The 144,179-nt window shown below is 39.1% G+C and overlaps 3 protein-coding genes across 3 annotated transcripts in view; 2 read left to right on the top strand and 1 right to left on the bottom strand.

Annotated features, from left to right (window-relative positions):
* The window catches only part of loxl1 (lysyl oxidase-like 1), a 26,366-nt gene extending 15,019 nt beyond the window's left edge, over positions 1–11,347 (top strand). Inside the window, exons 4-7 of the mRNA XM_084720206.1 lie at positions 4,289–4,445; positions 4,648–4,743; positions 5,270–5,385; positions 8,280–11,347. Of these exons, the coding sequence (XP_084576332.1) occupies positions 4,289–4,445; positions 4,648–4,743; positions 5,270–5,385; positions 8,280–8,286 (376 nt within the window). The 3' untranslated portion in view covers positions 8,287–11,347. The remainder of the gene's footprint in view (positions 1–4,288; positions 4,446–4,647; positions 4,744–5,269; positions 5,386–8,279) is intronic.
* A 14,928-nt stretch (positions 11,348–26,275) lies between these two features.
* On the bottom strand, positions 26,276–35,722 carry scamp5b (secretory carrier membrane protein 5b). The gene is made up of 6 exons (XM_084724752.1): positions 35,711–35,722; positions 34,087–34,206; positions 32,416–32,572; positions 30,046–30,147; positions 28,195–28,312; positions 26,276–26,798 (listed from the first exon to the last, which is right to left on the bottom strand). Exons 1-6 carry the CDS (start codon positions 35,715–35,717, stop codon positions 26,631–26,633), a joined length of 672 nt encoding a protein of 223 aa, XP_084580878.1. The 5' UTR covers positions 35,718–35,722; the 3' UTR covers positions 26,276–26,630.
* Positions 35,723–52,028: 16,306 nt separating this feature from the next.
* On the top strand, positions 52,029–123,898 carry igdcc4 (immunoglobulin superfamily, DCC subclass, member 4). Its single transcript, XM_084720193.1, has 20 exons — positions 52,029–52,328; positions 79,797–80,111; positions 88,562–88,703; positions 95,621–95,754; positions 103,867–104,001; positions 105,692–105,844; positions 107,499–107,909; positions 107,992–108,156; positions 109,022–109,159; positions 109,557–109,739; positions 110,548–110,760; positions 111,610–111,711; positions 111,851–112,037; positions 113,720–113,847; positions 115,555–115,725; positions 115,884–116,018; positions 119,155–119,257; positions 120,332–120,563; positions 120,691–120,819; positions 122,040–123,898. Exons 1-20 carry the CDS (start codon positions 52,262–52,264, stop codon positions 122,568–122,570), a joined length of 3,774 nt encoding a protein of 1,257 aa, XP_084576319.1. The 5' UTR covers positions 52,029–52,261; the 3' UTR covers positions 122,571–123,898.
* The last annotated feature ends 20,281 nt before the right edge of the window (positions 123,899–144,179 follow it).

The following is a 144,179-nucleotide window of genomic DNA, read 5'->3' as shown; positions in this document are numbered from 1 at the left end:
CTGTGACACCAGATCACACAGCTGCTAAAGTATGATGGCATGGATATGGGTTACTGGGACAGGGTGTTTGTTAACAAAGAAGTCTCTTTAGGGGAAGAAAATCTCTAGCCCAGATTCTTACAATAAACTTTCCTGCCCTACATTTCTGTTGAATAAGCTGTAGAGCTGACAGTTTTGCTTTTCATTACATTCACCCCTATCTTTCTCACTTGAGTATTAGAAGTAGGGAAGAAAACAGCATTCTCTTGAGTACCATGGACTATGAAAATGTTGGAATTCTGCACATTTTTTACACAAATGAGGACAGAGAATTCCATGTAGATCTGACTATTTAAACCAATCAGTGTGGCAAACAAGTGGAAGTCAATAAATACTCCTCCTATGTGGTAGAACATTTATCTTTTTATAGTGCAAAAGTCAATCCAGTCATGATGTCAAGGTAATTTCTGATCATGACACAACATAGAGTACAATGAAATGAGAGTTGTAGTTCCATTATGTTACACACACATACACCGTGTATAATTAAATTCAGAGGTGAATAAGATAACTATAAAGGAAAATAAATCAATACATATGGCGATAATTCTGTAGGGCCTTTTTTGAATTTACATCAGGTTAAATGTAAACAGCAGCAGCAAGATGGCGATGATAATATGGTCCACATTTACACATAAATAATTCAGCATCTGGAAAGTCAGAGTACGATAAGCCCATCAAGTGCAAAACCTCGATCCAGAACGTTGTGGTGAAGCAGGTCTCTCCTGAACACAGTCATTGCAGGAACATAACATAACATCAGGGTTGTGGCATGTGACGTATGAATCCACTAAGTGAGATTCCAGCGTGTTGTTGCCAGCACATTATTTTAAACATCACTGGTATGTGGACCCAACCTTTCCACCACATTTCGGAGATGTGACGTTTTCACAGTGTTGCAGCAGCGTTATTATACAGGAAATGTCATGAAGGGGATTTGAAACAGAGGTTGCAAAAATGCCATAGAATATCTGTTGCATTGTAATGTTGCAACATAACTGAATGTAACTGTAATATTGCAGTAACAGTGTTACAATGTCACAAATGATACAACAGTGGCAATGGAGGAACCTGCTGGTTTTGCAGGGCTATCAGTCTCTGGTTTACTGTTACATGGCCAGCCTGCATCCTATTTTGTCTGTTTCATTTTTCTGACCGGACATTAGCCGGGTTAGCAGGACTCTTGTCCCTGCTCACCCCCTCTTCTCCTGGGGTGGTCTGCAGTGGTGCATCCAGCTGATCTGACTGGGTGGTTGAAAGATGCCAGTTGCATTGCTGATTGTCTCAGGGTCCGCTGCTCTTTAATTTAAACCCCACTCTTCCTTTTCCAGTAAGTGTATTGGAATTGTATTTCTGTCATAGGTGATATGTTTCTTAGCAATAATGAAAAAATAACATATTAAAAGAGAAAAGAAGTGAAAATTGAAGAGGCTACCAGCGACAGCATCTACATGCACAGCTGTTGCCATAGCAATATGACATAGATAATAATAGTTCTTCAATTTATGCTTTATCTCAGTCCCTTAGTTCAATTTTATTTAACTATATGACCTGTGTGGTCAAAGATCATTGCTGCTACTTGTGCAGGTGCATATATGTCTTCATATGCTGGTTACACTTTGTGGGAGGCTTATGTCAGACCACTGCTACATAGTTCTCAAAGAACTTACTGTAGTACCACAACTCAAGCTGTGATCTGAGAAACCCTTGTTTGTTGCAACACAAGTGGAAAATGACTCATGACTATGAAGAAGGATTGGAATGTTTTGTACGTTATGATTACAAGTTATTCTTGTTAAATCCTTTATGTGTCCTTCCAACACTACATTCTCTACAGTTGACATAGTCAGTGAGGGGATCCAGGAATCCAAGGAGGCAGGGGACCCTTCCAGGCACCTTGTAGTCCAGCACCTCCCACTCCCGATCTTTTTTCTCTACTTCCCGCACTCTCTCTTTCTATTTCACACACACATACACACATATACTGTAGATAATCATCTCAAGACTGCCACTGTAATGAATGCCAGTTTCAGGAATACAAACAAAGACTGTGCTTCAGCCTTCCAGGCCCTGCAGTTCCCACCCTGGTTTATACACGTTTGAATACATGCCCTTACACATGCATTGCACTAAATGCATGCGTGCCTCACGTGAAATAATTCTGAACAGACACGGTCATGTACATTTGCATGTTAACAGAGACAGAAGATTAATTTATGCCCATAGTCACAATAAAGTTAATGTTCAGCCTCAGATAACAACAGACAGGTCTCTACCTGAGAGCAGCTCGTAATTGATTGCCTCTCCTATGGAAAGAATGAGTCCTTGAATGGTCACTCGCTCCATCAGTGGAAAGTACCCACTTTTCCTTCCAAGTCATCCTTCAATCTTTAATGACTGTTCCAGTAAAAGCTGTTGCTATGTTGAAACATGGGCCATGAAGTAAGGCGAAAGGGCAATATTTATATAGTCTGAGTTTTGTCTGACTGTAACAGATCCAGTGCTTACCTCACCTGCTACAACAACTCAAGTCAACACGACTTAAGTATGCTGTATGGAGCAATTTAAGAATCAGAGGATCATGGAAATAAATTATTTCTGTAACTGCTAGAAGGTGTATTTAAATCTTGTAATGTATAATTTAGGTTGGTTGTCCCCTTTAGGAACATTGCCACATTGCTGTAGGCTGTTTTCTTACCTGAAAGACTCTTCAAAACAAAGTACGGCTATTCGAATCAACTGTTTAGAAAGGTTAAGCTTTCTACTTTAATAATCAGTTTGATGGACTGAAAACATTTATGTTGAGAAAACTTCAAGGCAACTGTCTACTAATTTAGTTTTAGAGTTTTAAGTCAAAGTAACTTTAAATGAACTAGAAAAAGTTTAGTTAAGTTATTTACTTTTCTAATTTTAAAAAATCTTCAGGTTCATAGCTCACTGTTAACAATTTTTGAAAATACAGTTAAACAAAATATTACAGAAATATTCACGACATGCGCAGTACATTACAATGCAGTTCAATAGCACAACAACCGTGTTAGACAAACAGCTCTCTGAGCTTCGTGAACGTAGAGTTTATTGCTCAGCTTCTGAGTTAGCTTGAAAGAGATTTTGTTACATGTGGCTAATACATTTTCAACAATGTGTACATGGAAATTTGTATATACTGGCGAAAACTCACTATCTTAGTTATACAAACCAGAATGCAAGCTGCTAATATGCTGTATTTGTTGTGTCTGTGACAAATTATGTAATGCAAACCTGCCACACATACACACGTTTACAGTGAAACACAGGAATCTATTCTTTTTATGTATTCTTATATTACTGAGACAAAACTCAGGTTAAAATGTTCACTAACTATTTTACTGTAGGTATTGTATGTGCAATTGTTGTCAGTACTGTACAACGATACATCAAAATAATGACCAAAAATAGAGATTTTTCCATCAACATGGAATTGCGTTATCATCCTGCTCCATGCAAACATGCTCTTATTAGGATGTACCACAATTATGTGCTTGGCAGGCTTGTAAAAAGTGAAGAGCATCCTGGGTCACTTTGACATTTGGGAGAGGTCCAAGTCATACAGTTGTTAATATTGCAGATGATTTCAAATGGACCGACTCATTGACAGAGTCAGTTCAGATTCAGTTGAGATGATCAGTGGCCATGTGCATCCAGGCTTTCCTAAGCTGCTAAAGCTGTGCAAACAAACACACAAACACACTACAGCTAGCTCACATACTGTTATATACACATACGATTACACACACATAGATATGTGCGCATGCACATGATAACAAACACGAGTGCACACAAAACACACACATAAGTGCATACACACCAACACTCACGCACGCACACGCACACCTCTGATCTTGCAGACTGATACAAGCTAATTAACAGCATTCATACATCATTAGGGTGTTAATGTCGTTAATGTCAGCAATACTTTATTGTTGCCATTAATTAGTCTATTGTCCTTTGATACTTTATGATGTGTGCAGTCAAGGTGCAACATCACTTACAAAAATGTGAACAGATGAGGTCAACAGGTTCAGTATACAGTCTATAAATTCACTCTTCAAAGTTACACTTTAACTTGGATATGCTAAATGTAAACACAATGGTGATGTAATTATGATAGCACTTTAACAAAGTTAATAAAGTGGCAATAGTTTCTAACTCTTTCATTTCTCACCTTCACTACATGATTACATGCACAGTGTTTTGTGTGTCCCGATAGGCACTACCACAGCATGGACGAGTTCAGCCATTACGATTTACTGGAGGTCAGCACTGGCCGTAAAGTGGCAGAGGGACACAAGGCTAGCTTCTGTCTGGAGGACACCACCTGTGACTTTGGTCACCTGAAGCGTTACGCCTGCACTGCTCACACTCAGGTAACACAGCAAAGCATGAATATAGAATAAAGACATATATGTGACAGGTTTATTATTTAGCTGAGCTCTATTTTTTGTTTGTTACAGCTGTATTTTTTTTCCCTGCCTGCTTGTGTTTTTGACCATTTGCTGAAAATTGCACCTGTTTTTGACTCAGATCAGTATTCCTTAAGAGCGTCTCTCCTCCCCTCTGCTCCTTCAGGGTCTGAGCCCGGGCTGCTACGATACATACAATGCTGATATCGACTGCCAGTGGATCGATATCACAGACATTCAGCCTGGAAACTACATACTAAAGGTAGGAGTCAAGTGAGAATTGTGTGTGTGTGAACATGGAAGGTTTGTGAACAGCATAGGGCCACATATCATGGCAGGCAGGGGAGGGTCAAGGCCACCAAAACAAATTGATCTGGGTTATAAAAGAGTTATAAAGTTACTAAAGTTTTTAGGTTCATCTGGAGTTTTTCAGGTTGCAGCACTTCACAGCTCACTGGTTTGCCATCTATGTCATTGTTTGTTTTCATGCATATTTTATTTGGTGAGTATGGCTGCAAGATGTACACATGGAGTACGTATACATTATGTGGTCAGTGTTATTTATTGCAAATACATCGTTTTTGAAGCATTGTTGCACCCAGCAGTGGTTTGTTGAAATGTAGTATTTATGTTGAATTGTAAAGTAACACTATATTTGAAGAGGTGTGCATCATCATTATACTGTCATAACCATGTCATGACACCTGTCTTTATAAATATTAATGACTGATGTCATATATCCTTAAGTGTTACCAGTTATAATGTGCTTTCTTTCCTTCGTCTCTCAGCTCCAGGTTAATCCCAAGTTCTTGGTGCAGGAATCAGACTTTACCAACAATGTGGTCAGGTGTAATATACACTACACAGGACGGTTTGTTAGAACAACCAACTGCAAGATAGCACAGTAAGTAACGTGCAAACTTTCATGACACGGCAATAGTAATTTCAAATGAATGTAAAACTCCCCCAGTAAATTATCAGTGTTCTCAAAATCTGCTGCTTCTTTGTACAAGTAAGGCCTGGACAATTTTCAGATATTGTGCTTTTATAGGCTGGGAACTGAAAGGCAAACTGTAAATCAGGGTTTGTGTCATGTTCCCACTGCTGAGTTACACTGAGCCACCTGACAGGGTGGCAGCTAAATGCAGTTTTATGAAGAGCCTCACAGTGTTTTGAATTACTTAGTGGACTTAATGGGTTCCTAGCTGAAATATTTGATGATTTAATGAATGATGTTCTCATTCTCCAGTTAAGATTAATAGCCTCTGAAACTTTCATATCTTCCCTCAAAGGGAGACGTAGGAGTGTTGAACTTTTAAATAGCGCTATTAGGAAGTGTATCATTGCACTCAGAATTACTATAATATCCTCTTGAAAAGACTTTATGTAGAGTGTGGATATACATGAACAAAGCATCATTAGATTCAAGTGCTCTAGCTGCTCTCCCTTAGCTTCACTGGTACAGTGAAATATATATACTTAAAATATCTTTGCCAAAGCATTTCCAGAGTTAATGAAAGCTGGTTATAATAGTTAGGTACCGATGCCAATAAAATAATTACATTAGCAGATACCATGAGCCCTAACAGTTTCAGAATTGGAAAATAAATCCACTTACATCATGTTAATGTATGTATTTATGTCCACACTAATATGGTATTTATTATATATTTTCTGCCAGTGTGAAAAAATAGTCATCAAATTAGCATGATTATCATTGTTTATATAGTAAATACATGCATTGTGTATTAATGTACTGAAGCTAAATATAAAATATAGATGTGGTTGATAATATACATTTTCCATTTCTGTTGTAAAATGACTGCACAAGTGCAAATTTGATCAATTGTCTCAATGCAGCAGCCCAGTAATTGCCAGTTATTATTTAAAGCTGAATCCCTCCCTGAACAGCTATTGCCCAATCAGCACCAGTAACTAGGTATGTCAGGTCTGTTCAGCTCTGGATTTATACACATACTGTAGCACAATACACATTACTCATTACTTAATACTCATAGAATTTTTGATTTAAAGAATGTGGAGGGTGGTCTCTTTTTTATCTTCTCCAAAAACAAAAATCTATATAGAGTTTAAGGAATCAATTAAACAGTGTGTTTATCAGCTGAAGTCATTAGCATATCTGGCAAACTAGCTTCTTAGATACAATGGTAACTAAGCATTACTTCCGAGGCCAAGGAGTACTAACTGACTACTGCTGCAGCATTACAGGTTACATTAAAAAAAAACCCTTTCATGACTAGCAAATCTACTGTGTAGTATTTTCCTACTGTGTGGGTCCTAGAAACTTTCAAAGTTTTCAATGGCTTTGTCCTGCTTTTTATTACATTAAATTGGCCCGACCCTCACCAGACACAATTTGCCAAATCGGTTAGCCCTCACCCCAAAACCGCTTCCTCTTATAATGATAAAACTGAAATATTCTGTGATGTGTAAGACCCCTTTACAAGATCCTTATTTTAAAAAGAGTCAGTTAGAAACATCAAAGGGAAAATCTGGCACTTTTTTTGTGGATGTCCAGTCTATGTTGATGGTGAAATTGAAAAAATATGCAAATGCCTCAGTGTGTGCTATGTTGACAGAGAAAGCTGAGTTCTCCTGCTGCAAAAAACTGTAGTTCTTCCTGCATCCAATGACATCACAGGATGGAACTACAGGCTATTTCAGCTTTGATGTCTAGTCTCTGCCGCTGGGTAGCCAGGGGGCGTGCTAAATGAGTATTTTTGTATGGCCAAAAGTCTAATCGCTATTGGCTAAAATATCAACAGTTACAAGAGTGTAGGGATCAGATGCTCACACACAATGCATACTGGTACACGTAGGCACTGACAACACAGCCCTAGAGCTGGAGAACTCATCTTTCTTGGTCAATATAGCAAGGACTGAGTAATTTATTGCTTCAGTTGACTATGTTTACCATCAGCACTGACTAGACATCCACATGAAAAGTGCCAAATTTCCTCTTTACAGTGTCAGCCAGAGCTGTTTTCAACCAAATGAAGCCACCATTACATTAATTAGGTAGTTGGAATTCTGCCAGCAATGGTTGTCATTTCATTCTTGCCATGCGGCTAGAAAAAAGAGGCTGGTTACTTTTGACTGTAATCGAATAACATACTCTAAAAAATAACTTCAAGCGGCAAATTTGCCACTATTACCATCACCGTAAAACCTGACAGGCATTGCAGTGGGGTGTAGCTTAGTGAACAGTCAGTTACAGTCAAAATAACAGGTAACAGGAAGCATTTCTCATCTCAGATGAAACTGTGATTTCAAACTCACAATAACGCAGTGACAACAGAAACAGCTTAACATGCCAGTAAACCTGTGCTGTTAGATTGTCTGGCTATTTTGAATGAGGAAATGAGCAATTACATCTCATGTTTGTGATAATGGTCAATCCATTTGGTTCTGCCAAACTCCTTATCAGACTATTATGGTAATTTACAATTTAATTGTTGGGTGACCGGAATCAAAAGAATAAAAGGTGGGTCTTTGTATAGTCTTGGCATTACTGTGTGAACAGCAAGCTTCTATGAAACAGTTTAAAATAAATAGGAAGTGAAGACATATTTCATGTGAATGACAGTCTGGACCTGCATAAACAATTTTGTACTGCATGGGGTTGTTAATAACTTTATATCAGCAGTTACTTTGTTTGAGCCCAGTGAAACTGCTCATTATGTACCATATCTCATATTGCATTGAAATTCTTCACTAAGTCTGGAGTGCTACATTTTCTCTAACAAAAGTCTTATTTGCTGTCTGTTTATTTTACAGGTCTTGATCAGGCACTGGAAGGCTGCCATGCTAGAGTGACCCTGATTGCTATTCCATTGAAATGTGAATGGAATCCATTTGTTGTTGGTTCATTGTTGATTTTATTTGTCTCTAATATTTTGTGCTGTCCTGGTATGCTGGGCTCAAGGCAAACAAGGGTTCCACTGGCACTGAAAAGAGTGTGGGAAGTATCAAGTAGACATGCACGTACACACACACGCACACACACCCACAAAGACATTTTTGCATAATGCATATTGCACGTTGATATCCCAGTAATGAATCAACAGTTCACATCCCTGCAATCTACGTTACACTATTGTCCTGCCAACTATATTTCTCATACTGCAGCTCTACCAGTCTGGTTTAGTTAACGTTAGGACAGATCATTGACTTTCAAAAGAGGTGTTTACTGTATCTACACACAAAAAAAACCTATGCACACCCCTGGCAGAGTGGCTCTGTTTGAATTATAAACAAAGCGTGAAACGGTGCTGGTGCTGAAATGAGTGTTTCCAGACAAGTAAGGGTTCAGCTGCAATCCAACAAATAAAATTAGGGGCCAAAGTCTTCCCAGGTGCATTCATCCATGCAGTGTGGGGACGGACAGAGATGCCCAGTGACTCAGAAGAACTATAATGTGTTAGGTTTTTTTTGTGTGTGTTTTTTTTTTACTCTTCGCTGCCTCAGTGGGTCAGGCTGGGATACTGTGATTCTCTGGGCACATCCTGTTTAATGTTGTGTTAACTGCAAAAGGAAGACATCAGGTCATATTTTGCGTTTGTTAACTCCATCAAATTATAAGTGAACATAAAAGACTGTCAGCACTGGCCGCTGTACTCCACTAAATTGCTTGCATATTCGTGTTGTGTCCCCGTTCATCCCTTCTTATTTCAGTAAAACAGGAACAGGAAGCTCAACTGGCAGAAAAGGGTGCTTTCCAGAAAACAAGACTCACGTAAGCTGTATGTTTACACTGTCTTGAGGTCTCTTCTTCAACACTGGTCAGATGGCACATAGGTCATCTATGTCACCTTTTGAAGAATGTATATACAAATATTCCACTGTTGCATGATTTTAATGATTGAATGAGATTATTTTGTTGTAACTGATTGTACTTTGTTTATCCAGTTTGATCTGTTACTGTAATTTGTGAAATTCAGTGAACTTATATTATGTAGAATATATATTTTCTTGATAATCTGAATTATTCAAATAGTATGTGTTGTTGGAAAAAGCACTACTGCTATAGACTTATAATGTATTATAATGCAGAGCATCAGAAAGCCGTCTCTACCTACCTCTCCAATTGAGTGAGCAGTTTCCTGTTAAGTGTTTGGTTTCCATTGGAAATGCCTGCAATGATTCACTGTGGCCTCCTTCCACTCTGTTGCAGCACATATACAGCTAAAGCCCTCAAATCTATTGGATATATCAAAGAACATACAATGTGGGATTCAAGCAGTGACCTACGTTCCAAAAGACTTAAAGTTATAATCCAGAAGATTTCAGTCTTCGGTTAGTTTAATCCTCAAGCAGCTATTTTGTTAACAGCACTTAAACAGATGGGCAATTGGTTTGTCCATTTACGGTACAATGAAACAAATAAACTCTTTAATGATGAATTAATTAATTAATTCATGGTGCAAATGGGCCGAGTAGTTTTCCACACAACAAAAGGGCACAGCAACAAGAGATAGGAGAAGTTGGAGTTGTGTAGCCTGTCTCATGCAGCTTTTCATCAACAGCTCACTGTGACTGGGCTTTCATGTTTAATTAATTCCTGCAATATCTAAAACTGATCTGCTGTCGTAGATGCATTTTTGAAAATCGTAGTTAATGACAGTGGGTGATCTGAGGGCCAAAGAGCAGGGGGTGCCATCCCCATTGTTAGCAAAATCGCCAAAATGCATCCTGCTTGTCAACCTGCCATCCTAGCAGAGGGTGCAGGAGCAGAGGAATTGTGTAGTTGAATATGTTAGCCAGTCTGCCAGACTCATTGATCTGTCTGGCTGGCTGAGGTTTGTGCAGGTTAGAATCTATGGTCCTGACTGTGGCTCTGACATATCAGTAGCCTAACTGTATTGATAAATGTATCATGCTGTTTGTGGTACTGAAGTAGCGTATTTTTAATTGCAGCTTTTTCTCTTGGTCCCATCTTTCTCCCAAGCTACATGTAACTAAAAATACAGACGCTGAAGAGTCATTCATGAGTTGAGTTGTTGGTTGTGGGTGAATGAAAACACCTTAATCTATATCTGAGTTAAAAATTAACAAATCAACTTCTTGTTAACACTAACCTGACAAAATTTTGTTTCCCGTAACTGCTTTACAGTAAAAGTCCTCCATGTTTTGCAGATTGAACAGTAAGCCAGAAAACCCTGAGCATGATTTCCGTGAGATACAATTAAAAACAATAATGCTGGATTACACGCATGGATTGTTTCCTTGTGTGTGTGAAGGCAGTTTGAATCAATCGTGGTGGTGGACCCCGCCACTCACAATTTATACTAAAATATAAAAAGGTAATTGCTAAATATAAATACATTGAATGGACATTGCAGAAAAATGTTGACCATAAATAGTATCAAAAAGAGGGTTTGATTACATGAAAATCTTAAAGATTAAAACTTTAATCTATAAATGTCATTACTGAAGTTTAACTTTCTTTCACAGTAACAATCTGGTCTCTATGTTTTAATCAAACAATGTCAATGCACAAATATTAGTTACTGTTAAATTTAGTGTATTTTTCATTTTTAACAGTTTTCTTTTAAAAAGAATACTTTAATTTGGTAAGACCAAACCTTTGGTGTCAATCTAATTATATATGTCTTTCATATTTTACTGTAAATATTCAGTTCTTTGATTTGATATGCATTTTAATTTGGTAGCTCCTTATGAAAGTATTCACTCACTGAAAAGATGCAGAGATGTGTGATTCTGACATTCAGTGGAACAGCACAAGAGTAGACAGCATCTTTGACATGTGGTGAGGAAATTTGTATTTTTCTAACAGTGAACACCTGTCAGAAATGTCATATACAATAAATACATTTACACCTTTATTGTGTGCACGTGATGGAATATGAATGCTACACACCACTCATAGGTGAGTGGATCACTGTGTTTCATATGAGCCCACATCTGCAGGTTTACACAGAATACGTATCAGTAGATTCAAAGGAAATGCCATGTGACAGGTGTGACAAGTTACTGAAATCATCCCCTTCATAAAAGATTAGGTGTGATATGTTTAATGCATTAAGGCATTTTTCCTGGCTTCTGTATGTAATTTTGTCATGTATGATTCAGGCAGGGATGGAAATCTGACCTTTTCGAATACAGAAAAATACACACTGCATAAAATATGCCTGCAAACAACAAACAGTGAATGCAGCATCTGGGTGGTGGTACTGGTGCTGTGCATAAATGAATCAGTCACACTAGTTTTCATGTTGTAGTCGGGTTTCCAGAATCTGACAAGTTGAGATGTGTGTAGAAAAATAATCTCACTGGATCACGTTTCCATTATTGTCACACACACACACACACACACACACACACACACACACACACACACACACACACACACACACAGCAAAAGATTCATTCATTTGTACAAGTGCACTCTCTTCAAACTGTTTTTTGTTTCCAATGAATATTTGACAATTCATCTGACTTCTTTTGGCAGCAAACAGAAACTAATCACATTATGTATGAAGAATCATTACATGGAACACAACACCATGTTGCAACGGTGAGAGAGGAGCTTATAGAACTACATAAAAAGTAATATTCTTTTTTTTATCAGGAAAGGAAGGGATTTATATAACCAAATAGTTACAATGACTGGAGTTGGCAATGTTGCACATTGTCATTTTAAAATGGAAATATAAACTAATGGATGATACTATTGAAGTGATTACAAGCTTCATCACACTTATATTACTAAAAGACGAGATAATATGTAGTCACTTTTAACACAAAGTCATTCAAGTGTGAACAAAAATTACAAGCTAATCTACTTCAGTAAGAAATATGAGGATTCACCTTCCAAGAAATCGATTCAGTCTCCAAAGAACGAGATGGAGGGAATGAAAGGAGAGAAAACACAAAAGACAACACACGCAGGTGCAGACACACACAAGCAGAAAGTCAATTAGAGAAGGAGCAGGCTGAAAGTTGGGATTTTTCAAGGTTTTTTCAGTCCGATTTCTGTCCAGATCAGCTGCAATGCAGGTGTTTGCTTTAAAGGTAATCTCACTTCTAATATCAGTGGTTGATCCAACATCGTTCACTACTTCACATTTTTATTTTCATTATTTGCAATATAATAATAAAAAGAAAATAAAATAAAAATCAACTTTTAATCTCAATTTTTAAACTATCATGAATCTTTGTGTGGAGTCTCAAGATGGCTGCTGCAGTGATCGATCGACGCCTCACTTTAGCCAACGGGAGCTTCCATGTTCTGTCCACAGCCAACAACAACCAAGGAGAGTTTGCATGTGAAGTTTTTATATGTAATATAAAGCTTTGACTGTGAAATCATCTAAATTTAGCTAGTTACTAGTACTGCTTTCCACCATAGCACTTTTTGACAGTATAGTTTAAAAAGAAAGTATAGCACTGCAATGTACATATGCTTCAGTTACGCTGAAGCCAGGTTTTTTACGGGTCTCCAAATGGCCTTTCTTTTAATAGAAAATGCTTAATCATAGGCCTACCCTTAAACAAACAAGTCTAATCATGTATTTTCTGTGGTAAGGCTAAATGCTGCTGTCCCTTAGTGTTTTCCAGCTAACGAGTCACAGTTATAGGTCATCTGCAGGCATATTTTTTGAAATAAAAACCTTCTACTTCATTGTGTTCAAACTTCTATTACTCAATGCCAGTGGCACTCAATGATTCTGATTGTAGGGGAAAACCTTCATTGTTACCTTTCAAAAAGGATATACTCCAATGGTTAAAGAACAGCTTTCAATTTAATTTGGGCGTTGTAGGCTAAGTTTCCTTCAGAAGAGAGACATCTGAACATCCAATTCCTTGAACTCTTGGCATCTGCTGAGGAAGATCATGTGATATGATTGAAAGCTCCAGAGCAGTTACCTTGTGATCATTTTGCCCACAGCCTTATGTAGGTTATGCGGTTCTCTGAAAAAGTCCAGACTCAAAAACCTTCACAGAGATAACATTTATTGCAGGGCTGTTGTATCTGATTGCATTTGACTGTGCTGTGTACATAATAAACTAGTAAGAGTGTTGTTAGTTTTAGCTGTGAAATATGGTGGCTATTTGGAAAAGCACAGAGACTTTCCTTGCAGAAGTATTTCCTGTCCCCCAGAAGAATGAGAATCCATTATCTGGTTGTTTTGATACGCCAGTCTCACTCTCATATTTGGTCTGTCCTAACAAAACCCTGACCCCCGTGATGGGACTTCCTCTTGGTATGGGCTGTTTGTTCAGGCGGTTCACATGAAATCACCCCACTGCAGCTCTCTATGCCACATTATGTTGTTTTGTGAAAGTGCTGCAGTACGCTTTGACATGTGCTCAACTTATGTGTTTATGTTAACGCGTTTGTGTGTGTAATTTTGTGTGCATGAGTGTTTGTGAGAGAGAGAAAGAGACGTTAACTCCTAATGAGGGGGAGATAAGCCAAATGATGCAATGAATTGTTTCAGTTAGAGGTATTGTTTATCCAAAACGAATGGACAGATTTTTTTTGTATATCTATTTTTCATAAGCATGCCTCTGGTTTTGCTTCTATGTGTTCTCATGCAGCTGCTGGTTAAGTAGCTTAAATGAAGCATTATATTCCTCTGCGGGGTATAGGCTGTAATGCACAATGTCCACCAGGAGCGTCTTTTACAGTGCCGGCTTCATGTTTTTGTTATTGGTAATGAAAAAGGACATACTGCAGTACATTCCCAACAGCAGCGTCTGCAATGGCTGTCAAAGCATTTGAGCTTCGTAAATGATTTAGGACCATTACTTGCAACAAATGAATATGCAATTGTATTTATCAGAAATGTGCTAGAGGGTGTTTCCCAAGTGAATCCAAACAGTGTGAGATTCTGAGTGGAGCACATAAAAATACCCCAAGGGGTGTACAGAACAAAATCCAGCAGACACCCACTGTATCGCTGAGATATGGAATATACATGATGCATAATGCTAGAGATGCCAACACAAGCATGGTAGTTTGAAACTAGAACAGGAGGACACTGGAGGGACGAATTAGCACTACAGTAGCAGCATGTAGCAGCAGGAAGTGTTTGTGTATATGGCCAGAACACTTTGTCAGATTAGTAAGAGTCAGATGATATTAACCAGCTGACAGGATGTGCAGGATCACTCATCATCCTCATCTAAGATTAAAATGGAGTAAGATACAAAGGGAATTGACCCTTAGATAAGAACTGCCCTCGTTAGTTACTGCTGCTATGCTTGTCAAGCTTTTCATTCTTGCACAGTCAAAATGAGCTTTCAATTTCAATGACCGTAATTGAAGAAAAATACAATTCAAAGACAACACAGCATAGCCGTTAAATTACACTTGATATGAGATTATCTTTTTAAAGGAAAATATAAATAACAGTATTCAGGGCATGAAACAAATGATCTCTTTATTTATACAAATCAGAACTTAATAGTCTAATAATGGTGTAGCTATAAGTGCGAAAAAAAAAAAATTGAATTGTGACCCAAAGTCAAATCGAATCGTGGATTTAGAGAATCGTGATGTCCTTAATAATAACAGATTCACCATCAACAAGTGTAGCTGGCTAATGTAGCTAAAGCTAATGCTTAAACTGCTTTAGTCAGCTAAGAAATCTGTCTCCAGTGGATTTTAAAATGAGAGCCCTGCAAAAAGTTAATGAGGCTAAAGCTACATCTCAGCAAACATTGGCTAGCCAGAGAAATACGACACATATTATGCATATGATAGCCGACAGGAATACACTCATTAACAGTGATTAGATTAAGTGCAGCCAACAGTGAGATGGTCACCCAGCCCAACCAGCTGGACCGTGGTCATCCCAGGAAGAGAGCTGGGATAAGATCTGAGCTAACCCAACTTAGACCTAAGAGAGTGCACCCTCAAGACCCCCACGAATAATCCCAATGTAACGCCTAGGAATAAGCCATGTGTTTGGTAAATGCAGTGGTATCTAACACAGCTTTAGCTGGATGGAACATTACTGCAGGTAGTAAGCTAGTTAGCCAGACATACTAACATTTGCAACTTATGTTACAGCAGATAAAGACTACAAAACCCTTCAAACTCATAAGACACCAATCAGTTATCAGTTTTCTTAGGGCCCCATGCACACTGTTTCAATATGTAGAGACATACAAAGGTTGACAGGCCTGTGGTGCCTAGTTACAGTTGCAAATCTATGATTGCACCATTGCTATTCAGAGGAGGGGCTTAGCAATGAGTCAATTCAAGCATCATTAAATATCTTGAAACAAACTTCTGTCTCTGAGGCAACAGGCGTGTTGTTTCTCCTCTTTAATGTTGCAGAAAATGCTGGCACCTGATCAAATGAACTTGTGGCAAGATTGTGTAGTAGTATCTTGAGAAAAGGGAAAATACGCTACACAGATGATGATGCTGCAACATGATAAGAGCAAATCCATTACATATGTAAATACTTTGCTTTGGGCAGCAAAATGTTGTGTCTGCTTGCCGATAAACAGAAGATCTATAGGGGGAGGTCTATAAACCCCCCAAGACAAATATTTCCCCTTACAACAAGTTGCATTTACTTTACCAGCCAATCTATGTAAAGCAACAAGCGTTTTGCAGCTGCAAGCTTGCAACCTAATTGAGGAAACAGATCAAGTGAAGTGAAGCAGGACTGATTAGATCTTCCAGCATTCTCTGTGGCGAGACGTCATTGAATACACAAACCCCCCACGGGAACGGAAGCCATGGGTGTACTGCCGCTGATGCTGAAAGTGGAAAAACACGAGGAAACACCTTTTGTGGGGTTTGAAGTTGTCAGTCACGTCCAAAATGAGGGCAGAATATCGCGAATGGCCTTTGGCTTGAATTTCTGGCATTACCGGTGAAGCAGGAGGACAGTGGGCCATTACAGCTGCACTGCCGGCACAGTGATGAAGCAGAAAGAGGGGGGACTCTGGGGATCTGTGATGAATACAGGCAGATTGTGGAGGCTGTTAGGCCTGTGATGACAACTTTGACCTATCATCATCTACTGAGACTGTTCTGTCCCTCTCCAGCATCCATCACATCTTTGCTAAGCCACGATCACAGTGTAGTCTAAACTGCACCCTAGGCAAGATGTGACAATGATAATAAACACCAAATAATTAATTGAATAAAATAAATTAAGCAAATAAAGAAAACAAACATATTTTCCCAGTTCCCCTCTCATCTTTCTCTTCACTTTGATAAACAAAATTCCTGCTCCTATCTGCTATTTTCTCTTCCTCCCCTGTGCACTCGATACTTTAGTTGAGCTGACATTTATTTCACTCATGCAGCGCATAATCATAAGTTTGTGGTGACACCAATGACAAGGTGACAACATTCAGCTTCAGTAATTTGCTCTCCCCAAATGCACCCTCCCCTCCCCTGTCCCATTTTAGCCACAGTGTGTATATTAGTTCATGGCGAGGTCACATCCTGTGGGAGTGTTTGTGCTCAAACTATAATTATTATTTGTTTTTAATCAGACTTTTTTGTCTGGGGCGCTTTGCCTCAATAATCCGCATGTAGCATGTGCAAGAGCTTAATTAAGCTTTTACTGAACGCATACATCTTTATTTAATAGACTGCATCTCACAGGCAGTTTTGTATTGTTTATGGTAATTTGCAAGATTTTTATATGTAATCTTTTAAACATAAGTCCTTGTAGAGCAGAGTGCATCCTCTGTCCAGCATAGCTGGAAAGGATGGAAAGTAACTAAGTACAAATACTTTGTTACTACCACTAATGTCTACTTAATATAGATAGATAGATAGATAGATAGATAGATAGATAGATAGATAGATAGATAGATAGATAGATAGATAACAAGGTGAAAAAAACATAAGATGAAAACTACATATTACCTCTCATGTCTCATATCTCATATGTCAAGACAAAAATCACAAAAAAGATGTAACAATGAAAACAAAATGGTAAAACAGACAAGACAGGAAGATTCAACCACAACAAAAAGGTGAGGTTCAGTTAGATTTGCACAGAAATGGCTGGGAGAAATGTCCTTCAGAGGGCTACTTTTACTTTTATATTTGTGTCAGAGTCTGTACTTTTTCACTTTTGAGGAAAGAGCTTGGATCAGTGCTTCTGCTTTTACCAGTCTTTCTTTTAAACATGTATCATCTGTACTTCCTCTTGGGCACAGGATGGGTGTACTTTTGCCACCTCTGTCCAGCACAGTCACTAATTTTTCATATACAGTTTCTAGACTTTCTTCCATATCAATAAAAAAAGATTAACTATTGACAAACCACTCCACCAAACCACCCTAATTTGACCAGCTGGCTTACAAAAAGACAGAGTTAAAAGACATGACATGAGACATCCGTTCTTCACTCCAGCAGGTTTATGTGAGGATAATTGAATTAAGTGGAAAGAGAGAATAGGGACTAGTCTGTGAGCCGACATTGCCAAAAAACCCACCTCCAGACTTGAGGTCTAATTTCTGCAGAGCCTACTGTGTAGAGATTCTGTGGCACAATATCAAGGCCACAGGTAATTCATCTTCTGGCTCTAGCTCTGCTTTGCGACCTAATTAAATGAATAAAGATGTGAAGAAATCTTCATTTCCGTAGGGATAAACACATTGCTGCATGGGAAAGGTAAGAGGAAAGGCTGGCTTTGTAAAGGAAGAATAGAGGCAGATGAGAAACCACTGGCTGGGAGATAGTGAATGGCTGAAGACATTTGAATAGTGAGGGGAAAAACAGTGTTCTGATTTACATGCAGCTGCAGTTGCTGGCTCATTTGTTTTGATAATAGCTCATCCTGCGCACACTTTATGTAGAGCTGACTCCACCATATATATCTGAGTTAACAAACATTTCACTTCTTGTGTTAACACTCCACATCGAAAGCGATGGGCGTTATACGAGACAAAGAAGCAGCTTGTGTCATAGACACAAGACACACTCGAGTGCGCTGCCTGACAGTTTAAATACCGCCTGCCTCATCACTGAAACATCTGGCTTGTATTTGGTGTCGACTGCAAAAAAAAAGCACTCTTTCTTACAACTTAGTTCCCTCACTTTCCCCACTCATCAATTTTAAGGAGTATGCAAATGGACAATTCCTCCGGCATCCCTAGGAGTCCACGCAGTTACAACAACAGGGCAATAAATTCTCATTAAGGCTTTTCTTCCTTGAAAGGCAGAAATTGAAGTTGGGATATTCGTGTTTATAGTCCCAGGCAATTGGAACAAATGAGGAGATCTTGTGGAGGGAAGATAGGCTTCCAGCCTTAATCGGGTCCCCCACCCACCCTCCCACCCCTTCACTGGCTCCATGGGGAGTGTCAATGATGAAGTCAGCCACGGGGAGCGACGGCCCTGCGCCACTGTGCTCAGCCTCTCTCCCCTCTGACAGGCCCATATTTCACCAGACTCATTCTCCAACCTCCACTGTCACCGTTTCCTGTGCTGTCAGGGGGGACGACTCCCATCATCACATCGGTGATTTCACAGGCTGGTGGCAGCAGCAGTACTGCCTCGCTGTAGCTGACTAACATGGCCCCGCTCCAGACAGCTGGGTGACCCCTCCTTAGTAGCTGGCTGGGTGCTCTGATTCCTCTCATCATGTACATGTAAAGATGATCTAGGGTGGGAATGTTTGCTGCATGGTGCCAATAGCTTTTGGGAGCTGCTGTATTTGATTGCGTGTATGTCATCACAAATATCAAAGTCTTTGAAAACACAACAAGGATGCAGCTGGGACTGTACCCTTGTTGTGTTTCCAACGCTAGACAATGTCAGAAGTCACTGTGCTGTTAAAGGAACAGTTTGACATTTGGGAAAATATATGTATTCACTTCCTTGCTCAAGTTAGATGAGAACTATGCCACTTTTATATCTGTCCGGTAAATTTGAAGCTATAGTCTGCATCTGGTTAGCTTAGCTTATGTTAGCATAAGACTGAAGATACAGGAAGATATAGGAACTGGTCCAGTTTTGCTAACCAGCACCTACAAAGCTGAGTTCCAGAGCCAACCTGTCACTTTTCACTAAGTCAAGTCAAAGTCAAATGTGGATCCCTCCAGACCTGTTAATATTAAAGTGTCTGTCAACCTGTGCTCCGGTAGTGATGATGAGCCTAGCTTGCAGCTATCAAAAGTTGATACTTTTTGGCACTTTTTACAAGCAGCAAAGCCACGGACAACATTACTGACACAGTCTCTGATGCCATCAAGTTTCTCTTAAAACTTGGCCTTCGATCATGTATTGTCCATAATTTGGTATTGTCCATTGTCTGTTTTTGCTTTTATGTCATAGACCTTGATGTACTAGCTAGCAGCTAGCATCATCCCTGTCAGATCAGTGACATCCCATCATTTGGACAGATGTGGAGCCAAAGATTGTGTCGGTTGTCACAATAAGTGGATGAGAAGACTTGATAATATTAGCTGATTTATATTTTAAAGATTAATTTCTAATTTCTATAGGGGAAAAAACATGTTTTTTTTCTCTCACCTCCTGCCAACCTGCAGTTATTTCATTTTTACACTGCTCTGTGTCTGTGAATTGTCATTATTAATATATACAATATATTTTTTTTACCTGTTAGGCCTACAAACCCTCTTGTGGGTACTCAAACCAGAAGGGGAAACAGCTAGCCTAGCTCTGTCCAAAGGTAATAAACTCCTTGGCCGGGACCAATAACATCCTGAAGTCATGTCAGAATGAGGGTGCCAGGCAACCAGACTCCAGGAAGTCACTGAGTCAGCCAAGAAATAGTCTGACACATAGCCAACCACGTTTATACTTTGTTTGCACAATTAAATAAATATGATATAATGTGTTAATTAGTGAGCTTTAGCTGTGTTTATAGACAGATTTTGTAACCTATGGACAGAGCTGGGTTAGCTGTTTCTCCCTGCTAAGCTGAGCTAATTGGTTGTTGGCTGTAGCGACAATTAACAGATGAGAGTATCAATCTTCTCATCTGACAACAAAAAAGGAAGCATAATAAGCTTATTAAATTTTGACCTGATCCTTTGAGTTTAACATAAACACTAAGGTGTTGCAATTTAATCATGCATTTTAGTGCAAATCAATACATTTATCCAGCAGGGACTGGACTTACTGTGTGTTATGTAAAGATATATTCAAGATCATACAGCTGATGATATCCATTTACCACATTTGAGCTTTTCAGCTTTTCAGTCTGGTGTATATTTCAAGTTGCAGCAAACTTTTGATGATCTTTGTGAATTCTTTAAATATAATTGTTCTTTTGTTGCTAATGACATTTTGCAGTGTGATCAAATGAGGATTTTTTTTTTTGGTAACCAGCTTTAAGGGCCATAATTAACAGCAACCATTTACCAGAGATGCAAATGGACGATTTTGCAAACTATTATGAACATACTGTAATTCTTTTTTCCCTCCTTTTTAGTTTTAATTCTATTTTAAGACAGCTTGATCATTATCTACCCAATTTGCAAAACCCCAGGCTGCAGATGCACATTCACAGAGGCAGAGGTAAATGACTCACTCCCAGACATCGATTCCAGTCTGTTTCTTTAGGTCATTTGGTAAACTCAATCTAAACCTTTGCTTCAGATTCTTGTCATGAGCTCATTATTAGTCTTTGTCAACTTTGTCTCCCCCGGACAAAAAAAGGAAAGTCTGAACAGGTAACCCACAGTGAATACCAAAACATATAATGAGTCAGCTATACATCCAGTTCTGTGTAGTACCATGTTTAGGGGAGAGCACTTCCTACCTAGCCTTCTTCCTTGCCTCAGCTCTGTTACATTTTCCCCACAGGATGTCTGAGTGGCCTGTGACCTCAGAGAACAGTTTTATAGGAGACTTGTTGGGTGGTGGGACCCCTGCCCTGTGTACACATGTGTATCTGTGTGTGATACACAAGCATAAATGCATGCCTGTGTGTGAGTGCATGACTCTACGTCTGTGCACCTTTGTCCAGACGGTAACGTGTGTGTGTGTTTAACAGCATGAAAGGGCACTCTATCTCCATCTCTCCTGAGAAATAAAACAGAAAGGGCCTCTGTACTCTGTCAGCTTGAGGTCATACAGTACCCTTTATGTGGACCTCAACTCCAAATTCCCTCCTCCAAACTCTCTGTTCACCCACGTTAGTGTGAGGATAATGAAGAAGCAAAAATGTAACATCAAGATTCACAAAAGTCACAATCCAAAATTCAACTATAGTCTTTAATGGATGACTTTGAGCTTCTGTAATCAATATTTTTATGTAATAATAATAATAATGCATTTTATTTATAGGCACCTTTCTTGGCACTCAAGGTCACCTTACATCATCAAACATAAAAGCAGACACAATATTAAAAGAGACAGTAAAAAAATTAAAGCAAAAAAAATACAATTTAAAATTAGACAATGCAGTTGTGATCAGAGGGAGTACGCCAGTTTAAACAGATGGACTTTGAGTTTGGATTTGAAATGTGGTAGTGACAGTCAGTGAAATGACAATGTATAGCTTGTAGTGACGTACGCACAGAGAATTGTTACTGACTTTGCAGTGTCCTTCAGCTCATTGTTTTGGTTTTGATGCCTGCAACTTTATTGTTTTGGCTCACCCTCCAGTCACAGCAGGCTATTTTCAGTGAAAATGCTCTAAAAAGCCCTCTACATTGCTGAGCACCAAACAGCAGATAGACAAAGTTAGCCACTAGCTGTTGGACATAGTGGAGCATTTAGCAGTTGAAGAACCAGATATTTCCCCCATGAGTTAGTGTAGACCAAAAACGGATCAAGGGGGGGGGGGGGGGGGGATACTGGATCTGGATTTACATTCACCAGGTGGCAATAATCAGGACTCCAAATTAATACTAATGTTGCTCCGTATCTACTGGGTGTATTAATAAGCAATTATTTGAAAACAATTGTTGTGTTTACAGCTTGTTTTTGCCAAAATGAATAGCTATGTCCCTATGTGAAACACTCATAACAGCTGTTGGATGTTAATGGCGAGGTTTAGAAACAAGAGTTGGGTAAAATTTTTTGCTTTCTTTACTCCCAAATGGCTTACCCTTTTCATCAACCAAAACAGAGTGCCATAAACAAGCCACAGCAGCACTCCCAGAACAGGTGGGGGTTTGAAGGATAGTCTATTATCCTAGAAAGCCTTGGCTTATATAAGAATCACAAACCAGATTAGAACGTGGCTCTCTGGTCGTGATGCAGCTGCAACAACCAATTCCCGACTGTAAAACCATGTTAAAGGAGCTATATGTAAGAAATGGCCACCTGTCAAATTGATACTTTAAACACATGGAGGGTAACAGTAGAATGTTGGGGTGTCCACAAGGATTGAGCGAATGTAGAAATTTTCAAAACATTTTCGTATTACCCCGAATACTACTGCCGGTAATTCCAAATTTTACCACCGGGTGTTGCATGGTACTCAGCTGCTCCCAAGTGGAACATGCAGCACATGAATTAGAGAGTAGTTACAAGTGAGTAAGATTATCACAACTTGCTCCTGTAAATGTTTCACAATTAAAGATTTGTTAAGAATGAAGGGGATCTTTCCACTGAGATACCAGAGGGCTTTTAATTTGAAATGGATACAGGAAGTGTTGGGTTTGTGTTAACAGCTCAATGTAGTACTAATAATTAGTTATAATAAATTAATTACTCAATGATTATTATAATTGTTGGAATGATTGTTTTTTAACTAAAATTCTTAAATATAGCTCCTTCAAGACTCAGTTGCCATTTAGGTCAGATTTGCATTTCTTGTACTAGCCAGAACGAAACGATTAGAGGCATGCAGTTGGATGGTTTTCCATCCATGTTTTACAAGTGGAAAGAATTGAATTTTAAAGGGAAAAAGCATCTGTACAGTCTTGATTTGTTATGAATCAATGGCAATATTCTGTGGCTGACAAGCAGTCCTGTTTACCTGAAGTCTTTGCTGTCACTTCTTGTCATGAGAGATTTCCATGTGTATAGCAATTACAGTGTTTGTTGGTGGCTGCTGGTGGGTCCTCTGGGTATCTATATTGCTGTATAATTTGCTTCTCCACAGAGTAATTCTATCACTCTCACAACACAGGGAGAAGCAGACAGTAGGGAAGAGGACATCCACAGATAAATCCATTTTAAGTGTATTTTGAATCTAATCTATGATGGTCACCTGCTCACAGGATGTCAAGGAGGAAATTGTGTTTGCCCTCATGTAAGTTTAGAAAAATACTATTTCTAGGCAAGTAGTATCAGTCAATCTAACTATCCCGCATTTCTCATGCACTAGTACAGATTTTATAAATAGAATACTGGGAGGAAAAGTAGAGAGTCATATAGTGCCCCCAGTGGACGGTCAGTGTGACTGATCGACATAGAGCCACAGAGAACCAATACTACCACCTGAAGGCAAAGAATGGGCCTCCTATTTTTAACTCCTCATTTTAACAGTGTTTAAATGTGGCTGCAGTACCATTTGCTGTGTGTAATGTATTGGAAACAATTTAAAAACACATTTTAATGATTGAGTACATTGTCTTGATTAAATGGGGCAAATATAACAAAATACTCAAATAAGAAACCAAGAGGCTCTAAGCAACCTCCTTGAATAACAATGTAATATGATAATATGACGAACTTTTTGTAATCTGTGGAGATTAAATGTAGCAGCTCATCTCAATATTTTATTTCTAATACACAGTTTTATTATGAGGTGGAAGCTGTCCATTGGTTAAAATGTATGTACAGGTATCTTCATATATCGAGACAATTTGTTTTAGGAAATATTAAAACAACAAGAACTCACTTTTAGGGGCAAAAATAAGTTAAAGAAAATCAGGAGGCTGCTTCTCCAAACACCCTCTGATCCTCAGAAGAGATAAGAGCAAGAATTTTTGTATTAGTATTATTATTATTAGTAGAAGTAGTGGTAGTAGCAGTAGTGGTAGTAGTAGTAGTAGTAGTGGTAGTAGTAGTATTTATATCATCTTTTAAAAACTGTCCTCACTGAATATAGGATCAGAAGTAAAATGTGGATGGTGGTATGCCTAACTAACACATAGTGTTCCCCTAAGATTACCAGGACATTGGTTTCTATTTGGCATCCCTCCTATAATGTTCAAAGAGCGTTACGCAAATGTTTTTTGTGAAACATAACATCCTCCAATGTTCTAATAGCCACATAAAGCAATGTTTTGAGGCATTCTGGGGACGTAACAACAAAAATTACTCTTAGGTCAGAAAAACTCCTCCTTTAACATCCAAGGAACAATAAGAGAAAATGTTTAACTCACCTTCAAGGAAAATTCAATTAACCTTACCAGTGTGTCCAGAGTGTTCTAGAAACGTTAACAAAAAGTTTGTTTTAGGTAACACAAACTTAACTTAACAACACTATAACTTTGAAGGAACGTTGAGGGGAACCATTCGAGCAAGCTTCCTGGAACATGCAGGTAACCTTCCAAGAATGTTCTAATAACGTAACAATGACATTGGTTTTATGTCAGGAAAAACTTGTCATTTTAACATCCAGGGAACATGATACAGAAATGTTCAATAAACATTGCCAGAACATTTTGGGAACCAATTTTAGCTGGGGGTGGTAACCAGAGGTCAGTGAAAACTCCATAAAACCCCTGCTTGGTGGGAGGATTGAGTGAGCAATGATCTGCCATTCACTTCCAACTGTCCTTGAGGTGCCTTTGGGAAACGTTTAAAAGCCCCAGCCTGCTCCAGGAGAGCTTCCAGTCACCCAACAGGTCCCCATATAGACTGTGTGGCTGATCAAATAACCACACACTATGTGTAACTGAGGAAATATGATGCAGATTGATACTATCTACAGCTAAATATTTGATATTTGTTGCTGTGAGTGGGTGTGTGGTGATTACTCTGATTTCCATCCCTCCTAGTATGATTGGAGAGGAACACAAAGAAAAGAGAGAAAAGAGAAAAAGAGAGAAGCAGGAAATAGATGGGGCCGCCATAAATGCAGACTATGATCTGTGAAGGATGAATGAAGGTAATCTGTACATGTAGGAGCATTTTACTTTATACTAAAGCCATCAGCGCCTCCCTGTGGTCAAACAGCCATACAGCAGGAGAAAAGTTGTCTGCAAATGACATAACAGTTTATAAAAGGGCACAAGCTAAATTGACATTCATTCATACAAAACTGTCACATCTAATAAACTAGAGGTGACTACAGCACATGGGTCACATGTTTCTTTTCTTGTTTCTTTTTTTGCATAGAATTTACAATGAACCATTAACAATGATTGTATTCTTCTGTGATGTAAATCAGTGTCAACAGGAAACGTCAAGTACATCAAAGAGTCAACTTCAAGTAAGTTCAAATTTTCTGTTTCTATTCAAATCCAGCTAAAGACTTGCAATAACACTGTCAGACAGTATTCCTTTCAACAGTAAAACATTCTTTCATTTCACAGTGCGATCATTGACAGTGCATAAAAATATGTTGAGGTCACAGAAAGTAGTATGATTTAAATTGAGGTTGCAATATTAAATTTGATCTTTGGTTTTCCTCTCAATTTAAAATACAAGAAAAAAAACTTAACAACCTAACCAATTTATCACTCTCATACTGAAACTGGTAAATAAATTAAATAAGGTAATACTAAACAATTGAATCTTCATCACAACTAAAGTAACTGTACATCAATACTTTTGTTTGTTTTTTTTTGAATAAAAGAAAAATGATCCTTTTGTAAAAATGGATAGAACTGCAGGTCAACACAAAAAGTACATTAGCACACACAGCTCTCATGGAGCCACTACAGTAATACACATTCAAAACTAGTTTAATTTCAACCCCCCAAACAGAAAACACAACATTTGAAATGATATAAAACACAGCAAATAATCTGCATGCCCTTTAACACAGAAAGGCAAAAGCCAGCTTCTCACAGATGTTCAGAGCAATTTGTTTGCCAAGTGATGAAATCGCTTGAAATCACTGACATTTCTGCTTAATCAGTGTTGTGGCCAAAATGTAAAACCTGAACATGTAAAAATATGCAAGTGTCATTTCTGAAAACATTTTTTTTTCTTTAGCTTGATGGTCCAATCTTCCTAACCTTATTGCTCAAACTTTGGCATAACTGTCGCATCATTTCTTTGACACCTCTGTCTTGAAGGGGCTACATCTGGTTCTCGTTGTATTGTGGGGTGGAGTACTGCTCCTGCATGGCTCCAGCAGCTGCCCCCATGGCAGCCTGCTGGATGTGAGGGTTCTTCCAGGCTCCTGTGGCCCACTCCTCCTGAGCTTTGGACATGCTGCCCCCACTGCCACGGTAGAAATTATGGATCTGAAGATAAGGTGGTGTGACAAGTTACTACCAAAAAGCCTTGATGTGTGGAAGGTAAGTGGTTTTCATGACCTTAGTCGATATTATACACTTATGCAGCTGTATAGACCAATATCACAGCAGCCAATGTGACATGAAATACTATGATAAACACAGGTGTTACCAATGATATTAATTAAGGCTCTGTTCCATTCAGGTCAAACAGAGTCACCGTGCTGCTATTGTGCATGTTGGCTCTAATTAGTATCATTGGTAACACCTGTGAACACCCTACTGTTTCATTTTAATATGGCTGCCGTGAAACAGGTCTTTTCTCAAATCACTAAGTCTGTTTAGGGAATACAGTGTTGGGTAGGTACAGTGAGGGACTGACTGGAATTCTGGCATTTTTATTTTCAAACCTAACAACTCTGCTTTGTTGATAAAAGAGGAAATGAATTGATGTCAAATCCACTGACCAAGGCCTGTAAGGTTCTACCACGATAAAATAGTAGCTATTGTACAACTTCTGGCTAAAGGCAGTGACTTTTCATCGAGATTCATTCATTCATTCCAGCTCTGTAAGGCAGGTGCAAGAAGTGGTACTGTTACTTCCCCCAACCCGCCAACTCATGTCAGAGGTCAAGCCAGATATAATCAAATGCAATCAGTATAGAAAGAGCATATAAATGAAATGGGTGAAGGGTCGAAAAAGTGAAGGGTTAGAGCAGAAAAGGTCAGAGAAACATTCAGGTTTCATGAAGATACACCTGTGCACGTTATTACAGATAATAGCAGCTCTAGACGTACAGTAACATTATATAAACTTGGCAATACAAATAGTTTTTGGTGGACGATCACTTTTTGGCACAACACGTGTTCAGAATTACAAATAAAATGAGGACACAAACACACAAAACACCTTAGGGCATCTTTCACTCATGGCTGAACCGAGCTGACCAATAACTGGACTTTGATGATATCATGGATGATTTTGCACAAAGCACAAAGCAGAGCCAGGACACAATTTATTGCATAAAGTAAGACAATTTTCTAATTAATTTAGGCATATAAAGTGTCTCTGTGTTTGTTTCATGCGACACCATAGCTTGCTGTCAGTTTACGGGCTTTGTTTTTGTCAGAGATGGCTTAAGTGTGTCTCATATTTGTGGTTGAGAGTAGTGTATTCATAAACTGTTGGCTTTAATTGAGTGTACCTGCGCTGCAAATCCTGTATTGTTGTGATACAGGTGAATTTATTGATCTGTTTACTTTGAGTGTTCCTGTACTGTAAATCCTGTTGAGACAAAATAGATCCAACGCTCCTGGTGAAGAAGTTACAGACAATGGCAGAAAATTGATTCAAATAGTTTGCCTGTCTACAACATTCCCCGTTGTATAGAACAAAAATACTTACCCTGGTGAGGGCAATGAAGGACAGTGAGGCCACTGCAGTGAACATGATAGTTGGGATCAACATGATCAGAGCGATCAAAATATTATAGCTGAAGAAGGAGATGGTAGCCAACCAACCACTGAAAAAGACACAGATGACCATTAACACAATTTCATCAGAAAAAATGGATTAATTTTAGACGACGAGCACCACATGAACCATAATGATCTGTTATTGGATTGTCTGGTGTTGCTCATCATGACAGTACAGCTGAACATCTGGATGTTAAACGCCAGTAATTTTGTAGACTTTAAGTGCTGTGATATAAAGTTTAAAAGTTTTATGGCTCATACATGAGGATATCCGATTGCACATGGTGACATTTATAAACTTTATGGAGGCTGTCATAATATTAATATCTGATCATCAGCCTGAGTCAGGTGACATTTTGAGGATCTCTTTAACAACCTCTCAAATTCTAATAACAGGACTATCATTAAAGTTATATGAGGGCAATTTCTGACGCTCCATCACTGTCATGTTAATGAAAGCAGCGCACAAGGTCTTTAAAAAAATACCACCTGACTGGACTTATTGCTTGAGTTCAAAATGTTTCATTCAAAAGTAAATTTTGTTGTCTCATTAAAACATCGTCTTATTCTCAGTGTTAGCTTTTGATGCACAACAGTGCAACAAAAGCTAACATTAGTTACATAAACGCTGGTAAATATATATGTTAACTTTAGCAATGACTTTGGCACACCTCTCTGTCCACCTTAGTGTTATGGCACTTATTTGAAAATTTATTATCTTTTACTTTATTATCATGATTATTTTTTAAATAAGATTGCAAGATAAAAGAGTTGCCCTTGACAAAAATGACATTGAAGTTTTTATGTGAGGAAATGTCTCTAAATCCTCCAGAACAATGATTTGTTTTTCAAGGCCTCAGCATCAAAAGAAATCCTTTGGCTCGCACTTTGTTTTAGAGTATACTAATAAAACATAACAAGCTGTACTTTGTATGAAATTAGACAAAAACTAGAAATAATACGTTCTTTATTAGTCAGTATTAAACCCTTCATTAGATCCTTATTAGACTTTCTCAGAGGGTAATTAGGGACAGACTACAACAAAACTGTGGTGTAAACTTAACTGTATTATTTTACAGAGTTAGACAATATTAGACCCTTTTTTAGCTCCTTTACTAGAACCTTATTGACTTTATTACGGGTATTTTGGGAGATCTTACAACAAAACTTAACTGTACTGTAAAATTGAAATCACATATCTGATACTTCTAGAGTTCTTTGGTCAAATCACATTATCTGCCTACGGTAGTACAATAAGTCTGTGCAATCACACATAGACAAAGTATTTCTCTACCTCTAAAATTTTGGCCCTTAGTTGGTAGACCTGATTCAAACATTGTTTTTAAAGCGAGAGGTAGCAGATACGTCATTTTATTTTAGTTAACAGTACAGTTCTACTGTGATGTGTTCCATATGTCCCTCGAAGAAAGTCTAATTAGGGTCTAATATAAAGTTGACTACTATCTTATAAAAAAAACTTTATTTCTAGTTTTCATCTAATTTGCTACAAAGTTCCTTTTTGACTTATTATAGCACTATGAAATAAGGTGTGACCATCATTTGAATGAAATATTGACAAACATGCAACAAAAAACAAATTCTATATTATCTATATATCTACATTCTATCTACCTATATATATGTATGTATATATACATATACATATATATATATATATATATATATATATAGAGAGAGAGAGATATTCTCAATATTTTTAAATGTAAACCACAATTTCAAATATTGTATATCCCATGCATTTTCAATTTCTGACTCTTACCATACTCCCCATCCAGGGATGCCTATGCTTTGAATGATGCTGATGCCAACTTGCGCCATGAACACAAAAAAGAACATCATGAAGTTGAAGGAGCTGTCACTCCTGAGGAAAAACAAAAAGACCAAGAAATATTTACATGTGGACACAAAATATATCACCACTGTACATCTAATCTTGCACTTGTATGTTATATCTTGTCTGATGCTATTCATCCTATCTATAAATTTAATAGAGGTAATTTCCACTCTGCACCATGAGGAGTTGTTTTCCAGTTTTCATCATGAAATCAATGCACTAAAAATTCACAGGTGTCAATCATGATGCAACTATTTGAATTATGATATCACTTCTTCCACATCTGCCTTCTTGTTGTGATAACAACACACTTGTCAGAGGTCTGTGCTGGACTGTGGGCCTCCTGCCCTGCCATGGTTCTTTGGTCAGTCTGCACCAGTAATACTTTGTCAGCCCAGACGTCAAGGAGTAGTCAGACTGTGCCATTATCCTCTCCTGGTGCTGTGCACTGGTGACAGTGAGACACTCACTACGACTGCAGTCCCTGACTTGGCAAACTAGTCAAGGAACAGGAATATCTGTTTAATTGTGCTGCCCCTCAGTGAAGGGAGAGAGCGCCCTGAAGTCTCCAAAGGGACTGGCTGAATCATTTATCTCAGCTGCCACTGAACACTTAAAGATACAGGACATGATTCTGGAGAAAGACAGTTGATTGTTTTGTCTCCTTACCAGATCATCACATACTTATGTTTTGGGCATGAGACTATCAGCTATCTCACAAAGCGTGTTCTGCTTCCATCACTGGTTAGATTTTAATGCATAAAAATGGAGCCAAGAGGAGGAGCAGAAGTCTAGTTCTCTCTTAGATCACTTGTGAACCCTGTCCATACACATGAACTGGTTTGGACTGACTAGGTTTGACTTGGCGCGTCAGCCCAGCATGGAAGGGATTTGCATATCCATAAAACAGGCCTACTCACTTAAAGGTGTGCTTTTTAAGTGAAGACAATCTTAACTCGAGTCCAGTGGCTGTAAAATGATGAATAAATACTTCTTTCCCAATAAATTATTCACAATATAACCACACCTTTATTTTGTTATTTAAAAGCTGCTGCAAAACACTGCTGGAGTTTCACAGAAAAACAGCATTGCAGAATCTCCCAAACAATGCAAATAAAGCGTGACTAGTTTTCAAACAGAGAACCCCCCCCCACACACACACACACACATAAAATGCCTCCATATTGCTCTTCTGGTATAATCCAAGCCTTCTAAAGCCCCAACCTGCTGTTCACTTCTGAGTGCACACATGGTCACACACTCACAGACACACCCACACCCAGTTCAGTGTGTACACACACATAATGTGTCTCCAAGTTAAGGATCTACAGTAAAGATTTAGGCTAAAAACGTAAATGACATCTTTCAAGTCAGCTTGGTGTGTTGGGGCTTTAGGAGACACTAGACAAGCAGTTTTTTTTTTTTTTTTTTGGTTGTTTTTACATTTGAAAACTGGTCACCATTCACTGAAGTTGCAGACTCTGCAACACTGTTTTCCTGTGAAACTCCAGCAGTGTTTTGCGGCTGAAAAAACTAAATCCAACTGTCAGTCGGCATGAGGGTGAGTAGATAATGAACTACTAGTGAACTATCCTTTTAAAGATAGCAGAGTGACACAAGGTTTGAAATCTGCAAGCTAAAGTTAATCCCACACACTGGTCTTAAGAGAATGGAGGAAAAATTAGCTTCAAGCCACCATCCATACAAGGCCATACATTATATATACTATACAGTATATACAGTACTATACATGTAGTATGAGTTTGAGTTTCTCAAAATTGTTTCCTACATGGCATTAGAGGGAAATGTCCTGTGATCTATTAATTAATCCTTTGATTTCACTAGATTGAACTCAAAACCAAAAAGCCCCATTAAAGGGCTGCATCAAGTAATAATACAGTAAACAACCATAGTTACAGTTAATTTTCTAATCCAGAAATATCTGTCAATCAGTTTACTAGATAACATTGTATACATTATATTATATACACAGTTACTTTCTCTTTGGAGTGGATAAAATACATGAAAGTAGTATTTAACTTCATTGTAAATATCTTATAATACAAAATGCAAAGATTAGATCAATATTATTAGAACCTATGCACTATTTATAACATGCTATTAGTGTGTTGCTTTATGCTTTTTTTTCTTCCTTTTTTTTTTACACTCTATACTTTCACAACAACTGTGCTGAAAAGCAAAATGCAGTGACACAGAACGCAACTGTGTAATGAGTTACTGCTGGAGCACTGACAAAGTAATATTCTGAATGTCAGTGCTTCATATTTGACTTACTTGAACGCCTTGTAAATGGGCCTGAACCAACAGACATAAGAGCAGGGAGTGAACATGAGGAGCCAGATGATCGCCAGTCCAAAGTTGGTCACACCCCCTCCACCAAACATCCATGCAAAGCAGCCAATGAGATTCACCGCGAGAGTAGCACTATTCACTGTAAGACCAAAGCATGCACATTGTGTTTTAGGTAGCCAGTAGATGCAAAAATATATATATTTAGTACATGTACACAGACATGCGCATGCAGAAAAGAGATTGGAAAGTGGATATGAAGGCAGCCACACTGACATAATGTTAGATATGTAATTGCAGCGCTTGACTCAGAAGATTGCTTGTGTTCCCTGAATAGCCTTTTTGTGGGTGTCCTTTTCTATTAATTCTGAGTAATGTTATGAGGCTACAGTACTCCCTGCTTAAGTTCCACTTAGTTCTAATTGAAGCTCTGCGCTTCGGTTCCATTTTTCTTCTGTAAACTAACAGAGAGGGCCAATCAGTTTCAACTGTCGGTCTGCGGAGGAAATGCAGAGTGCTTTGCAAGAGAATTATGAGGCCAAACACAGCTGCAACATGACAGCTATTTAGGAACAGAGCTAAGTTTTATAAATACTCGACAAAAAAAAAATACTGTTGGCTTCAAAGGATTTTCACACATGGAAGGAGAAAAACATTAAATTATACAAACTGAATAGCACTCGAGTACAAAGAGCAATGTTCATGCTATACACGCACGCTGTGGCAAATGTCAAATCAAAATGCAAGAAGGAGTGATACAGAAAATTGCCACAGACATAAAGAGAATAGTTGCACAACCAAAAGCAGATTGGAACTTTGAATACCTGCTTCTGGTTATCATTTAGTAGAAAAGAGGATGCCTGTAGAAAGAAAAGTGTTTAGCACCAGTTATAGATAGTTTTGATACATTTCCTCCTGAGTATAAGTGATTATTTCAAATGAAAAACATATTTTGTTTTGTTGATTGCATATTACAAACACGATGAAAATCAGCCTGTGGTTTGCAGCAGGTATATTAGAGTGGAGAGGACTTCTTTTAATCAAAAAATCAGTTGCAACACTGTACTGACATCCCAGCTTCACCTTTGTTTTAGTCATTTTCGCATTACTCTACTGTTAAATGGCTGATTCCTAACTGTTAGATTGGTGTCATTGCACCTGTATAAATGTTGCAAGCCTTCATGGACAGGCAGGGAGCTTCCAGACCAGAGCAATACCACAAACATCATTGTGCTGCTTGTTTATGGTGTAATAAACTTTGATGAAAGTGCTTCTGGCAAAAATTGTTGAACACAATTTCAATGTTAACTGCTCTGCTCAAACCAAGGCCATCTGGTCAGTGCTATGACTCATTAGCAAATAAAACAGTCAGGATAACAGCCAATAAAAAAAATGGAGCAAAGAGACCCTTGTAAAGCATTCCCTTCTGTTACATACTTCTTATCATGAATTGACGAGAGGACTGTTTATGGGACCTCCAGGAAACTTTTTTTCTTTTTAAGGCTTCTGGTGTAATATTGGAGAGTCTCTAGGCAGGTCGTCTCTGCAGCAAAAAGTCAGCTGAATGATGAAACTTAAGCTTACATGGTATTTTGGTGCAAGGATAATGTGACATCCCACTCTTATACCAACACAACATCGCTTTAAGACACTCACGCATCCACAGGTGGTACATTTTCTTGCACATCCCGCGATGTTGTTCAGGGATCTCATCAAAGTCCTGGTAGAAGCACGGCTTGAGCGGGATGAATCCCGGCAGTGGGGGGAAGTTAGGCTCTGAGACAAATCATTTCAAAACATTTAGATTGCATATGTCCTCAAGTTTCAAATTCTTTATTGTCATATTTGCAATGTGTACAGTGAAGCAGTCATTGGCAATGAAATTCTTAGGGTGGGTTCACTCCAGTCTTGTTTAGTCCAGTTGAACTGAAGTTTGTTTGTTTTGTTTGCTGGACTTGAACCCTGGTGCAGACCAAACAACCACTCTCTGGTCTACCTCAAAGGGGTGGTCTGTCAAGTTGTCAAGTGAACTTATTCATTTCTGGTGTGAACAACATTGTAAGTGTTATTTCATTGGTTTCTATAACTTTTTTTGTGAATGACAAACTAGTAATACGTTTGCTACCAAAATGTTGACTGGAAGGGGATGAGCCTGGACTTACGACAAAGTGAGAAATGCTGGAATTTTGAATTATCTAATACCTGCTGTCTTATGAGACATTCATATGCATGGAGTCAGCTGATATGCCCTCCAAATTACGCCAACGTGAACAGAACCTGGCAGTGTTCCATGATGAACAATATCCAGGAGGAAACTGCACTGGCTGTTGTCTTTCTACCCACCAAACAAATGAATGACCAATAACTCAACAACATTTCCACCACGTGACTTATGTTTACAAGTTCTGGACTGTTTGAGTTTTGCCTTTGCCTTGCATTGGTTTGATTCTGAAACCTGATCTTAAGGTGTGAACCCGCTCTAAGATCTTAGATCTTAGGTTCTCTGCAACAGTGCTCTTACACATACAGTATGTTTAAAAAATTACGAAAGCAAAATCAAGCAAGCAGAACAAAATCTAATTAGAATCTAAGTTGTCAAGTCATGGTCACACTTTATTTTACAGTACATTAATACAATGTAACAAACCATATTTTGTATCAAATTAGACAAAAACTAGAGATAATATGTTCTTTATTAGACTTCACCCTGCCAATTGTAAGGGACAAACCAAAGAAAGTTGAAGTAGCAGCTATGTAATTTTACATTAGTTCACAGCACAGTGGTGTAATGTTTCTAATTACCGTCTAATAAAGGCTAATATGGGTCTTATAATGGGTCTAATATTGTCTAATAAAGAACATATTATTTCTTTCATTCATTGTATAATGTCTAATTACAGTTTAACTACACTCTAACAAGAGATATAATATTTCTAGCTTTTGTCTCATTATATAGAAATTTCAGCTTGTTACGTCTTATTAGTGCACTGAAAATTAAAGTGTGACTCACATTAAATGGTGCAGCAGCAAAAATATAGAAATATAATGAAACATAAAATAAAATAAAATAACATATATAAAATATAATATTAGACAAGTGAGTGATAGTAAAAATTAAATGTAAACTGGTTGTGCAGTAATGTAGTAAATGTAAATATGATAGCAGGTTGTAGACAGGTATGCATATAAATATAGACGCAGCTTATAAACGTAGTAAAATAAATATGTATGGTGAGATCTAAACATGTTATTAACAGTATGTTGCTTGATAATTACTGACCTGCCATGTGGATAAATTCAGATTTCCTCCCTCTTCACTCTCTTGAGCCTGTTACACGGAGAGAAACTGGAGGTTAGTCGTTAGTGCTGATTTATTTCTACAACCTGTTTATTACACGGTGTTACCGCCTAGGAGGTAATTTGCAATAATGTCACATGCATGCCATAGGTCTGGGAGCAGATCTTACTATTACGACCTACTTTACAGGAAGGAGGCGTTTAACAGCGGCTGCTATAAGCTAAGTGTCGGCACGTTTTAATGTGTGAGCCCTGCAGGCACCGACTCGACGCTGCTGAGAAGATTTTAACCACTGAATCTTTCTTGTTTCAGTCAAGCCACAAGAAAATGCTCCCTCTGTCACACACACACAGACACACACAGACACACACACAGCCACAGACACACCCACATACACAATTGTTGCAGTCGCATGCGGGCTGCACTTCAAAGGCTGAAACGAGCCGAGGTTATTTGCCGTATATGTAGCATGTAGTATATTTCCACGGAGAGCTGGCCATCATAGACGGGACTTACGGCTTCCACAGGAAACATAATCTGCTTACCTCCTCCAGACAGCAGCCGCCTCCCTGTGTGAAGTGCACCGGCTGCAGTGAAGCTTCAGCCGCGTGTTGAAAAGTGACAGAGCTGCCGGCCGGACGATACGTGCAAACAAACTATTACACTATTATAACAACTATAATACTTAATGCACAGCAGCACGGCGATAAAGCCTAACAATCCTGTTTCTGGACCAATCACCGCGCTCGAGTGCGCTGTCACTCTGATTCAGACCAATAGGCAGATTACTCTAATCCCTGACGTCGTGTTGTTTACCCAATCACTGTTTAGCTCTCTGTCCATGGTGCTGAATGCGGCCCACCAACTGAACCTGTAAACAGCCTCATTACGCAGCATTTCTGAAACTATATAATCAGTGGTGGAAATTTAATAAGTACATTTACTCAAGTACTGTACTTAAGTGCAATTTTGAGGTGCTGTACTTGACTTATTTCCATTTTCTTGTACTTTATATTTCTACTCCACTACATCTCAGTGGGAAATCATTGTACTTTTTGCTGCACTGCAATTATTTAATAACTTAAGTGACTTACTTTGAAGATTCACATTTATTAATACGAAACACAGTCAATAAATAAATGATGATGTATTATTATAGATAAAGAAAAAACTTTTTTTTTATCATTGTGGGAAATCACAAGCTACCCAGGAGTACACAATATAAAGCAATTAAAAGTTCCACCATTTTCAGCTGCAACACTTAAGTGATAAACACATTAATGCATGAATAATTATAGGGAAATAATATAATATATATTATTATGACATGGGCCATTTTGTATAATGAGTACCTTTACTTTTGGTACTTTAAATGTGTTCTCATGCTAGTGCTTTTGTACTTTTACTTCATTAAAGATTTTACTGCAGGACTTTTACTTGTAGTAGTGTATTTCTACACTGTTGTTTTCACACTTTTACTTCAGTAAAGAATCTGAGGATTTCTTCCACCCTGATCATCTATGATAACCACCTTGTATCTGCAGCTCATCTGAAATGAATGATGCTGTCACACAGCCATGTATCTATTGCAGTAGTAAATTAGATGGCTTAAATCAACAAAGGCATAAAATGCATACACAATATATAAAATGTATAGTAAGTTGTATTCAGAGCAGCAGCAATATTAGAAATAAGAGAAATTGTAGAATTTGTTAGAAGCAATTTCCTTTACACTGTAAATTCAACTATTTAATATACAGCATATACATATATATCCAAATCAGTAGCCAAGCCAATGGCCCAAAACATAAGCATGAAACTTGGGTTTGTTGCAAACCTAAATATTGACTCCGGCTCTCCAGCGGGGGTTGCTGTTTCTCTGCAATGAAAAACTCTGTAACTCTGCTGAGATGCCACAGAAAACAATCTCTTGGCAGCAAACACACGTGTTGGCATGCTATTATTTGGCTAACTAAAAAGGACATTTTTTATGTGCAAGTCGTTTGTAGACTGAAAGAAAAAAATATATGTCAAATACAATCCCACTATGGTATGGTATGGTAGTATCAATAAGCCACGTGAGTTCACTCAGAGAGACTAAGCAGAAAACTATTTTCTGATTTCAATCACACTGAGCTCTCAGTGATGATCTACTGTACCCTGATCACTGACTTATATCTGATGCACTGATTTGTCACTGAGGCTGTTAGATCCAGAACCATCCCACACAGCCCAAAAATACTTCCTGTAATTAATCTACAGTTGTAAATCTGTTTGACAGCAGTCAGGCATAGTGAATATTAAGACTACCATCCTTCAGCAATCTTTATTAGCTACGGTGCCACGGTGCTGTGTAGGTGGACAAAAGAAAAGAACTCTTCTCTGGCAATCATTTACATCACTGCAAATATCAGCCTTTATCATGCATATAATAATCTAATATCATCATATCATGTGAATCATGTTGTGTTCTAACCCATGCAGCATTAAATGCTTCACCATAAAAATAAGGATAGGAACATAAATCACATATATTAATCATATTTTATAATAATGTTATTGTTATGAATTTAAACAAAGATAATAGATAGTATATCAGTGATGTAGGAGTTATTTTCTATAGTTTCCATTAATTCCACACTTGTTCAGAAAAGTGTCTACCCGAAACAGAGGATTCATTTTACTCACAGGAAACCATCATTTGCTCTGCTCCACTAAAAAAACCCAAAAAGATTAATGAAGTTATTCACATGGTAATACACCGACTTGTATGATGAAATCAGCTGTAACTGTAAGGTGCTCCTACACAGACGCAAGAGTAAGAGCAGGGGGAGGTAATCTGGGTCGTAATTGGCTCTCAAGAACCTTATTCTCTGTCATCAACTGGTAAAAATAGACATGTAGACATGACTGAAGTCATAAGACAAGACAAACTGCTTTAATGTGTCAATTTAAATTTACTCTCATTCAGTCTTCTGTTACTACTCAGCAGCCACAACGAAGCAAAAATGGTTTAATCAACTCTGAGATAATGTTCATGTGTCAGTAAAACTGAATATGAGTATAATAATACGTAATAATATTAAGGTAATATATCACTTTATTATCATATTGCTCATATATCATAATATTGCTGTAAAATAAGGCTTTTTTGAAACAGAATGTCCTAACTATTGTAACATTTTAATTTCAAATTTTAGTAAACACATCATCACATTTTTGAAAGAAATGTTATCCATCTTTTTGAAATGAAAAATATATAACTAATAAATGACAGAAATGTTAATTTGTCTGAATATATATTGTAAGAACTTAGAAAGTAGGGGAGGTGTTTAAGTGTTCTCAATTTTTCAAAGTAAAAGCAATCATCAATATTGCAGATTACTCTTCCCAGGGTGTAATGACTAATATTCGAAATGAACACAATGAAATGTGAAAATACGTCTGACTGATTGCTGAAAGTAGAAACTTGCTGCAAGCTTGCAAATTAAGAATTTATTTTATATATGAAGTAGCCAATTTGATGACTGAATATTGTTTCTTTTAAAGATATATGACTTTTCATCAGGTTCATCACATTTATATGCAAATTACAAGTGGTTTCAACATACTTTCTATGTATCCTGCCATCACTTCACAACACTCATTAGTAAACTCAGCCATGTAAATGTAGGCACTTATCAAATATCTAGATCTAATGTTTGTCAGTTTAACAAAGAAATCGTACTCTGATGAGAATCTACAGGGACTGAAGAGTCTGTAATGTGCTTATTCAATATGTCTAGACTGATGCACCTCAACAATACCCCTGCATACTGGAAGACATACTGTACTGTACTTTTTCCTTTGCTGCATGCTCTATAGAAGTAGTAAAATGATGAAAAGTGCTAAACTGAAAGTTAGAAAGATAACCAAGCTGAGGAAAAATTGTTTGTAATTGTTTGATCAGATTTGATTAATGAAATTTCATCCCATGTGTCCTATACAGGTACCCAGTGTGCTACATTCATGGAAAATGGCTGCTTGAATCATTCATCTCTCCAATCCAATGGCATAAGGTAACTATGACAGGCTCAGTACAAGCTATTATGATGGGCCCTAGTGCATGCTAGTTACTAGTTATGATATGTTGGATGTTACAGTTGAACAGTTGAGTTGGCCAGCTCTTCAGTTTTGAAAGATTTTAGGCCTAAACTAGCTACAACATATCTTACTGTCTCATCACATGATCAAATAGACTTGACACTATAGACTCAACATACATGTTATCCAATAATCATTATTTCCTGGGTTGGGTTGTGATGGATTAAATGTAATCAGGATTACATAATGAAATTACAAAAAATAAGTATCTATAATTAACCCTGATTACACTTTAAAAATGTATAATTTGATTATAGTTACTTTGTCAAGGATTTTCTTGGTTACATTTTGGATTACATCTTAAAATTATGAAACTATTTCATGATAACTAGTGCTCTATTAACTCTTAAAAAACATATTGGACATATGGGGCTTCTTTGACAACTGACTGTGACTGTGCAAAAATGCATTTTATTTGCATTGAACATTTTTTAAGATATTTAAAAGGAACAAAAAATATTTTGGGGATTCTTTGTGGGAGATTTTTTGGCTGTGTAAGTATAAGCCACCACCACTGCCCCTTCATCCATTTTTTAAATCAATTATTCCGGTCAGGATCCTGAGCACTGGGCTATCCCATTTTGCACCGGCAAGAGACTTGGATGAATCTTCTCCATCAGACCTGGCTGTGAAGTTTGAAATCAGTGCAGAACCTAACAGGAAGCCAATATAAGGGTTGCACACTGAAAGTACCATGAAAAATATGAGCAGCTCTGGTTTGAACTGGCAGAGAAAAACTTGGCAGACACCAGAAAAAAAGGGCATACAGTGTATTCCGTGCTAGAGAAAACATAAGACAATATTCTCTATGAATTAACATAAATTACGTTTTTATCAACTGTTTTAATCTGTCACTGGGTAAGCTACTAAAGCTGGACGTCTCCTCACACTGTCACTCACCAGTCTCTCATTTATCCTGTCCCCTCTCCATTAATATTCATCAGAAAGGGTTTCTGTCTAGACAAGCGTGTGACAGTTTGTTCTAAGGCCGCCACAGCGTAGGCCTTCAGTAGAAATCTACAGTAGAGTTGGCTATAAGTGGTCTCTCTATCTTGCTTCTTTGTCTGTCTTTCTCTCATTCCGCCTCTCTCGTCTCTGCACCAAACAAGGCCACCATTGAAAGGACCATTGAGATGAGCTCTTTTCTTCAACGCCTCGCAATCTTCAACCAAGATTCTGATTCAGAATCTACTTTTAAAGCTAATTAGGACAAGGGCTGCTTCTTTCAGGGAGTAATGGGCTGAGCCTGAATCAACAGAGCCCACCTTCTCCCTCCCACTCTAGCTCACCAACAGTGCTTCACTCTGCATAGATTAGAATGGGAAAGTCAGATTTCCACCATGAGCTGTTCCCAACACGGCATTGATGCGACACAATGAGTCTTTTCTGGATCCTCTTTGCGGTGCGCGTTGTCATCATCCTCGACGGGGTGTAGATAGAGGGCAGGATATTAAGTGTCGAGTAAGACAGTGAGAGAATGAGTGCGGGAGAACGGAAAAAGAAAGATGACGGAGAGAAGAAGAGAGGAAATGAAGGGTGAGGGACGGGCATGGCATCTTAGCATCAACATTTATTGAACATCAGAGGCAGAGATACACAGTTTCTTATTTTTTTGGAGGGTAACATTTGCTTTGGACCAGTGAAAATTCCTCTGCTTCCTCTCTTGGCAGTTAACCACAAATTATCCATAAATGACTTAAAATTGTAAAACATTGCTAATTTAAATTGCATACTAAGTTGGTTATTCATTAATGATCTGTGTTCATGATCAAGATTTGTATGATAATTTTAAATGAAAAAAGTAACACAAAGTCCTTTAAAAGTGTTACATTTTGTTTTTAGTTTTATTATTTGATTATTTGCATACATATAAAACAGCATAAAATCCAGATAGTGAAAGTTGATTATTTATTAATGATTAATGTTCATTATCCATATTTTGTATTATCATTTTAAAAAATGTTAATAGTGTCCTTGTACAGTTTCATAAAAAGGAAGGTGAAGATGATCAACTTGTCTATTATGAATGAATGTGAAGTTGTGAAACAATGATGGTAAAGACAAAGGCAGAAACAAAGATTTATATATAAATACACATATCTGATGAATATACACACCATATACTTAACTTTGGCTTGTGCTAATATTTAATAAATTCTTGTCATATTGTGTTAAATATGGTGGTACTACACTGCCACTCACTCACACACACACACACACACACACACACACACACACGTTACTCCACTTGTTTCATATTGAATGCATGAATACATTTATTTATCTTCATCGCTGGGTGTGTAAATGCACTTTAAATGAGGTAAAAGTAAGTGTCTGTTGTTCGACACTCAATATCCCTGCTTGATGCTCTCAATTGCGGCACAGCGCCAGTGCACCCTAGTGTCATTGTCCTCCAAAAGAAAGCCCATTTGCCCAGTCACCCCCTACCCCATGTGCCACCGTTGTCTTGGTTTCTATGGAGACGCTTTCCTCCAGACCAAGCATGTGGAGGGCACCCCTCCAGCGGAAGGAGGTGGAATAACATTGTGGCAAGGCAATCATACACCAACCTCATTTGCATATCCAAACATGAACCATGGACCGTGGCATACAGTGTTTGTTCACTAAACATTTCACAGTAGTTGATTAAACCCAACTGGAGCGCAGAGATATGATTATTATTTCTGATTAACAGAAAGGGTCAGCTGATTGTAAGCTAAAGAGAACATACGAAAGAAAATTACAGTAAAACACAATTCTTCTCTAGAAAACATCTTTCTTTGTGCAATGGGACCATTCGGCATTCTGATCACCGTTGCTCCCTTTGTGGTCTTGACATGAATGATGCATGCATGTGTCTGGACCTGATGTGCTCATTTCTCAGCACCTCCAGCTGGGGGCACTGTTCTATCTGTCTGTCAGCCCGTCTGTGGTATTTCCTTACCTATTTGGTAAGACGCTCTGCTGTCAGATGGAGCTGTGCACCTCTGACCTTGAGGAAGATGAAATAAACCCACTACAGAAGCTACTGTACTCAGCATTCAAATACACAAACCTCACAGACTCAAGACTGAAACACTTAGCCTAGAGACAAGGACACAAACACAGAGGGGGGAGAAGCGAAGTGACAAACTACTATACAGTTTCTTGTTTCCAACCACAGTTCAAACAAATACTTGTGGACTTCCTCCTCAAAAACCCAGAAGTTGTGACTTTGTAATTTTTGTTTTGGTTTTATTTCAAATCACATACTATTTGTTTACAACTTTTTACTATTCTCACGGATAAATGAAGGTTAATAGAACATATAACCAAAAAAAAGACACTGTACTTGTGAAACGGAAAGGTTCACTAATTAGTAGGCCAAATCATAATGGAGGCAACGAAACAGAACTGCAGCTAACCATCATTAACATATTTCACTGGGGCCATAATTGTAGCAGTGACTGACTGCCACACAGTCACACTGATATCCATATAATCCAGCACTGAATCTCAAACAATAAGACCCACTGCTGTAAGGATGACAATAATGAAAGTGAGCGTTTTAAATAATTGAAATGCTATTTTGGTCAGGAGAACATATAATAATTAATTATGAATACATTTCAAATAAAGTCTGAAAACTGAATGACTCAATAAAAAAGGTTTTATAATGATCATGTGACCACTTATTTAATACATGGAACTTGTGACAGCACATGTATCATTTTAGCGTATGAACATTTATAAACCCTGCACCACATAGGGGCTAATGAATCTCATAATGACATCATCAGTATACATTTATTTACAGTTCACTATTCTGCAGACAAAAATACTCTCATCCTATGGTAATGACAGACTGGATTCTTGTGCTTACATTTATGTGCTTCACCTATAATGTTGTATAGCAGTGACTGTAATATACCACTAAGCATGCAGATAATGTTCTTTAAAGTTAGGGTAAGTAGGATTTGTCAGCTGCTGTTTGTAAACACACTAGAAAGATAGTTATTTGTTGAGTCCTGCTACCAAAGCAAAATAATGAGAAAATAAAAAGGTATGGATGAGGGACATTGTCTGTTACACACTTCTGGGGGTCATGGGTGATGAGAGAGGAATTATTTTTGTATGAGTCTATGTAATGTTTTTGGGATATCTTGCATAGTTTGCCTTTAAGTATGGTGATGATGAATAACTATGTTATCATTAGACAATTTACATAATGTTGTTATTTTGTTTTGCCAGAAGACTGATTTGACCTGTTTTAGTGAAATGCAATTAGTAGATAAGTTGTACATACTTATACATATGATATGCAGTACATCGAAGACAATGGCAAAACACTATGTAGCCTACCAAGCAGAACCTGAAATCTCATCACTGACACCAACAACTTGAGGATGAGTCTCTTCTGGAGCAGTAACATCAGGCTGGCAAGAGATCGAAGTGGGGATAATAGCAGGGTGCACCATCTCAGTGATTGTTTTCTTTGGCCATGAACATGCTTGTAAAATCTGCTCTGAGCCAGGGTGCAGAGGGCCCAAAATAAAATCTGCCCAACAGATTCAGTACCTGGCTGTATGGGTACCGCAGAAGCTGGGAAAGCTGATGGAGTGCACCCAGATGAGTTTCAAACCAGCCAAGTCTAGATCACTCATGTTAAAGAGGAAAAGGTGGATGATGCCATCTGCTTCAGCACTGGAGCGTTAGCACCCACACTATCATACAAAAGCCAGTAAAGAGCCTTGGCAAGGTGCTTGACAACACCCTGAGCAATATATCATCTGATACACCTGCACTGATTTGGAGAGTTGGCTGAGAGCACTTAACTTTCAGGATTGCCAGCAAAGTTCAAAATATGACTGTACCAGTATGACAGTCAGCCACACCAGCGAGATGTACAAGCTATAGGTGCCAGTCTTGACAGTTGATGGCCTTGCGAGGAAAATAAGTTCTCCCCACAGAAGCCAGTGCCTAGACTGAGCAGTATGACTCTTCTTATGGGCATGGGTTGTAACTGTCATTCATTTCCCTGGAAATTTAATTCAAGGTGATGAGAACAAGGAAAGAGTTGCAGTACAGGGAGTCATCCGCTTGAAGGTGGCCAAAGCTGGAATCAAGATGAGGACTGGAAGGAAATGGCAAGCAGTGGAAGCCAGTCAACTGGCAGGGTCAAGGCTGCACCAAAGTAAGCTTGTTGGGAGTGGTGACTCGAGGCAGAGCAGGCCTGGGATCTTTTCAGTTTTTCCAGATTGACATTGCCAAAGAGAAGAAGAAAAGCCTAGTTCAGGGGGAGGTGGGAGGAGCAATAGAAGAGAAAAGGTCATGCAGCATGGTGGTAGTAGGACAGTACCTGGGCAAGGTGGAACAATGCAGTGGAGAGGGGACATTGTGTCTTGTGTCAAGTGTCTTCTCCAGATGGTGTGTGACATGCTTCCCACTCCATCAAACCTCTACACATGGAGCAAATCTTACACCTTGATTCCACTTGGCATGGCTTTGGTGCAGTTTTGTTCCACCCTCATACTTCAAACCTTACCAGAAGAGGAGCATTTTGTTTACCTGATTTTCTTGGGTTGTTGAGATTTTGTTGATTTGGACTGTTTTCTCAATTGTTGTGCTTCTACTATCAGTAAGTAGACTGTGTAGTTAAATTGTTTCAATTTTGTCTGTTTTTATGATTGGCAGTCTGCATGGGGTGATTTATTTTGAAAATTGACTGGTTGCTCTGTGCCATTCCTGTATTTGACTTCCTGCCTGACTTGATCTGCTCTGTGCATCTTGAAATGACTTTTGTCATAAACAGACTAGATACTTCATTGCAGCCAGAATGCAACTCACTATGCTGCTGTATTCCAAGTGTGAAACCCTTGCACATATCCTAAGTTGCTGCCCCAAGGAACTAAAAGAGGGACAACATATTAAGCACCATCATAAAGTCAAAGTAACTGCAGTGCCAGATTTGAATGGAGCAAAACACGCCATCATTCTCCTTAGGGCTTGGAATCAGCCAGGACCCTCAGTTAAGTCAGCAGTGGGTGGATCTGGAGAGAAAGCTCAAGTTCCCTCAGCACATCACAGTCATCACCACAAGACTTGGAGCTCTATCTTACACCTGGCACAAAGCTGTTGCGCTGGTGGAACAGGTGGCTTTGCTATCTCACACCAGCACAGTTTCCATTTTTGCCACGTCTGCAAGATAGCAAAAGAACTTGCGCCTGGTCTATGCAACCATGGGTGGTAGGTCTAAGAATGAAGGCAAAATTAAGGCGTGACCCGGCGCAATTGCTATCTTGTGCTGGGCGTATTAGCGTGAAACCTACTTGTGCCTTAGACTGGCTAAACCCTGGTTGAAGCACAAAATCCGTGGCGCAATTGGTCTGTGTGCACAACCTGGGTGTTTGGCTAAAGCATACACACACATCTCCAAAAACACAAAACATCTTCACTTAGGCTTAGTTTTTCCCCACACAGGAGTGTGGATTAGTAAAGTGTCCTGTGTACATCTCCACAATCATAAAACACCTTTCATTTATGTTCAACAGAAAGCACGTGTGTGTGTGTGTGTCTAAAATGATTCTCATTAATAATGAATAAGGAATTACTGTTCTAATTATAAAGCCGAATAGGTCAGTAGCTCAATAGCCCAAAAGGTCTGTGTACTTCTGTCAGAGCCTGATGCTGCTGTACCCCCCGTACATAATTTTGCACACGGGTTATCAAACTTCAGACCACCTTCTGTTTCTGTTTTCTCCACCCACAGTAGTGTTAGCAGGACAGTGGAGGGAGGATGGGCGGAGCAGCTGTGAAGGTGCACCTCAGTCCAGCTTAGGTTGGTGTCCAGACCTCTCCTGCACTCCTCAGCCAGTTGATCTGCATAATATTGATAATAATGAATATACAATACAGAATAATTTCAAGGTGTTTCAGTGTAAAACATAACCAATTAACACGTCTGCATGACTTTTACGGTTCATGTAATGTATTACTTTTTGCAAATGTTTATGCAAAATAAATTATTTCCACATGAAGCTACTTTGGAGACGTCCTGCTGTCTCCATATATTGTGCGCTCTCATGCTTTCACTTCTCAAACCAGGAGATCTGTCTCCTCGCATGAATCTTTTCTCTTTGTTTCCTCCTGGTGAAAGCTGACTTTCTGATTGGTTTATTGCATGTTTGGCCTAAACTTGCTGGTGAATGAATGAAGGCACCCGGGCACAGCTGATAGATGTGTCCCGCTGTGCACTGCTGGTGTAAGGGGTGCAGCGTGATCACTGGCCAGAGCCTACAGCACTTTTGCCATTGAGGGAGAGAGAAGAAGTCTCCTGACATCATAAATACAGCAAAGAGAGCCTCGAGATGGCTTAGGATCTAGAAAGAGAACCGTGGAACAAATAGCATCAGGACACAGCAGGGTTGTCTGGAGGAGGTTATATGATGCTGAAAGACCTGTAACACCCAATGTTTCCAGGAACATCGCTGAAGATGTCCAAAAGCATCAGCAGATATACAGTATCTGCCCATTATTTACATTAATGTTAGTCCCACATAGCTACATTATCATTAAGCCAAAGAGGAAAAATCCTTTAGCTGTTTCGTATTTCTTTAAACCAATCACAATCATTTTGGGTGGTGCAAAGCTCAGGATGCAGTGACAGTGCCAAATGCAAAATAGTGTCGGGGGGATAACTTGTTTTGGTGGAACATTTGCATGTGGCGATGTGAGCCCTGATATTAAAATGGTTAACTGTCCACAAAAGAAAAAGTGACAGCTACTAGCGTGTCTACATTCCCTAGCAACCAGCGGCTAGCTTGTCATTTCAGTGTATACGTTGGTAGCTCAGTGATTGTTCCGAAGCTACAGGGACTTTGAAAATGCACATAGTGGATGCCCCCTGAAATAAGCAGTCAATGGTGGGCTTATACCCACAAAACTCAAAATCCAAACTCAATGAAAATTAGGCCTGCTGCATTTTGATAAAAGGCAGCTTGCATTTCTTCAGTTGATTCAAGAAACAGCGTAAGAGCACTAGAAACAAGTGTAATCTTATCCCAGTTATTTTAAGAAAAGCACTTCATCACGCCATGAATACAACAGTTACTAAGTTGGACATTTTCTGGACTGCAGCAGAGTTGCTCAGCTCCTCGCCAACCAATTATAGTATTGTCTGTTGTAGAAAAATCTAACTTGTTTTCAAAGAAAAACTGCAACACCAACCTATCTCTGACTGCCAAGAGAAACCACTAAAACCTCTTGCTGTTTGACTCAAGCCAGACAAGTTTACTGTCCTAATTGGTCTCAGTGGGCAGACCATCAAATGTGTAAATAATTTTCTCAGCAATTGGCCTGCTCTATCTTTGGCTATCCTGGCTTTTTCCTGCTTTGACGGTGAAAAGAAAGCTGTGCCTGTTGGAACAATGTCCTCTAATTCCTAGAGCACATTGTTTTTATCTTGTACAAAACTGCTTTAAATATGGTAATGAGAGACCAATGTTCAATCACAGAGCCACCAGTCTCATAATACATATCAACCAGAGTGCATAGCCAGTCATGTCTGTTGGGGGTAACAAACTGCAGATGGGCTTTCAACTGTTGCTGCAGCTTGTTCAGTTGGGTTGTGGTTTAAGGGAATCAGGTTACTCATAATTAAGACCATAGCTCGGAGCAGGTCGTACCCTCCACTGGATCAGCTTTTGTAGTTCTGACGGGACACAAGTCATTTCACTTGTTTGTCTGGCTCACAGCCAAAAACAGTGAGGTGTCAACGTTTTATGACAACATTGAACTGAAGCTATTTCTCATAGATGGCTTGTGCATTCAGATCATAGCGCTTTTGTGGAGTGATTTGCGAGCAGCTGGTAGTTTGTGTTCATTAATTTAGGGGAGCTGGGGAGGAAAAAGGAGAAGCGGGGAAATTGCAGCTTGACCACAATCACAGAGGACAGAGCAATGCTATTAGTTTTCCAATGCAATCACATAATCCGATGGCCCAGACATTCGCTTTAATCAGACACCTGGGAAATGCATCCATCCCATTTCATTCCATCAGCTCAAATCAATCTCATATCAGTATTAAATGAATACACTCAGATGAGAAATTTGGCTGGACAAGATATTATTACCAAGGGGAATTCCTTCATTACTGCCTTTTATGATTGCCTGTCTTTCTTCTCTATGTTGTAGGCGATATATAAGGCATTCTCCTCCTACATGTTGCAAACCCATTTTGTAAAAACAAAGGGAGGCTGTATTTGAAAGCACTAAAATACAAACGATGTAAAATGACTCCTTAATGGTCTTTAATGGGCTTTGTTTTCATCCCAAAAAGCAATCTTTAAGTAGATGCAGAGATACAAATGCATCAAATGTATCTTGTTACAAATTACAAAGTGGGTGGGAGGTGGGTGGGCTACAAACAGAGGGGTGCATGCTGGGTAGTTTCAGTCCAGTCTCACCAGAAAAATGACCATATGGGTCATCTGTGCAAGCAGCTTATTTACGTTTATTGTTAGGTGGCAACCTTCAGTAGCCGTGGTAATTATGACAGGAGCAGGATCAAGAGTAAGAAAGTCCACATGGGGAGGGATGGGTCAAACACAGGACTTTCACCCAGGAGGTTGGGGTTTGTGTACTGTGTGAAACCAACAGTCAATCTTGACTTATTTAAAGTATTACATTACTCAAGCTATGTTTCATAAGTGATGTCACTGACGTACTTATCAAACCCAAACCATGATCTTTTTCTAAACCTAACCAAGTAGTTTTGTTGCCTAAATGTAGCCAAACTATGACTGTTTCACAATGTTAAAGCTGCTACAAGTCATTTTAAGTGGTTATGAAACAGTCTCGCTTTAATAGTGATGTTTCTATATGACCTAAATAAGTAAATTAGACCATTTGCAAGAAAACTGGCTATTTACATATAATTATTCTTAATGTCTGCCACTGGGTTGTATTCTCTGTGAAATCAGATGAAATGAGCCTGTATTTGCATTTTTCCAGTCAAAAAATATGGTGAGTAGGACAATAGCCAGTTAAAAGGGGTAGAAGGAGATTTTTATTTAGATAATTTTCATTTTTGATTTTATATTTTGTGGTTACCACTACTGCTTTTGTCCACAGGGGCCTCTTAAATGCACACAACAACACAATATCAACAAATATCCTTGTACTAGCTTTGTAGTAGAAACCACCAACACCTATGAAGACGGGTTGGGATGGGACTTGCGCAAGTGTTAAGTGGTCTTTTCTTCTGTTGTACAATGTCATTTGGTAAGCTTCTCTTATTTGAAAATAAAAAGGAGAAATCTTTAAATATATTTACAGTAATATTTTCAAATGACCATGATATGTCATCAGAGATTGAGGAAACATGCTAAATTGAAATACTCTCTCTTCTGACAACAACACTACAGCCAGTGTTCCCCTTTGATATTCATATTATATATATAGTTGTAAATATATATATATATATATATATATATATATATATATATATATATATATATACATACATATATATATATATATATATATATATATATATATATATATATATATATATATATATATATATATATATGTATATAAAGTTGATCCACTAACAGTGTAGGACTTGTTGTTGCTTGTTATTTTCAAATACAATGTTGTGCTCATCCTGCACTCATGCACTGTTCCTGCAGCCTGCCTGTGCCTCCTCAAGTCTGGGCAAGAGGAGGCGGGGGGGACAACTTGCTTCAAGAAGACTGTAAATTATATAGGATTTGATTTAATATTCTGTCTATGGTACCTACTCACTATTTGGACTGCAGTATTCCTTTTGCAGTATTCCAATTGTTACATAAATATTTCAAATACACAGTCAAGGTCTTAAAGTATTTTGTTAATAATTACATCAATTTTTTTTTCACCCAGCAAAATACAACTTAGAAAATGATCAAAAGTTATTAAACACCCATTTTAAATACATTTAATTGAAATACTGCCCACCTCTGAGTGGATGTCACGTCAAAAAAGTGTATCTCACACTTTTCAACTTCAAGGATGAAAGCTTTGTTCATTACAGTGTAACAAGAAGCAGCTTTGATGCCCATGCAGACAGCTGTATGGTCATATCTGACTGGTTAAAGCTATTGTTTGTCTCTCCTGCTTTATCTTTTTGTATGCTGGTGGATATGGGGATGCTGCTGCTGCTGCTGGTATCAGTGATGCTGAGAGAGCTACACGAGGCGAGTCTTTGTCTGCTCTGGGAAGGCTGGGCTCCAGCTGGCTCCCGCTATGTGCAAAAGTCAGTGGGTCCCTAAGCACTCAGTGCAGGAGGCGAGCTGCTTGATTGATTGGGATGCACACCACCAACGCCACCCCCCCCCCCACACACCCCCCTTCCTTCCCACCTCCTCCTCCTCCTCCTTCTCCTCCTCCCTCTCCTCCTCTTGCCTGTTCTTGCACAGGGAGCACATGTGCCTCTCCATTTTTTTTTTAACCTAGACTTGCTTTATTACACACAAGCACTCATGCAGCCATGCAAACAAAGGTTCATGCTTCACAAACACACACTCAAGAAAACTAGAAACACACCAGGACATCCTGACGGGATTATATGAATGAATGAGGCAGGTTTTTTGCATGATTAGAACACCCTGAAACGTGTATCTGGAGTCCTCGTGAATAGGCTATAACGAGTGTCCCCAACATTGGGTTCATTCGGGGCAACACATTTGCAGTCATTACAGATGACCGCTCAGCCAGAGCATTCTCCACACTAGCAGAGAATGAGGCATTACCCTAACGAATTCATCATTCCAGACAGAGAGAGAGACAGAGAGAGGGCGTCTGGGGTAAAAACACATTTTGACAGTTTTTGGTATCGCAAGTGTTTCCACAACGGATCCGCTTTGAATGAAATCCTCCAAGTACTGGTGGGAAGCGTGGAGTGGGACAAAAAAAAAAAAAAATGAGGAAGAAGGGGTGTGTAAGAATCACCGACAGCTTTTCAGGACTCCAGCGACGAAACCAGCCAGCCAGTGTCTGGTGGTGGTGAACGTGCATGTGCGCGTAATGTGTGCGCGCATGTGTGCGTCCACGCGTGTGAGTGAGTGAGTGAGTGTGTGTGTGCGCGTGTATGTGTGTGTGTGGACCAGCAGCCAACACACTTAACATTCGTTCGCAACATGGCGTTGAAGCGCCGAGAGACACGACGGCTCTCCCCCGACTAATGCAAGCGTATTGTTATAGGGAAAGCCAGGGGACTGTTAACCAAAGAGACCTCAACATTCACAGGGACTCTCCTTTACGCACCGGCGGAGACAATAGCGGATTCCAACATATGCATGTCGCTATAACGGTATAGCTGCTTGTATAGACGTACGCTGCTACCCCACTGGTGGAAATCAAAGGCTGTACATGGCGGTGGAGAGTACAATTTGGCTCTTCTGTCTTCTTTCGCTGTTTTGTGGTCCATCCAAGCAAGGTAACCACGCTCACTTTAATCATCTGCATGTTTTTTTTCCTCACAGGAGGGCATGTGTGAGGCAACGGGGCACTCGCGTTACACTAAAGTGCAGTTACTCAGGACATAAGTGGGCTCTGATAAAAGATAGGACAGACAGGCAGAGCTGCTGGGTGAATGTGCACCTTGCACGGTATACGTGCAATGTCCCCCTCCGGTTTTTTCTGTGTTCACCTCATGTGGCCTCTCCGGTGCGTCTGAGGTTGTCTTATTGTTACTTCATGGGTGTCTCTCCCGGGACGCGCTGGAAAGGTTCCGGCGGTTTGAAGTTGCAGCACATTGCCCGAGGAGGAGCCCCGACTGGTGGCACAGTCTGCGGCCACAGGGCTTTGAACCCGCCGGGGAAGTTTGGGATCAGACAGGGGATGAGGTTCAGTATGAAGACATGTGGGCTCGGCCCCGGTGTTTAATACGAGTGGAAGCAGCACAGTCTTAAATGCGTTGACTACATTTCCAAAAGAAAAGAAAAAAAAAATCTGAACTTTTTTCCCCTGTTAATAGTCTGTGCGCATGGAACGTCTGGTGGCTCAGAAAGTTGAGTGTACAGGACTGTGAGAAAAGAGTGAAAATATCACCAAAGGGATGCCTTTATGTGTGCGTGATCTTGACAAATCTGGATAAGAATGTGTCCCATAGCTGAGGGTGAAGGATCCACTGTATCAGTTGTATTTGTGGCTCCTGAGAGAGGAAGCGTGCTGGTTTAGAGAGGAAAGTCTGCCCACACAGGCGGCGACGAGTGGGTGAAAGAGTGGCCGCAGGATTTACATGACAAAGCCCTTTGCAGAATATCAGGGGAGGTTATGCAGCTAAATGCTCTTCGAGGCAAAGAGAAGCAGATATGACATAATAACAACAGTGAACCTGTCATACATTTCCTTTAGAGCATGCGTTTTGTCCCATGGAACGACATACGAGCACATTTCTGTATGGATTTACTGAAACAAGCTACACTAGTGAAGTAATAGTGATGTAGTGACGCAAAATAGTCTAATTACTATGGTATATCACCCACATCATGTTTGTACACATGCTCAGGGAGTGAAATATGTCTGAAATGAATCCCAAAACTGTGTTGCATAAAGTCTCACATAGCTGTATTCTGCTTTTCAACAATATAATGTGATGTGGTGATGGGCAAATTTTTAAAGCTGCATTAAGTTTGAAGTACTAAGCATTAATACATTAACAGGTTGGCATTTATCTGTTGAGAGCCTCATGAGGATCAGTCAAGAGGGACTGTGTATGTGTGTGTTTGCCAGAGAAAGAAAGAGAGACGGTACACTACAGACTTTTGAGACTGACCTTCTTTAGACTAAAGTGTCCGAGTGGTTGCATTCATATCCAGACTGTGCAAATGGTAGAATTAAACTGACACCTGAAAACATTTATAACTTTTTAAAATATATATTGTCTCGCAGTTTGAATTACAGCCACTGCAGAAAATGAATGAGTAACCATTTTGATAATTGATTCAGTTATTTTTTAATGGTATTTGCCATTTTTCCAGCCTCGCACATGTTTACTTTTATTTGGCGTATATTGTGGTAAATTAACTTGAGTTTTTTAAATGAATTGTCAAACAGATATATTATCAGTTGTCGATATTGTTGGACAACATTGGCCCATCACAGTTATATTAGTCTATATCAGTATTTGTGTATACATTGTCCAGTATGTGCTGATATGAAAACTTTTTTGTTGTCATTTGATAGAACATAATGTGGATTGTTTTTCAGTTTTATAGGCCACATTATATGGATATTTGAAGCTTTTTCTTACATTGTAATTTAATTTTAAGTTTGGTATCAGCCCTACAAACCCAGTATCAGTTGGGCTCCTAAAATAAGGAATTTACTGGGTTGTGAAAATTATAAAGGGCATTTCTCACAATTTTCATTTATTAGTTCATAGATTAATCAAGAAAACAATCAGCAGATCAGTTAATTAAAAAAAAAGATTCTTAGCTGCACCCCTGCTTTGAATGGCTCCTTGAAATAACTGTCCAGTTATTGTGGAGCAGGTGCCCCAAATACTCCTAGTAATAAGAGTTTAAACGTGATATAAAACACCTGCCACAGAACTTAAAGGACCACTGTGTAGGATTTAGTAGCATCTAGAGGTGAGCTTGCAGATTGCAAACACCTCATCTCCCTCTCCCCTTCCAAGTGTGTTGGAGTACTTACGGTGACCATGAAACTTTCCCAAAATGCAAAAGGCTGTATCTAGAGTCAGCGTTTGATTTGTCCATTCTGGGATACTGTTGAAACAGGACAGACTCCATGAAAGAGGACCTGCATCCCCTGTGGATGTAAACAGCTCATTCTAAGGTATTGAAAACACAACTTTTTTTTATTTTCAGGTGATTATACACTAATCTAAACATACTTATGAATATTATATTACATTTTTGCCACATTTTGTCAGTAACCCCCCCATAAATCTTACACACTGGACCTATAATTTTAACTTCAGTTAAGTTCAATGAACATGTCCTGATGAAAGAGCAGGGAAACTATCACACATCTGCCTACCTTTTACTACTTCTCTAAGCCTAATACCTTTGATGTCTATAAGTTCTTTTACATAATATTTTATTATTGATATCTTGTATTGTTTGATTAGCCCACGGAAATACTACACAAACAATTATTTTTCAGTCACGTTGATGCTTTGTCCAATTTTAAAGAACATCTCTCGCTCAAAATGGCTGCTTAAAGAAGAATGTTGTTTTAATGTAATATTGCGTGTGGATGTTGTCTCACAAACTGTTTGTAAGCACAAATTTTCACTCAAATAGTAGCTATATCTTTGCTTACCACTGCCTTTTATCATCAGGATTTTATCCTTCTCCTGTGTCGGGAGATCGCCTGCACAGAGTTCTGCTGCTGCTGCAGCTCTAGTATGACATACTCTGCAGTGAGTGCTACCAGTACAAAGATGAGATATAAAGGAATATCGTGATGTGGCTCTGAAACGTCAAGTGTGGTGGAATGAATATATCGAAAAGTACTCACTGTATGCTCCAGGTAGACACCACCCTCCCTGAGATATACTATAATTTTATCACATAAGTTCCATTATTCATTGTTCAATTATGCATATAAAGGCCTTAAAAGGGAGGCAACTAGAGGTATGCCTCCTTGACTTCCCTCTGATATAGTGGTAGAAGGTCAGAGGATACAATTTATAGAGAGTTAGATTACCATGCCCCACAGACTCCAGCAGAGACAGAATAAGGTATTACTCCCCTTGAGATCCCCCCGACAGCAGAGTGAGTGCCACACCGGGGGCGATCACATCCACATGATGAAATCTCTCGCAGGTAAATGGCGATTGTGATGGAGGTTGTCTGTGATAAGAGTGAAGAGGAAATGGATTTATTTATGCCGTGAGATTTGTCATTGAAAGTTGGTGCCGAACAGTTTTGACACGTGGTCGCTGCCTAAAAAAGCTTTTAAATTGGCAAAACATCACATTTATAAAAATCACTAAAGGAACATTGAGCAAATCACAGACTACAATCCATTTAAATATTTAACAGCTGCAATCAAAAAGTGTTTCAGAGCAGATGCCACATTTGTATTCATGATCTCTGCAAAACACTGACAGCAGCATCACGCTTTATGATCAAATGGACAGATTAGTATTAGTATCATGTTTTATTACTGAATAATCGAGAGACGTTAACAGCGCAGTCATTGAGGGTGACTCGATGTGTGCAGTTTGTTGGGTTTAGAAAGTGGAGCATGAATGTTGTGGGTGTTGGTAGTTGTGGGAACTGAGGCTGGTGAGTGGGGGCTTGGGGGGGTGATTCTGGGACAGGGATGAATTGGCGGGCGCTGGTGGGGCGAATTTGAGGGCAAGGGCCAGTGCTACATCCACAAACAAAGAGCTTGTTTTGTCCATTCTAAAGATCAAATGAAAATGTGTCAGCTTCATTTAACACATCACAGCGTCTCTGTGTTCACAGTCCGCACGGTTATTAATGGACATCATAAAAAAAAACAAAAAAACATTTGCACTCCGGCAAGACTTTATGAGCAAATGAATGTGATTATTGTAACGCCTTTGGACTTTTTATATGCATATGAAAGTTGTAAACACAGCAACCGTTGCATGATGAAGCGTTTGGCGCTATGCTGAGAATGTCACATGAGATCACTTACCCTTGAGGCACCAAATGTATCTTTGCTGTTATGAAAATTCTATTTATTAACAGACTAACAGTGAGGTTTGAGTACTGTTCACATTTCAGCTGATAGGGTACCAGGAATCCTATACTGGTGAACAAATGGTACTAATTTTTTTTTACAAAATTGTAATTTAAGTTGTCAAAAATAACTTCAAACTTCTAAATTTCAACTTTCTTATTTATTTTGCGTGCCTGTCAGTCTGTCACCAGGGCATTTCCATAGTGTCGTAGCAGGTTTGACTGTCCCCTGGACTGTAACTCATCCTGTCTGATGTTTTTCTCCATGCAGGAGCCAGGCCATTCAAGGGGTATCATTCTTGCTTTAGGTGTGAAAGGTCCCATGTTTGGATCCTGGATGAGCCCCCAGTTTGCCACAGCCCGGCTTATAAACCATGACAAAAAAATGAGGGAGACTGAAGGCAAATAATAATGAATTTATTATGAAAAGCACAAATCAGACTAAAGATAGGATGGGGTGTGGTTGTCAGTGGTGAGAGTAAGTGTGAGATATGGTGCAATGAGAAGTAGCAAACAAAAGAAGAGAAGGGAAATAGGGAACACTGTCAGCCAGTAGGCAGTGTTTTATAGTTGGAGTATGCTGGGTTCAGGTGCTTCTAAGGTGAGCAGGATGTGTAAAACAAAAAAAACAAAACAAAAACAACTATGGTTAAACATGATAAGACAAAGACTGGAAAAGTTGTGCAAGCTGCGACAAAATAAATGAAATGAACTCACAAAATGTAAAGAAAGGAAATATTCTCACACCCTTTTTCTTGTTAAACAGAAGAATAACAACGGATCACCTTCTGAATTAAAATATCTCGTGTTTGCAAACGGTTGATTTATCGTGAAGTGGTACTCAGTAGCAACAGTTGGTACCTTTAAAAGTACCAAGTTCAGCAGCCAACCTTTACAGTCCAAATTAATTCAGAATAAAACTGTTCTTAATCATTCTTGCCATTTGATTTGTACCAGCAAGTGTTGATTGAGCTCAAATGAAGTTTTTCTGCAATGTCCAGATTAGCACTCACACAGTCACACCACTCTTCTACAATTCATCTTGAACAATACAGTGTGATGTGCCTCAATTAAGTGGAAAAGTACTTTACATTAGTTTCTGGTTGCACTTGTAATGTTACCTTATAGGCAGGCAAATTAACAGTGTACACTGCAGTGAACTGCTAATGTGTTGCACTGTGAACTTGGTGTTCATCTATAATTAAAAATAAAAGAAAGGTTTACACTATAACCCATTTTAGCTATGATGACCTCTATTCAGAATAAAGGTATCCAAATGAATAGCATTTGCTCACGTGCTCTCGACACATTTGCGAAGGCTGTAATACAGCCCATTATTATCACCACGCCGTTGATGTCTTATTTTTAGCTTGCTTTGAACTCACCTCTGACTACCTCTGTGTGATTTCAGCTCTAGGAAGGATGAAATTACACTCTTTTATTGTGAAATTAATGGAGAACTCTGCAACTGAACATTGAGTCTCTGAGTTTCTGTTCTAGGCGAAAAACACACTTCTTCCTCAAATATTCTCAGGTCAGACGGGGTCACCTCTGCAGCTTGTTTCATACAAAGTTAATATTTTGCCTGAACTCTGAAGGAAAATTAGCCTGTAGGAATTTCACTGCTGAAGTGACCCCGTGTAGTGTTAGGATTGCTGGTGGAAGGGAAATGTTTTTTTGAGTCAACCATTTATTCCACACACTGCACCAGGGTACGCTGGGGCAAAGTCCATCCTCTAGCTTAAATATCATGCAGATGTAAAGTTACACAAGGGGTTACATTTGTGGCTTGGCATGGTGTCAGAGGAAGATATTTTGAATCTAGTAAGGTCTGTGTGTTACAAACACTGTAAAACTTTTTAAAAAAAAGCCTGAACAAGGCTACTTGAAAAGTTTTTCTCCAAAATGCAAAACTCAGTTTGCAGCACAATTAAGTCAAGGGTATCACTGTTTCAAAAGTTGGATCACTGACTGCAGTAAAGTTAAATGACACTGCATGACAATCTTACTTGTGTTGCATGGACTTGCATGATGCCTGAAGTTCCCATAAAGTCAAATCAGTGTTTAAATGTATATATTTATCTAGATATTTTATGCTACACATCACCGATATGCCTGAGTTTGACTTTTTCTTGAAAAATTAAAGACTGTTTAACTCATCCTGCACTCAGGGTGTGCACTAAATTTGCGTCCAGTGAAATGTTTTACTTGTTGGTAAAGTAGCTAACCAGGCTCAGCGACCTCTCAGTGAACACGACTGGTCACTGAGAGGAACACAGCCTCCGAGACCGTTAGGGAATATAGTATCGTGGCCGTTTGCAGAGACAGCTTTACTTGTTGCAAAAGTAAGTTAGCTCATTAACTATTGTTAGCCATGACTCAGCTCCAGGATGCTGGGGGCCAATACTGTTAGCATAAACGCCAGTCAGTGCAATTCCTCTTTGGCTGCCAGTTTTACAGGAAACATCATGAAGCACCTTGTTAGACACTCCATGGGAATTTTAACAGGAGTTTCTTCCAAACACATTTTTACTTTTTTCTTCTTTTTTTTCAGTGTTTTTCTATGTCCATTATGTTGGACACAAAGGAGAACGATCTGCATGTTGTCCAAATAAATAGTTTTTTTTTTTGTTTTTTTTTCTTAAGCAATGTTTCGATCTACAAGACCTTCCTCTGGCAAGGTCCAGCCTCCATTATGCTGCCTTTAAGCGAGGAGTGTCAAAACACCAGAGTAATGCCAAGCAGAGTAGAGAGCACAAATGCTGAAACATTTGTGTTAATAAATAATTGATCGTGGACCTTTCACACTAAGATACTAACACAAACCAGTGAAATAACAAAATCTTACATTTGTGTCATCATAGCAACTTGAAATTGCTATAGAAATTGCAACAAAAGCTGTGGTTAGCAGCAAGCCTTTAACATTTATAGCACGAAATAAAGCAGCATTTTATTAGTCTTCTTTTCAACCCACATTTTTAAGTCCAATACTCACGTCTCTTGGCCTTGGTTTGGTCTTCCAAATATTGAGAAAAAATTTCTCTCTGTCTTTGGTTCAGTCGACGCTTAATTTTCTTCCCTAGCCAGTTGTTTAGATTATTCCTCATGCAGTAAATGTCATACTGGGCATGTAGAGAGCAAATGGCTTGTGTTACTGTAGGTTGGTGCAAAAACTACCTTTAACGATTCCTTCAAAGCTTGTTTTTGGTTTCTGGCACTAGTTTTTTCTATGATCTGACTCTGTGGTGCCACTCCATGAGGCATCCGTGCACCAGTGATGTGGCGGTGGTATTTTTGGAGGGTAACCTTCATTCTACAGTTTCATACTTGGTATAAGAGTGGCATCAGAACTGGAATTAGAATCAAATTTTCCGCCAAGCATGCACGCACACAGAAGGAGCGGCTAGTGGCTCTCAGTATACAAACTAACAAATAGGGTTGTGCTGATGATATGACACCTCTACTTGTATTTGAGGAAGTGTGCACCCTCGTTCTGTTTTTTGACACTTGGGAGATCATATAAAAGTGAGCTGTTGCTGCTGGTCATTGCACTAACATTGTGTCTCCATATCCCATTCATTATGTATTCATTAAAACTGACAAGTTAGGTGAACCCAAGATGCTTAGTGTTTATTTTCTTTGAAAGCTTACTCTCTGTCAGAGAGAGAAAGCATGTGGCTGTGGTTATGCAAGTTAAGGACTCATTGGTAGGAAGAAATCTGGTGAATTAGAGAAATGAAGAAAGAAATGTTAATTCCTGATTGTTCCACGAACGTCATGTTCTGAGCACAAATAAACACCCCCAAGACAGCCCCTACACCTCCGTCTGAGTGAGACAGCTGGAGGTTGACTATGTCATTGTTCACTGGTGATGTGTCACTGTTCATTGTGGACATCATCATATGCCAATTTGGTCGACATCTCCTGCCAAACATACAGCTGTTATACACTGGACAAACTGGAAATAGCCACAGAGCTGAATAAACAGCTGCTTAGGCAAGTCGAACTTCCTTAAGTGGAGTCAACGTCGGTCTCCATCTCCAATGTTTTCTCAAGTGTTGTCCTCCATGTCTCCTCCTGAACTCTGCTGTCATCCATAATGTGTAGAGTGTGTTCAGCTCCAGTTTGTTGTGTCTGCACCGCAGGGCCAGCTGTTCAACCTCCCGTGTAGTGGCAGCTACAGAATATTAAATGTTGAATTTGTAGAGGGACATATGCTGTGTGTAGAATGATTTCCACTGGCCTTAACGTTGCAACCAATATCGGCGTGTAACTCCTCCGAGGTCACCAGAAAATATGCCTGCATAGGTTGTATTTGTGGTACTTTTTCTGTGCCCTGTAACAGATTAACACTTTCCCTGCCACAGTGTTGTCTTTAAGTTGCCAGACACAGGACTTTTGATCACATTCACCGATTTTTGAAGACCCCCAATAGTTTGTTCTGTAAACAATGAATATATCAAAAGAAAGAACATAGCTTCACTTTTGATTTACCAAAAACTTTTCATTCAAGCATCTTTCATTCAGTTCATATCAGCAATATAATGCTGGTCATTTCATCAAAAAACAAAACAAAAAAACAGTTCAGACAAAAATGAGAGAAAACTGCATTTACGTGAAAGTAATTTTAAAGCATGTTTGTGGACCTATCACAGATATATCCATATCAGTGTATATGTTTACCTATGTGCATCAATATGAAAACTTTTTAAAATGATGCTTGGGGTGGTTTAGATTGGGCACAATGGGGAACATTTATGAGGGCAAGATGCAGGTGAAAATGCCGAGAAGCTGTTTCTTGTTTTACAAACTGTCCCTACTTGACTGGCAATATTAAAATAGTCAGCAATTAACTCAAGCTGATGTTTATTTATCTGTAATTTTATTTTTATTTGTTCTTTAATTTCTCAGTAGCCATTTCTAGAACTGGTTGATGGTGTATATGTTAAATTATTTAACATGATGCAGAATACTTAACACTCTTAAATTAAGTTATTTAATAAAGAATGCAGGCCTCTTCGTACCTTTGCATAGTCATATTGGTGCATGTAAAAGTGGTCCAAAAATTCACTATAGGCACCCATTTTGGTAATCTGTAGATTTTTTCCCACTAAAATTGGCATCAGTCTCAAAAATCTCTTATCAGTCAAGCTCTAGCAAAAGTAAATATCAGTTTGGTAAACAGTGAGGTAAATGTTTTCTCTATTATCTTCTGTAACAACTTAGGCATTTAGCAAACACACATATCTTATTGCAAAGAAAACTGCTGATGGACCCAGTTATGCATATTTCATCAACGGTGGAGAAGGGCTCTGTCATAAATGACAGAAAATCTCATCAGTAGCAGAGATATCGTTAAGAGATCATCTCCTCTTTGTAAACACACCACCTTAATGACTTTCTGTAATTGCTTTTCTAATTTAATTGATGTATAAATGATGTATTTATGTTAATTGCACTTTTAATCACTCTAATTGTTGATGTTGTTTGGGCACAAACTTACCACACTGTTTCAGTATTTCTGTGAACATGTATACACAGATCTCGTGAGACTTCAAACCAAAGCCTGTCAGACACTAGTGCCTCAATACACATTAGCAGTAAATTAAGTATCTGCATGTGTGTGTGTGTGTGTGTGTTTGTGTTTGCTGAGGTGCTTTCACCCTGTGTGTCTGCCTGCTTGCTTGTGTGTAAGCGTGGGTGTGTCAGCTGCGATTTGTGAGTGCATCTTGATCCCCTCCCCAGAGAGTCCATGCTAAATTAGGATGCATATTATTTAAAGATGCCCTGGGCTGAGTTTCAGCTGGGTATATTTGTGCAGTGAATATGTTGATTTTTATGGTGCCCTGTGTGCGCCTATTCATGCTGCCAGAGAGGCAATCTTAAGCACAGAAGTCTTTGTATGAAAGGAGAGGAAGTCTTGAGCTCGATTTTGTCTGGTATGAATTCAAATGATTTGCTCTCTTGGGATGTTCAAAGTATTGTGTTGAATTTATTTTGTTGGTGCTTTTTATCACTGAATAGCCCAGCCTCTTTAAGATATCTGAAAATAAAACCTTGTGAGCCAACAAGTGAATGAATTAATGTTTAATTTTGGTAAGTTTTTCCATCTAAAACCTTTGACAGAGATTAGAGATGTAGAGTGTAATGAGCCAAACAAATATATTCAATCTTATTATTTCTTGAGGTTTTTCTGTTCATTTCTTCATTTTCTTCCTGTCATTTTATTCCAATTTCATGTAAGTTTAACACATTCTTTGTCACACCCCTCGGTGTCTCATGCTGATGCACAGGTTATTGCAATATAGTGTTTTGTGAAAGAGTTGCAGTTTGGTGAGATTTAGTCATCAAAACTACTGGGGTAGGTTCAGGCAACAAAGCTACTTGGATAGGTTCAGGAAAATATCATGTTTTGGGTTACAATAAGTGTGTTACATTACTTACGCATGTCACGCAGTGTCAGTGAAGCAACTTGCAAGATGTACCTGATGCAAGTCATGTGCTACATGTAACGTTATGTCCTGAGAACGGCACGCAATCCCCTGTCTCATGGGTCAAAGTCCAGTGTTAGTTTGTTTCATCCATCCTCCCAACCTCCTCCAAATGTGGACTTTCTCACTTCTATATACTCTGAAGCCCAGTGCATTTCACACAGCCACGGATGGGTTGAAGCAGCTTGAAAGCCCACCATGGCACATACAGCTGCCAACGGATACCCTGTGCATCTGTAAGAGTAGCCGAGGGCCGCAACAAAATGTCAGCATTTGTGTGATAATTTTTGAATGAGAATGGGTTGGTGATTTTACATATATATAAATGGCTTTAAGGTAGAAAATATTTCTGATGTTGTCTGGTTAAGTAATAGCTTTTTGGATGAGGATGTGGGTCTTAGTCATGGAAAAGCTTCAATGCTTTCATGCTTTTTGAAATGTGCCAAACCAAGTTACATGTCATGTAGGAGGTGAGAGATTGTTAATCTGCAGGAGAACTGTTCTGTTATCAGCCTTCTCTCTTACATATTGCTGCATGTAAAACTTTATATATTATTCATTTTATGATTTAGGTTGGCTCCATAGTTCAGTATTAGTGCCATTCTTTTATTTGCTTTTGCAATGATAAGTGTTTTCTATGGATCTCACTGGGTGCTCGTCAAAGTTACACAGCATTTTAAATGAATTCCTGCAGCTTGATCATTTCTTTTTTACACGTAGCTATTTCACTTCCTCTAGAAACTGTCTATTGAGTAAACTTACATAAAACAGCCTGTGGTTATTTAGGTTGGCTCAGTAGTGCGGTATGTGGTATTAGTGCCAGTCCTTTGTAGTTACTTCTTTTATGATAAATGAAATAATTAGTGAAGTGTAAAACAAGAGGGAAAAAAGAAGAAACAGGATCAAGGCAGTTATTGCAGTTGGTAGCCGTCTCCTGTGGTTGACTTGTCAATAGTGCAGTGTTTCAAAATTGCAGTTACTGTGACAGCATTTCACGTCAGTGTCATATCTGACACATCTGTGTGCCTTTATCAACAGTGTATCTGCTTTTGTCCACACCTGAGCCATGTAGAAAATGTTGACACCGACATATAAAACTGACATTACATTACAGAGGATTACCCACAAGACCTATAGTAATATTCTCTATAGCAGCTCTTGCACTGAGTTGCACCTCAGTTGCATACATATATGAAATGTTTCCATGTTTCTCTTTGGTAAAGCTGCTAGATTCTGTGATCCCAGGAGCACAAATAGATATTACTACAGCGATGATGCAACTCAGATGGATTGTGCATTTCATCCTGTCGGCTTACTGGGTCATTGAGGTTTGGCATAGAGTGTAATTGATAACTTTACATGATGTCATCTGAGCTGACGCTCAGAGTAGGGTGACAGCCGCACTGACGCTGGTACACAGTATATTATCTGCACAAGCTTGGAGCCTCAGCCAGCACTCACCTCAGTCCAAGGCCTAATCATAACCTTGCACTTGTTCTCTCCATAGCCCCAACTACCTTGATGGTAGGGATGGCACAATATATTGAGTATCACAATATCGCAATAAAAAAAAAAACTCAAGATACCTTACTGGATGGTGTCGATATTTGCCATGATATTACATGATTTACTTTTTTTTTTTGCTGCATTGCTTTTGCTTTGCAGGTAACGATGACAATTGATGCCATTTTTTTTAAACATGCTTAGTTCATGGTTGGTTACTTTTATTTTGTTTTATTAAAACAAGTAAAGTAGTCGCACTTTACGTTAAAAATTAAAAACAAATTTTTATACAATCCAATAATGCTTTACACATCAAAGTAAACTGTCTAAGAAAGAACATTTTTTAAAGTTGCCATTTTTCTCAGCTTTTTAAAGGTACGACAGGGAACTTACTATTATGTTGGTTTTGGAGGCCCCTGTGGACAAAAGCAGAAGTGTTTCCACAGTAACAACCACAAAATATAAAGACAAAAATAAAATGATGTTAATAAAAATCTCCTCTTCCTTCATTTAACTGGCCAACATATTATTTAGTGTAACTTTGACTGGGAAAATGCAAACACAGATTTGTTTCATTTGATTTCAAGGAGACTCCGCTACTATGGCAGGTATGAGGAATAACTACACAGAAATAGCTAATCTTCTCGTGACTGGTCTTGAAAATCATGTAGGTCATGTAGAGGTATCAACAATAAATTGAGATTGTTCCATAACCAGTTAAAAACTCTTTTTATAGCTTTAATTATGAACTAAATACAGTATTATTGACTTTTTTATCGTGGCTTGAGGTTTTAGTATCGTTACACCCCTAACTGACAGTGGTGGTAGCCTTCAACATCATTGTCATGTATACTTTGCAAGACTGATCAGTGAAGCTGCAGGAATATTTTGTGTAATTAGGTTACAGAACATCAAAGGGAGGCAGTGAACCAGCTTCTTATAGTTTTGGACTTTGTGGATTGTTGATGATAGAATGGTGCTAATAAGTCAATTTATTGCACTAGCATGCTTCATATAACTGGTACAACTTGATTTCTCGCTGACATTTATTTTTATTACTTTGGCTTTTATTCTACTAGTGTAGTTTTATCTGGGTGTGTGTGTGTGTGAGACAGAAAGAAACAGTGGTGTGGCTATGCTCACATGGTCAACTAACCTGCATTCACATTCCTTTCATTCCTCCCTGCTGTCTGCTTGGTCACATGAGAAGAGCGGGGTTGCATTGAAGGTGGCCGTGCAGGTGAGATGTGGCGAGGTGTGGGTAAACACAGATAAATATTGCGCTCCCGGGATGTAGTTTAGTTTTAAAATGATGGTATATTGGTGACCACATGCTTCGGAGGGTGAGGCGGATCAGGAACCTCACATGCAGACAAAGGAGTGCAGCGGCAGACAGACAGTGCCTTCGTTCCTGGATTACACGTCACGTCTAACCATCATACAACACACACACTTATGAATCCTTTGAACAATCATTTGTGCATTCACGTTGAGTATACACACCCTTTAGTTCTCATTCAAATGCAGTATATTACTGAAAGATCACAGCACATCTCTCTCACTTCAGTGATGGAAAATGTCATTGTTGAGCACCCCGGTGTGAGCATAATATGTGAAGCATGCTCAGTGCAGTGTGCCCTTCGTCAATGCATGTACCAGCTAGTGTCACATAGCAGTCTCATTCATCATCCTGACCTTGTGCAAGATGCTCAACCCTGATCCTTGCACACGAGCATTATAATGTGGTACCTCACTTCAAAGAGCGGAGTAGAGTATTGTGGGAGTTTTTTGACTGTTCTGCCCACCGTCTATTTTCCACCTCCTATTTTTCACGGGCTGAAGTAAAAGATCCAAGACTTCATGCACACAGAAAGTTTATTTCTCTCAAATTTTGTTAACAAATTAGTTCAAATCCATGCTAGCGAGCACTTCTCATTTGCCAAAATAATCCATCCACCTGACAAGTGCTGCATATAGATGAATCTGAGGAAGTACTGGAAGTAAACAAACCACCACTGCTGTGGTGGCGTCTCCCCGCAGTATGCGCACACTTGAAGCTTCCAAAAGAAGTGTACAATTTTCTACCTCTGCGTGTTCTTTTTCTGTAATGTTACTTTTGACAACAATGTGTAGGAAGAACCTGTGCAGTTCTCAGCTGCTCCAGCAGCAGCAGAAAATGAAATGCAAAATACACAAGCCCTTATTTCATGAAGAGGGCCCCTGTCTGAGACCACACATTCACACACACATAGATTAGACGCACAGAGGACCAAGATATTTGGCATAAGTGGATCGAGAAGAGAACTTAAGACCCCCGAAGACCTCACAATAGATTGAGATATGATCATTTTAATCAAAACCATGTAAAAATCTTGCCAGAGTTTCGCAAATCCTGGGTTCCCTTCTAGACACAACCAGCACACACCACGGGTGATAAGCATTACAACATGCCACTGCTGTAATGACGGCTGTGCTAGATGTTGGAACACACAATTTACGGATCTGTCTTTAGAGATGCTGATCAAATAACATGATTATTTGACAGGTTTGCACTGGACTGGTCACAGTAAAAGGATACTCTAAAATGTGCAATTTTATCTTGAAAAAATAACATTTACACTGAACTATTTCACATAGAGCTACATACCATTTTTTTCCCAGAGCAAAATCATGACCCGCCCCATTCTGCCTCTGATTGGCTGGTATTCATTGCCTTTGTTGGTTGGGTTAGTTATGTTTAGGCATGAGGAGTGATTCCCTTCCTGGGGAAAAATTAAGTATCTGTAACCCTCTGTAAAATAGCCATAGTTCAGTGCCTAATAAATGTCTTTTTTCAAGATAAAACTGATCATTTTAGAGTGACCATTTATTGTGAGCAGTCCATGGCACACCTGTGCAATAATCATGCTTTTAAATCAGCATCTCTTATGCCACACCTGTCAGGTAGGTGGATTATCTCGTCAAAGTCAAAAGTAAAAAAAAAGTCTTAAGTTTTTTAATAAATTAAAAAAAATGGGAGCAAAAACAAAACATAATATAATAAATTTTTGTTGAGTTATGTCTCATTATTTGTCTCTACATACTGTGAACCTTCATATTACCAATATACTGTCTCATGCATCACCAGCACAAATTCCTGCACATTCATTTTGCTGCTGCGTGAATGAACAGATTCTGATTTAGATCTCCCATGTTACTCCCATGTTAGTTTTATTGCTCGCTTTGTTGACTCATGCAAGTGGGCCTGGCACTTTACATGGCCATGTGGAGGCCCCATGCTGCTGGGAGGCCCCGCATGCAGGAGCACTGCTCTGTGATTGGAGGAGGCCAGACTGGGATGAATGAGCACTGTACATAGAGCAGGAGGCATGAGGGACTGCACTGGTACGCCCCCTCTCGCATTCTCTATCCCTCGTCCTCTGTTCTGCTCCCTTTCTTCCTCTTGTACACACACACATTCGGTGGGACACACAGGAGCCATGTTTGTCTCACCACAGCCCGTGTTTTTTTTCGTTGTGCACTCTGCCATTTGTTGTTCCACTGGCTTTGAGAAGGGAGTTACTGTATTTTATTAGGAGTAAATGTTAGGTTTTTGCTTCATTATTGATGCAAACATGGAAACATTTACTATTAAAACCAGTAGATGTAGAGGTTTTGTACATCTGAATACACAGTGAAAGGTTCAGTGGCAGGTGGACAAATCCAAAAAGGTCTTTTTTAGGGTAGGACCAATGGATGATGGCATCGTCAGCCAGTCATCGACCTTTTGAGATGTCTATTTGACATACGTGTCCCCTCCAGATTTGTCGTAAGAAAGGAGTTGTTGGTAAAGTTCTGTTTTTGACATGTGGGAGGGAAAATAAAAAGAATCTGTCATTGCACTGCATCTCCACTGTTATTTTCTTATTAAACCTGTGCAGCTAGGTAAACCCAGGATACTCAGCTCCATTGGTGGCCACTGTGTTTCTGTTAGTGTGTTTCTTTCAGTCATGCTGTTATTTGTGTCATGATTCTCAAAATCCACAATCTGATTTGATTTTTGATTTTATGGCCACAATTTGAGTCAATTTTCAATTTCTTTCCAGCACTGATGGCAGCGGCATATTGAGTCTTAATTTGAAAAGATCAAAAGGTCATTGGTTTTATGCCCTGACATTTACATTTTCAAACTCTGTTCTTAAGGATTAGCTACATGTTGTTAAGTGTGACGTAACCACCATGTTTTTTTTTGGTTTTTTTTTGCAATGTTACCATGGTGTCAAGTTTAAAGAAAATTATCAGTTGTGTGGGAAATGCTATTTACCACAGATAAAATGTTACCCATCAAAACACTGAGCTAACTGCTAGATAATCGTAGCAACAGCAAAAGTCAGTCTAGCAATTGGATACAGCTCAGATTCCTTCAGTAAAAAGTGCAGCTGCAGGTTACCAGTGTCTTTGAAGCATGTGCTGGACGTGCGCAGGAAGGCACGGGTGGAGATTAAAAAATGCAACATGAATCTGATCCTGCTTTTGATTTTGATCCATTTTCAATTTAGCTTATTTCAGGTATTGACTTAGAAGTGCTGTTGTTATTTGTTTTCTGAGCTCCTTAGCTTCCTCAGTATAATTAATAGAACTAAATTATGGATCCATGGTGTGTATTAGCAATATCATCGTCCATATCATCCATTGCAATCTTCCACTGTAGATATCATCATGTGTCACTTCAGAAGACATTGCCTAACCCTAGTCTCATTATGTAAGTTTCAGTGCTATTTAGAGCTGAAACAATGAGACAGTTACTCAATTAGTTGAGCAGTGGAAAATTAATCAGCAACTGTTTTGATATCTGAATACTGGTTTAAGTCTTTATTAAGCCAAACTGCCCCAAATTCATGTTAATTCCTGCTTGTTTTCGTAGTCTTTCATATTAAATTAAACATCTTTGGGGTTTTTTAATTGTTGGTCAAGCAAAACAAGCAATTTCCATATGTCATCCTGGCTTTAAGGAAATTGTGATGAACATTTTTCAATATTTTGTGACATTTCAGAGACCAAACAACTAATAATTGTGCTTTTGGGAAGTAATTAGATGCTAATAATTCAGATTTGGTGGCTGTCAAGTTAAAGATTAACAATATGCCACACGATCGAGAGGTCAGATATCTGCCAGGGCAGTGCAGTCACAGAATATTTAATGTAGAGAGATGCATAAAACGGTTTTCTGTCACAGAAAAAACAAAAGTGCAGCCCTGCTGGTCTGTGTAATCTCAGTCAACTCTCCACTGCCCAGAATCAGACCACAATCTTTGATTCATTGCATCAGCTTTCTGACAGTGAGAGTGAGTGTGTGTGTTTGTGGCTAAGATGACTGGGTGTGAGAAGAACCCCGCTGTATCGTCATGGGAGGAAACACAGCTGGAACGGTTAACACCTGACACGGCAGCTGTTCAGACTGCGGAGTGACTCACTTTGGGTTCAGTGAAATGTTCAGCCCTCTGCAGGCCTATGTAGCATTGCTTAACAAGTGAACAGAGAGTTTTAATTTGCCATCAGAGCAATTTAGAACTGATAAAGAGGGTTGAATGTGCAGCGTGTTTCAGACTCCTGACGGTGCCTTGGTCTTTTGACAGAGAAAACCCAATGCCTAAGGCTACATTTTTAACATAGAAAACCAGAGTTGAAGCCTACTAGATAAAAGCCTCAATATTTAGACAGTACTGAGTTTCTTCTGTCAGTGAGACTTGCTGTTTCTGGTCATTATGCAGGCATTTCAACCTGCATACCGAAACCTGAGAACCCCCACATCCCTGCAGGGTTTATCGCTAGCTGCCTCTGATCAGATTATCAGAACTGTGGCTTCAAAATATCGATTTAGTTTTTGGCCACAAGCACGTGTAAGTGACTGGGCTATTGTGCTTTTTCTATCTTGTTGCAATCAATGTAAGGTAATTGAATTAGCAAACAAATCCAGCTGAAGCAGCAGGCGAGCACTAGCTTGAGCTTGATTTGAGGTTTGGTTTGTGGTATCTAGACCTACCACACACACACACACACACACACACACACACACACACACACACACACACACACACACACACATATAGACATACACACAGACAGGAGTTTTCCTGCTGGAAAGTACCCAGTGCTATCAATCAGACCATCTGTCCCTGTCCACTCAGCCTGTGTTTAGATTTCAGTGCACAGTGGTTTTTCTGAGACAAGTACTACCTACATGTACCATACAATACAACATCATTCGGGACTCATAGCAATTATCCACTGCCGCCGTGTCAATTTAGCAGGAGGTACATGGCAATCTGGTTATCACTGCTTTTGAGTGCTTTAGTGGCCCCTCTTCACAAAAGCGTCTATAATCACATTTCACTGCTCTCTTTCAGTTGAGTCTCAAGGCTGCCCTAATCTTATCTGCACTGTTCAGTCCTCTATTTCATTCTGTAATTCTGGGTCTCTTTCTTTGTCTTGTATCTTCTGTCTCAGATTCTTACCTTGCATTCTCCACATTTTGAAGTGTGTGACTTCTTTCGCTCTTGGCAGTCGTTCATGAAACCCTATAGTATTCACATACCAGTTTTTAGTCATGGTAGTGGTACAGTTCTGTAGTTTTATAGATGGCAAACATGGTGTTTTGGTTGGTCCACCACTTTAGTTTTGACTGAAATGTCTGAACAGTTATTGGATGGATTACTTTTGTACTTTCAAGATCCACAGAGGATTAACCCTACTGACTTAAGTTATTCCCTGGTAATCCCTTGACTTTTCCTTTAGAGCTACCATGAGGCTGACAGTTTTGGTTTTTGTGAAATATGTTGACAACTATTGGATGGATTGTCATGAAATTAGGTACAGAAACCCATGTTCCTCTCAGGATGGATTGTTACAGCTCTCTCTCTCTCTCTCTCTCTCTCTCTCTCTCTCTCTCTCTCTCTCTCTCTCTCATATCATTTCATCCTGCAGCAGCATCAGGTCAAACTTTTAATTTGAGAAATACTTCCATTTATAACTTCAAAGATGAATCAATTATTTTTTCGACTTTGAAATTAATCATCAGCTATTTCTGATGATTGATTAATCGTAAGCTGAATATCTTTGGGTCATGGACAAAACAAGACATTTGAGGACATCACCTTGGGCTTTGGGAAACAGTAATCAACATTTTTTCACCATAGTCTGACATTTTATGGACCAAACAAAAAAGATTAATTGAGTATATAATTGAAAGATTAATCAATAATGAAAATGATTATTGCAATTATTATGATAATTGCAGCGCTACTTTGATTTATGACTAAATAGTCCACCTGCAAAACTAATTCCTATCAACCTCAGCTGTAGACCTACTTTGTGTTTGATTTGCTAAAGTTAGCATGCTAAACACACTAAACCAAGATGGAGAATATGGTTAACATCATATCTGCTAAACACCAGCATGTTAGCGTTGTCATTCAGAGCATGTTAGCATGCCCATATTTACATACAGCTCAAAGCACTGTTGCACTATACACACAGCCTCACAGAGCTGCTGTGTCAGCAGGCTATATTTGTTCACTATGTTTTGGTTGAAATAACTAATTCTGACCATTGTATGTGACTAACAATATTTAATTTTAGGATTTAAAATATGAGCGCTGAGCCCTTGGTATTTCATTTATAAAAAACTGGATGGGTCTGAATCAGAGAACCAGTTAGCCAATCATTGCGACTCTGTAAAAACAAAGGTGTCTTTCTTACTTCTGAGTCAGACATAGCTAACAGGGTAGAACAGACGTTACTTTGCTAGTTTGTTAAAACAGCTGACAACCTTGATGTTTGGCTGCAAGCCCGTCAAAATATTTGGTGTGTTGTTTTGGGGGAGGAGCTTAACAGAGTGATATGAGTTATGGGATAGCTGAAAGAGAGGAGCAAGGTTGTGTATTGTGTGTGTTCAAATTGCCTGCAGCTGCTTTAAATGTCATCTTTTGTTTTTGATATAAAAATATTTAAAAAATAACTGAGACATTTTGATTCACAAATAATCTACAAAGCTACATGGCTTTGATAGAAATGTATGAGTGGGGAATGAATATAACTGCACTGATAAATGAAACTGTTGTGAAATGTGTCTTGGAATTGTAGAAGAAGCAGTTCGGCAAAAACTCTAAAAAGCAGCGGCAAACAACACAATAGGTAATAATGGGACGTCATCATCAGTTTAAGAGAAAGTTCAGTTCATAACATGAAGCACCAGTTTTTGGACTCTTTTTTTAGCTGAGCCTCTTTGTGTTTATCTCTAGTTCCTGAAAGGCCTGAGGTATTGTATAGCTTCACTTTAGAGACTGTGGAAACCTGAGCTGTGGCCTCCGGGTCATGGGGTGTCCAGTCTCTGTTGACAGCGAGCTGGGCCGGGTGAAATATTCGCTGTGTTGGGTCACTCTCCTCCTCCTACTCCTCCCCTTTCTCCTTCTGTTCTCCCAAACATGTAGTGAATAGGTGATCCATTAACAGAAATGGACTTGTGGAATAAGTGTTGATGGTATCGAGAGCGCTGCCCTCCTAACTTCTCCATTTCTCCTGGCTTTTCTCTGATTTTCAAGTATGCTTCTTTGTCCGTGTGTGTTTTGTCTGTCTCTTTGTCTGTCTCTCTTTTTTTGTGTATTTCATTGTGAATAGGACTACAGATCAGTCTGAAGTCTGTCTCCATTTCTCCATGTGATATGTAGTAGTAGTATGGAGGTACATTTAATTTCACAAAATCTTGTGATCATACCACCAATGTATTTTTACTTTTTCACAAATTACCAGTATTGGCATTATTGTAAAGCTATTGAGAATCCAAATAAGGAGTCTAAATTGTTGCTTATCCTCTAAAGGGTATCATTTAAGTTTGATATTTACTACTTTGTTCCTTTTTTTCTGTTTTTGATTGTCTCCTGTTGTCTGTCGGCCTTTTTTCATCCCCTCTCCTCTTTTGTAAACCGCTGCCCTCTCTCTACTTAGAGTAAGCTATGAACCGCTTGGCGCAGTGCCATCATCACAATCCATTCACTACAGCTCAGTGAGATTGCACAGCCGCTACTATATCCCAGAGTGCACCCCGTCCTTCCTCGCAGCTCCCATTTGTACAGTAAAACGGCAAAATGGCCACTTCACAGATCCCCCCTCTTCACCGCATTGTGTCCTCGTGAGACACTGACAGTTACTGTGTGGGTGTGCATGCGTCTGTGTGTGTGATGTAATGGGTTTGTGTGTACATGTTATCTTGTGAATATGTGTGTAAATGTGTGTGTGGATGGCCACAAATCTAGGGCATTTAGAGGTTTCTGGTGCGAATGTGTGTGTGGATATCAAGTGTTTTATTCCCAGATGAAATAGCCACTACTTGAAGTGTGTGATATGCTTACGTTGCCGACTTTTGTAGAGGAGAGTAGGTCATTCTGGTCCTCAGTTCTGAAAATGTTACAGTGACTTTTCTAGGTTGGGTATGTGTACTTTCACCCAATAAATTTTACTCAGGTTAATATGTCTAAACCTTACTAAAAGGAAATGGAAACACTATATTTGATGGGGTGCACATGAGACTGTCATTACACTGTCATAACCATGTCATGACACCTATCATGAACATGAAGGAGTCTTTATGAATGTATAAGACTGCCATTAAGTGTCATTCAATCAATTATGTTTACTGTTAAGGAAAAGCTGACATTGTTCGAGATGTCTTCGTTATGACAACGTGACAACTTGACAATGACATTAACCCAGACAAAAACGTCTTTTTCATGACAATTTGACATTCACCAAGACAGCATAACCTTTTGATGTCTTTGTCCTGCCAGCCTGACATTATCAGACTTACAGAGACTGTTTAGCTTTAGGTTATAACATTACATTAAACTGTCACATCTGGTTGGTTTTTACACTGGCTGTCATGAAACCATTAGAGTGTTATTAATATTTTCCTTGACCTTTACTAAAGTAGTACCATTTGAACTTGCTAAAGTAGGCTAACAGCTGTCTGCTGTTTTCTGTAGCTGGCATTAGTTAGTTAGCTTGGTTTGCCGTGGAGCTAGCCACTTAATTAGCTGACTTAGTCACAGGGAACCAGGAACCAAACCCAGCAACAAAACCATAGCAGTACTGTATTCCCTGTTGTCAAACTGACCATCGTCTGGTCTTATGATAACCAGTGTCCAAACCAACCACATTTGACAACGTAATGTAATGTTATAACCTAAAGTTAAACTGTTCATTTAAGACTGACGATGTCAAGCTGTAATGACAAAGATACTGATAGGTTATGTTGTTTTGGTCAATGTCAAGTTGTCATAACAAAGACATCATTGGCTTGATTAATGTCAAGTTGTCATAACAAAGACATCTCAAAAAATACCAGCTTTCATTAAAGGTGACAGTATTGAACAAATAACACTTAATGGCAACAGTCATAAACACATAAACAAAGACTCCTTCATGTTTATGACAGGTATCATGACAGGGTTATAACAGTGTAATTACACCTTGCATTTTCTGCTTATTTTTCCCTCTTTCTATGTGTTCCTCATTGCACCTCTGCTCCAGTTCTGTGAGGTGTAATGGCTTCCATATCTAATGCAGAATGAACCCCACCTCTCGCCAAGTGAAACCATTGGCAGTGAGCTGGGAAATGGCTGCTAACGTTTTAATGACTTAATGAGACCTAATTAGTTGAAATGGGAGAGAGGAGCCATGGAGGTGATCTGAGTCAGTGTGTGTTGGCACGCTCGTATGCAAGTGTTTCTGTTTCGACAAGATTGTGAGCGTGTTTTGGTCTTCTTTATGTGTGTGCCTGTATGTGTCTCTGTTTGTACAGCATGGGGTTTTGGGTGCATGTATGTGCCGGCATGTTTATGCCGTCTCCATGGTGTGTGTGTGTGTGTGTGTGTGTGTGTGTGTGTGTGCCAGAGCGCCGTGCAGCCTTTCTCAGCATTACCCAGCCTCTTCATCAGGAAGTGATGGTGGGGGGTCAGGCCTCATTTAATCAAGGAAAAAATTCCATCTCCCATTAACTTAATTAATCCAACTCTGGAGAAAGAGAAGCAGAAAGAAACCTGCCTCTGTGTATGTGTCTGTGTCTGTGTCTGTCTGTGAACTGTCAACTGAACTACAGAAGTGGAGTTTAAATGATTTTACTTACTAAGGTACAGTAATAAACCCGTGTGTGACACTGTGATGTGAGATAAGGATTTCACCTTTGAGGGCTTTTGCCAAGAAATCTGTCCAAGAGATCCAGAAGAATTTTTACATGTTCGTAATGTAATCTTCAAATTCATTTTTCATTAAATTAAAAGAAAGTTCTAATTAACAAATGTAAACTTTTCATTAAATCTGGTCCAGTTCTAACAGATGGTTAGATGTGTTTTCTGGACTGTGCTTTTATCGGCTGCTTCACCAACAAACTTTGCCACTGACAATCAGATCCACAGTAGCCTTCTATGTAAAAGTCTTACTAAGCATCTAAAAATATTAGAAATTACTTTTAATCCAAATTTGAATTTATGTCATTTAGCTTTTCATGTTTATTTGTACCCGGGTACGAGTAGTCACATGAAAGCTATTTGGCTATTCACAGCTGATCCCCTTGTATTAGCTAAGAGCTATTCAGCTATTAAGAACCATGTCATGCCAGGCTATATAAACCTGGGTGTAAATAGTCACCTTGCTATTTCAACCCAGGTGTAAATAGCATCTGCCTGAGTTTTTGTAGTACTTTTTGAGTGTGATTATGCTTAGACATTTATTATGAAAATTGTGCATTTAATTCACAAATCATTAAAAAAAGTCCATCGCATCAGTTGTCTCACTCAAGTAAGTGTAATAAAACCTTTATGATCCCACTTAATCTGCTTCTTTGAGTGTGAGCCAACTCAATAACAGGGAACTGAAGACGTTCTTTTGCCCCAGACTCTGACAAAAACAGTAATTTTACCTCGCAGAGCACAGGAGTTACTTCTATACTGCTGTCTTGTTCCACAGCAAGTAACATTAGTTTGGATCATAACTAAAACTCCCACAGTAACACAAAATGAACAAACTGAACAACTGAGGCAGCGGTAGTTCTGCAACTCTTGCGTTCTGTGAGGAAGTCTGGTGAATTTGAAGAGAACATAGGAGGCATCTTCAGTTCCCCATCGAAAAGGGCTGAAAATATCCTTATTATAGCGTGCACTTAAACTGAAAAGGGTCTTTTTAGCTGGTCCTTTTTTAGGTGGCTAAAATATGATTTGTTAGTGCCCCTGTCCACAGCAGTACATTGTTTAGCTTCTATGCTGGTCCTCCTGAGGGATATGTCAATCAAACACACAAATGCATTTGAAAATTGCGTTGTTTTTTGGATGCTTATTGAGGCACTTTAACATAAATAAATTTAAATAAATAAGTACATTTTTACTATTTCAAGCCAGATTCCCAGATGCCTTAGTTTGAACACTTTTAGAAATATCAATTAAGTCCTCATGTTTTGCTCACATCCTAAGAAACATGTCAACTAAGGTAGCTGACCGTGAGTGATCTGCCTACATGGGGCCGGTGGTGAGCCACCATTCTACATATGTAGGCAAGTCGCTTGCTAGTTGGCTACTTTCATATGTTTCTCAGGTGGTATTACAGTTTTACTGTATTGTGTGTTAATGAAATGATGCATTTTGAATGCAAGAAAATCAGAATGTCATGATTTTAATCATATGCTTGCAAGTAATTTGATCATGATCAAACCCAGCAGTAAATCCACACAGTACTTTTAGAATCAGACTGTAGAGGTCGGGCACAAGTGATGCTTTAATATAAGGCTGTATCAAACTTATTCCAAACTGTGAGAGTTTAAGAAGACTTTGTCAATAGCCCAAACATCTCTGCTTTCACTGTTAGTGTAAATGTTTTGAATCCTGCCACTGTAGTAATGGCAGCTGCACTTGAGAACACAACACAAATGAACTGCTTTACAGAGGAGGTCAGACGAAACAAACATAAAGGCTTTCAAAGCAATAGGTGCTGAAAGGCTGAAGGTTACAGACACAACATAGACAAGAGAGGACGAAGTACCAACAGTGATATAATGAATGTATACAGTATATAGGGGTGTGTGTTGAGTGTAGTGTGTGCTTTATTTTCCTCAAGGAGAAAGGTGTTTTTCATTATGTATTGACATCATGTGTGCTTGTCTGTTTCCTGAAAACTGAAATGTTTTAATACGAAGATGCTCAAGATAAGTGATTCACCATTTGCTGTGCAGTACCAGACAGAAGGCACATTTTGAAATGTTTCATTGTAATTGCCACTTACTGTACTTAAGTGTCTGACCTTAGCTCTTTGATTTTCACTTATGTCTTAGTAACATAGAGGGATAAAAAAAGCTGTCACACCAATATATGAGCACTAAGAGAAGTAAATTTAATACGTTGCATCATGGCACTTTTGCAGCTATGGCTGTCATGATATCAAATTTTAACTACACAGTTATCATAGCCAAAAGAATTCATAATAACAATATTATTGCAGTCTTTATAGAAAATTTGAAAATAATATTTATTATGCTATCAGTCAAACTAATCTTTAACTTTGATTTTTGTGCATTTTGTCTCTTTTTTGTTAAATGAATTACACTCAAAACACAAGTGTAGGGAGGTGGAGAAAGTCTGTAAAGTCTGCAACCTAAATGCTAAAAACAGCAAATTAGTACATAGGTCGCTACAAATGTAAACAAGCTGACAGCTGTTACCTTTTCTTTTTGCGGTGACTGAGCTATTTTAATGCCAGGTCTCATCTCCGGACAACACGCAAATGTTCGACCAAAACAAGTTCCCCTCTGACACCATTTGGCAGAATACCAAAATTACAACAGTACTCAGCCATCATATTTTTCCGCACCCTCTAGAGGCAGCTGGCATAGATGTGTATTATTAACACAATTTCAATATTTCATCAAGTATCACGGTTATCATCAATACTAGTATACTGCAACACCTGAAGTTTGCTCTGTTATGTTGTAGGAAGTGTAACTTTATTGTCCACAAGAAAACCATTTTCTCTCACATAGATTACTAAACATATTTTAATGTACAATCTAAGTAGACACACACACACACACACACACACACACACACACACACACACACACACACACACATTAAAAACATTAACAATAGATCATGAATAGGGTAGTGCAGTGTTGAGCTACAATTGACCCTTTCTTCTTCATGTTATTTCTTCCATTTCTAAAGCTATCCAAGCCTCCTCATAAAAGATATTTAACTGCCGACATGTCAGTCAAGATTTGAAGTCTTCATTTCGTTTTTTTTATCTCCCATCTCGCTCTCGATCTTTCCTCTTTTCTTCTTCAATTATTCTCATTTCTCCCAAGATCATCTGTTATTTTTTTGTCACCCTTTTCTCCCTCCATCTTGTTCTTCACAGAACTGAGTTGAAACTGTGTTTCACAGCACATACTGTTGTAAAAATAGAGAGAAAAACGCAGACATGATGCCAACTGTGTATGTGAGATACAGGAACACAAAGATAGAAAGAAACGTGGATGTAATACCCTATATATTCTTGTTATATTTAGTACTGTAAACTTTAAAAAGAGTTAAAAAATAAAGATGAAATTTTGGCATGATAAATCTTCTTTGGCTGCAGTTTATGGAGCTACTCACTTCACACCAGCTCATCAGCCTCTCACTCCAGGACTTCCCCTCTCTCTCTCACTGACTTTAATGTCCTGCTGCTGACATACAAATCCCTCCATGGCGCTGCACCCATTTAATTTTGAGAGCTCCTCCTCCTTCTTTTCCTCCGGCCTCCTCTATGTCCCCAAAACACCCTGCCTCTGGAATCCGCCACCCCTATCCATCTGTGCTGCCAACGCTATTGATTCTATTGAAGTTGTGCTATAAAATGACAAATTGCCAAAAGGCTGAAATTAATAAGGTAGACAAAAATAGCCAAAAATGACAAATGACACAGGTGTATGAATAATTGCACCAATGATAAAGAAAAGTGCAAAATTTAATTGATAGCTGCGGTATAATAGTGTTTACAGAGCAATAAAAAGTCTCTGCAGGGTTGCTGCAAGGCTCTGTATATATTGTGCACAAGTTAGACTTTCAAATGCAGAAGACAGTGAAAGTTTAGGGACATAAACTTGAATCTAGGCTGCTGCAGGTGCAGAGCATGGTTAACAAACTTTTCTTTCCTTGTCTCCCACAGAAAAGCCTGTTTCGGTGGAGCTGAGCTGTGGGGCTGGGCCCAGCCATGTAGTGTTGGAGCCAGGTTCGCCCCTCTTGCTGGACTGCAACCTCGGGGCCAGTGATGCACCTTTCAATGTCACCTGGCTTCAGGATGGCCAGCCTCTGCCTCTGGAGGGGGCTGACTTCCTGCAGTATTTGGCCAACGGATCCCTCCTCCTGCTGCCCACCTCCAAGGATGGACACCCTCCACAGGATGTGGAAGGGGGCTACAGCTGCGTGAGTGCCAGCGCCCTTGGAGCCCTGACCAGCCGGACTGTAAATGTTCTCCTAGCAAGTAAGTGTCCAGTAGACAAATTCTGCAAGCCCTGCAGAGGTCTTGCTTGACTCCAAAGTGTGGTGTTTATTTGGAGTCATGAAATGTGCTAAAATCACTGTAAATCAAGGTTTGTACGCTGCAGGCGTAGGGCCTCAGGTTAGCTGGAAGCTCAAAATTTTGTATAGGCGGTTTTGGAAGCGGTTTATTCTGTCTTCCTGTAGCCCTGATAGACTGGCCAGGTATGTCGCACCTTTCACACAATGCATGCTGGGATAGGCTTCAGTCAGTACAGAAAATTCATGGGTAGATGGATGAAGTGATCAAGTGACAGAACAGTGTCAACTCTGCAGTAGATGGAGTAGAGCTGAGACAGTTAGCAGAATAATCGATTAGTTTTTCAACAGAAAAATAATCCCCAACAATTGTGATGGATGCATAATTTTTTTTTTCATTTTTTACCTACAATGCCCAAAATGTACTGGTTCTAGCCTCTCAGATATGAATGTTTGCTGGTTTTTGTTGCCTTCTGTGATTGTGATGTAAATTGCATTTCTTTCGATTTTGAAAAGTGTTAATTAGACTAATTAACCTTTCTCATTATGAGAATTTTGAGGTGAGTGTCATTTTTCTTAAATCATTGACAAAACTTGTGACTAGAAAACAATTGGACATATTTTTGACATATTATTTGTAATATGTCACCTTTTCCACCTTTTTGTGTTGCCTATCACAATATTGGCCAGAACAGTATCAACTTTGCAATAGACGGAGTGATAATAGAGCAGAGGTCACCAATCTTGAACTACCAACTACATTGAAATGGAAGTTATTTTTTAAACATTTTCATTTGAATTTATCACTGTTGTAGGGCTAATATTCTCCAACTGTTAAAGGTTTTGCAATTATTTTTTTAATCATTTGTCAAAGAAAATGTGCATCAAAGCCTCTAAGGCCCTCTTAATTTTTCTGGTGGCTTGTCTTGAGTCTCCCTTGGCGTACAATGGATGCCAAATGGAAAAAAGAGAAGGTCTCAGAGGGAAATATAGTAGTTTCAGTAGTTTAGGTTCAAGAATGATTTTCCTTGTTGATGTTTTTTGGCCAGAAATGGCTCTTTAGAGAGGTTGCAGACTCATATAATTGATTTATCTTTTTTCTTTACATGAAAATAGCCAGAATTTACTGGCTCCAGCTTCTCCGATGTGGATATTTGCTGGTATTTGTTGTCTTCTGTGATAGTTGCATATCTTTGGTTTTTTGCCTCTTGGAGATGTCACCTTTGGCTAATGTCTGGACATTTTTCACTATTTTCTGACAGTTTATTGAAAGTCATTTTCACTGTTAAAGCTCCAAAGGTTCCTTAGGTTAGATTGAAGCACAAAACAACGATGCGGGATAAGAGAGGAGGTAGCTAATGTTAAGAAGGCAATTCTACAGCCTGAAAAAATGGCACAGATCTTGTGTGTTTGTCTCAGTTAAGACAGTCAGAATATTTGAAACTGCTGGAGGAGGAAGGTTGCTGCATCACTGCTATAATGTAAAGAATATTGGTTTGATTCATTCACCTATTTAAAGCAGTCGGTTGGGCGTACAGGCACACACACATACACACAGAGAGAGCAATGCGATTTGTCAGATTTGTCCAGGGAATTTCCTTGCATGGATGGAGATGAACTTGGTTCCCCTCCGCCTCAGAAAGGAGACTTATCCTCTGGTGGAGCGCTAACAAGTGTCCTGGGAACAGGTACACTCTTAAACAACAGTCTGTTAAAAGGCACCGAGTACAGGAGAAAGAGTGGGTGGAAATGAAAGACATGAAGAGGAAGATACATGTGTGAGGGATGAGAGCACAGGCCGTAGCTATTTAATCGCCCCTCCAAGGAGGCCGCTTTTCTCTCGCACTCTTAAGTGGTAGTCTTTATTTAGTCATTAGCTTTGTGTAAAATGAGACAGTATCCTTTGTGGATGCCCCTGCTTTTGTCAGCTGTCACATGCCTATTTATGAGGACCTCTTGTTTGAGGGACAATAAGGAGTAAAGGGGAGGGAGTGGGGAAGTCGGATGAATGGTGGGAAGGCGGAAAAGGCTGAAGAGAGTTTGTGGCGATGGTGAAAGGAAAGGCTTCAGAGACCATTAAGAGTGACCTTCAGTTTGTGTGTGCGTGCATGTACGTGTGTGTGTGCGGTTTCTGAATTAAATCAGCGGCGAGAGGGTATGAGATAGATGCGACCGGCGTGCAGGAGGTCTGAGGCGAACTGCCTCGACGTTGACATTGAGCGGACATTCTCATTTCCTACTGCGTCTTCACCAGCGCAAATGGGACCGAAGAGAGAATGTAGCAGAGATCACATCTGTGAAAACACATTACGAAACCCACCTGCTCCAGTTTCCCTGTCGCAGTGTATGATGCATGTGGCCTTGTCTAAAAGCGTGTGAATGTGTCGGAGAGGGAGACAGACAGTGAAAGAGACCTGCTCTCTCTTTAGAGGCAGAAAATGTAAATTGGTCTACAGTATTTCGGGCTCTAACTCACGCTTCCCTCGGCAGAATGCCAGAGGCGGTGAACAGTGTGCACATTTCCCAAATACATCCACAGGTAAATGATGATGCTGGAGGAAGAAGCAGCTTTTAATGTTAATTAGACCAATTAACCTTTCTCATTATGAGACATGCTGAGGTGAATGTCAATATTTCCTGATTCCGACCAGCTTTAGCTGATATTCATGAGTGTGCTCTCTCTTCCATACAAACAACCTGCTTAGAGTTTATAAGTTTTTTGGTCCTTACTTACATAGAACATTGTAGAACAGTACAGTTTCTTTTCTATTTCAGTCTTTACAGATGTTGTCTTTTTCTGGATTTGGGTATAAAAAGTGTGGCCAGACGTGGTCAGGGATTGTTGCTGGAAGCTGCCTCTTGTTCTGGGTGTTTTCCATCATTGTTGTATCATTTTGTGTTTTTCTTCGAGGCAGCTAGCAGGTATAGAGGTGCTCCTCATGTGCTCCCTCCCTCACACTCAATACCCGCATTTAGAGCAGACTACTTGTAACAAACAAGTAGTAAATGTAATGAAGTAAAAAGCAAATTACTGGCTCAAAAATATACTCAAGCAAAGAGTAGAAGTACAGTTTAAAAAAAAAGAACATTAACATTGTTCCTTAAAAATCAAACTGCTTTTTTTACTTGTACTTGTGAGTTACTTGTAACACATTATTACCCACCTTTGTTAATATATTTTTAATATTAACACATGCAAACTTAATCAGTTTCTCAAAAATTATATATGCACCTCATGCTCATAAACAGATCAAACTGGGACAAGGAGAATCATTTTTCAAGATGCAAAATGCTAGTTCATGTAAATACAAGAAAATGTCAGTGCAAAAACTGTTTTTATTAAAGGAAAAAGTACCACAGATTTATCATAAATGTCTTTTGTCAGTGTTGCTGTATGGCAGGTCAGTTTTGCATGCATGTGAGAACAAACAGAATTGAGCTCTTTTATAAAGTTTAAAGGGCAGCATACTGTAAATAGGAAATAAAAAAAATCATATTGCACATATTTTCCAGTATAAATATCTGTTGAAGCCAGGGGCATGCTTGATGGGTTTTCACACTGTTAGTCAGCCTGAAAGCAGGGTAGCAAAGAGGTCACGGGTGGAATTATCTGCTTGCACAAGGGGAGGGGAAAAACGCTGCAATCTGATAGCTGTGGGGCCAAAGAGTGGGGCATAGATAGAGGGACGGACAAAGACAGAGTTAGAGTTGGGGTAAAGTCAAGGGCAACAGAGAGAGAAGAATGAGAGACAAATGAGAAGGAGCAAAGAAAGTCAAGACGCAGACTTTTTATGACGCATATTGGGTTACACACTTTACATAGAGCAGTGCCCATGTGGCTGCCTGAAAATGTTTCTTGAAACCTAGAAAGAGCTTGTTGCTAGGAAACAATTGGACATATTTTTGACCCTGTTGCTTGATATGTCACCTTTCACTTGTCTGAAAAGTTGCCCAGTGTATCATCACAATCGCGGGCCAAACAGTGTTAACTTCGTAACGTCTGAGTGTATGTTCGGCGCGGTGCCGACCGGAACCGCCGTGGAATTTCCTTGCAGGGGACACTCATGGAATCCTGGGAAAAAGACTAATATGATTATGCTTTGACGGGGTGGAGGTGGAAGCTCAGCCAGTCGCCATTGTTCCATCACAGCATGGGTGAAGTGTCTTCTCCGAACCCCCGCCTCCGCCACTGCTTGCTAATGTGCACTCTCGCTGATCAGCTGTTGTTCCCCACTCACATACAGACCCCCTCCTCTCCACATAGATGCACACTGTGATCCACTCCAAGCAGTCCATGTACAAGCATCAAGGTACACACTAGAGTAAACACTGAGGTACAAATAGCTGCACTCAAGTTTACACACACACACACACACACACACACACACACACACACACACACACACACACACACACACACATGCAGTGAGTCTGACGCCCTGTCAGCCACTCTCTCTGGCAGTGTTACAGGTGGTGTGTTTACATGAGGGCATCATGCTGTGTAATGGCTGGAAGTGGCAGGGGTTAATCATCAACTCCTCCTGCAAAGCTGGCTATGCACCAGTCATAGCAAGATTTTTTTTTTTCGAAATGAATCACATGCTTTCTGCTACTATGGCCAAGCAAGTGTTAGCCTCTGTGTGCTCATTGAGAAACTTTGTTCCTTCAGCTCAGTAGGAAAACACAGATGGCCGGTTTGTTGCCATGACTAACAGTTGGCGTGATAGGGGTTAGGGTAATCTCAGCTAGTCCACCCTGTGTCTCCGCAAGTTTACAGTGGTTTGGAGGAAAAGTCCAGAAAATTGCAATATGAATTTGGGAATGTTGAGGCAGCTGTGTGATTGGCTGCAAGCGTGAAGACACAAACTGTTGAAAACGGCTCCTTAAGTTGGGAAGCTTAAGTGTCAGGCCTATGTAATCAGTCCTCCCTTCCATAGTTTTGTTTGTTTAAAGTCAGATGACATCCTACTGTCCCTCCACTCTTCTGCAGCTTTTTAGCCAATCTAGCAGCGGCTGTATGATTGGCAGTGTTGGTCTACTTGCCAGTCAAATAGTTAGTCATCCACTTCGGTCCTGACTCAGATATGGTATAGACATTCTTAAGGATGGGTATCATTGGAATTATTTGAAACTGATATAGATACTGATATTGGATATCAATATGGGACTTATCAATACTACTATCTATAATTTGATGCAAAGAATTAAGACACATCATCAAAGTATGTGAAAAGATTCAACAGTCTTTCAAATGGGGTAACTGGTAACTTGTGTTAGAGGTTGTGGTGATCCGTAAGCAATAGGTAGGCAAAGTTCCTGCAGCATTCATCTGAATGCTGCTGGTTTACACATCGTCGACCTCTGGGTGGCAGCGTTGAGCAACTGGCTCGATCTACATCTGATACTAAATACAGCAGAGTGAGATGTGTTGATAGTTGGAAGAGTTTAGCGCATTAGCTGCTAGAATGGAGTCATGAAACCCGTGAAGTCACTATAAACAACATGTTTTGAGAGGAGAACGAACAGAATCTCAGAGTTAAAGAACCTGATCAACAACAATCAGAGGACGATGATAAACTATCTGAGGAGAACATAGTGACAGTGTAACTCAGTCTCACACTGAGACCAGGTGATCTTTATAGAGTTGAGCTGTGCTGGAGAAAGTATTCACATCCTTTACTTCAGTAAAAACACTAATACCACACTGTGAAAATACTCCACTACAAGTAAAGGTCCTGCATTTAAAACCTTAAAAAAGTATGTAAACCTTAAAACATTATCAGCTGTTATCAGTATTAAAAGTAAAAGTAACCACTGTGCAGTAAAATATTCCTTGTCAGTAACTAGTAACTGTACCTGTCAGGTAAATGTAGTGGAGTAAAAAAAGTTAAGTACAGCTATAAAGTAATATAATATGGATGTAGTTCAAAATTGGACTTAAAGTACTTGAGTAAATGTACTTAGTTACATTCCCCCACTGCAGATGATAGAAGCTGAATGTGTGATGTTGGTCTTTTACAAACTTTTAACTAGTTGCTGTTTTGTGAAAAAAAAGTGGGTGACACACCTTAAAATAGGTACTTTATATAAACCTGTCAAAGACATTTAACCACAAAGTCTCTGAGACATTTACATCTCTCAGGGAGAATATATGTATAAAAAGTAAATTTTAAGCCACAAGATGGTATTTTTTTTTATTATTGTTATTATTATTAAATCTTGTTATTTTCTAAAAGGTTTTAGTGTGTTTAACATGTTCATTAAGTCCTACAAGTACAAATAAAAGCCCTTTTCATATATTAAAATACTCTGGTGCGATACCTTACGATGTTTGTCTGATTTTTGCTATAGCCTTCCCTTGAGAAAAATTCACCAGCCGCCACTGACACACACCACACACACACACACACACACACACACACACACACACACACACACACACACACACACACACACACACACAAACACACACACACGACTGCAGACCATGGGCAAGTTCATTTGCTATCTTCCAGACGTAAGATGGCAAAAATGGCAACGGCGCCAGTGTAAGACAGCAAATCCACGCCATCCATGTTAGCATTGTCAGTGGGAGCCTCTAAGAAATACTGGTGTTAGCATTTAGTGCATAATGCAGATTGTAGACTGTGTGAATATTTCATTGTGGGCTAGTCAAGATTAGAGTTAGGATTGTTTGTGTTGTGTTGTGGTATGGAGGTACTTGAATGGTGCTGCAGTGCAGTGCAGCTTGGCTTGGTCCAAACAAAATAACTAAATAGTAACAAAATAATAAGCATCCAGAGCTGCTGCCAATAGAAACACTTTCAAAATCAGTTTGATTCAGTGCAGCACAGCTTGTCAAAATCTGACAATGGAAACACAAGCCGAAGGCCAAATATTAAGTCTGGCGAATAGTACTGATGTAAAATTCTAATCACTAAAATTGGGATTTTTGAAAGCAAATTACATGTAACATCTATTTTACACACCAAAAAGCAGAGTAATCTGGTCATACCACATTTAATAAACATCTCCTCTACCAGCAGCTTTTTGAAATGTGTGAATCAACCTTGTCCTTCCTGCAAGCTCGATGTATATGTAACACTGTGGGATGATCTTTACGTGTTTTCATGCTGTGCATCTCTGGTCTGAATCAGTTCTGCAATTAGCTCCATGTGGAGATAATGTGTTAGAGAACAGAATACATAAACCAGAGAGAATGACTGATTACTAACCGTGTTTAGGTACATTTACTTATTTGGATGCCTCACTTTGTTTTGTTGCATTTTACTGAACATAAAAATGATGTGATATGGTGATTCAAATTTATTGTGAGGCTGATGTTAGGTTTCTACCTCTTCTACGTACAGTATTTTTTTGCCTATGGATTAGAAGTCTCCTTGTTATCTGTTACCTCGCTGCTTTCTTCCTGCCTCCAGTTGCCTTCTGTCTTCTTTCTCTGCTCTCTCCTTTGATCCTCCCCCTGCTCTCCACTCCTCAGTCAGAGCTACAGGCGAAGTGGCTGGAACAGCCAACCAGTTTTGTTCTCTTCTCCAACAGCCTGTCAGGGTCAGAGGTGAGGGGCCCTCAGATGATGCTCACTGCTGCCCCCTGGTGCTCAGTATTGTCCGCAGTAGGAAGCCATCCTGTGTGTGTGTGTGTGAATGTGTTGAGGCTGTGAAAACTGGAGCCCTGCCAAGGCTCAAACCGGAGAGAGAAATAATCTAGCCAAGCCTGAATAAATCCCCAAATTTCTCCTAATCAGGACATTCAAGGGTATTTAAATGGTCTGAACCGATCTTTAATTAAATTACAACGTTTAAAACGTTACCTTTACAATTCCTAAAATGGCCTGAGTCCAACAATTAGAAGTCTGAAATAGAGAATGTATTAGATTCTGAACTTTTACTTCAGAGATGTTTTAAAAGTAAACCAAGTGAAGTAAAGAAACTCCCATGAATTGGATATTTAAATAAAAACCATGAATGGGATCAGTGTGTCAGTTTTATTTTATGGGCTTGTATTAAGATCTGAACCCACATGTAGTGCACAGAGCCCTTTTCCCCCAACGACCACCTGGTGCAGCCCATTTCATTTAGTGTACTTGTTATTCGTTTTAATGCCATCCATGTGGACTCGGACAGAAAAGCAGCTGTGGAGCAATTGTGGACGGGGATTTCAAGATAATTGCACAGTCGGTCACACCACGTGTGACCTACATCAAACAAACTGGGTCCTATTCATCTTACCAGAGGTAGACGACATGACACAGATTTCAGATCATTAAAAAAAGGTAATTTACGCAAGCATCACTTTAGATATGGGCCGTTTTTTTCTGTCTGTCCTCTGGGAAATCATTACTTTCCGCTTTGATAAATACCAACCTGACCTCTACTACCTCTACACCCCCTGCAGGTCTGTCTAAGTTCCATCAGGAGCCATCACACCAAACAGTGCCCGCTGGGGGAGCTGTCCGCTTCGAGTGCCAGATTGAGGGAATACCCACACCTGTTATTACCTGGGAGAAGGACAAGGTGGCTATCCCTGAGGAGCCAAGGTGACCCTTGTTTTCTTTTTGTTGTTGTTGTCATTCATCTTCTTCTCTTCTGTCTCTTCGTTTTCTTACAATATATCAATGACTGTGTGATGTGATTACTCAGGTTTGTTTCAGGATTTCTGCAATTCCAAACCATTATTTTAAGTGCATAGTCTTTTTCTTATTGTTTGTTTAACACTAGAACTGCTAGAGTTTGCAATATACTGAAAAATGCTAATTGGTCAAAATTATCCGCTATAAGAAAGCATTGATTTTCAAGGTACAAGCAGTCTGTGGGGATGTCCCAGCTGTGCTCCAAAGACTGCCCACATTTCCCATAATTCCTTCTTGTGCTCAAACACATAAGCGTAGACACGTGTCTCTGACAAACTTTTGTGATTTATTGAGACGTTTTGTAAAAAAAAAAAAAAGAAGAAGTCATACTACAATTTATTCAGTGCTAGTTTTGTATAAATTTAAACATCTGTGGAAAATATTCTCAAATAAAAATCTCAGTGGCTGAGAAACCAATTCAAACGCGCAATCGAGCGCAGGGCAAGGACGAGGATAAAGAAACAAACGTGCTGCTGAAGGAGATGAAAGTGATTCAAATGGACAATATTGAAAAACAACTTAACAGTGAGGTGGGTGGCTTGTATTCATCAGTGGAAACGATTTTTAAAAGGAGAGCTCAAGAAGAGTGTTAAAGAAGTACAACAAAATATTGACTTAGAAATCAGCGGATTAAAATCACGCCTGGATCAGCTGGAGGATAAACTTAAATCAAGCAACTCAAGCTCTTCCAATAAGTTTGATCCCGATGTCTCGAACGTCATTATGGGGCTACCATATGACGAGCATGAAGATTTAGAGCAAAAATTAAGAGAATTGTCGGAGGTGTGTAGTGCTTGGAATGGGAGAACTAAATAGAAACACAGAAATGGGAGAAAGATTTTGCGGAGTCATTCTCAGGAAATCATATTTCTTCTAATTTTGATGATAATTTTTTTAGGGAAGCATGTGATTTATAAAAGATGAGTTGGAGAGACATATGAATCAAGATGGATATTCATCAAATGTATTTCTGAATTATGATATTACTTTGGAGGAAGTGAGAACTGCTATAGATGCTTCTATAGGAAATCCCAAGCAAAGTATTGAAGTCACCACCTCTTCTAAATGTGCTTGATTGTTTGTTTAAATTTTGCTTTAAACACAGTATTGTTCCTTCTCTTTGGTATAAATCCATCATTAAGCCCATTCCAAAATCAGTTAAAAATGATCCATACCTCTTAATTACAGGGGAATCAGCCTTCTCAGTATAGAGTATAAATTATATTCTTATATTTTGAATGCTAGGCTGACAGAATACTTGGAACCTGCAGAATTTTTAGTTGATGAGCAGAATAATTTTAGAAAAAAATTGAGCCTGCATTGATCACATTCACTCAAGTTCAACAATTGTTAGAACCCGGCTTGCTAAAAATAAATCTACTTTTGTATGTTTCGTTGATTTTCAAAAGGCTTTTGACTGGGTTCAGAGAGATTTACTTAGATTAAAACTTTTAAATGCAGGGGTGGACGGCAGATTTTATAAAGCATTAAAATCATTGTACAGTTGTCCAGTTGCTTCCATAGACGTAAATGATATGCAAACGGACTGGTTTAGTCCACCATTTGGTGTTAAACAAGCGGATATTCTTTCTCCTACTTTGATTATGATATATGTTAATGATTTAGCTCTTGAAATTAAAGAATCTAATTTGGTATACATCTGGATAATTTAACTCTGGGTATTTTGTTGTATGCGGATGATGATTTACAGAATATGTTAAACTTGCTAATGATCTGGTGTTACAGATGGAGGTCATCAATAAATCAAAGTAAAACACAGATTATTCATTTCAGGAAAAAAGGGACTTCGAGAAGTAGGAGGATAATAAATTTTGGTACTGTGATAATGGAATATACACCTGAATGTAAATATTTGAGATTTACACTTGATGAATTTATGACTTATGAGGTTGGAATTAAAGTCCTGGCAGATTCAGCAGGGAGAACATTAGGGTCTGTTGTCAACAAATTCAAAGTATGTAAAGATCTTGGCTATTCTACATATTAACAACTTTATGATGCATGTGTCTCCCCTATATTAAATTAGTCTTCAGGGATATGGGGCTCTAAAGAATATAAAGTAGCAGACTCAATACAGAACAGAGCTGCACGCTGTTTTTTAGGCGTTTATAAGTTTGCTCCTGTTTTGTCTGTTCAGGGTGATCTGGGTTGGATTCCTGGTTCAATAAGGCTTAAATGTGAGATGATTAGACTGAATTGTTTGCTTAATATGTCAGAAAACAACTCAGCTCTCCTTGGGTTAAAGAGATTAATGATATCTTTGAGGAAGCTGAGTTACAATATATGTATAGTAATAATTTAACATGCAGCATAAACGTAATCAGAGGAAAGTTACTTGCTAGATTTGAGGCAAAATGCTTAAATGATATTTTGTTAAAACCAAAATTACAAACATATATTCAAATCAAGCACAATTACGGACCTGAATCTTATGTTACAGCAAATCTTACGAGGAGTCTTTAGGTCTTTAGTTGCACAGTTGAGAACAGGAATCCTTCCTCTGAACCTTGAAGCTGGCAGATTTAAAAACATCCAGGAGGACGACAGGTTATGTGAGCTGTGTGATTTAGGAGAAGTTGAGAACGAATCACATTTTCTTCTGTATTGTCCTTTTTATGATGAGTTAAGAAAACCTACGTTCAATGAAATGTCTGTTCAAAATCCAGAAATGTCCTGGTGTTCTGACGATGACAGAATGGAATGGCTGTTTAATTTTAATGTTTATAAGTTGGCTAATTTTGTTTCTAAAGCTTGGAAAAAGCGTCAGGAAGGGTTATTTAATTAACATTAATTGTGATCTATGTTATGTTTTGTTTTTCTTTTTTCTGGTTTCTGGTCTGTTTATCTAAATAATGGTGTCTTGTAAGCCTGTTTGGGTTGGTGTATGACACAATAATAAAAAAGTAATTAATTAATTCATTCATTCATTCATTCATTCATTGATAAGCAAACTTCACAAACTAGTCAGCAAGTTTTTTTAAAAAAAAATGCAAATGTTACTTTTTATTATTGTGTCTGTTCAGAACATGGTGATTTATGTTGGTAATTGTCATTTTTGTGTTAGACTATAGTGAACTATTAGTAAGTTGGCTCTCTTTACTACTTACTTAATCACAATTAAACAAATGCAAATGGAGGTTCAGTTGGTAAGTGTTAGGGATGCGCCGATACTGAGTTCAAGTACAAGTACTTACATTTGGGTACTTACCGATACTGAATATCGATACGAGTACTTAATAATGCCATTAAAGTTCTTACAATAAGTTTTAAAACATATTTTATTTTCATTAGATGTTCACTTTCTAAATGTAACAAATCATTGTTGCTGTTTCCTGCTACAAGTGCAACCATAGTTACTATACACATTACATTTCTGGGTTATTTATAGTATGTTACTTTACTGATTTTGTGTTCCTTATTAAGCTGTGCAGTTTATTGTGTGTGTGACATATTTCAGTATAATAATTTCACAACATTAACTTGCAGAATTAATTTTACTGTTACAAATGGTGTTATATGATGATTATGATAATTAATTGTATTAATGTATTTATTTATGTTTTTTTTTTCTTCATGTCCCTCTTGTCTAAGAGCTAATTAGTTCCTACCTGCCATTGTTTAGGGGGGGGGCAGGTATGAGTGTGGTGCCATGTGCAACAGTATGGTTTACCTGCTGTGAACCCCAAAGAGTGAAGTTGGGTGTCCTCTGCAGTCAGGCTGTTTTGGTGAAGATGAAGAACACAAAGAGAAGTTGTAGCAGCTTACCGGTATTACCAAGAAAAAAGGTTTACAGACTGGTGGCAGCGGGGTTTAGAAAATATGCTGGTTATAAATTACTTTTCTACTTGAATAAGTTGCTTTGGACTTATAATTTCCTTTCATCATTCAAGGCTACATACACTGATTTTAGTGCAAGTATGAACTCATAAAAGGCCAGAAGTAATTTTTGCAAACTGTACCCTTCCATTGCAGTTTTTTTTCTTTCAGAATCACTTAGAATTTCACTCTGCAATCACTCTAGTGTGACATTTAAATGTTTATTCTGTGTTCATGAGATAAATGAAACATACATCCATGCATATTATTTTAGTTTAATTTCAGTCTCAGCATACCTCAGTACTTGATTCCTCTGGAGCATACAATTACAAGCTTCAGTGAAGATGCCAGCAATTGCCAAGCACTCTACTTTGACTTTTGAATACATTACAAGACTTATTACTAATAGTAACAAACTAGTAGAGCGCACTCAGTAGAGAGCAGATCCCCTCCAGGCAACAGATGGTGAAGCACCTACTGCAATGCTACAACAACCTCCCAGATGCAACCAGCAGAGATTTGGTCCACCAACCAGTCAAATTACAAGTTTACATCCATGTCTGTCCAGGCTCATATGATGTATATAGTGAAGAATTTGAGGAATTTAATATGCAACTTACTGTTATATTAACCTGTGGCACTGAAAGAATTTGTGACTCTGAGGTATTAAGTGATTTTTTTTGGCAAAATGTAAGTAATCAACATACATATATGATTCCAGTGAGAAGTATCCTGTTTTCACTTAGAGACTATCTTTACAGAGGAGTACAGAGGAGTGAGAGGGAGCTTAACATTATGATGTTACAGTGAAGTTGACCTTTGACCTTTTAGCTATAAAATGTCATCACCTCATCATTTTATCCTAGATAATTGCAAGTCATAAATAGCATATAACTTCTTAAGTTATGGCCAAAAACGTGTGTAGTGAGGTCACCGTAACCTTGGCCTTTGAGCAACAAAATTTATTTAGTTCATCCTTGAGTCCAAATGGTCATTTGTGTCAAGTCTGAAGAAATTCCCTCAAGGTGTTCTTGAGATATCACCTTCACAAGACTGGGATGACCTGAAAACATAATACCTCCGGCCCTAAAAATATGAAGGCATAAAAGTCATAAAAAAAAAGGTTTTTCAAAAATTCTGAGTCACAGAGGTCCTTCAGCATACAGTCATGAATGTGCACACACACACAGTGTGCTTATGCCTGGTGGGGACAACAGTAATAGAAAATGCAAGTGTATTCACTCTTTCTAAGACTAGATAAAAGGTCTAAGTGTGGAAATATTTTCAAAGTACATATTCAGGATTTCGACTGTTGTAAGAGCGTTGAGGAATCACCTTGATCTTAAAACAAACCACTCACAATGGACCTGCTGTGGTCTTACAAATGAAAAAAGAAATTAAAATGTACACCTGCTGTCACACATCTCCCTCTCTGTCAGTTGTCACAAATAGTCTCATTTACTGGGCCACATAACGATATTGACATTTCTCTGTGGCTCCTGCGGCTCCGGCGCCTTGGAATTTGTTTCCAGCCTTATTGCACAGGACCAAGTGTTAATGGCTGCTGTAGCCTCGCATGACCCACAAACAGCTCACTGCTTATAAGGTCTTATTGGTGGGATGTGGCGCTCCCACCTCAGGCGCTGTTAATGGCCTCTTACAAAGACGAGCTAAGGGGGAGGCTGATACATCACTGGCTCTTTCTCTCTCTGTTCTCCCAGGTCTAATGCGCCTTTTCCTCTCTATTGGCCCCTCTGCCATCTCTTGCTCTTTCTCTTCACCATTATCCCATTTCCATCTCTATTTCTGTTACTCTGCTATTCCCATTTACTCTTCATTCATAGCTCCCTGTCTTCCTCTCATTATCTCTCATATTTGTTCTTTGTTTTTCACATCCACTGCCTCGTTATTCTCTCTGTCTGTTTTTTTCTCAACCCCCCTTGCTTCTAACCCCTCAGAACAGGCTTCTGGTCATATTTTGGTAGGATTAATAGGCTATGATAGAGGCGATAAGAGCTTGTGGGATGGCATTACATTACCAGGGCCCTGGGGACCTGGCCTGCAGGCCACCAGTAATATGTCTGGAACCTGACCAAGGGAGAGGGAGAGTAGAATTAAAGTTGAGGCAGTAAATATCAAAATTACAAATGGACAGATAATATGCATGCATTTAATGACTGTGTTACTGTATTTACAGCTTTTTGGCTGTGTTCTGTGTACTTTTATGAGGCACGAGAGCCAGAAAACAACTTTCATTAATGAAAACAGGCATGGAAAATTATTTTCTTTGCATTGATACTTTTCTTTTTTCATATCTTTTTTTTTATTTATCATATAATGAAGCTCCAGTGATGATCTTATAGAATCTGATTCATTGTTATAGATTAAACTACCCAAACGAAGAGCTGGGTGATATGGATGAACTCAAATGTCACAATATTTTTACTCAGATACCTTGATATCAATATTGCAGCAGTGTTGTAGGGATGACTATTGATGCTTTTGCAATAAATTAACACAATAAGATTTTTGATAAATAATCATCAGTCATGTGGTTAATGATCATGCTGATAAAGGCAAATAACACAACAGCTGGAAGAGTCTGGTAAGTTCAGAACAAAAATCACCACCAACCGGGAGTAGACAACACTTCTGCCATATAATGATATAACAATATACAACATGTGAGACAAGATCAAGTCTCATACCATGATATTGATATAATATTGACATATTACCCAGCCCTGTGTATGACTTGCAATTGCAGCCTCTCCCTGCAGTAGTTGTACACAATAGTCTCTCTGCTGAATAAAGAAGGATGGAGCCCTGTGAGGACTCAGCAGGATCCCTGCAGAGTGGATCAGCTGGATGTTTGATGCTACAAGGCACTAAGCCATTTGTTCCCCTTGTTTTTCTCCCTGTCTCACCCACCTCCTCACTCTTTCTCTCCCTGCTGCCTCTCCTCTGTTCTGCTCTGTGTGCAGCAGATTCATTTCCCTTCCTAACGGGGTGCTCCAGATTCTGGAGGTGACCAAGGAGGATGAGGGTGCCTACCGCTGCGTTGCGTCCAACTCTGCCAGGAAGGACATCAGTCATGAAGCCAGGCTCAGTGTCACCACAGGTGAGGTCTGTTGTAGTGTTTTATAGTGTTTGAATAGGCAGCTGGGCCCTGCTGAGAGCTGCCAGACCAATCTCAAAACTCTAGTGTCAGGTCTAGGACAAGATGCTTGAACTGCATCATGTCTCTCCAGTGCTAATAAAAAGACATTCACTCATGTAAGGCATTGTGTGTTGTATACCTGAATCTACAGTGATCTAATCAAAAAAAATGTACAGAAAGTATTGTTTAGGGCAAATGTTTTGTAGACTGAACTAGAAAAACGGGCGGCATGGTGGTGCAGTGGTTAGCACTGCTGCCTCACAGCAAGAAGGTCCTGAGTTTAAAATCCCCCAGCTGACCTTTCTGTGCGGAGTTTGCATGTTCTCCTCTTGTCTGCGTGGGTTCTCTCCGGGTTCTCCGGCTTCCTCCCACAGTCCAAAGACATGCATATTAGGTTAATTGGTGACTCCAAGTTGCCCGTGAGTGGTTGTCTGTCTCTCTGTGTCAGCCCTGCAATGAACTGGCGACTTGTCCAGGGTGTAAGCAACGTGTATCCACGGCACTATGTACATTTAAATAGCCTTGAACTTGTTTTTAGGTGTTTTCTATGTTTCTGTTTAAAACTTTTGACCCTTTCCCAGCGTGTTTTCAGTTCTTGAAAGTTAATAGTAACATTTTGGTCACCTAAAAATAGTTAATTCATTGTTCAGTTGTACTAAACAACACTCTTAAGAGTCAGTTATTATTTTTTTCTGGCAAATAACTTTGCGTTTTACGCTAGTCAATATTAGCAACATAATTAATGTCACAGTAAACAAGAGTTACAGATGTAAATTGCTAACCAAGGTAGCTAACACTATATGGCTAGAATTTTTTGCTTTTGCTAGTTTGGGTGGTTTGGGTTGGGTAGGTTCCGGGTAGGTTTAGGCATGAGGAGTTTGAGTTAAGAAAAAAATATCAGAGCAAACCAATCGCCATCGTGGGAAAAAAAACAAAAACGCACAGCCATGTAGTCTATCTGTAGCTACAGGACATGCCAGCTACAAGATACACCCCTTGAAATGGGTAGGTTTAGGCACCAAAACTACTCGGGTATGGTGAGGACAAGATCTCATAAAGTCAAGTGGGTGTGTCGTGTAGTAAACCTGTGAGTCTCTGTTATCATTGTCTACCCCTCACTCCTCCTCAGTTCCACCTTTTCATCCAAATGGGTCCATTTCTGGCTCCAAAAATGAATGGAGGGGGACTTTAAAGATGTCTTATAATTGAATGTTTGACTGTACTGTAAAAGCTGTCAGTGACAGGAGAACATAGCGCTGTATCTAGACCAGTTTCTCTCCTCATGTGTGAGGATGAATGTTTAACTCAGAAATTAAAACCAAACAAAGTGATGCGGTGTTCAGTTATGTAATTAATTTCAACACATTTTCTGAAGATCAGAGATTTTTGTCAGCCCTGGCCATTTAAAAACTATACTTTGTGGCCGTAATAAGAGTTGTCATAGGTAACTGGACTTAATAGAGTTCCTGAAGACATTTCGCCTCTCATCCAACAATCTACTTCAGTAGATTTCTTGCACTTCTCTCGCTTCTTGGATGAGAGGTGAAATGATGAATACTATGACCTGGATGACTGAGAATCTTCACAGACATATACTCAGTGGCCTAAACATTCAGGGACCCCAACCATTTGTTTTTATGCAAAGTTATTTCTTTATATTTCCCTCTCCGTTTTTCATTAAAAGCGTTCCCAAAGCACCTTAAGCTGGTGTTGTGTTTTAAAAGCATGTGCTGTACACTGACTGTGGCTGTCCTTCAGATTTCATTTGCTTTGCAACACTAACAGGTACAAAGAAACTTTTATTCTCTAAGTGCTGACTGACAGGCTGCCTTCTATATGGTATTGGCATTGAGCTTACACTTTTATTTCAGCTTCTTACAAATGCCTGGTGCTTTTGTTTTTTTCATCTCTTTCATCGATGACGACTCATTCTCTGCATTTGGTAGATGAAATGCAAATTGTTCAATGTTTTAATTCAGTGATTTCATGTAAGCCTGACAGATTCAGATACAAACTTTTAAAGTCATAAGAAAGAAAGTGATGAGGCGAAAACATTTCTTTATGTATTTATGTCTGAATGACTTTATTGTCTCCCAACAATGTTCATCTTAAACCGCATTACTCATCATATATGTATAAACAACAGAAAATTGTGTCAGAGGGCTGGCCCTTCATCGAGTTTGTTTAGTGAAAGAAGAAATCAAATCCTTTAAATGTCACATATATCAGTTCAGAATAACATGGCAACAAACAGAATAAATGTTGCATCATTGTGTAATCATGCTCCAATCAGTGAAACTCAAGGCTGATACTTAAATGAAAAGAGTAATGCTGTTTACAGAATAAAAGCACATCTTTCTACGTTGCATTGATTATTTTGACATTGGCATATGTCCTTCTCTCTTTGATCAAAATCGCAGGGTGACTTCAACCCCACAAGGACTTACATTAGTGGATTACGTGGTGCAGTGACTCAGTGAATAGCATAGTGAGATGCGAGTTTGCCATTAGGCAGCCCACATTAAAGCCCTGTCGTATTATCAGCCTCTGTGGCTAGCAAGAGATCAGTCAACTGTAATTGGCTGCTCTGTGGAAACAATTGTGTCCCTCTTTTGAGTCACAGCCTTTGTGTCTTTCAAAAGAAAGACAAAAAGACAGAGTGAGTGAGAGCCAGACAGATGAGGCCAAAGCAAGTGAGTCAGACACAGCATTATGACTTTGAAAAGTTTTGACACCATCCTCCAGTTCCAAGTTTTTCAGTTTCAATTTCAAGCGTTACCATTAAGTAAGTTTAGATTTGATTACAAAAAAATAGACCAATTACAAACAACACAAATACAGAACATAAGAACAGTATGCTAGAAATATTTGCTTTACATGCTTAAAGGGATAGTTTGGATTATTCGATGTGGGATAGTTACTGTATTATGCTGTGGATGAGGTGAACATAAAAAGGTGTTTTAGCCACTTAAAAAAGTTCCACTCAACAAATCAATATCAGTTAAAGTCTATGTTATATTTATAATATTTTCATCACTTTACTCTGAAGTAGATTTGCACCAATTAATCAGCGATGCTTAGAATCGGGCCGGTTTTCAAGTGATCGGCCATGACCTGCGACCGGTCAGCGTCACAAATCTGATTCTGTGCCCGTCATTGTCACACACGTCTTCTGCATGATGGTCACGTCATGCGTGCAGCAGACAAACTGACTGTGATATCAACACAGCGCTGATAACAGCTACACACACTCAGACACATGCTTGCATGACGTTGGTGTTAATGACAGATTCCAAGAACAGGATAAAGAGAAGAAAGACAGTCTACAATGAGACAGAGCAGCTGACAATGTCACAGAACAGCCGTAAACTCTCTAGCTCTTCAGGCTAATGTTAGCCAGCAGCAGACTGCTGTTCACAGAGGTACAGTTAAAATCTCACCTCCTGTTCTGGCTGAAGAATAAACAACCTGTGTTGATGTGTCTCCTCAAACATTTTCTCATCCAGACTCATTTAACTTCTGCGTCTGTTTTTCTCACGGTAAAGTTTTACTGCAGCAAACTGTTGCACCGCGTCTGTCTCCGGTTTGTTAACATCTGCTTCCACAGGAGATTACATGAAATTGTGTCCTGCGAAATCCCGTGAGATTCCATGATCTCACGAGATCACGTTCACCCGATTCATAATCTTAATATAAAACTATAATAAGGCCTGGCTGTAACCTGTTTGTTTGTATTACGGTTTGACCTCTATGTTTTAAAGGGATAGTTCTGATTCAATGAAGTCACATAATAACTCAAAAAAACTAATAGATTGAGGCAGCTGTGGACCAGCAACTCCCATGTTGTACAAATTCTAAATGTCGATTTTGCCTATTGAGTTTGGCAAGGTTGGAGAGAACAAAATTCAGCGAATACAACTGCAGTTTTCTTGCCAGAAAAGGCTGTCTGACACCAAAGTGGAGTGGCTAAAATACAGATGAGGACAAAATTATTTGCCCCCCTATGAAAATTTCATTTTTGTTTTTTTTGTAAGTATTCCCCAAGTACTGTTACACAGAGCAAGGAATTTTTAACAAAGCTTTTCTAAACATCCTAGTTTTATCTTGGATGCTTACATTATTTTACTTTGCACAAAGAAACAAAATTATTTCACAAAAACCAAAAACTACCTGGGTCAAAATTATTAGCCCCCCTATACTAATAGTCAGTTGTGTATCCTTTTTGCTGGATAACAGCCTGCAGCCATTTGTTGAAGTTTTCAACACGTCTCCTGAGGAGTCTCAACCCATTCTTCTTTGGCGAATCTCTCAAGCTCCTCCAGATTTGATGATCTTCTGGCATGGACCTTGGTCTTCAGTTCACTCCACAGATTTTCAGTGGGATTCAAGTCAGAGGTTTGTGCAGGTCAGTCAATAACGTTCACTTTGGTCTTCTGGAGGTATTTGTTATGTTTTGGGTCATTGTCGTGTTGAAAGACAAAGTGACGACCCAGACCCAGTTTTGCTGCTGACTGTTTGAGGTTTTCTTTCACATATCCTTCTTTCTTCATGATTCCTTCCACCTTGATGAGATTCCCAGTCCCAGACACACTGAAGCATCCCCACAGTATAATACTCCCACCACCGTGTTTCACTGTGGGGACGGTGTTCTTTGGGTTATACGCCTCTCCCTTCTTTCTCCAAACATAAGCAACGTCTCTATGACCAAAGAGCTCTAGTTTCATCTCATCTGACCAAAGGACACCCTTCCAGTTTGCATAATCTTTCTCCAGGTTGTCCTTAGCATACTTCAGTCTGACTTGACGGTGCCTTTTCTGCAGAAGTGGAGTTTTTCTTGGTCTGTAACCTCACAGTCCATTCCTGTGCAGGGCTCTTAGTGATTGTCTTCTTTGAGACTACAATTCCTGACTTGGGTCAGTCATTCACTAGTATCTTGGCAGTTGTTGTGGGGTCTTTAAACACGTCTCTCACTAGTTTTCTTCAGAGTCTTTGAAATCTTTCACTTCCTACCTCTGCGAGGCTTGTTCTGTACTGTGGCTCTCTTTGAATTTCTTGATGATACTTCTCACTCCAGTTCTTGACACTTTGAAATGCTGTGATAACTTTGTATATCCTTCTCCTGCTTTGTGAGCATCAACAATTCTTTTTCTCAACTAATTTCTTTTGTTTTTGGCATGATGCTTTCTCTGACTATTGATGAGTACCAACAATACATAAAATAATCCAAACTATTCCTTTAAGAGATCATTGCATCACCATTACTTCTTGACAATACTTTTTGGTTTTCCTTCACATGTTCACATTTCTATACGAGGCTTTATGTGTTGAACAATCAAAGCACCTCTTATATGTTTTACATTATGCTTAAATTGAATGATTTGAATGATTTTTCTGTTCACATACTACTATCATTTGAAAACAAAAATATCCTCTTTTCTTGCACTTGTTCTACTCTATGAATAGTCAAGTAGCATTTAGGAAATTAGTTGTGGAAATAGATACAGTAGATTGTAATAAATTTTAACACCTTTAATGACAAGGAGGCTGATATTTCTGGGCTATTTTCCCTCAGTGTTCTCGCTGCTGTCGCAGAATCCTTAGAGGAAACTACTTAAGGCTCTTTCGCGAGCCATTACATGTAACAGATGTCAGATCTAATTGCATCACTTCACTTGTTTGCACTTCAGAGTTCTATGAATAGAATACTTCAACATCCAAGCATTGACAGCTTGAGGTTGAGGTGATCAAGTCCTTCTACTTAACTTGAGAGGATAAGCTGCCTTAAATCTCCAGTTTTTGGTTTCTTACATTTCTTCTCTACCTTCTCACTGCACCCACACATATCACATCCACATAAGACCCTAATGAATGTGCTCCTTGCAGTGCAGTCCTCGCAAAGGCAGACTGACCCACTTAAAGCCTTATGCATAATCAAGGATTGCTGTATATAATTTCATTTATTAATTTATAATGTGTTTACAGAATGCCAGGCCTCTTTCTGGATATCATTAACATTATGTGATGCTGAGATTGCCTGGGCTGAGAAGTATTGCAGAGAAATAAGGCCTCGTCACACAAGCAATACCTTGGGGACTGATACAAACTCAAGGTGGTTCCCTCAACCAATAAACAGTATGCTTTGAATAGCATCCTCAGTCACAGAAGAGGAGAGATGTATGCAGTTTAACCACTGAGGCCTTTCTATCAGCCAACTTAATGGTTTGCCTTTTCTCTAACAAAAAAAAAGATCTCTCTTTATGTTCTATGTCAGGGACACTGAAGTATGGGTTTACGAAGTTTAATGAAACTGCCTACGCAATCCTTACAGAAGAACCAGAGACACAAAAGGCAAACTATGAAAAAACTAAGCAGCAACAAATATTTAGGAGTGAATGGAGGCAGGAGTTTAAGTCGCTTGAATATGACACATCTGAGGAGGTAAAGTACCACGGTGTGTGCCACCAGTTTCCAGATAAATAGGAAGACAATTCATGGGAAAAGTGGACAACACAAGTGCCACCGTTAAGCAAGGCTGTGTTAAATTGTGTTAAATTGCTTTTCTGTATTTTTTGAACCTAAAATTGCATTTGGTCCACCAAAAATGTACTTTGGCCACCACATTTTGGGGCTTGGTGGACAGTACTGAAGAATATCCCTGTAGCCTTCTGTTATAGCTCACTTGTATTTAATTTTTTTATGTTATGTCTTGAAGTATGTCTTTAAATAATAATGTGCTATAAGGGCTTCAATCCTGTTCCAAAGAAGATCACCTCATATCACATCCTCTCTAATCAAAATTTCCTTTTCAGGTTGTATCCACATCCAGAATTCATTAAACCTCAACCAGATACAAATGAGTCAATAATAGGTTATACATTAGAAAGCAAGTCTGTTAATCAAATGAAAGTCAGTGGTTTACGTGGCATCTTAACTAGCAATGTTAAAAAAAAATCAGTATTTCCTATTCTTTTGAAGCTTTTTTATCAGCTTACATGAAGGCACAAAGATAAATGGGTCTGGCTTGTTCATTGTTCAAATAGAAAACTGACTACTACTTCATGTTGTCATTGTAAGACTGACCACCTCCCTTTATTGATCTAATCTTTTTCAGTCAAATAGTTTATCATCAGAATTTACAGATGCCATGCTTGCAATCATTTCTTTTAAGTGATTATAAATGAATCATTTTGTCATCAAGAGAAAACAAGCTTTGTTTTTTGTTGCCCATAGAGCAAGCACATTAGAGACTAATGTCCACTAATTTGAATAAGGATAAAATCATTTAATTTTGCAGCCCTTCTAGACTTTTTAAATTTTATCAGACAGAATGGCTCAAATCTTGATATTGAAAAGGTTAATTTGTTTAGGGGCTGTGACAGTCAAAAAATGTTTCCACTATTTTACAGCTGTGTCTTTCACAATGTAAGTGTATGCGGAAAAAGTATTTTTGGGCTGTTGGGCACTGCGTGACATTGTCATTGCACGTTTTCCTGGGGCTAGATATAGGTGCCTGAAAACAAAAGCAGTTTTGTAGTTATCTAGTTGAATAAGTTCTATTCTTATCTCTTCACAAAAATCGAGCTTTGGTATCTCAAGATTATGAATTAATTAACCTGTGATCTTGAGATATCAGACATAAAAATAATTGCATGCAAGCCCCTTCTAGGCTTCCATATGAGTGCAAGTGTGCGTAGTTCACATAGAAATTCTGAGATTACACCCAACATGGCCTATAAGCTTTTTATCACATCCTTACTGTAGTGTCGGCATGTCAGGGTTTAAACAGACATATGTGAGACAAACAGTAATAGGTGCAGATGAGATCACGCTGTACCTCAATAACGGGACTGAAAGACTGGGATTTAGTCTCACTTTATTTGTGAATGATGAAGTATTTTAATTGATAGAAGAAAAAAACAGACATGGGCAGCAACCCAGAAGTTGTGACCTACCTAATAGCATTTTTCATCCAGTCAGTTGCCTCAAACTGGCCACTCTCCAGTTACAGTCACAAACAGATCTAATGTTTACTGGTCCATCATAACAAAGTAGACTCTTCTTTTGTTGTTATAGGTTCTACAGACACCTTGAACAGAGTTTCGATTGTTGCACCACCTCAGAATGCAACAGTGGTGTTCGGCCGTCCTGCTGTGATGGAGTGCATGGCACAAGGCCAGCCTAAGCCACTGGTGTCCTGGAGCAGACAAGGTAACACTCGCTCTTTTCTGTCTGTGTTTCTCCTCTCATCTTTGTTATTCTTTTTCACTGCATCTGTCGCACTTTTATGTTTTGCTCTCCAACTCTCTGTCTCTCAGAAAACAAACATCACCACATCAGGGTCAAATTTGCCTACCTATAACTGAGAAGTTATTATTTTATCGGCAAAAAACGTCTCTTCTCTACTAGACCTCTGTTGTTGTGCACTGAGCCAGGGTTTATATAAAAAGATTTGTCACATTGATTAATTCACACCTCCACAGCTTTGACACACAAGCACACTTTTGTAATACTTGTGGGAATGATGTCATGTGAAACTTTTGGAATTCCTTCGTGCTGTGATTTGGCAACATCTCTGCAGTTTTGTTGGAGCCTAGTGCTGCATCTGAAACTCTTTCCTCATTCACAGTTAACATTTAATTATACAATGAATTGTATTGATGACTGTTATCAGCTGTCAAAACTTGACAACACAATTCAGGTTTTATGTGGTGCTGTGAGATTATTTACTATGTAGGTGATAATCATTATCTCTAGAGGATCTGATAACAGAATTTTACATTGCACCAATAAGACGTAACAAGCTGTACTTCATATTAAATTAGACAAGAACTAGAAATAATATATTCTTAATTATACAGTATTAGACCCTTTATTAAACCCATATTACACCTTATTAAAGGGTAACTGGGGACACATTACAACAGAACTGTACTGTAAACTAAGGTGTATTATTTCTCACTGTTAAACCCCTATTAAAAGATGATTCACTGAATCATTTATCATATTTTAATTCTGTGGACTGTTGTTAACTGATCAAACAATTGTTTTGTAATACTATATGAGGATGAACATAAACATATAGCTATATCTGTGTGTCATTCATCAAATTTCAAGCACTGAGGTCTGTTCACTATACATGGTCCCTGTAAAATAAAAAAAACAAAACTCTTAAATAAATAAAGTAATAAATTGAACTTTATAAGAGGGTAATTAGGGACACATTTGTAAACTAAAGTGTATTATTTTCCACCGTTAGACCCTCATTAGACCTCATTACAAAGCAGTTAGGGACACATTACAACAGAACTGTATTGTAAATTAAAATGTGCTATTTCCACAGTTAGACACCTATTATTCTGTTGTAATGTGTCTCAAATGATCTTCTAATAAGGTCTAATGAGGGTCTAATAAAGTGTCTAACACTATCTAATAAATTTGATGCAAAGTACAGCTTGTAACATCTTATTAGTTTACCGTTAGGTGTATAGTGTCTAATTAGGGTATAACTACTGTCTAACAAAGAACATATTATTTCTACTTTTTGTCAAATTTGATACAAAGTATCTGTAAAACTGTACTGTAAAATAAAGTGCAACCCAAAATGGCGGAGAAACTAAATAAAGGTCTACATAATGAATGGTTGTACACAGCCTAGGAGTGTGCCAGGCACCTCAGTGAACCCACACTAAAAAGTCACAGAGCCACCTGTTGGCCAGCTCGTGGGATTACAGTTCACATCCCCTGCTGCTCAAAGTGCTGCCTCTCTCTTTAGTGAGGTTTCTCAGGCAACTGAAAGCCTGAGAAATGATCTCCACTTTTCTAAAAGCCGACCTTTTTGTTTTCATTTGTATGATCTTAGACTGTCCTGTTGTTCTTTGTTGCTTTCTTCTTTGATCAGATGGAAAGCCCATTTCCACTGATGTGGTCGTCCTCGCAACAAATCTGGTCATTAGGGACACGAGGCGTCACCATGCTGGCGTCTACGTCTGCCGAGCCAACAAGCCCAAGACCAGAGAGTTTGTCATCGCAGCTGCTGAACTGCATGTACCTGGTAAGAGTGATTTTATGTACTGTACACATAATACACATGAAGGGACAGACAAAATAGGAAAAGATATATCATTAAGAAAAAGCCAGATGCTACAATTGGGTCTTGAGTTCAAAGACAGTGAATCTTCTACTCTACGTTCTTGAGATAGGCTATTCCAAAGGGTTGAAGCCTTCACAATAAAAGCCCTGTCACCCTCTGTGTTCAGCCTTGATCATGAAGTAGCTAACAGGGCCTTATCAGAGGGCCTCTGATAAAGAGGAGGGGATTAAAAGCTCAGCCAGGTAGCCTGGTGCCATACCATGCAGGGCCTTAGTCAGCACTAAAATTTTAAAATCAATTCTAAAATAATACTAATCTTTGTATCTTAAGTCTTTAGTTTAAGTCCAGCTTAGCAGCTGGTAGACATAAATACCTTTGGAAGAAGGCAGCCATCAACTTAAACATCCCTGGTTCAGTTCAGCTAAAGTTTTTCATTTTTTTTTCAAGTGGAGCTCTGTAATGTAACACGAGTCCTTCATGGTTCTCTCCTGCAACTTGATTGAATGTTGTCAGATTGGTTTAAACGCAGTGTATCTGGGACTTAAGTGTTGACTTGCTGGGTATGGATAGCGTTAATGTTATTTGAAATTAAGAGAAATGAAATGATTCGTTGCACACTTTTAAATAACATGCTTTTTCATCTTTTGGCTTGGGTGAAGGTGTCAAGTATTTTCAAGTTCAAGTCCATGTGAATTCTCAAGTCACTGGTGTTAAAGTCCAACTTGATTAATTGATTAATCTTTTTTGATTTATTCAAGTCAAGTCTGACTGGAGTCCAAGTCCACTCCTCTGGATACTATGACCTACAAGCTAACTTTTAAGTATAGTTATGTATGATGGGCAGATTTAGCTAGTTGCCCCAATAACATTTACTTGGAAACAACTCTGCTTGGAAAAATCTGTTCGGATTACAGAAGCTGCAGGCAAAAAGCAGTATTGTAGCAGTTAAAAATACCCATTTTTCCCTGGCCTGTAATGACTAGATTAGAAAGAAAATCTTTATATGAGAGAGAAAATAGTTCCAACATGAAACTGCTCACAGTAAGGTCTGTCTAAGGTTTGGAAAGAGACAAACAATGTTTTTTGATTTTTTTTGTGCTTTGAGCATAAATAAAATAAATACATAAATAAATAATATATAGCACTATAGGCTAGGGGAAAATATGTATTTTTGATTTTGGGGTGAATTGTCCCTTTTACAATCGCCACTCAATGACAACAAGCTAAATTTGAACACAGATAGTGAACTGTTGAGGTTCTATCTTCTTATAATGATTTAGAAAAGTTGATAAGATTTTTAACTGTTTGAGACTTTAAATTCTAGAGAGCGTGATCCAGAATTCAATATGGTCTTGTTTAAATGGGCACTCTATTCCATTTTATATGTCAAGGACCACAATTGTGAAAACACTTTTATGACTTCTTTGACTCTTTGTAAAGTCTGAGAAAATAACTGTGATGCAAACTGATTTGAAAGATGTGGGCATATTACAGGAAAAAAGGTCTAAAGAACATATTATGAGAAGTTATATGATAAAACTAAAATCCCTAAAAGTGTCCCTTCAGTATTATCGGGCCCCTTGTAAGTCAGATCTTTGTTTCCTACTTCCAACAGCCCCTCCAGTGATTCTCCAGCCCCCTGAGACGGCATCCCTCTCCCGGGGAAACACAGCCAGGTTTGTGTGCAACAGCTCCGGGGAGCCTCCCCCAGTGCTGCACTGGCTGAAGAACGGCCAGCCTATCAAGTCTTTCAGACGGGTGAAGAGCCAGAGCCCTGGAGTCCTGCTTATCAACCAGCTGGCACTGGAGGATGCGGGCTACTACCAGTGCATAGCGGACAATGGGTTGGGCACGGCCTGTGCCACTGCCAAGCTGACGGTCATTGTGAGGGAAGGTCTGCCCAGCCCTCCTCGCCACCTGTCTGCCACGCCCTACTCCAGCACGACTGCCCTGCTCACCTGGGAGAAACCTGAGTACAACTCGGACCAAATCATTGGCTACTCTGTGCACTGCCAACGCGCTGCAGGTAGGTCTCTATTCATGAGTGTTTGCATGTCCATATTACCTTACAAAACCTGATTTGATCTGAGTATTTGCACATTTTCCAGGCTCAGATAATGTGGAGTACCAGTTTGCGATGAACAACGACACCACAGAGTATCACGTCAAAGAGCTTCTCCCCCATACAGCCTACACATTCTTTGTGGTGGCTTACTCTCCCATGGGTGCCAGTCGAAAGTCCCTGCCAGTTACTGTAGAGATGCTAGAGGATGGTGAGTAATAATAAAAAAAAAGAGGTAAAACAGAGTAGAGGTAAAATGAGGACAGCCTGGATGCTTCACTGACTCACACAGCAAACTTTATTAGCTTGCCAACCTTGTAACTCCTCCTGGATTTTAAGAGCTCATGAATCATCATCCATTCATGAAGTGTCAGTTTATGTAGTCATTTGGAAAGAAGTGTGAGCAGCACATTGAAAACTCATCAGAGCAGTTTTGTTTTAAAATCTGACTGGCATTTGATGTTTTATTTTACTTTAGGGTCACCACATCCAGGCCTGGAATTTTGGCATTTTAGTGGCAAAGCCAACTTTTTGAGGGCACAAATGCCAAATGCCAGAGCCGCAATGCCATCAAATAAAACAATGATTTTAAGGTGGGTGGGACAGGGCAGGATACCCCTGAATCCCTGGCGCAAGAGATGACAAAGGTGGATTTAGACAAATTAAATCCATTGTGTCTCATGCTTTCCCTTAATCATTATTTTGAGATGATGAGTCATTATTTTGAGATAAGCCACATTATTTTGAGTTACTAACTCATTCATTTCACATAATTAGTCATTATTTTGAGAAAGGTTCTCATATAACAACTCACTTTTTTGTCTCATCACAGACAGACAGTGCATCCAGCAGCACAATGAAGAGGAGACAAGCATACATAACACAGATCTAGCTGTCGCGTTAACGAGATTCCAGTCTGCAGTGTAAACCACAGAATTAGAGTAACATTAGACTTCATGATCAAAGAAAGCTTATGTCATGTCAACACTTCTGTCCATATTCACACGCTACCTTTCTCCATAGGATTTGCCTTGAATGTGCATCATCTTACTATGCCCTTTTATTCCCCTCTCCAGTGCCAAGTGCACCTCCTCAGCTGTCGATAGCCAGTACCTCCCCTACAGACATCAGGCTAATGTGGCACCCATTGTCCTCGCAGCACAGTCGAGGAGCTGTCACCCGCTACCGCATTGAGTACAGCACTCTGGATCAATGTGAGTAACCCCTGCTGGTCAACTAGTCGACCTTAACCTGACCTTGACCTGTCGGTGAAAGCACACTGAGTGTAATTCAGAGGATTTACCCATATAGGTTTCATATACGTCAGTTTCACGTAAGTTATTCATTGAGGAGGATTGAAGAAAAAGTATTGACAGCCAGCTTTACCTTAAGAAATATTATTTCTGTTCTGTTTCTGAAAATGTTATATAATGGCTGAGGAGTGCAGAAGGTCAGAAATTTCTATGATAGGATTAATTGTTCTGAATACTGTGCTCTCCAGAATCCACAGGAAAATTAAGTTCACTTTGAATGGAACCATTTTCACAACAGAGTGTCCTTCGTTCCCTTTATATATGAATTTGTGAATGTGTGTATTGTGTGTTCCCACAGTGGACAGTGTGTTCTCAGTTGAAGTGGGGGGTAATGAGACTCAGTTCACACTGAGAGAGTTGCAGCCTAACCAGGTGTACCGACTGAGGATAGCAGCTGGAACGGGCGTGGGCTTTGGGGTTCCCTCTGAGTGGGCCCAGCACCAAACATTAGCCCACTACAACCACAGCGACCACAGCATGGGTAAGAAAGACACCAGACCCGGCTCTCTTAGAAATTTGCTCATATCTAAAATTTCTGTTTTGGTTTTCCCAGGATTCTTACTGGACTTGTAGAGTGATTTTAGGAATTGCAGGGAATTTTTAGTGCTTTTCTGCCTGTAAGTGATCATTTAGTTACTTAGTAGATATATAACTTGAAGCAAAGATTCATTTATAATGTGAAGAGAAATGCTAAATATTATGACATCTTTAAACAAGGGAGACAAGTTAAAGTTTACTGAAAAATAATATCACAAGAATAATCTTTCTTTTGTTTTCTCATTTAGAATAACAAGAATAAATAGTAGTAGTAGTAGTAATAGTAATAACTTAATTTATGTAGCACTTTTCAAAGCAGAGTTATAAATCACTATACAAAAAACGGAACAAAGAAATAAAAGAATATAACAAACAAAAGACAAAGTTTCAGTTAGCAAACAAAGCGTCAGTTTGTAAAGCATGTAAAGTATTAAAGGGACACTTACAAAAAGGAACAAAAATAAAAAAATGAGTAAAGCAGACAAAAATAAGTAACAACCAAAATTTTTAAATTTAAGATTCAAGAATTAAAGAACACTTTATACACATGTATTTAGGAGTGATTTAAAATGGAGGATGACCTTTGACCACTGACATAATGTACCACTCGCACACAGAATACAGACATAATATAGGGGATATAGGCAGTGAGCATTTCCACGAGCAACAAGTCAAATATAGCTTGAATGAAAGTCTGGTGGTGTGGAATTCTTCATCATGTCATTGTTTTGTCCTTTTCCAAACTTTTTCAGTCATCTTTGCCCCGACTGAGCTGAAGATCAGAGCCAGAGTAAACACGCTCAATGTGACATGGCATCCCTCACCCAATCACACGCTGGTCACTGGCTACAAGCTGTCCTGTCGAGAAGTGGAGGCTGACGGATCAGCCAATGGAGAAAGGACAACACCGACCCACATCATCAGGCTTCGTAAGAAGGCCAGGTATCATCTCCTCACCGGGCTGGGTAAGTTGTTGACTGAGGCCTCTTCAAATATAATGTTCTTATAAGTGTATTTTATCATTTTCCTAACCTTGCATTTTGCTACCTTGGACTAAATATTGAATCTAATGAGACCCTACTTTGCTCTAGAAAAACGTTTGATAAAATTCTACCCAGTTTTCAGACAGCTTTGTACAATTCAGAGTAAGGAAAACACAGTTTTACCAGTGCCCTTGTTAGACAGAGTCCAAAGACTTGCATGCAAAGACAGCTTTCTCAAGCAATCTTACTTTTGAACAGGAAGAAACAGAAATAGACAGGCACCTCTCACTAAAGGTAATGACTAATATTTATGCATTTCATTCAGAATTTGAGGTTAAAGAATAGGAATGCAGTTTGCAGCACAGGTATCATTCGTGGCTTTCAGGATACAGGTAGAACATCTGGATTTACTTTATTGAGTTTGTATCTATGGCCTAATGTTAACACTTAGAAGTCCAGTGCGTAAAATTTACAGGGTTTTATTAGCATAAGTATGTTTTCATTAGTGTATAATCACCTGAAAATAGGAAGCATTATGTTTTTGTTACCTTAGAGTGCGTGGTTTATATCTACAGTGGGGACAGATCCTCTTCCACGGAGTCTGCCATGATGTTGCATCGCTGTGTTTCTATAGTAGTTATGGCCTTTCACGTTTTGCATGAGTTTCATGGCCACCTGGGTTCTCCTACATGTTTGAAACATGCTAGATGCCACTAAATCTAACAGACTGGTCCTTTAAATGTAATGTCTTTGTAAGCAACTGCTTAGACTTTTTATTTATTGGAAAAATCATATTTTTTCTGTTTTTTTGTTTATTTTTCTATGTTCCAGGCGCTGACCAGCAGTATGAGGTGAGGGTTTGGGCATTCAACAAGCAGATAGAAGGAGCAGCTGCTGTGTGGAAGGGAAGGACAGACAGGGTCCATGGCAGAAGTAAGATTCCTTTTTGAATGTGTTCATGTATACATAAATAAATGAGTGTCTTCTTTGAGTATGAAATAATGACAAATTCTGTTAATATTTCCCGAGATTCACAGCCAAATATGTTTGTGTGTGTGTGTGTGTGTTAAAGTATCATCACCACCCATGCGCCCCCCTCCATTGCCCCCAAGCAGCATCCAAGCCATGGCCAACAGCTCCACCTCCATCTGGCTGCGATGGGAGAAACCACGGTTCAGCAACGTACGGATCATCAACTACACAGTGCGCTGCAGCCCAGCGGGAACCACCAACGCTTCCTTGGTCTCTTATCACACCAGGTCAGAAACCAGGCTGAGCAGCTGGAGTATAATCATGTCTGTAATGTTAAAGAGATCCTGGCCATGTGTATCTCAATATTTATTTATCACTGTAGGTCATGGCTTAACATTTGAATTTAACTGCTTCCTGCACAAGTCCCTGTGTATTAATGTTTACATTGGAAAGCAAAGTTTAACAGTTTATGTGTGAACACATCTAAAGTGTATCTAAACCTAGTGTGATTACCTAAACACCTTCAGAAGTAGTATGATATCACTTTGGTCTCCAAAAGGAAGCATTCTTCACACTTGAAGGAGCAATATGAAAGAATTGTAGTTTAAACCATTTAAACCTATAATATGTAACATTTACCACATTAAAATGTCTAAAAATGCCCAACCTCTGTTATATAGTTTTTGGCACTGTGTACGTACACTATCCCAGATGTTTACAACAGTGGTTAAACACAGAAAAAAGCCATAGTTTATTCAAGGTAACAGTGCATTTCCTATGAGCACGTGAAACATAACATGACTAAACTTTGATATGACCATGATTATGATTTCTGTCTGAGTCATGTCAGACAGATTTTCCTCAGTAATGGTGGTTATTTTAACATTGAAGACAACAACTTCCATGATCCCCTGCTACTTCACAAAGTCACAGTGTCATCAAACCGTCCTTTGTTATTGTTTTAATGTGACCTAGACTCCTTACATATCGTGTGTTAAAAAATTAGCAACAGAATGTAAGGGAATAACCATTGTGACATTATGTTAAAGACTACTGAAGTTAGCACGCTAAGCAGCTAGCTTTGGCCCGTCATGTCTTGTAATACCACTTTGTAACTTACGATGTGATAGTGAGTCACTGTAGGACACCCTTAGTCCTAAACTGAGGTGGTTTTCTTGCCCGGGATTGGCTGCTGGCACCCTGAAGCCGTCCCTGCTGCAGCTCCCACTCAGGCCTCTAGAGGTGGGCGCTGAACACACATTTATTGTTGCTTTACAAGATTCTTAAGCAAAGCAAGGAGAGATGGTATGTTAAATGTCTTTATTTAGTTGGACATTCATTCTATGTCTTTTCCAAGGACGTCGCTGTGATGTCAAAAATTGGCTTGTGTTTGAAGTCATTACATTCACTACATAAAGGCTTTAGTGTCACTTCTCTGCCTAATAGAGCCATAAGAGGGTTTCTTTTAGGTGATTTGTCTTTTTTGTCTTTAAGAACACTCTGGCCTCTGTGTTTCTTCACATAAAAATCGTTTCTTATCCAACATCAAACAACCATTGCTGAGAGTTCTATAAATGAATATCCTTGAGTTGCTCAATTATTAACCATCTTTTATACAGTAAGGCACATAACATTATCCTTGCATTGACTTTACTAATACTCCATGTAAAGAAATATTCTCCATCCTGTTTTTGTCATTTTTAGTGTACCATTTTTATTCAAGAATTATCCCAAATAAGGATATGAAGGTTCTTGAGCTAAAGAGATGCATAAATACTTGTAAGCATCATACAGTGAATGATTTTCAAGCAGAAGGTAGGTAATGAGAGTTAACAATATAAAGGTAATAGTTATTGTATCCTGGAGTGAACCAACTAAATTAAATAAAGTAAATTATTTCTTCTGCCAGTGCAGAATAGAAAACAAACACCACACACTCAGCACTCTCCTCTGTGTTTGTGTGTTGCAGCTCTGCTCAGGAGATACTGCTCGGGGCGTTGAAGCCTTTCACCCGCTATGAGCTGGCAGTGCAGTCTAATGGAGTGGACGTGGTGGGACCCTTCAGCGGCACAGTGGAGGAGTCTACTCTGTCTGACCGTGAGTCTCTGCTGTGCTCCTATCAATGGAGACAGTTAAGTTCTTATTCTGTAAAGACCCAGAGATCAGTCCCTGAAGATTTGCCTGAAGTATTTTGTTTACTTCAAGCCTTTTTTACTGACTTGATTTCAATGAATGAAAACACTCCTTTCTCTTGTAACATTTGTCGTGTTCTTGAATAAGTCAATCTCCTAAGCAGCTCAAAAGGAACCACAATATCCCAAAAATGGAAGAGTGTAGTAATACTGGGCAGCAGCAGATTGACAGACCAATGTAGATTGTGTAAATGCGCGGGTATATGTTTCTAGAACAGAAGGAGAAAGAGGTATGGTCAGTGAACATTTTCTGTTTAAATAAAGGCTAAATAAATTATTGGTCTATTAATTTCACTCTGCTGAAAATACAGTTATAAGAGACGTAGGAATTTGACCACTCTTAGTTTTCCAGTTGGTCTTACAATATGCCACACACGTTTATTCCAGTGTTATGAAAAGTAAATGTTATAGCTGAGTAAAAGCAAAGACTAATACTTGCAACCTTCATAAAATAAATGATGTTCAAGCAGAAGTTGGGTAATAAGAGGTAACAATATAGAAGCCTAGAGTGAACCAACTAAATTAAACTATTTTAACAAACAACCTTTGCAGTGGCCTTGAGAACGTCATTTTCCCAAGCAGCTCAAGGGGAACAACAGTATGGCAAAAAATGTTGGCCTTAAAATATGTCCCACATTTTTTCCAATTTCCAGTTTCCAGATACTTGATTGTACTTAAAGCTACTACAAGGAGTTTTTAACTGCTTATGAAACAGTCTCAGTTTATTACTGTTGCCTCTGTATGGCTAACATAACTGAAGGAGACCATCGCCAAAAAGATATTAGAGCTACTTCTATGTAGTAATTCTTAATGTCTCTAGGTCTGATTCCTCTTGAAATCAGATGAAGATTTACATTTCTCCAGACAAAGTTACAGTGAGTAGTACTTTAGCCAGTAAATAAAGCCAGTAAATGTACTTAGCTACATTCCACCCATGTTCTTTCATTGTATCTGCTAAAATGTATTACCTCATGTCCCTATAAATAATGAATTTCATCTTGTTCTTGAAGTGCACATTCATCTTTTCAGAGTTTTTGTCTGATTAGCTGCACTTGATAGGCTGATTACGCCCTTTTTATTTCATTATTTTGGTCTCAAGCTACTAAAATTAACACGCCAAACTTTGGTTTCTGCAGCCTGCAGATGCTGTAATGTGTGTGTATGCATGGAAGTGAATGCGTGCTCACTCGTGTGAATCAGTGTGTCGGCTGGCCAGTGGCCAGTGGCCATGGGAATTAGTGCTTGGCATGGATGGCTGATAACCGGCTGTAATGAAAAACCCAGGTGTAGTAGTGGCTCTCATGTTGGCCGCCAGCTCTGTCTGTCAGCCAAGTGAGGGTGGTGAGTGGAGAGTGGGCCACTTTTAATGACATTATTACCACCAGTCACCCTGTCACCCTCTCCACTGCCGTGTATCATCACCTGAGCCCCAGCCCATTCCCCCATTGCCCTGCGCATCCCCTCTCTCCTGTACCCAGGTGGCACGAACATGAGGACGCAGATGGTCGTCACACAACATGTCAAATCCCCCACCAAGACAATATACATTCCGCAGCTGTGAGGCCTCATTTCAAGGCTCTAATTACTGACCCAGTCCTCCTCTCTCCTTCAGGGCCCTCCACACCTCCAGAGGAGCTGCAGCTGAGCGCTTTGGACTCGTCCTCTGTGCTGGTGAGCTGGCGCCCTCCACTGGAGCCTAATGGGATCATCGTCAGCTACAGGATCCTGTACAGTGGCAACCTCAGCCAGCCTGAGCACCTGTGGGAAAACCTCTCTCAGGATGGTGGGTGTTGCTGTGCACGGAAAACAGTTAATCGCTGAACTTTTTAGTTTAAATGCAACTTAGACCTTTTGTTTTCAAAGCATTTAATAAAATTTATGGCTCAAGTGATACTATGTGATTAACAATGGTCCTTAACAAGGTTTCTCTCTCTTTCTCAGGGAGCATCACCAGTGTGGAGGTCCAGGGTTTGTCCAGTGGAACCCGTTACTTTTTCAAGTTGGGTGCATCCACTGAGGTGGGGCCAGGGCCTTATTCACCCATAAAGGATGTTCACATCCCACTTCCGAAATACGGTATGTGTCTTGTAGCACATATATAGGTGACTAATGATGGGGAAAGAATTAAATGTAATTTTAAGAGTTAGTTGTTAAGAATTACCAAATCTAAAAGACAGAGACTGAAACAGTGGTAATGATAATTACAGGTAAACAGCCACCAAGAAGTACTTTATATAACATTGTAAGATAGTTCACAGGTTAATATGGTGACATATTCAATTTGTCCTTGTTGGCAGTGTGGAGAAGCAGAAATGTTGAAAAATTATGAATGGAAATTGACAACAGAAAGACTGAGAAAGACGCAGGTTGCCCACAGTGTCAGGAGAGTTCCAGGATGCTAAATGCCTAATGAGACCAGGACAGAACTTGCCACTTTTCTAGGGCAGAGGTATTTTTTGTTGCAAAGGGCTGAGAAAGAGCTCATTAAATGTCTTTATGTTCATTAAAAAGAATACTGTATTAATGCCTATAAGTCACTGATGATTGTTATCCCAACAACATTTCCTTAGTTTAATCTTTCATGTTCTCACAAGTATATGGAAATAAATGTTTATGATCATTTTTATTTTAGAAACCACTGAATACCTTATTGTGAAATTTAATCACTGCTGAATGTCTAATAAATTCAGAATAACTGTAAAGCATATCATTATAAATATGTTATTATTAAGTATTTAACCATCTATCTGAATTTTTGAGGCTTGATTTAAATGAGTATTTCTTTGTAGAATTGTTCTGTAGATAATTGTATATGGTGCATTTACAAAAACTTTGATTTTAAGGTTTTCTTGTTTCTTTTTTAAAGCTACTACAAGGAATTTTTCACTGCTTATGAAACAGTTATTACTGATGTCTCTCTATGACCTACATAAGTTATCAGGATCATCTGCGAGAAGATCAGCTATTTCTGTATAGCTGTTCTTTATACCTGCCACCAGTTTAGATTGTCTGTGAAATCAGATGAAACAAACTTGTGTTTACATTTTCCAGACAAAGTTATAGTGAGTAGTACATTCAACAGTTAAAAAGAAGCAGGAGTATATTATTTTTGATATTTTTTCACTATTTGGGTGGCGACATCACAGCTTTGCCCACAGGGAGCTCCAAAATCAACAAAATATGGAAGTTCCTTGTAGTAGCTAGTTGGCTACAAGTAGCAGCTACAAGTTGGTCAAACTCTTGGACTCAGCTTGAGTTATGTAGATAAAAATGCGATTAACTTCATTAAAGACACATGAATAGTTTCTTGAATTCTGTACTGGGCTTCTTCGATCTGTGATCAAAAAGATTTAAAGCAGAATTTTTGAAACATTTTAACCTTCTGGAAATTTCACAGAGGTGAATTCAAACTTCATAAATTAAGATGATATGATGATGATTTTCAAAGTAAAAGTATTCATTGCTGTAAATTCTGTGGTATTTTTATTTCAACATGAAAGGATCGGTGTGTAGGGTTTCTGGCCACGTAGTGGTGAGCCTGTAGATTATAACCAGTTGAATACTGCTTGCCTTACTCTTCCCCTCCAAGCATGCTGGAGAACCTACGGTCACTGTGAAACTCATAAAAAACATGAAAGGCCGTTCTAGAGTCAGTGTTTAGTTTGTCCTTTCTGGGCTTCTATAGAAACACAATGGTGCAACATGGCAACCTCTTTGGAAGAGGACCTGTGACCTCTTTATATATAAATTGCTCATTCTAAGGGGATGAAAACACACTGATTACTATTATTATTATATTCCATTTCTGTCATATTATACCAAAAAAACAAAAAAAAAAAAAACAAAAAAACGGTAAATCCTGCACACTGGATCTTTAAGGCTTCAGTTGCTTCTAAGGCTCAAAATATTATGGCCATTTTTGTTTCCACAAACAGCCACACACAAGCGCACACTGTGCAATTACACACATCTGCACACACAGGTACACTTTTAAACCCATACTCGTGCACACACATACACAGAGCTTTTCTCATTAATGTGGGCAATTTGTCCCTGCCAGCAGGAAAAGTGTAGCTCGGCAGGACACTGTTATTTCGCTTCTCCTGTTCTGGTGCATTTTGAGGATGATATTAAGTGTGGATATCAAAGGGGCGGCCTCATCAGCGACCCCCAGGGGAGAGCTTTGAATTACTGCTCTCTGTACCCAGCAGAATTGCTGTGAAAAGCACTTTCTTTACTCTCATGTCGCTTTGTGTTTAAGCATGCAATCTCATTATACACTTTCTAATTCCATCAGTCAGCATTTTAGCTGTACCTGTAATTATTAAATGCCCCTTTTGTCTTTAAACAGAGGGAGTCATAAATACAGAGCTATTAACTCCCCTGTGAACTATTACCCAACATGCCCATCAAACTTATTGTCCTCGCAATGTCCTTATGAACAGTCCCATCAGCAATGAAAATAATTACTGTGCATTTCAGTTTAAGCATTTAAGCATTTTATTTCTCTCTTACATGCAGCTAAGAGTAATATTATAGCGTAAATGCTATTGGCCAACCTATAGCACTAATACACACAAAGCCTTTCCCCCTTATTTGCTAAGGGCATAATTGATGGGAATTAATTGTCAAAATGGAATATAATATTTGGAACACCAGAACATTAAACTGAAGAATGCTTTTTGTTTTTGTTTTGTTTTGTATCCAAACCCTTAATAAAAAGACAGAGTAACAGGTTTATTTTGTTCACATAGGCTGTAATAGCGTTGCCAAAATGCAGTGTGAATGGGACTGTGGTGGCTGGTGGGTGGGTGAGAGCTCCTGCCATCTGTTTCCTCTCCTCTCAAGGTCCAGACTGCCAAAGAAACCCAGCATAAATGAATATCAATGAAGGTCTGGTCTCCCTAGTTGAACGTTGCCTCATATCTCTTCACTACTGTTTACTTAGATGAAGAAATCGATACATTCTCGCTGAACCTCTTTACATCAGGCCTGAGCCAAATACTATTTCAAACCAGACATGTTATTATAATCCTTTTATTTTTTTAAGGTGGAATTCTCCTATGAGCCAGTAGATACTGGCAATAGATCAAATATGAAAACCAATATGGCAACATTGTGTGATTTAAATTTGTGTTGCCCTGATTGTTTATTAATTATCATTAATTCTTACATTTTTTTCTCCTTTTCCTTGTTGTCTGATATTTAACAGAGCTGGACATCCATGCAGTGACAGGCATCATAGTCGGTGTGTGTCTGGGACTGATATGCATCCTCCTCTGCATGTGTTTCAGCTTTCGTAATGGCAAATCCAGGTAAGGTAACTCTAGAGTGCCAGTACTTGTATAATACCTACTCCCTAAAGGCGGTGCCTTACAACCTACATCACACATGGTGTTGTGCACCCGATGCATGTTCTTGTCAGTTGGCTTTGGGCCATCTTGTCACTGTCATGACTAACACATTGTTTTATTTTAGTAATTCATTGAATATCTGCCTTTACCTCTGGATTGAACCTACAGGAGACATTCAACCCAATTTTACTTTCATAAAGAGACTTTTTTTTTGTGTTCATCAATTTACAAAGATACACTTAGACTTTGGCTCCTTGCACTGTTGGCACAGCTGCAACATTAGACTTCCCAACAGATTTTCAAATGACTTTAATCTGACTGTAAAAAAAAATAGCCAAATTAATGTTATACTGGAAAATATAACTAAGTCAGAGGTGTGGTGGTAAATACAGATTGTTGCCCATCATTGATATAGATGATTTGAAAATAGGTGAGTATACTCACAGCCTCACTTCAAAGGGGAGGATAAACTGAGTTTACTTTGTTTGACCCCTCATGATGCTGCTGAACTAAATAGTGCTAAAATATATTGACAAAATGGACAAATCTAAATCTACCTCAAATGGGTTACGAGGCTTAGTAACATCTAATAAACTGATCTCATACTGTATGTGTGTATTATTCAGTCTAGTTTGCCTCATTTTCTCAGATTTAGTTATAAAACTAGCCTATAATTTGCCACTTAATTCTATTATTTTTTGTGTATTAAGAGCACTGGCTTAGTTTTTGGGGATTCCCATACCTATTAGGGGTGTCACAATTCTCCAAATCCATGATTAATTTGACTAGTTTGATTTTTGATTTTACGGTCACAATTCAATTTAAACATATTTAATGGCAATGCCATTGATGTTAGACTATCAAATCTTGATTTATAAAGATAAACATGAGATTGATTGTATGCCCTGACTACTGTTTTACTTATTTGTAACAGCTGTTCAAGCTGAAACAAACCAGGCAACTGTATTAATACTCAGTCTTCTATAGTAGCCAACTATAGTTATATACTGTCCCTCTTATCTCTGCTCCAAATAGAGAGGTGTCTGGGGGCCTGGACTCCACAGCTGTGACCCCTCAGTACAGGAGAGGAGGCAGCCCCGTTCCCTCTAATGTGCCAGAGTGCAGTGATAGCCACGAGCTGGAGACACTGATGCCCCCAGGCAGCCAAGAGTCTGGTCAGCCGCTAGAAGAGGCCTCAGAGGAGCATAGCCTGATGGCAAGTGCTAATCCAGGGGAAGAGGAGGATGCCCCTGCACCTGAACCCAAGGTCAAAACCTGCAGTGGGGTAGCTCTCTCCCAGATGGGCCTTGGATACTCTGTTATTTTTTTTCATGTGTTGATGGAGGGATAATCGTTGTAATTTTTGTGCATCCACTGTGTTGTTATTTTTGCAGGCTGCTTGGAATGGCTCTGTGAGCCATAACTGGGCCAACAGAATCACTAGATACAGAGATACCATAACAGAAGACTCGCCAGCACTCATTAATGGAGCTCTCAACATGCTAATTACTGATAACGGCACGGTAAATGACTAAACTCAATTCAATGATTCGTCCATTTTAAGCTATCAATCTGTGTCTGACAAGCAACTTTAGTTTTAGCATCCCTGTGTCAAAAGGTATTTCTGATTAACAACCCCTCTCCTTAGTTACTGTTGCTATGCTTGTCAAGCTTCCTATTCCTGTACAACACATTTGCTGTTTATAGTTGTATTGGGGAAAATTTGGCATTTAATTTACGTTGACCTCTTTCAACTATGGGTCCTCGATTTCAGAGTTAAACATAAGCAGACGTCTCATTTTTGACTGCTAGATGTCGATTTTGCCAGCTATAGCTAGCTAGCTAGCTAATTAAGCTGGTGCCAGACCTGACATTCTGACGGCCCGTTATTCTGAAACCACTATAGTCTGAAAAAAATGTTCCATTGGACCGAAAGCCCATTTGTCTGACAGCCCATTGTCCTGAAAACAAACGTTCATTGCTCCAAAGGCCCACTACTCCAAACTCACAGAAGTAACTTAACTGATGTAACCAACGTACTTATTTTAACCCAAACCATGATGATCTTTTCCTAAACCTTACCAAGTAGTTCTATTGCACAAACCTAACAAGCAGCTGTTTCAAATGTTTGTTATTTGTTGACGACAAAGGTCACCTGACTATGACGATGAAGGTCACCTGACTGTTGTTATCATGAAAATGAAGGTCACTTAATTAAGGGCAAGAAACTCTTGGGAGAGAAAGAATGTGCACGTTTGAAACAACAGGCCTTTAGAGCTGTGGGTTTTGGTTTTAAGAATAACAGGCTGTTGGACAAATGGGCTTTTGGGTCAATGGAAATTTTTTTTCAGATTATTGGGGTTTCCTAATAAACAATGGGCAGTCCCCAGTAAGGTGTGGTTGTGTCATGAATTGAGTCTCTGGCTGACTGTTTAATGTTTCCATGTGACTGGTTAACAATAAAACTCACTGTGATGAATTCTTAAATACCCACTTGATGTATAAATACAGTTTACAATACTGTATTAGAGATTGAGGCTAAAGTTGAATTGTCCCAGGCCAGAAGTCCAGTTGATGATCCACATATAAGGCATATAAAAAACAGCATTTTATACGAAGGAGTTGTTATTATAAGCTGTGCACTGTACATGTACTTAACCAAAAACCATTGAATGTTTGAGTTACCTTGGTAGATTAAGTAGTGGAACAGCCTGAAGTAACAGTGACGTTTTTTTTTTTACAGGACTTAGAAGATCATCTGTGTACATCCCTGTGCAGTAACCAGGTCGAGGCAGAGGTCATTGTTCACTCAGAGCTGTCAGACCCTGGGAGGGAGAAAGAGGAGGACGGCAGCGAAAAGGAGAATTCCAACACCACCAGAGGACCCTCATTGTCAGAGGACAGATATTCCCCTTTGAGCCAGCCAAGCCCACTAGGAGAGGAGGACACACTAGAAAAACTATCACTTGCCCAGAGCCCCTTGAGTCTTCCCTCGATTAAGCTGGTGGCTAATCACAACGGGGAGCTGGAGGGCATGGCAGACCGGCCGAACGCAGACTTAGAGCTGCCGCAGGACACGGGGCTAACCAATGGCTTCCACTCCCCGAAGGCTGTGCGTTCGGTGCTGAGGTCAGAGCATCTGGAGAACGGGGACTCCAGACACTGCCCTTCGGCGCCAGGGAAGGCCATCTCTGCCGGGCTGTCCCCTGCCCCCTTTGTCAGCTCCGGCCTTGTCCACTCTACCTCAGCAGCACACAGTTATCTGTGCCCGTAGCCTCTGCATGTAGGGCGCTGACCCTTACACACACATACAGACATCAGACTGTTTTTTTTCTTTTATGTACCCAGGAAGAATCGGATTATTTTTATGCACCTCATTATTGGATTCCTTTCTCTTCCTTGCAAAGTTTTTATAGGTACTTTGAATCCATTGTTTCATACGTGTGTATATACAGTATACATATACGGTATATTTTTAGCGGTAGAGTACTGTATATGGGTATGCATTCTCGAGCATTGCAAACCATATTTTCCTCTGGGTTTTCTTTCCTGTCCTGTAGGAAAGAAAAGAAAGATTTAACTTAACCGAACAGATGGAAGTGGATTGAAAGAGGCTATTCCCACTGTGTCGCACATGGCTCTGTTCCACTCAGGAATGAGGAAGCCCGGAATGTTCTGGGAGCGCTATCATCGTGGTTGTGAGCATCGGAAGCGCGGCTCGATGGGTCTCCCTGGGCTCCTTCGTTGTGTGGATGAGTGGCACTGAGGAATAAGCCTTAAAGAGTCTCTGCACACTCTGAGAGTGCAGACCACCTGTGTCTCTCTCCAGCCTCCTGCTGTCTCAGGGTCCACACACAAACACACACACACACACACACACACACACACACACACACACACACACACTGAAACACAAAGAAAGCTAAAGTATAGCTGATTCCATGGTATCTCACGGTCATCCACACTGTAAAAAAAAAAGTCGAAACAACTCACAATTTCAAAGCTGCAATAGATTTTTTGAGTTTTGAGCCGAAAGTTACCAACCTACAATCTTCAGTTGAGATAATTTACTTTTTTAGATAAACTTGAAAGTTTGAGTTCTAGAAGCTCAAAAATTCAGAAATTGGTTGCAGTGAACTGTGAAACTGATTTGTCATTATTTGAGTGCCTAAAAATTAAATGAAAATATTAAAGTATTAACATTTATTCACTTTCACTTCAGTGACTTTACTTAATAATTTTTTTGAAATACAATTTTGGGGGTTTCTAAAATTGTCTTTTTCTAAAAAAAGATTAGCAGCTGTTTAAACTTTTTCAGAACTTAAAAGTTTGAGTTGGGCTGCCTAGAAATCTTGAGTTTTCTCAGCTTTTTTGTTTTTACAGTATATAACACACATTTTACGCACACGCATTTCCTGACTGGAGTGTGGGGGTCTCAGGTGCCTAATTATTGTAGGTGCGTTTATAACCTCTGTATATTTCTATAGATGATTATATTCAGTACAAATACAAACACATGTGAACATGAAGGAAAAAAAAACTCAAAATGTAAAACAAAAAAAAAAACATTCGGTACACATGAAGTATTCTTTTCCAAAATGCCATATATCTATGTGGTGCGTTTCTGTAAACCAGGGACTCTCAGTTGAAAAGTAAAATGTGTTTTCACTGTATTTCAGATGGTGGATATCTCATTTTGGAAACAAAGTATTACCATGTTCATGCTGGTTTAATTATGTTGAGAATTAGAGGAAATGTTACAACAACCCATCTGTAGATCACTCTTCTGGTTTGGCTCCCATGTAGGGATGCACCAGTGTGAGATTGTGCTATTCGTTATCATTTTGAACATAATCATTTTTTAGGTGAAATGTTTGGCATGTTTTTAAATCAAAGAAAATTCAGTCTGACTCTAAAAGCCTATCTGATTCCACCTGAAAGAGAAAACGTACACAACTCTGCAACAGTACCAGAAATCAACATAAGCTGACTTCAGATTTCTACAGCTATCAGATCGGAAAGCAGTTTGATGAAAAAATAAAATATAAATAAATGTCCGAGTTTTTACATTGACCCCAAATTGTTCAATGTATTCATTAAGTATTGGATCAGATTGCGTTCCATAACTGACTGATATGTGAAGTTCAGTGGGTCAGTATTGGTGGCAGTGTAATAGTGAAACTGGTGCATCCCTACTCTTTATCAACAGCACTACCTCATTTCTTTTCAGGATGGTTTCCAGCGTGGTTTTAGTAGTTTTATGTAACTAGCACCTTTTTAAGATCTCTTTCTTAACTCGTCTGATTTTACAGCCTTTGGTATTTGCAGAAATAATCGTCCGACACTGACTGTACATTCTTATGTTCTGTCAAAGACATTTATGTCTCTTCAATGCTTTGCAGCTTCCTCTCAGATCTCTAAGAGATTGTGTCACTCAGTGTTATGTTACTATTCAACTCGTAGAGAAAACATTAACACCCAGTGTCTTTGATATAAAGCACCTGAAACTAGGTTCAGTCTCTTTTATTCAGTTGACCCTTCATAAGTCCTGCCCCTTTTCACTCCCTGGTCCAATGACAGTTGAGCAACCTGGGTACCTCAGTCAACTTTTGCCTTTCTTGTTTTCTGTACTTGTGCTTGAGGCTCGTCAAAGTTAAAAAGAAAACTAAATTTTGATGATGGTTAAAAGACGTTGCTGGGGGGCCTGTAAAAGCAACATTTGTAAATTAAATTTGCCCGTGTTAGCAAAATGCTAGCTAATTAGCTAGCCACTCTACATCAAACATTAGCTAGCTACAGTAGTTAGCTAGTGTTTTGCTAACATTATCTAACTAATTAACTAGCATTTTGCTAATAATTAGCTAACTAACTGACTCATGTCACTTTTTCAGGAAAAGGACGAAGTTGACTTAAGTTTGCTCAACTGTTGTTGGAGCACAGAGCAAAAAGAAGCAAGACTTAGGAAAGGTCATTTGCTATCTAGACAAGGAAACTATAGACGACTAAAATAACAGCTCCTACAATTTTACACTTGTGCTACTTGTAGATAATTGTTGCTGCTACATTTCCCACTTTTCTTATAGGTTCTGTTTAAGTGTGTGTCACTAGAGGGACCAGAAAAAAAGTCTGTGGGTGTGCATCAGAAAAACTGTGTGAGCCACATATAATTTCTCCACAACACAAGATGTGTGTGGAGGAGGGTTGGTATTAATGATGCCGCCTATTAAAACGATTAAAACCAGCGTGGTTCTGAATGACATTTGCTGAATGACTAGGTGTATGACTGGGTGCGTACAGTTCCAAAAACAGAAAATCAGTATGTGGTGGCTGATGTTGATACTGTGACAGCCAGCCACAAAAAATGACTGTATGGGAAAAATTCACGTGTCAAACAAAATGTATTAGTAATGCCATAACTAAAAATTTGTTCTGCATCTGATTTTACAATGTCACTTTTTTGAGCAAATGAACAGGAGACGGAAGGGGGGAGCGCTTGTTTCGTGTGAGCATGGCAGCAGGCATCCAGCAAGAGCGGTGCAGATAGAGGCAGAAGGAGAGAGAAAACAAAGAAAAGTTGCACTTCATTGATGCCAAAAATGAAACATATGCGTGTCCTAATGAGATGTATCGATACGATAGTGCTACATTGATTTGTTTCCAATTCATGTTCAGCTTTTTACCGATACAGATCATCTGAACAGATGCACTCGTATCTTACACATTAAAGTCCGATGAATCGGATGCATGAGTGAATCATTACACCCCTACAGTATCTCATTTACACATGAGATTGACAATAAGATGTTAATACCACTGTAATGCCCCCTTCTCACTGTATCTCCTGGTACTATATTTAGTAAAACTATCAGGATTTCTTTTTGCAACTAATAGCACTCTACAAATGTTGCATTAATTGAATTAAAATGTAAAGATTTATTCACTGCATTATCTTGTATTGCATCATATCGAATCATATCGTGACAGAGCTGAATAGTTTTGAACCAAATCATTGGCCATTTAAAAATTTTAAGATGTATCGTATCGTTGAACATGTATTGAGATACGTATCACATCAGTCTCAGTCAGTGAGATACACACCCTTAGTAGATGGGCATGGACAAGTCTGTGGAGAAGTCTGTGTGGTCAAAACAAATTGGAGCTATGTGGATGTCCACACAGTCCCTACTCATTCACCCTCTGATGATGAAATTTATATCACACAGACCATTGTGGACGTGTAAACTATAATACTAGCTTTGTCTGCAGGTGGCACAAGTGTACAACTGCTTAAACATTATTTTCTTTTCTCACAGAGTGAGAAGTCTGTTCCTTCAAGTGCTTCACATCAAAGACTATGTTTAGGATGTTAACATATTTTTTAACATTAACATACATTAACTTTTAACATTAACACATTTAACTCAGACAGAGCATAGGCTGCTCTGTATGGGTGTGATACAAACCATAGATGATGTTATGTTTCACATCTTTGTGACTGATAATGGCAAGTTTGCCAAGGTTGGGATCGGTTAATAATAATGTTCATCATCATAATCATTACCATCATCATCATCATCATCATTATCATCATCATCAATATCATCATATATCCATTTTAAAGATTGACAGAATTAGGCAGAGCATAACCCTGTTGTACACAATGTCTCATCTTCTCTCAGGTGGCTTTCTTGTAGTCATCCAGCAGTGAAAAGGGAGCAGACAGTCCCCTTCTGTCCTTGCCATTTTTCTACTCATTCCCATGCAAGTGTCTCACCAGCTCAGCTCAATCACATCAGCAAACAAAAATGTAAATGGTTCCTCGTGACAAAGTTTGAAACACCCTGAACATATTTCTCACCGACGTAATTGTGTCTTCTCTAAAACTTTTATTGTTCTCGGTTTTCTGAACAAAATGCATGGTTGGTACCTCAAAGAATCTTATTTTTTATACCCTCGCCGTGTATGTACTGAACATGATGAACGTGTTTTTACTGCAGTAGCAGTCATATAGGTACAGAAGTGAATGTGTTCTCACCAAACCTGGGTCAAATATGAATTGGATTTGGGGGTGAGTAAGGGGCTTTGCCACATCAGGAGGATTAAAATTTTACCACTTGCCAGTTACAGAAATGTTTATAAAATACCTTCTTATTAGACTTAAAAATGTATGGCACTCACTGTTTTGTGCTATTTGGCAAATCGCACTTACTGTACATGGTACATTAAGAGCGACTGAACAGCAAACTCACCCCTGTCAGGAAACTGATGTTGCTGCAACACTTAACTATATGCAGTAAGCTAAAGCAAACCATCAAAATTGTGTGTACAGTATGTCAAAAAAGTGAGTACCCCCCTCACGTTTCAGCAACCATTTTATTATATCTTCTCAAGGGACAATACTATAGAAATGAAACTTAGATATACTTTAGAGTAGTCAGTGTACAGCTTGTATAGCAGTACAGATTTTGTATCCACTGAAAATAACTCAACACACAGTCATTATTGTCTAAATAGCTGGCAACACAAGTGAGTACACCCTTAGTGATACCTGTACATGTTGCTCAAACATGCAAAGCCACCTGTCCTATTCATCATGTTCATGTTTTTGCCTGCTTGACTAGACCATACAAATGTGTGTGTCATGGATTAGAGCTGTTAAATTTGGTGCTTTGGGTACAATTCTCTCATATTGGCCACTGGATGTTCAACATGGCACCTCATGGCAAAGAACTCTCTGAGGATGTGAGAAATAGAATTGTTGCTCTCCACGAAGATGGCCTAGGCTATAAGAAGATTGGTAACACCCTGAAACTGAGCTACAGCACGGTGGCCAAGGTCATATAGCAGTTTTTCAAGACAGGTCCCACTCTGAACAGGCCTCACCAGGGTCGACCAAAGAAGTTGAGTCCTCGTGCTCTGCGTCATATCCAGAAGTTGGCTTCAAAAAACACATGAGTGCTGCACGCATTGCTGCAGAGGTTGAAGAAGTGGGAGGTCAGCCTGTCAGTGCTCAGACCATATGCCGCACACTGCATTAAGTCGGTTTGCATGGCCATCATCTCAGAAGGAAGCCTCTTCTGAAGCTGGCTCACAAGAAAGCTCACAAACAGTTTGCTGAAGACAAGCAGTCCAAGAGCATTTATTACTGGAACCATGTCCTGTGGTCTGATGACACTAAGATAAACTTGTTTGGCTCAGATGGTGTCCAGCATGTGTGGCAGCGCCCTGGTGAGGAGTACCAAGATAATTGTGTCTTGCCTACAGTCAAGCATGGTGGTGGTAGCATCATGGTCTGGGGCTGCCGGCACTGGTTAGCCGCGGTTCATTGAGATCATTGAAACATGAATTCCAACATGTACTGTGACATTCTGAAGCAGAGCATGATCCCCTCCCTTTGGAGACTGGGCCGCATGGCAGTTTTCCAACATGATAACAACCCCAAACACACCTCCAAGATGACAACTGCTTTGCTGAGGAAGTATGTCTCCAGACCTGAACCCAATCGAGCACCTGTGGGGCATCCTCAAACGGAAGGTGGAGGAGTGCAAGGTGTCTAACATCCACCAGCTCCGTGATGTCATCATGGAGGAGTGGTAGAGGATTCCAGTAACAACCTGTGCAGCTCTGGTGAATTCAATTCCCAAGAGGATTATGGAAGTGCTAGATAACAATGGTGCTCACACAAAGTATCGACACTTTGGGCACAATTTGGACATGTTCACTGTGAGGTGTACTCACTTGTGTTGCCAGCTATTTAGACAATAATGGCTGTGTGTTGAGTTATTTTCAGAGGACAGTAAATCTATACTGCTATACAAGCTGTACACTGACTACTCTAGTTATATCCAAGTTTCATTTCTATAGTATTGTCCCTTTAGAAGATATAATAAAATGGTTGCTGAAACATGAGGGGTGTACTCACTTTTGTGACATACTGCATGTTTTTGATCCAGGTTCTTTGCTGATACTGTTCTATATTGACACTGTTTCTCATCATCTTCAAAAGCCTGTATGTCCTGAGTCCAGACAGAAGAGTAATGTTCTCAAAAGCATTCCAGTTTGATATCTTAAACATACCTCTTGCAGTCCAGGTCAGCCATGATTAGCCATGCTACCTTAAGAAGAGATGTGCTAAAACCCCAGATTGTGTTCCTGCTGCTCTGATAGGTTTCATCCTAGGACAGTTCTTACATTCACCCTTTGCAGACGTTGAAACTTCATGCTAAAGAGTTTGCAAAACTGCTTGTACTATGATCAAGTGAGGGGAGGTCACTGAATATGGGCCATTATGATATACTGGGTTGCACCAACAAAGATTAATTCAATGTAAGATTAGTTCTGATCGGAGCTTATCAAAACTAGGTTTAAAATGAGTACAAATTCTTGTTGGTGCAATCTAGCCATTGGGTTTCAAGTAAATTGTCAGTCATGGTGACGAACATTTCTTGTGATTGTTGAAATCTTTTGAGTGTGAAGTTTGTGAGGTTGTCTCTCACCCAACATGGCCATTTTCAAAAGAGGATAATAGACAAGCATCTGTTCACTTCTCAAAAACATTTTTTGTGAAAAAATCTCTATTGTCAATGTAAACACACCACAACCAGTTGGAAATCAAGTAGAGTAACATGAAGTACAAATAATTTGCTGTAATGTTGTTTTCTGCCCACTAAGTAAACTGGCTACACCAGTGCAACAGTTTGTTCTGATGGGACATTCAACACATGTGGAAATGAACTGATTTGTGCCAGTGAGCTGCAGTTTTTGGATGTTATTAAGACATTATCACATCAGTGAAGCAGGAGTTAGATTGTATGATAATGCAGTTGCCAAACACTGAAATGGCACAGAAAAGGTACATGAATTTTAGCAACATACAGTCTTTAAAATCCAGGTTTCATGTTTTTCATTTTCCCCACAAATGTTTCAGTCAAATCACACTGTTTGCTTGTGTTTTAAGTCTTGATGCAGTAGTGGATTTTTATTGTGTGTGGAGCCGACACAGATGATGTGAAAAGGGGATTAGCATAAAATCTGCCTTCATCATAAAGGATGTATGCTCTCCTTATAGAAGCTCTATTAACTCTTATAACCACTATCTTTGACTAAATACATGTAACATTTTTACTTTTGTTCATCTCTCTGTTGGCTAGAACAATCAGATTTTTTGGGGGGAGGAAAATGACTTATGCTCTCATTTTGTAGAGATGATAATTACTATAATTATTTCATCTTCCTTTTTAAGGGTTTTATTAAACAGTATACCTCATGTTGGTAACTTGTTAATTTGATTTGATTCTGATCAGTTTCTTGATACTGCACATTTTGTAACAAGTAGGACACATACACTATATATATATGTAAGGATCCTGTTGTTTTTATGAGTTTTTCATACAGAGGACAGGATCGACTGTTTCATTTTACCTCAGTGAGAGTTTTGACTCATTACAGTGGCCTGGATGGTCTAGTCTAGTGATGAAGGGGTAAACAAATGAGGGGAGGAGGGGTCAGTGGGAGTCATCTAAATTGACTTTTACATTGTTATTCTGCAATAATAGTTATGACCAAGCTTTTTAACAAGTTTAAAGGGACTGTTTACCCAAATCAAACATATCTGTTGTTCTGTTTATCCATCTAGATTGCTCTGGTGAAATTTGCCGAGTTTTACACCGGGCAGACGTTTCTACACCCGAAATATTTGGTGTAGAGACATCTGCACTCAGAGCACTTAACTTGTTGTGCTCAAAGCTCCAAAAGAATTTTAACAGCATTGTTTCTGTCCAGTAACTCAAGATAATCCACAGCCCTTGTTATGAGCAGTTTTATGTAGGATATACTTTCTTTCTGCTGGAAATGACCAGTGTCATATCAGACACTGAACAGTAGTTTGGAACTACTTCCAGAGCTACTTTCATCTTTCTTCTTTCTAGAAAGAAAGTAGGTCTGGTACATTGTACTGCAGTCTTTCTATAAATCATGATCCAGTTACTCAAGATAATCCGCAGATCTTGTTGTGAGCAGTTTCATATAGGAACTACTTTCCTTCTAAAAGAAAGAAAGTAGTTCTGTCAGATTGTACCACAGAAGGAAAGCAGTTCCTACACGGAACTGCATGGATTATTTTGAGTAACTGAGTCGGGATTTTTGTAGAGACATTACTGTTGAATTTTTTTAATGTATTTTTTGGTGCTTTGAACTCCCTGAGCTGAGTGCTGAGAGAAGGCAGACATCTCTACGGCCAGTATCTCCAAAACTTTGCAACACACCATAACGTGCAAGATGGATGAATTATATGACAGGTAGAAATATGTATTGTTGATTTGGGGTGAATTTATCTCAAATGGTACTCATGTTTAAAAAAAACATTTCAGCTTCTGCTGAATAACAGCCTAAGAGTCACTTTTTGGTAGAGCACCACTTTAACACAACCCAGGCGACTGAAGTACTTGGCAGGGAGAAGGGCTAAAGGGACATCCTCCCCAGGCAGGTCATACCTCTCAGTGCAGACAGCCATTTCAAACTAATTGTCTCTTCTCTACTCAGGTGCCCCATCTTTGCATAAAATTGTAGAGGATCATGCCAGCATATCCGACTCAGATACATGTCATTTGTTGTCAAACAAAGCCTCATTTTGTCTTTTTTGGAAAGTAAAAATCAAGGAAACTCTTATGCATAGATGATATTTTGTTTTGTACAAAATCACTCAGTGTATTTCTGTCTCTCGGGCTCTTCTCTGTACATTCTGGTGCTTTGTGGTGAGCTGCTTCGTCCAGTGATGTCACATTGTTGTGCATTTTTTTGTATGTCTCCTTCCCTAGTTTTGTGTGTACCAGCTCAGTTGTGCTTCTCAGAATGTGTAAGCACACACTTGGACTCTGTGGTCGTGTGCCACCAGCGACGCTCTGCAGCTACTCACACACACAACTTTATAATCGTTGTGTGCCGAACAAGACCTCATTCATGTCAGAAGACGCTACTGTAGGAGCAACTTGTAGGAGCACTTAATAGATTAGCACTTGGGCCATGAGCAACCTTGGACTGTCATCTTTACATTTCTAGAAGTGCAATTTTCTTAGTCTGTAAAACGACAGATGGATTACTCAGTGTTAGTCATGGCGACCGTAGCCATGATTTGTGATAGAAACATTGTTTGTTCAGAGGAATCATCACAGGATAGGTAGTGCTTGTGGTTTGTAGAAATATTTCCACTGTGTTACCATTTGTGAAAATGTCAAAACTCACAGCTACTCTCAAGATATCTGTGGAAACTACTCTTCTGTAAATAAACATCACAGAAAGATGAAAGTAAGGCTTAGTGTGATTTTTTTTTTTTTTTTTTTTTGAATCTCAATCATTGTGTGTATAATGCAGCCTAACTTGCCTCACTTTAATTTTCTTCTCTATCATTTTTGTCCTCAAAGATTTATCAGTCAATTTAACTCCCTGTGTGACTGCTTTTCCTGGCATTTACGTTCCCAAAAATGACATTTAAGATGCCAGGGATCTGGGCTTCATGGGATATTTCTTGCCATATTCCAATCATTTTGACCTTTATGTTATATCTTAGTGTATGATATATGGTGCTGTATGTATGGTGCTTATAAATTAAAATTAGGATATTGGAAAAGAGCCCAGCAGATGATTTGGTGGATGATATCATAAAAGAAAGAAAAAGACCATAGTGTGTTTAAAGTGAAAATTCATCACTTTTTATGTGGATGTCCAATCAGTGTTGCTGGTGAATGAAGTCAACTGAAGCAAGGAATTCCTCAGTGTGTGCTGAGATGCTAATAAAGAAAGGTGAGATCTCTTGCTCCATGCCAGCAGTGCCCATACGTACCAGGATGCATTGTTCCTGAGCTTCTGACACTTACACCTATGCTGCCATGTATCACCCACCACAACTATTACTTAATTGGCTAAAGCAGTGTTAGGACACAAAAATTCACATCTATCAAACTAGCATGAGCCCTGGCTATTCATAGGTGGAGACTAGAAATCAAGGCTGAAATAGCCTGTAGTTCTCCCTTAACACCATGGACATCACTGTGAATTCATTGACTGCAGGATTAACAGAGTATGGAGCTTTCTTGCTCAATAAAGCACAAAACAGCACTTCTCAGATTTGGTGGGGAGGTAGCCTTTTCAGATGCTATTACAGATATTGCAACAGTTATTTAATTAAATTAAATTGCAATAAAGTTTCACACAATCTGTCACGTGCAGAGCAAACAGAATGACAGAGGCACACAGGCTCAGAAACAGATCAGGCTCTCACACTGATTGAAGACAGAGACAAAGAGAGAGAGAGATGTGTGTGTAGGCCTGATAACCTGGTAGTAATAAAAACAATATCAAAATCACATCATTACACTGCCATTACATTTCTTCCTCTCGTGCACCTCCCAGAGGCAACTGGCGTATCATGAGGGGTGCATGTACCTGACTTTTCAAAACGATGACTTAAAAGAATCAAGAATATTCTATTATGCAATTTAAATAGCATACTACGAAAATACAGGAAGAAGAAAAATACTTTCTTCAAGTTACTGCCCCAGGTACACTGATAGAATCGCTCATACACAAAATATGTCTCTTCAGCCCAGGCGACAGTTAAGTGAATCCTACATAGTAATAAGTGGCTTCCCAGTTTCCCTTTAGTGACACACAACAACCAGGTGACATGCCCTCAGGTGTCTTGTACCCCACCCTTTTCACCCCAGCATCGCCTCTGGGCAACAATCAGTCATACTTAAAGATGTCGTTCTTTTATAAACCACTGGGGGTCAGTGTGATTCTTCCTACTGATTCCTGAAAGAATCAGTAAGCTGGTGCCACTCCCAATATCAGAGCCTGCTGCCTGACTGCTGGACCTCATGTGCTGCTCTGACCTCATATCTGCCTCAGCTATAGAATTCTACAAATATATTAGTATCCTGTATATATACCTTCTCAAGCGAAGGAAATGAAAATATCATTAAAAAAAATCTTCATCACACTGATTAGAAAAGGTGTAAGAAATATGAATGTGTGTTTGTGAGTATGTATTTGTGTCTTCTTGCATGTGCGTGTTCATGAGCATAATGGATTGGGTGGCTGTTTGCGTATGTGTGCACAGGAGAGACAGACGGGGTGACTGAAAAAAGAAAAAGATGGGGAGGTGATGGAGATAAGAGGGTGAGATGAGGGCGCAGAGTTAAGACAGGAGCACAGAGGTGACATCACATGGCAGAATCCCCTGAAGAGTTAGATAAAAGCCCTCGCTGAGCGACAGAGAGGTCGGGCTCACTATCTTCAGCCACTCATCACTGTTAATCAGAGGACGAGGCTCCTCTGAGGAGGTCTGAGAGTGGACACACGTGCAAAAACCCACATATGAACACACAATCTCAAATGCCCATACACAAGCAGGTGGACAAATACAAATATCCATGCATGCATTCTCAGTACCTTACTGTACTCTCCATTGCACCTGTCTGAATGTGTATTGTTAGTGTGTACACTGTGTTTCCTTCCTCCAGCGGCCGAGTGGTCTCTGGGCTACTTCAGCATGCCTCATATTTCATCGGAGAGTCAGGCAAGTGCAGCACAGAGAGTCAGGTGAGGGCTGGACTCATGAGGTAGAGCTCACTGCCTGTGGGGAAATAAACTGTGCGAAGCTCTTGAATCAGCCCATTCATTCTGCCTCTTCCTGCTCCTGCTACTACACTACTACAGTCTCCACCTTCAGCATCAGATCTGCTTGTTTCTCTGCTGAACTGTCTGCGGTCTCTGACAGTTCAAAGCTTGCAGCAGAAGACGTCCTGGGTAGGCAAGTATTTGCAAATCAGCCTTTATGCTTGGGGAAATGAGGGGCTCTAGTATCCAGCTAGCAATAGTGCATGAAAGAAAGATAAAGTTCAAAAATCCAGGAGCAGAAACACCACCACAAAAGTACCTATTTATGTTTTGTGGGTTTTTTTGTGTTTTTTTTTTAACCATTACTTTACCAGGGGAGTCTCACTGAAATTAAAAAATCTCTTTTTCAAGAGAAACTTGACCAGGACAGTCAGTAGCATAAATAAAAACAGAAGAACACACAAGGGGACAAAATACAATAAAAAAATAAATAAAAACACTTACTGTAATTCTTTCAGGTGGCACGGTGGTGCAGTGGTTAGCACTGCTGCCTCACAGCAAGAAGGTCCTGAATTTGAATCCCCCAGCTGGCTGGGGCAGGGCCTTTCTGTGTGGAGTTTGCATGTTCTCCCCGTGTCTGCATGAGTTCTCTCCAGGTTCTCCGGCTTCCTCCCACAGTCCAAAGACATGCATCCTAGGTTAAATGGTGACTCTAAATTGCCCGTAGGTGTGAATGTGAGTGTGAGTGGTTGTCTGTCTCTATGTGTTAGCCCTGCGATGAACTGGCGACTTGTCCAAGGTGTACCCCGCCTCTCGCCCAATGTCAGCTGAGATAGGCTCCAGCCCCACATGACCCTTCGGGAATAATAAGTTACAAAAAATGAATGAATGTAATTCTTTCATTTTGGACATAGAAGCACTTAAAGATATAATATACAGCATTTCTGTATTAAAAGGTCAAAAAATGCTGAACTCATGTTATACATTTTGTTGAGTTGTGTACTCACAATATCCCAAATGTTTTCAACAATAGTCAAACCCATAGAAATCCGTAATGTATACAAAGTAGCAATGAATTTCCTACTAGCTTAGTTTATATAAATCAGTTTGGATAAATCAGAGATTGCGAAGGAAGTTGAAAATGTGACTACACATAATGTGAACAAAACTTAATATATTACATTACATTACATGATTTTCGCCTGAGTCACATCAGATAGATTTTCATCTGTAATTGCGGTCATCTAACAATGAAGAAAACAGTGTTGACAATCTCATGCCACTTCAGATTTAATCAAACTTCATATTTTATTGCTTTTTTAATGTGAGGGAGCCCACTAGCAGCTGAATGTATATGTACATTTAACAGATGCATGATGTCTTGCCTCAAGCACTTGTGAAATATACAGTACATAAGATATATTCCTCACAATAAAATCTCCTGTTATTTTGTTAATCAAAAACTTTTATTATGAAGCAGCAAAATCAGTAAATGTCGGCTTTTCGTCAGCAATAACTTAACATGACTACTATCCAGCTAAAAGTGAACATGAAACAGTAAAGTAAATACCTGAAAGTACAAACAGTGACATGGAAGAGAAACTAAACTCCAAATCACAGAGATTCAAGTTAGAAGCTACAAAAGAGCTGAACTTTCAAAAACCATTTCTCTTGGCGCTCCTGAGTTGAGTCTCACAACACGTTTGTTTGAGGGGGAGAAAAAGAGGTCATTATGAGTCAGTGCACTTTAGCTCTACTTTGCAGATGGTCCATCTTGGGTGTGACATAGGTCAGTGTGTTGCATGTAGCATCGTTTGACATGGCATGGCAAAAAGTGCCATCGGTAAAGTCTCACTCATATCTATAAATTCCTAATTACAGATAGCTCAACTGGCATTATCCTGCTTATATCATGTTAGCTAACAAAAATAAAATACAACCTTGATTCACATTGCAGGCATTTTGCAATCAAGATCTAAAGTTTTTCACAAGCCTCTGTTTCTCTAGTAACATCTACAGGTCTGACTAATACCTGGAACAATCATTACCTTAAGGTTCTTATGCAGCGGAAGGTTGTCCATTATCAGGAATTAATGTGTACCCTGCAGCCAATCAGTATTGAATCTTCACTTAGTCCATGGTATAAATAAAATACACCTGCATGTAGAGCTCACATTTCAAAAAGAGAAATTTCTAGGACTTAGTTGTATGAACAGCTAAATTAAAAGCATTAATATTCCTAACGAATCTTCCACCAATTCTTTCATTCTGGAATTAAAAGTCTTTAACAACATAAATTCTTCAAGAAGTCTTTCTGCACAGTGACCCTCCTTCAATGGATCCCAATGATGTCTTGTGTTTTTATCATCTTTGCCAGACAAATAAACATCATGAGCATCCAGTTTGTATGAAACATTATCCTCCTGACATTTCTTCCAATTGCCTCTCCCTGCATGGTACTGTAAATCTTATCCTCATTGTGGGTTAAAACAAAGTATTATGTGCATTAGGTTTGAAATGTCAAATGTTTATTTATCTTTGGATATTGGTTTGTTCAATGTCAACCTCTCACACTAAAAGCATTATATTGACCGCATTCCCTTTTCTTAGACTATTCCTGCTTTACATGTCCATATAAAAGCTGCTGGTGTCGCAGCAGGCTGTATGACATGTAGTGATGACATCATGGTAACAGGTCTGGTGCATGACCTTAGCTGAAAGTCATTTATTCTCTGCTGTCTTTGCCACTGTTTGCCTTAAAGTAAAGAAGGGAAAATGAAAAAATCTTTAAAAAAAATGTATAAGTGTGTCCTATTGCTGTGTCAATATTTGATATTTAAGTCATTTTCTTGTCTTTGTGTAAAAAGTAAAAGTGTTTTCTCTGGCTGTCTACATACATGACCTCGCTTCAGTGTATGTTAGTATCTACTTTGGTATCCGATTGCTTCCCCTACATTCATTTGGCTATTCTCTGAAATTACAAGAAAAAGAAATGTTACTTACAGATAAGTCATTTTCTCAATGTCAGCCCTAGTGCGGGTTATAACCTGCCAATCACATATTCCCCATACTAAACAGACACAGCCTGAGGAGAAAGAGAATGAAGGAGGATGAGGCAGAAGATAAATGAATGAAGTCAGGGAGAGGGGGATTTGAGAGGAAGATGAAAGTGGAGGAAGTCATCTGCTTTATTTGGACTACATATCTCTGGAATTATATTAATCCTGTGTGCTTTACAATAAGCTTTAATATGCCCTATAAAGTAGCTGTAAAAGGTGAGCTCACAGGAGCATGGCTGGCAGGAAAAAACCAGGGAGCTGTCAGTGATGGCTGAAGACTGTTTGCCCCGGCTTCTTCACTCCCCCGGGTTCTGTGAGCTGCTCTCCATTCACTGTTGGCTGGCCACAATAGGACCCCAGAGGACGAGCAGCTTTAAACTCACAGTATACCAATTTTCTATACTCCAACCACAGGAGAGTGTGACATTGTTATTTGAAGTGAAGAAATGGTGCATCCTTGACTCCCTTGCTCTGACAAGCCAGTGGACTGGATAAAGAACTTCTATTATGTGGTTACAAAGATTCACTTGCCAGTTTAGGATAGTTAACATCAATATAGTGTTGTTTTTTATATTTTTTTTTTTACTTTTGCCAGTTTTAAAAGAGCAATGTGTAACAATTGTGCATCCAAAAATCAGTGCTACAGTCCATATAGCTAAATGTTGAGGCAAGCTGTTTCCTCCTGCCCCCTCCTCCCCAAACTTGGGGAAGCTCAGGCAGGCTGGAATGCAAGACAAATGCATGATTGTAATTTGACAATAACAAGTGACGACAAGTCTGACACTGTAAATTGATCGGCTGTTTATAACTATTACTTGTCTCTCAATGTAAAGCTGAGCCTGTTAAAAGCCCACTGATCCCAAAATACACTCTCCATAGTTTGAGTTCAGTAACTGCCTTTAGTGCCAGCCAGACTCCATTAACATATTGCTAAATTAACTGCTATAAACATCTACTCCTTCTAAAAGATTATTAATGACATAAACAGGCACTTATTCGAATGGAAAATGTTCGGCATTAATCTTAACTCTAATTTACATGAAACGGGCAAACATAAAACAGTTATTGCATCTGGGATTTTAACACCACCGCTGTTGTGTCATTGTCAGAGTAGCAAGTATTTCAACTTAGGAATTTTCCTTGATTTTTGATTACATCAACAACGGTACAGCCAGGGCATTCTCTTGAAATTTCGATCCCGCATCACAACCACTGTTTCTGTTTGCCTGTTTTACGTTTATTAGAGCTCAAATCAATGCTGAATGTTCACCAAATGAGTTCATGTCTGTTTATGAGTCCCAAGAAATCATTAATAATCTTTAAGAGGGAGCATTTGTTTATAACCTTTAAATTAAGAAACAGGTTAATGGAGTCTAGCTGGCAGCAAGGCAGGCAATCGCTGAACTCCAACTTCAGAGTGTGTATTTTCACTGCAGTGGACTTTTGTTTTCAGGATAACAGGCTTAGCTTTCCATCAACAGACAACTGACAGTTATTGTACACCTGATCAACTTACAATGTAGGACTCATCATCACTTGTGCAACCTGACAACTCTCCTCAGCCATAGATCATATACTAAATAGGATTTCAACCTATTTCATATACCGTCTATGGTTCCAACTTGCTATTTGGACTTCAGGACTCATTTTTGGACATGCAGTTGTTACATATTGCTTCTTTAATATACCATTTATGGCTCAAATTCACCATTTGGACTGCAGTACTTATTTTTTAACACTAGGGACTTGCATATTTCTCCTTTAACATTAATTTTCAAACTGTGCAGGTCCATGACTGATAAGGGGATGCCTTGAATCTGGTAATGGGCTGACAGCATGCCTTTCTCACTGGCTTTACATTGGGCAGTGAGTTGATCCAGCTATACTTGTGAGCCAGCCATGGCATTGAAAACCTTCAGCTTTGGGCGTTGCATGTGGATTAAAGCCTGCATGTTGTCTGCCAGTGAGGGCTTGCTCAGAGTAAAGTGCTGGCTCCTGTCCATCAGTCATCCGACAAGGGTTTTTCTTGCTCTTACATTATATCCAAGTCTGACCTGATGTCAAAGCTGCAGGAGCTCAAATCTCTGCATACATTAGACCAGGGCCTGGCAGACCCACATAAACACACAACTTCCCTACCAGTGTTTATACCTGCTAGCAATACAAAGTTATGCATTTCTGCTGTTTTGTAGGCAACAGCAGTGACAGCCAAGTTTATGTGGCTGAAATATGTGACTTGCGTATGAGTCTATGAAGCAGACTCAGTGCACCCTTTTTGCATTATTCCCCCTGATTTTGTTGGTTGCTTTGTTGTAGTTCTCCCTTTCATGAAAGTAGAGGAAATACAGCAGAAATAACTTGGGTTGTTCTATTTGCCAGTGATGAATAGCACTGACAAAAAGTCCTTGGACAAGAATAGCATGTGGTGCATTAATTGCTAATAACCTCAATACTAAATAATCACAAGATTCAAATTCTAGCACACAGATTGAGCCTGTTATCCACTGCCAGTGAAAGTGCCCCAGAGTATGTCAACTACGTCACATATTGTAGGGTTATTTAGTGTAGAAAAGTCCATTTTTGACACATCCATGCCTGTAGTTTGGAACAGCATACATTTCTGTCTCAACACTGCACATTATCCTCTTAGCATGTGTTGAAAATTACAGTCCTGCACTATAAGCAAAGATGTGGTGAGAATGACTCACTCTTTGTTGGGTGTGACTACAAAGCTGGGTGCTGACTGTGGCCATGTTTGGTAGTGCAGCCTTGCTAGCTGGGCCTGATGCTGCAGACTTATTTCCACATCAGTGAATGGTACAGGCTGAATCTCAGTGGGCTGAGTGACCCACTTTTCAGCTCTCCAAGTAAATGTAAGCGTTGTGTGCTGCGCATCACACAGCACTCGGCCGTTATCTAGATTCCCCCACATGCCAGCCATTAACGTCATATCCCAAAGAGCATCAAAAACATCATTAAAAATAATTTGTTGTGTATCTTACACAGGCTGCTGCTTCAGTTTTACCATCACAGCCTGGGTGGAGAAGCTTTGTGAAGGAACGATGTCAGGAGTTGGCTGATTACTTCATATTATTCTGCTTTAGTTGTGGCAACAATATCATCTCTTCAGTCATGGAATGCAACAAAGAATATTTTTGTCTCATGACACTTTTTGATATTTGGTTCACCATTCAATATTCAGTATTCCTCAATGAACAAAACCTTAATTTGATTTTTTCCTTTCTTTTTTCTTTTGAATGAAAATAACTTTACACTGCCCTAAAATAACCTGTATTCATTCCCTGTGCTATGACATGCATTCATTTTGTGGCAGAAGCTATTTGCGCCCAGGTGTGAGACAATGATGCCATTTACATGATCTTTTCCTTTTTCCTTTCCTTTTTCTTACCTAACAAAGTAAGTATGTGTATTAGGTTTGAAAAAATATGCTATATAATACTTTCATTCAATGTCTATCCATAGCCATACTTTCATATTCAAAAATCTTCAGAGAACCCATTCATTGTCCGTAACTGCTTATCCTTGAAGGGTCATGGGGGGCTGGAGCCTATCCCAGCTGACATTGGGTGAGAGGCGGCGTACACCCTGGACAAGTCGCTAGTTTATTGCAGGGTTGACACATAGAGACAAACAACCACTCACTCTCACATTCACACATATGGGCAATTTAGAGTTACCAATTAACCTGCATGTCTTTGGACTGTGGGAGGAAGCCAAAGTACCTGGAGAGAACCCACACGGACGCAAGGAGAATATGCAAACTCCGCACAGAGAGGCCCTGCCTCAGCCACTAACTCCCCAGCGCCCCAGCCGGCTGTGAGGCAGCAGTGCTAACCACTGTGCCATCATGATGCCACATTATCAATAACTGGTAATAAGTGGGCCAACCAAGACCTATTATACCTGCTGTCTGTCTACAGCAGACGGTTGCACATTCTGCTGTCTCAGATGTGTCCCTTTTGTCTGGGTCTTCATAAACAGACACAATTATAGGGTTGGACATACTGCACGCACATACACACACACTCAGTGTTAATACAGACAAAAAACACGCTTTCTTCCACATACACATTCTCAAAAGAGTAGGAAAATATTTTTAACAGGTAAAAGCTGTTAGTTCAGTTAAATTTTAATTAGTTAAAATGTGCTTCAGAGGATTACTCAGTAGCGAAAATAGCGCTAAGAACACTCAAATAGTAACACAGTGAGACCATGATGGTCAATTTAACTTTAACTAAGTGATAAAATAACAATGTCCACATGCTGCTTTTAATTACTTTTGAACAGTCACAAAGCACCAAGATACTCACATTTTTTTCAGCTAATCAAATATAGAACAGGCAACCAAGTCTGCCAAATAAGATTATTTTTTAAAAACATTTGTTCTTTCCAATTCCCTCTGCACTGCAGTCCTTTTTGCCGCTCTCTACCATTTGGGAAATACTGTCTCCGTACAGTAGAGCGTGGCCAGTGCAGCGCCAAGGATGATCTGGCAAACACAGCCTGTTGTTTTCTTTCTCTTCTTTTTCTCTACAGAGATGGACATAAACTTTATGTCACATATGTAGATACAGTTCATGCCCTCATACTTAACAGACTGGCTGCCCTTTCTCAAGCTACAGCAGACTGTACAATTACACAGCAAGCTTTACATTTACTTTTTAGTCCGTTCAAGCTGCACTGAACCAGCAGTGACCCAACGGTTTCACACAAAGCAGTCATGAAAATTGCTCAAGGGCTGAGCAATTTATGCATGGCTTGCTATTTATTGCTGGGCTTATTTACACTAGATGCCTGTGAGGGGCTTTTAGGGCCACGTGCCTGTAAAATGTGTTATAGAATTGCAGTGTTATCTGCCCCATTGTTATTATAGCCATATCATTCACACAGGGGGCTAAAGTGTGGGGGATAGTGGTGGGAATAATGGAGCTGGTGAGTCTCGTTACTTGGCAACCTCTGTGTGTCATTGCATCAGTCATTAGAGGTAATGGCAGACATGACTGCTATGGTTAAAAAAATAGCATGGCTTGCCTGTTTTGATGTATGAGATGCGAAGTGCTGCTGTGAAAACAGCTCCTTAGTGTGATCTACAGTGTGCACATCTAATCTGGTTTACACTGCTAATGCAAAAGAGTGTGTGGGTGGAGGGTGATGTATCCCTCCTGACTATAGGATTATCACTCATCAACAGGGTCCATGTGTAGCCCCCACTTCACGAAGTTTACACCAGAGCCCTCAATCCTGGGAAGCATGAAATGATTTTCATTTTTCACTGTTTCATTCTTCTCTACGCTTCACAAATATGTCAATTCTGAGCAGTAGAGGACTCAGGTTATCTAAGTGGCATGGGAGGAAACAATAAAAAAGGGCACCAGCTGTATGCTGGGGGCACCTGCCTGCCAAAAGTTGTGTTGCACTTTATCATGTTTTGTCCACTGGAAGAACACCTGAGGGCATCTTACATGGGACTCAGGGAGAGTAGCTGTTTCTTTGTCACAGCTAATGGGGGTCCAAATAAATAATAAACAATAAATCATAGAGGGCACTTTACCACATTTTCTCCACTGAGAAGGCATGCAAGAGGGCATTTATCATACTTTGTCTATTATAGGGGCATCCAAGGGGGTACTTTTGTAGCATTTTTTTGTTAAGTTTTGTTAATCGCTCCCTCTGCTCTCCCTCTGACTCCACCAATGCTCCTAACAATTTCAGTATTAAACATTGACATCATCATCATCATGCTTGATCTTTGCAATAAATTAAGTTCATCATCATTCAGTTTTCCCTGCAGTCCTCAATTGACAAATCCTTTTTTTATTTTATTACCTCTTACTTTTCTGAATATTAATCATTTTAATATCACCTAATGCACAACATGGTCAAAAATTACCCGTATGAATTACTGTTATTTCACGCATGGCTGGGCATGTCTTTGCTATATCTTTCAAATAAATGTAATTTATCATTTATTTTTGCAGACATGCATTCAAAAATCTTGTTTTTTATTACCACAACTCATTATTTTTTAAGGCAGGTGGTATTAGCACCAAGCTGTCAGTAGCCAGTGTTGCTATTTACACCCGCATGACAGAGAAAAAACATGATCTTTTCCATTTTGCTTTTCCTTACTTTTTCTTACCTAACAAAGTAGTTTTGTTGCATAACTACGAAGCATTTAACCCCTGCCT

The sequence above is a fragment of the Lutjanus erythropterus genome, chromosome 1 (assembly GCF_056507025.1).
Source record: "Lutjanus erythropterus isolate fLutEry1 chromosome 1, fLutEry1.hap2, whole genome shotgun sequence".
Classification (NCBI taxonomy): domain Eukaryota; kingdom Metazoa; phylum Chordata; class Actinopteri; order Lutjaniformes; family Lutjanidae; genus Lutjanus; species Lutjanus erythropterus.
This window is presented reverse-complemented; position numbering and strand designations above follow the sequence as displayed.

Coding starts and splice junctions, on each gene's coding strand:
- igdcc4 (XM_084720193.1), top strand. CDS start 52,262: ATGGCGGTGGAGAGTACAATTTGGCTCTTCTGTCTTCTTTCGCTGTTT. Junction 80,112..88,561: donor TGTAAATGTTCTCCTAGCAA/GTAAGTGTCCAG, acceptor CACCCCCTGCAG/GTCTGTCTAAGTTCCATCAG. Junction 95,755..103,866: donor CAGGCTCAGTGTCACCACAG/GTGAGGTCTGTT, acceptor TTGTTGTTATAG/GTTCTACAGACACCTTGAAC.
- scamp5b (XM_084724752.1), bottom strand. Junction 30,148..32,415: donor CCCATTTACAAGGCGTTCAA/GTAAGTCAAATA, acceptor GTTTTTCCTCAG/GAGTGACAGCTCCTTCAACT. Junction 28,313..30,045: donor ATCCCTGGATGGGGAGTATG/GTAAGAGTCAGA, acceptor TGTCTTTTTCAG/TGGTTGGTTGGCTACCATCT.